The sequence below is a fragment of the Pristiophorus japonicus genome, chromosome 16, assembly GCF_044704955.1.
Source record: "Pristiophorus japonicus isolate sPriJap1 chromosome 16, sPriJap1.hap1, whole genome shotgun sequence".
NCBI lineage: Eukaryota > Metazoa > Chordata > Chondrichthyes > Pristiophoridae > Pristiophorus > Pristiophorus japonicus.
Window position 1 is genome coordinate 46,342,354 of NC_091992.1, and position 144,179 is coordinate 46,486,532.

Sequence of the window (144,179 nt, forward strand, 5' to 3'; positions counted from 1 at the left end):
GAGGGGTCGGTGATCATGGGGTTATTAGAGGGGTCAGTGATCATGGGGTTATTAGAGGTTTCGGTGATCGTGGGGTTATTAGAGGGGTCAGTGATCATGGCGTTATTAGAAGGATCAGTGATCGTGGGGTTATTATAGGGGTCGGTGATCGTGGGGTTATTAGAGGGGTCAGTGATCGTGGGGTTATTAGAGGGGTCAGTGATCATGGGTTATTAGAGGGGTCGGTGATCGTGGGGTTATTAGAGAGGTCAGTGATCGTGGGGTTATGAGAGGGGTCGGTGTTCGTGGGGTTATTAGAGGGATCAGTGATCGTGGGGTTATTAAAGAGGTCGGTGATCGTGGGGTTATTAGAGGGGTCAGTGATCGTGGGGTTATTAGAGGGGTCGGTGATCGTGGGGTTATTAGAGGGGTCGGTGATCCTGGGGTTATTAGAGGGGTCCGTGATCGTGGGGTTATTAGAGGGGTCGGTGATCGTGGGGTTATTAGAAGGGTCGGTGATGGTGGGGTTATTAGTGGGGTCGGTGATCGTGGGGTTATTAGAGGGGTCGGTGATCGTGGGGTTATTAGAGGGGTCGGTGATCGTGGGGTTATTAGAGGGGTCAGTGATCATGGGGTTATTAGAGGGTTCGGTGAACGTTGGGTTATTAGAGGGGTCGGTGATCGTGGGGTTATTAGAGGGTTCAGTGATCGTGGGGTTATTAGAGGGGTCAGTGATCATGGGGTTATTGGAGGGGTCAGTGATCATGGTGTTATTAGAGGGGTCGGTGATCGTGGGGTTATTGGAAGCGTCGTTGATCATGGGTTTATTAGAGGGGTCAGTGATCATGGGGTTATTAGAGGGGTCGGTGATCATGGTGTTTTTAGAGGGGTCGGTGACATGGGGTTATTAGAGGGGTCAGTGATCATGGGGTTATTAGAGGGGTCGGTGATCGTGGGGTCATTAGAGGGGTCGGTGATCGTGGGGTTATTAGAGGGGTCGGTGATCATGGGGTTATTAGAGGGGTCGGTGATCGAGGGTTTATTAGAGGGGTCGGTGATAGTGGGGTTATTAGAGGGGTCGGTGATCGTGGGGTTATTAGAGGGGTCAGTAATCGTGGGGTTATTAGAGGGTTCAGTGATCGTGGGGTTATTAGATGGGTCGGTGATCGTGCGGTTATTAGAGGGGTCAGTGATCGTGGGGTTATTAGAGGGGTCAGTGATCGTGGGGTTATTAGAGGGGTCGGTGATCATGGGGTTATTAGAGGGGTCGGTGATCATGGGGTTATTAGAGGGGTCAGTGACCGTGGGGTTATTGGAGGGTTCGGTGATCGTGGGCTTATAAGAGGGGTCGGTGATCGTGGGGTTATTAGTGGGGTCGGTGATCGTGGGGTTATTAGAGGGGTCGGTGATCGTGGGATTATTGGAGGGGTCAGTGATCGTGGGGTTATTCGAGGGGTCAGTGATCATGGGGTTATTAGAGGGGTCGGAGATCGTGGGGTTATTAGAGGGGTCGGTGATCGTGGGGTTATTAGAGGGGTCGGTGATCGTGGGGTTATTAGAGGGGTCAGTGATCATGGGGTTATTCGAGGGGTCAGTGATCATGGGGTTATTAGAGGGGTCGGAGAACGTGGGGTTATTAGAGGGGTCGGTGATCGTGGGGTTATTAGAGGGGTCAGTGATCGTGGCGTTATTAGAGGGGTCGGTGATCGTGGGGTTATTAGAGGGGTCGGTGATCGTGGGGTTATTAGAGGGGTCGGTGATCCTGGGATTATTAGAGGGGTCAGTGATCATGGGGTTATTAGAGGGGTCGGTGACCGTGGGGTTATTGGAGGGGTCAGTGATCGTGGGGTTATTAGAGGGGTCAGTGATCGTGGGGTTATTAGAGGGGTCGGTGATCATGGGGTTATTGGAGGGGTCAGTGCTCGTGGGGTTATTAGAGGGTTCAGTGATCGTGGGGTTATTAGAGGGGTCGGTGATCGTGGGGTTATTAGAGGGGTCGGTGATCGTGGGGTTATTAGAGGGGTCGGTGATCGTGGGGTTATTAGAGGGGTCAGTGATCATGGGGTTATTCGAGGGGTCAGTGATCATGGGGTTATTAGAGGGGTCGGAGATCGTGGGGTTATTAGAGGGGTCGGTGATCGTGGGGTTATTAGAGGGGTCGGTGATCGTGGGGCTATTAGAGGGGTCAGTGATCATGGGGTTATTAGAGGGGTCGTTGATCATGGGGTTATTAGAGGTGTCGGTGATTGTGGGGTTATTAGAGGGGTCGGTGATCGTGGAGTTATTAGAGGGGTCGGTGATCGTGGGGTTATTAGAGGGGTCGGTGATCGTGGGGTCATTAGAGGGGTCGGTGATCGTGGGGTTATTAGAGGGGTCGGTGATCGTGGGGTTATTAGAGGGGTCCGTGATCGTGGGGTTATTAGAGGGTTCAGTGATCGTGGGGTTATTAGAGGGGTCGGTGATCGTGGGGTTATTAGAGGGGTCGGTGATCGTGGGGTTATTAGAGGGGTCGGTGATCGTGGGGTTATTAGAGGGGTCAGTGATCATGGGGTTATTCGAGGGGTCAGTGATCATGGGGTTATTAGAGGGGTCGGAGAACGTGGGGTTATTAGAGGGGTCGGTGATCGTGGGGTTATTAGAGGGGTCAGTGATCGTGGCGTTATTAGAGGGGTCGGTGATCGTGGGGTTATTAGAGGGGTCGGTGATCGTGGGGTAATTAGAGGGGTCGGTGATCCTGGGATTATTAGAGGGGTCAGTGATCATGGGGTTATTAGAGGGGTCGGTGATCGTGGGGTTATTAGAGGGGTCAGTGATCATGGGGTTATTAGAGGGGTCGGTGATCGTGGGGTTATTAGAGGGGTCGGTGATCGTGGGGTTATTAGAGGGGTCGGTGATCCTGGGATTATTAGAGGGGTCAGTGATCATGGGGTTATTAGAGGGGTCGGTGATCGTGGGGTTATTAAAGCGGTCGGTGATCATGGGGTTATTAGAGGGGTCGGTGATCGTGGGGTTATTAGAGGGGTCGGTGATCGTGGGGTTATTGGAGGAGTCAGTGATCTTGGTGTTATTAGAGGGGTCGGTGACCGTGGGGTTATTAGAGGGGTCAGTGATCATGGCGTTATTAGAGGGGTCAGTGATCGTGGGGTTATTATAGGGGTCGGTGATCGTGGGGTTATTAGAGGGGTCGGTGATCGTGGGGTTATTAGAGGGGTCGGTGATCGTGGGCTTATTAGAGGGGTCGGTGATCGTGGGGTTATTAGAGGGGTCGGTGATCGTGGGGTTATTAGAGGGGTCGGTGATCGTGGGATTATTGGAGGGGTCAGTGATCGTGGGGTTATTAGAGGGGTCAGTGATCATGGGGTTATTAGAGCGGTCGGAGATCGTGGGGTTATGAGAGGGGTCGGTGATCGTGGGGTTATTAGAGGGGTCAGTGATCGTGGTGTTATTAGAGGGGTCAGTGATCATGGGGTTATTAGAGGGATCGGAGATCGTGGGGTTATGAGAGGGGTCGGTGATCGTGGGGTTATTAGAGCGGTCGGTGATCGTGGGTTTATTAGAGGGGTCGGTGATCGTGGGGTTATTGGAGGGGTCAGTGATCGTGGGGTTATTAGAGGGGTCGGTGATCATGGGGTTATTGGAGGGGTCAGTGATCGTTGGGTTATTAGAGGGGTCAGTGATCGTGGGGTTATTGGAGGGGTCAGTGATCGTGGGGTTATTAGAGGGGTCAGTGATCGTGGGGTTATTAGAGGGGTCAGTGATCATGGGGTTATTGGAGGGGTCAGTGATCGTGGGGTTATTAGAGGGGTCAGTGATCGTGGGGTTATTAGAGGGGTCAGTGATCGTGGGGTTATTAGAGAGGTCAGTGATCATGGGTTCATTAGAGGGGTCGGTGATCGTGGGGTTATTAGAGGGGTCAGTGATCGTGGGGTTATTAGAGGGGTCGGTGATCGTGGGGTTATTAGAGGGGTCAGTGATCGTGGGGTTATTAGAGGGGTCGGTGATCGTGGGGTTATTAGAGGGGTCAGTGATCGTGGGGTTATTAGAGGGGTCGGTGATCGTGGGGTTATTAGAGGGGTCGGTGATCGTGGGCTTATAAGAGGGGTCGGTGATCGTGGGGTTATTAGTGGGGTCGGTGATCGTGGGGTTATTAGAGGGGTCGGTGATCGTGGGATTATTGGAGGGGTCAGTGATCGTGGGGTTATTCGAGGGGTCAGTGATCATGGGGTTATTAGAGGCGTCGGAGATCGTGGCGTTATTAGAGGGGTCGGTGATCGTGGGGTTATTAGAGGGGTCAGTGATCGTGGCGTTATTAGAGGGGTCGGTGATCGTGGGGTTATTAGAGGGGTCGGTGATCGTGGGGTTATTAGAGGGGTCGGTGATCGTGGGATTATTAGAGGGGTCAGTGATCATGGGGTTATTAGAGGGGTCGGTGATCGTGGGGTTATTAAAGGGGTCGGTGATCATGGGGTTTTTAGAGGGGTCGGTGATCGTGGGGTTATTAGAGGGGTCGGTGATCGTGGGGTTATTGGAGGGATCAGTGATCTTGGGGTTATTAGAGGGGTCGGTGACCGTGGGGTTATTGGAGGGGTCAGTGATCGTGGGGTTATTAGAGGGGTCAGTGATCGTGGGGTTATTAGAGGGGTCGGTGATCATGGGGTTATTGGAGGGGTCAGTGCTCGTGGGGTTATTAGAGGGGTCAGTGATCGTGGGGTTATTGGAGGGGTCAGTGATCGTGGGGTTATTAGAGGGGTTAGTGATCTTGGGGTTATTAGAGGGGTCAGTGATCGTGGGGTTATTAGAGGGGTTAGTGATCTTGGGGTTATTAGAGGGGTCAGTGATCATGGGGTTATTAGAGGGGTCGGTGATCGTGGGGTTATTAGAGGGGTCAGTGATCGTGGGGTTATTGGAGGGGTCGGTGATCATGGGGTTATTAGAGGGGTCAGTGATCGTGGGGTTATGAGAGGGGTCGGTGATCGTGGGGTTATTAGAGGGGTCGGTGATCGTGGGGTTATTAGAGGAGTCGGTGATCGTGGGGTTATTAGAGGGGTCAGTGATCATGGGATTATTGGAAGGGTCGTTGATCATGGGGTTATTGGAGGGGTCAGTGATCATGGGGTAATTGGAGGGGTAGGTGATCATGGGGTTATTGGAGGGGTCAGTGATCATGGGTTTATTAGAGGGCTCGGTGAACGTGGGGTTATTAGAGGGGTCGGTGATCGTGGGGTTATTGGAAGCGTCGTTGATCATGGGGTTATTAGAGGGGTCAGTGATCATGGGGTTATTAGATGGGTCGGTGACCATGGGGTTATTAGAGGGGTCAGTGATCATGGGGTTATTAGAGGGGTCGGTGATCGTGGGGTTATTAGAGGGGTCGGTGATCATGGGGTTATTAGAGGTGTCGGTGATCGTGGGGTTATTAGAGGGGTCGGTGATCGTGGGGTTATTAGAGGGGTCGGTGATCATGGGGTTATTAGAGGGGTCGGTGATCGTGGGGTTATTAGAGGGGTCGGTGACCGTGGGGTTATTGGAGGGGTCAGTGATCGTGGGTTTATTAGAGGGGTCAGTGATCGTGGGGTTATTAGAGGGGTCGGTGATCATGGGGTTATTGGAGGGGTCAGTGATCGTGGGGTTATTAGAGGGGTCAGTGATGTGGGGTTATTGGAGGGGTCAGTGATCGTGGGGTTATTAGAGGGGTCAGTGATCGTGGGGTTATTAGAGGGGTCAGTGATCATGGGGTTATTGGATGGGTCAGTGATCGTGGGGTTATTAGAGGGGTCAGTGATCGTGGGGTTATTAGAGGGGTTAGTGATCGTGGGGTTATTAGAGGGGTCGGTGATCGTGGGGTTATTAGAGGGGTCAGTGATCGTGGGGTTATTAGAGGGGCCGGTGATCATGGGGTTATTAGAGGGGTCAGTGATCGTGGGGTTATTAGAGGGGTCGGTGATCGTGGGGTTATTAGAGGGGCCGGTGATCATGGGGTTATTAGAGGGGTCAGTGATCGTGGGGTTATTAGAGGGGTCGGTGATCGTGGGGTTATTAGAGGGGTCGGTGATCGTGGGGTTATTAGAGGAGTCGGTGTTCATGGGGTTATTAGAGGGGTCGGTGATCATGGTGTTATTAGAGGGGTCGGTGACCATGGGGTTATTAGAGGGGTCAGTGATCATGGGATTATTAGAGGGGTCGGTGATCGTGGGGTTATTAGAGGGGTCGGTGATCATGGTGTTATTAGAGGTGTCGGTGATCGTGGGGTTATTAGAGGGGTCGGTGATCGTGGGGTTATTAGAGGGGTCGGTGATCGTGGGATTATTAGAGGGGTCGGTGATCGTGGGATTATTAGAGGGGTCGGTGATAGTGGGGTTATTAGAGGGGTCGGTGATAGTGGGGTTATTAGAGGGGTCGGTGATCGTGGAGTTATTAGAGGGGTCGGTGATCATGGGGTTATTAGAGGGGTCAGTGATCATGGGGTTATTAGAGGGGTCGGTGATCGTGGGGTTATTAGAGGGGTCGGTGATCATGGGGTTATTAGAGGTGTCGGTGATCGTGGGGTTATTAGAGGGGTCGGTGATCGTGGGGTTATTAGAGGGGTCGGTGATCATGGGGTTATTAGAGGGGTCGGTGATCGTGGGGTTATTAGAGGGGTCGGTGACCGTGGGGTTATTGGAGGGGTCAGTGATCGTGGGTTTATTAGAGGGGTCAGTGATCGTGGGGTTATTAGAGGGGTCGGTGATCATGGGGTTATTGGAGGGGTCAGTGATCGTGGGGTTATTAGAGGGGTCAGTGATGTGGGGTTATTGGAGGGGTCAGTGATCGTGGGGTTATTAGAGGGGTCAGTGATCGTGGGGTTATTAGAGGGGTCAGTGATCATGGGGTTATTGGATGGGTCAGTGATCGTGGGGTTATTAGAGGGGTCAGTGATCGTGGGGTTATTAGAGGGGTTAGTGATCGTGGGGTTATTAGAGGGGTCGGTGATCGTGGGGTTATTAGAGGGGTCAGTGATCGTGGGGTTATTAGAGGGGCCGGTGATCATGGGGTTATTAGAGGGGTCAGTGATCGTGGGGTTATTAGAGGGGTCGGTGATCGTGGGGTTATTAGAGGGGCCGGTGATCATGGGGTTATTAGAGGGGTCAGTGATCGTGGGGTTATTAGAGGGGTCGGTGATCGTGGGGTTATTAGAGGGGTCGGTGATCGTGGGGTTATTAGAGGAGTCGGTGTTCATGGGGTTATTAGAGGGGTCGGTGATCATGGTGTTATTAGAGGGGTCGGTGACCATGGGGTTATTAGAGGGGTCAGTGATCATGGGATTATTAGAGGGGTCAGTGATCGTGGGGTTATTAGAGGGGTCGGTGATCATGGTGTTATTAGAGGTGTCGGTGATCGTGGGGTTATTAGAGGGGTCGGTGATCATGGGGTTATTAGAGGGGTCGGTGATCGTGGGATTATTAGAGGGGTCGGTGATCGTGGGATTATTAGAGGGGTCGGTGATAGTGGGGTTATTAGAGGGGTCGGTGATAGTGGGGTTATTAGAGGGGTCGGTGATCGTGGAGTTATTAGAGGTGTCAGTGATCGTGGGGTTATTAGAGGGTTCAGTGATCGTGGGGTTATTAGAGGGGTCGTTGATCGTGGGGTTATTAGAGGGGTCGGTGATCATGGGGTTATTAGAGGGGTCGGTGATCGTGGGGTTATTAGAGGGGTCGGTGATAGTGGGGTTATTAGAGGGATCGGTGATCGTGGGGTTATTAGAGGTGTCAGTGATCGTGGGGTTATTAGAGGGTTCAGTGATCGTGGGGTTATTAGAGGGGTCGTTGATCGTGGGGTTAATAGACGGGTCAGTGATCGTGGGGTTATTAGAGGGGTCAGTGATCGTGGGGTTATTAGAGGGGTCGGTGATCATGGGGTTATTAGAGGGGTCAGTGATCGTGGGATTATTGGAGGGGTCAGTGATCGTGGGGTTATTAGAGGGTTCGGTGAACGTTGGGTTATTAGAGGGGTCAGTGATCATGGGGTTATTAGAGGGTTCGGTGAACGTTGGGTTATTAGAGGGGTCGGTGATCGTCGGGGTTATTAGAGGGGTCAGTGATCGTGTGGTTATTAGAGGGGTCAGTGATCATGGGATTATTGGAGGGGTCAGTGATCATGGCGTTATTAGAGGGGTCGGTGATCGTGGGGTTATTGGAAGCGTCGTTGATCATGGGTTTATTAGAGGGATCAGTGATCATGGGGTTATTAGAGGGGTCGGTGATCATGGGGTTATTAGAGGGGTCGGTGATCATGGGGTTATTAGAGGGGTCGGTGATCATGGTGTTATTAGAGGGGTCGGTGACCATGGGGTTATTAGAGGGGTCAGTGATCATGGGATTATTAGAGGGGTCGGTGATCGTGGGGTTATTAGAGGGGTCGGTGATCATGGTGTTATTAGAGGTGTCGGTGATCGTGGGGTTGTTAGAGGGGTCGGTGATCGTGGGGTTATTAGAGGGGTCGGTGATCATGGGGTTATTAGAGGGGTCGGTGATCGTGGGGTTATTAGAGGGGTCGGTGATCGTGGGGTAATTAGAGGGGTCAGTGATCGTGGGGTTATTAGAGGGTTCAGTGATCGTGGGGTTATTAGAGGGGTCGGTGATCGTGGGGTTATTAGAGGGGTCAGTGATCGTGGGGTTATTAGAGGGGTCAGTGATCGTGGGGTTATTAGAGGGGTCGGTGATCGTGGGGTTATTAGAGGGGTCAGTGATCGTGGGGTTATTAGAGGGGTCAGTGATCGTGGGATTATTGGAGGGGTCAGTGATCGTGGGGTTATTAGAGGGGTCAGTGATCGTGGGATTATTGGAGGGGTCAGTGATCATGGGGTTATTAGAGGGGTCGGTGTTCGTGGGGTTATTAGAGGGGTCGTTGATCATGGGGTTATTAGAGGGGTCGGTGTTCGTGGGGTTATTAGAGGGGTCGGTGATCGTGGAGTTATTAGAGGGGTCGGTGATCGTGGGGTTATTAGAGGGGTCGGTGATCGTGGGGTTATTAGAGGGGTCAGTGATCGTGGCGTTATTAGAGGGGTCGGTGATCGTGGGGTTATTAGAGGGGTCGGTGATCGTGGGGTTATTATAGGGGTCGGTGATCGTGGGTTTATTAGAGGGGTCAGTAATCATGGGGTTATTAGAGGGGTCGGTAATCGTGGGGTTATTAAAGGGGTCGGTGATCATGGGGTTATTAGAGGGGTCGGTGATCGTGGGGTTATTAGAGGGGTCAGTGATCGTGGCGTTATTAGAGGGGTCGGTGATCGTGGGGTTATTAGAGGGGTCGGTGATCGTGGGGTTATTAGAGGGGTCGGTGATCGTGGGTTTATTAGAGGGGTCAGTAATCATGGGGTTATGAGAGGGGTCGGTAATCGTGGGGTTATTAAAGGGGTCGGTGATCATGGGGTTATTAGAGGGGTCGGTGATCGTGGGGTTATTAGAGGGGTCGGTGATCGTGGGGTTATTAGAGGGGTCAGTGATCGTGGGGTTATTATAGGTGTCGGTGATCTTGGGGTTATTAGAGGAGTCAGTGATCTTGGTGTTATTAGAGGGGTCGGTGACCGTGGGGTTATTGGAGGGGTCAGTGATCGTGGGGTTATTAGAGGGGTCAGTGATCGTGGGGTTATTAGAGGGGTCGGTGATCATGGGGTTATTGGAGGGGTCAGTGATCGTGGGGTTATTAGAGGGGTCAGTGATCGTGGGGTTATTGGAGGGGTCAGTGATCGTGGGGTTATTAGAGGGGTCAGTGATCGTGGGGTTATTAGAGGGGTCAGTGAGCATGGGGTTATTTGAGGGGTCAGTGATCGTGGGGTTATTAGAGGGGTCAGTGATCGTGGGGTTATTAGAGGGGTCATTGATCCTGGGGTTATTAGAGGGGTCAGTGATCGTTGGGTTATTAGAGGGGTCGGTGATCGTGGGGTTATTAGAGGGGTCGGTGATCATGGGATTATTAGAGGGGTCAGTGATCGTGGGGTTATTAGAGGGGTCGGTGATCGTGGTGTTATTAGAGGGGTCGGTGATCGTGGGGTTATTAGAGGGGTCAGTGATCATGGGATTATTGGAAGGGTCGTTGATCATGGGGTTATTGGAGGGGTCAGTGATCATGGGGTTATTGGAGGGGTCGGTGATCATGGGGTTATTAGAGGGGTCAGTGATCATGGGGTTTTAGAGGGGTCGGTGATCATGGGGTTATTGGAAGCGTCCTTGATCATGGGGTTATTAGAGGGGTCAGTGATCATGGGGTTATTAGAGGGTTCGGTGATCGTGGGGTTATTAGAGGGGTCGGTGATCGTGGCGTTATTAGAGGGGTCCGTGATCGTGGGGTTATTATAGGGGTCGGTGATCGTGGGGTTATTAGAGGGGTCAGTGATCGTGGGGTTATTAGAGGGGTCAGTGATCGTGGGGTTATTAGAGGGGTCGGTGATCGTGGGGTTATTAGAGAGGTCAGTGATCGTGGGGTTATTATAGGGGTCGGTGTTCGTGGGGTTATTAGAGGGGTCAGTGATCGTGGGGTGATTAGAGGGGTCGGTGATCGTGGGGTTATTAGAGGGGTCAGTGATCGTGGGGTTATTAGAGGGGTCAGTGATCATGGGATTATTGGAAGGGTCGTTGATCATGGGGTTATTGGAGGGGTCAGTGATCATGGGGTTATTGGAGGGGTCAGTGATCATGGGGTTTTAGAGGGGTCGGTGATCGTGGGGTTATTAGAGGGGTCGGTGATCATGGGGTTATTAGAGGGGTCAGTGATCATGGGGTTTTAGAGGGGTCGGTGATCGTGGGGTTATTAGAGGGGTCGGTGATCGTGGGGTTATTAGAGGGGTCAGTGATCGTGGGGCTATTGGAGGGGTCAGTGATCGTGGGGTTATTAGACGGGTCGGTGATCGTGGGGTTATTGGAAGCGTCCTTGATCATGGGGTTATTAGAGGGGTCAGTGATCATGGGGTTATTAGAGGGGTCAGTGATCATGGGGTTATTAGAGGGGTCGGTGATCATGGGGTTATTAGAGGGGTCGGTGATCATGGGGTTATTAGAGGGGTCAGTGATCATGGGGTTATTAGAGGTTTCGGTGATCGTGGGGTTATTAGAGGGGTCGGTGATCGTGGCGTTATTAGAGGGATCAGTGATCGTGGGGTTATTATAGGGGTCGGTGTTCGTGGGGTTATTAGAGGGATCAGTGATCGTGGGGTTGTTAAAGAGGTCGGTGATCGTGGGGTTATTAGAGGGGTCAGTGATCGTGGGGTTATTAGAGGAGTCGGTGATCGTGGGGTTATTAGAGGGGTCGGTGATCCTGGGGTTATTAGAGGGGTCCGTGATCGTGGGGTTATTAGAGGGGTCGGTGATCGTGGGGTTATTAGAGGGGTCAGTGATCGTGGGGTTATTATAAGGGTCGGTGATGGTGGGGTTATTAGAGGGGTCGGTGATCGTGGGGTTATTAGAGGGGTCAGTGATCGTGGGGTTATTAGAGGGGTCGGTGATCATGGGGTTATTAGAGTGTTCGGTGAACGTTGGGTTATTAGAGGGGTCGGTGATCGTGGGGTTATTAGAGGGGTCGGTGATCGTGGGGTTATTAGAGGGGTCAGTGATCATGGGGTTATTAGAGGGTTCGGTGAACGTTGGGTTATTAGAGGGGTCGGTGATCGTGGGGTTATTAGAGGGTTCAGTGATCGTGGGGTTATTGGAGGGGTCAGTGATCATGGGGTTATTGGAGGGGTCAGTGATCATGGGGTTATTAGAGGGGTCGGTGATCGTGGGGTTATTGGAAGCGTCGTTGATCATGGGTTTATTAGAGGGGTCAGTGATCATGGGGTTATTAGAGGGGTCGGTGATCATGGTGTTATTAGAGGGGTCGGTGACATGGGGTTATTAGAGGGGTCAGTGATCATGGGGTTATTAGAGGGGTCGGTGATCGTGGGGTCATTAGAGAGGTCGGTGATCGTGGGGTTATTAGAGGGGTCGGTGATCATGGGGTTATTAGAGGGGTCGGTGATCGTGGGGTTATTAGAGGGGTCGGTGATAGTGGGGTTATTAGAGGGGTCGGTGATCGTGGGGTTATTAGAGGGGTCAGTGATCGTGGGGTTATTAGAGGGGTCAGTGATCGTGGGGTTATTAGAGGGGTCGGTGATCGTGGGGTTATTAGAGGGGTCAGTGATCGTGGGGTTATTATAGGGGTCGGTGTTCGTGGGGTTATTAGAGGGATCAGTGATCGTGGGGTTGTTAAAGAGGTCGGTGATCGTGGGGTTATTAGAGGGGTCAGTGATCGTGGGGGTATTAGAGGAGTCGGTGATCGTGGGGTTATTAGAGGGGTCGGTGATCCTGGGGTTATTAGAGGGGTCGGTGATCGTGGGGTTATTAGAGGGTTCAGTGATCGTGGGGTTATTAGATGGGTCGGTGATCGTGCGGTTATTAGAGGGGTCAGTGATCGTGGGGTTATTAGAGGGGTCAGTGATCGTGGGGTTATTAGAGGGGTCGGTGATCATGGGGTTATTAGAGGGGTCGGTGATCATGGGGTTATTAGAGGGGTCAGTGACCGTGGGGTTATTGGAGGGTTCGGTGATCGTGGGGTTATTGGAGGGGTCAGTGATCGTGGGATTATTGGAGGGGTCAGTGATCGTGGGGTTATTAGAGGGGTCAGTGATCGTGGGATTATTGGAGGGGTCAGTGATCATGGGGATATTTGAGGGGTCAGTGATCGTGGGATTATTGGAGGGGTCAGTGATCGTGGGGTTATTAGAGGTGTCAGTGATCATGGGGTTATTAGAGGGGTCGATGTTCGTGGGGTTATTAGAGGGGTCGTTGATCATGGGGTTATTAGAGGTGTCGGTGATTGTGGGGTTATTAGAGGGGTCGGTGATCGTGGAGTTATTAGAGGGGTCGGTGATCGTGGGGTTATTAGAGGGGTCGGTGATCGTGGGGTCATTAGAGGGGTCGGTGATCGTGGGGTTATTAGAGGGGTCAGTGATCGTGGGGTTATTAGAGGGGTCCGTGATCGTGGGGTTATTAGAGGGTTCAGTGATCGTGCGGTTATTAGAGGGGTCGGTGATCGTGGGGTTATTAGAGGGGTCGGTGATCGTGGGGTTATTAGAGGGGTCGGTAATCGTGGGGTTATTAGAGGGGTCAGTGATCATGGGGTATTCGAGGGGTCAGTGATCATGGGGTTATTAGAGGGGTCGGAGAACGTGGGGTTATTAGAGGGGTCGGTGATCGTGGGGTTATTAGAGGGGTCAGTGATCGTGGCGTTATTAGAGGGGTCGGTGATCGTGGGGTTATTAGAGGGGTCGGTGATCGTGGGGTTATTAGAGGGGTCGGTGATCCTGGGATTATTAGAGGGGTCAGTGATCATGGGGTTATTAGAGGGGTCGGTGATCGTGGGGTTATTAGAGGGGTCAGTGATCATGGGGTTATTAGAGGGGTCGGTGATCGTGGGGTTATTAGAGGGGTCTGTGATCGTGGGGTTATTAGAGGGGTCGGTGATCCTGGGATTATTAGAGGGGTCAGTGATCATGGGGTTATTAGAGGGGTCGGTGATCGTGGGGTTATTAAAGCGGTCGGTGATCATGGGGTTATTTGAGGGGTCGGTGATCGTGGGGTTATTAGAGGGGTCGGTGATCGTGGGGTTATTGGAGGAGTCAGTGATCTTGGTGTTATTAGAGGGGTCGGTGACCGTGGGGTTATTAGAGGGGTCAGTGATCATGGCGTTATTAGAGGGGTCAGTGATCGTGGGGTTATTATAGGGGTCGGTGATCGTGGGGTTATTAGGGGGGTCAGTGATCGTGGGATTATTAGAGGGGTCAATGATCGTGGGGTTATTAGAGGGGTCGGTGATCGTGGTGTTATTAGAGAGGTCAGTGATCGTGGGGTTATTATAGGGGTCGGTGATCGTGGGGTTGTTCGAGGGATCAGTGATCGTGGGGTTATTAAAGAGGTCGGTGATCGTGGGGTTATTAGAGGGGTCAGTGATCGTGGGGTTATTAGAGGGGTCGGTGATCGTGGGGTTATTAGAGGGGTCGGTGATCGTGGGGTTATTAGAGGGGTCGGTGATCGTGGGGTTATTAGAGGGGTCCGTGATCGTGGGGTTATTAGAGGGGTCGGTGATTGTGGGGTTATTAGAAGGGTCGGTGATGGTGGGGTTATTCGAGGGGTCGGTGATCGTGGGGTTATTAGAGGGGTCGGTGATGGTGGGGTTATTCGAGGGGTCGGTGATCGTGGGGTTATTAGAGGGGTCGGTGATCGTGTGGTTATTAGAGGGGTCGGTGATCGTGGGGTTATTAGAGGGGTCGGTGATCGTGTGGTTATTAGAGGGTTCGGTGATCGTGGGGTTATTGGAAGGGTCGGTGATCGTGGGGTTATTAGAGGGGTCGGTGATCGTGGGGTTATTAGAGGGGTCGGTGATCGTGGGGTTATTGGAAGGGTCGTTGATCGTGGGGTTATTAGAGGGGTCAGTGATCGTGGGGTTATTCGAGGGGTCAATGATCATGGGGTTATTGGAAGGATCGGTGATCATGGGGTTATGGGAAGGTTTTTTGATTGTGCGGGATTGGGAGAAATTGTGGGAGTTGGTGATCGCGGGGGTTATCGTAGGGATCGATGAAGTTGCGTAAATCGGGGTGGAAGGTAACTAATCGCAGGAGGGTTTACAGGTTTGCTTCTCGGGCCTGAAGGAAAGTCTCCTGCTCCTCCTGGCCCACAAGCAGTGCTGTAAATGCTCTTCCCTTATGGATCTGGCCTTTCTCGTCTCCTTTTACCTGCCGGATTTCACGTGGCCCTGGAAACTCAGCCAAAATGGGTAATAAATAAAATGCCTGCAAAAATGGAGGCAAGTAGCCTCTATAAAGGCTGTCTCCAAGATATCCGCTTCTGGGAGCCGATTGGCCGTCTGCCCCCGACCAGCCGCCACTAAAACTGGAAGTGGGTGGGTTGGGGGTCCGGTTTGACATTTAAAAATATTTAGCTTCTTACCCGACCCAGACCCGCCCGTTGTCGGGTGTTAAAGTGACTCCCTAAGTTTCATGAATATTATTGGGTATCTGTGTTCTGTGTCAAGCACTTAACAATCAATGCAGTATTTTTTGAACTGTAGTCATTGATGTAATGTAGGAAACGCGACAGCAAGGTCCCACAAACAGCATAGAAACATGGAAACATAGAAAATAGGTGCAGGAGTAGGCCATTCGGCCCTTCTCGCCTGCACCGCCATTCAATGAGTTCATGGATGAACATGCAACTTCAGTACCCCATTCCTGCTTTCTCGCCATACCCCTTGATCCCCCTAGTAGTAAGGACTTCATCTAACTCCTTTTTGAATATATTTAGTGAATTGGCCTCAACAACTTTCTGTGGTAGAGAATTCCACAGGTTCACCACTCTCTGGATGAAGAAGTTTCTCCTCATCTCGGTTCTAAATGGCTTACCCCTTATCCTTAGACTGTGACCCCTGGTTCTGGACTTACCCAAAATTGGGAACATTCTTCCTGCATCTAACCTGTCTAAACCCATCAGAATTTTAAACGCTTCTCTGAGGTCCCCTCTCATTCTTCTGAACTCCAATGAATACAAGCCCAGTTGATCCAGTCTTTCTTGATAGGTCAGTCCTGCCATCCCGGGAATCAGTCTGGTGAACGTTTGCTTCACTCCCTCAATCGCAAGAATGTCCTTCCTCGGGTTAGGAGACCAAAACTGTACACAATACTCCAGGTGTGGCTTCACCAAGGCCCTGTACAACTGTAGCAACACCTCCCTGCCCCTTTACTCAAATCCCCTCGCTATGAAGGCCAACATGCCATTTGCTTTCTTACCCGCCTGCTGTACCTGCATGCCAACCTTCAATGACTGATGTACCATGACACCCAGGTCTCGTTGCACCTCCCCTTTTCCTAATCTGTCACCATTCAGTCTGTCTCTCTGTTTTTACCACCAAAGTGGATAACCTCACATTTATCCACATTATACTTCATCTGCCATGCATTTTCCCACTCAGCTAACATATCCAAGTCGCTCTGCAGCCTCATAGCATCCTCCTCGCAGCTCACACTGCCACCCAACTTAGTGTCATCCGCAAATTTGGAGACACTACATTTAATCCCCTCGTCTAAATCATTAATGTAAAGTGTAAACAGCTGGGGCCCCAGCACAGAACCTTGCAGTACCCCACTAGTCACTGCCTGCCATTCTGAAAAGTCCCCATTTACTCCTACTCTTTGCTTCCTGTCTGACAACCAGTTCTCAATCCATGTCAGCACACTACCCCCAATCCCATGTGCTTTAACTTTGCACATTAATCTCTTGTGTGGGACCTTGTCGAAAGCCTTCTGAAAGTCCAAATATACCATATCAACTGGTTGTCCCTTGTCCACTCTACTGGAAACATCCTCAAAAAATTCCAGAAGATTTGTCAAGCATGATTTCCCTTTCACAAATCCATGCTGACTTGGACCTATCATGTCACCTCTTTCCAAATGCGCTGCTATGACATCCTTAATAATTGATTCCATCATTTTACGCACTACCAATGTCAGGCTGACCAGTCGAAAATTCCCTGTTTTCTCTCTCCCTCCTTTTTAAAAAAGTGGGGTTACATTGGCTACCCTCCACTCGATAGGAACTGATCCAGAATCAATGGAATGTTGGAAAATGACTATCAATGCATCTTCTATTTCCAAGGCCACCTCCTTAAGTACTCTGGGATGCAGTCCATCAGGCCCTGGGGATTTATCGGCCTTCAATCCCATTAATTTCCCCAACACAATTTCCCGACTAATAAGGATTTCCCTCAGTTCCTCCTCCTTACTAGACCCTCTGACCCCTTTTATATCCGGAAGGTTGTTTGTGTCCTCCTTAGTGAATACTGAACCAAAGTACTTGGTCCGCCATTTCTTTGTTCCCCGTTATGACTTCCCCTGATTCTGACTGCAGGGGACCTACGTTTGTCTTTACTAACCTTTTTCTCTTGACATATCTATAGAAACTTTTGCAATCCGAGTTAATGTTCCCTGCAAGCTTCTTCTTGTACTCTATTTTCCCTGCCCTAATCAAACCCTTTGTCCTCCTCTGCTGAGTTCTAAATTTCTCCCAGTCCCCGGATTCGCTGCTATTTCTGGCCAATTTGTATGCCACTTCCTTGGCTTTAATACTATCCCTGATTTCCCTTGATAGCCACGGTTGAGCCACCTTCCCTTTTTTATTTTTACGCCAGACAGGAATGTACAATTGTTGTAGTTCATCCATGCGGTCTCTAAATGTCTGCCATTGCCCATCCACAGTCAACCCCTTAAGTATCATTCGCCAATCTATCCTAGCCAATTCACGCCTCATACCTTCAAAGTTACCTTTCTTTAAGTTCTGGACCATGGTCTCTGAATTAACTGTTTCATTCTCCATCCTAATGCAGAATTCCACCATATTATGGTCAATCTTCCCCAAGGGGCCTCGCACAACGAGATTGCTAATTAATCCTCTCTCATTACACAACACCCAGTCTAAGATGGCCTCCCCCCTAGTTGGTTCCTCGACATATTGGTCTAGAAAACCATCCCTTATGCACTCCAGGAAATCCTCCTCCACCGTATTGCTTCCAATTTGGTTAGCCCAATCTATGTGCATATTAAAGTCACCCATTATAACTGCTGCACCCTTATTGCATGCACCCCTAATTTCCTGTTTGATGCCCTCCCCAACATCACGACCAATTTTTAGAGGTCTGTACACAACTCCCACTAACGTTTTTTGCCCTTTGGTGTTCTGCAGCTCTACCCATATAGATTCCACATCATCCAAGCTAATGTCCTTCCTAACTATTGCATTAATCTCCTCCTTAACCAGCAATGCTACCCCACCTCCTTTTCCTTTTATTCTATCCTTCCTGAATGTTGAATACTCCTGGATGTTGAGTTCCTAGCCCTGATCATCCTGGAGCCACGTCTCTGTAATCCCAATCACATCATATTTGTTAACATCTATTTGCACAGTTAATTCATCCATCTTATTATGGATACTCCTTGCATTAAGACACAAAGCCTTCAGGCTTGTTTTTTTAACACCCTTTGTCCTTTTAGAATTTTGCTGTACAGTGGCCCTTTTTGTTCTTTGCCTTGGGTTTCTCTGCCCTCCACTTTTCCTCATCTCCTTTCTGTCTTTTGCTTTTGTCTCCTTTTTGTTTCCCTCTGTCTCCCTGTATTGGTTCCCATCCCCCTGCAATATTAGTTTAACTTCTCCCCAACAGCAATGTGATAATGACCAGATAATCTGTTTTAACGATATTGGTTGAGGGACAAATATTGGCCAGTACACCGGGGATAACTCACCTGCTCTTCTTTGAAACAGTGCCATGGGATCTTTTATATCCACCTGAGAGGGCCTTGGTTTAATATCTCATCTGAAAGATGGCACCTCCGACAGTGCAGCGCTCTGTCAGCGCTGCAGTGGAGTGTCAGCTGAGATTTTTTTTTATATACCCCCTTCTGACTGAGAGGCGAGTGTACTACCTGCAGAGCCACGGCTGACAATTTTATATATGCAGACTATAGATATACTCTCTGTGTCGTCACTGTTTTGTTGCATAAGATGGAGACTTGTTCCCTGATGTACTATCAATAAGGTTTACATTGTGTATATATTATGCTGGCACCACTAGAGGATGCAACTGATGGAGACCGGGGTTTCCTGCTCCTGTGGCAGAGGCTATCCACCAGAGGGCACTGTGGTAGGAGACCTGAGGTTCACCTGCATAGGTGTGCAGGGCCCAGTATAAAAGGCTGCCCACCATGCTTGTGCCTCATTCTGGAGTTACAAATAAAGGACCAAGGTCACTACAGTTTGAGTACAACACATTGCCTCATAAGTGCATTATAGACATAACAGACACGATAGAAGATAAGGTCAATAAAAAATTAGGTGATGCAAATATTTAAAGGCTGTGGGTTGTAGGAGGAGAGGATTGTGGGAGGTAAGGAGTCCCACCATTATAAGTACGCTGGGAAAGAATTAATTAAACTGGAAGGTAGTGTGTGTTGATTTCAACAGAGAAGGTGCAGGGAGCAAGGTATGTAGAACATGGTATCTATTGGCTTCGGAGGAACAAAGAAGGAAAGTTCAGAGGAGCAATGGCCATAGTAGCATCAATAAAATTGACAAGAAGTAGATAAGAAAGGTTAAAATAATGTTCAGGTGGTCGGAAAAAGATTAGAGGTGGGATGAGAGAGAAGGATTGGGTGTCACACAGGCTTTTCTTGAATTTCCCAGCCATATGGGCGTAGGAATAGTTCTGTCACATACCCGCATGTGATGGATGTGTGGGGAAAGGCAAACATAAAGAGAGAGGGACACGGAAGAATAACTCAGAAAAATAATGACGTTATTGGGTGGAGTGATATCGCAGTATCTCAGACTGTCCTGCATGAGTCACTGAGTAGTGTGGCATAAAACCCTCCCCACAATCCTACTTGGAATTCCCAATCTCTGCCAGGCCACTGTGGGAGGTGGACATTTTCAGTTTTAAAGTGGCATTGGAGAAGGCTTGTAAAGAGTTTGCCCTCCTGATTCCGCTTTTCGTTGGCGAGGGCTCGTGCCCCAGGGAGACCAAGAATGAGGACTGAGCGAACAGCACCTCTAAAAGTTAACGGGCTTGAAATGTGCTGGGTTACAGTCCCTGGCAAGGGTCGGAACAGGGGCGCTAAAGATTTGGCAGCCGCAGGCGCCGGCATTCACGCCGCTCGACAATTTCAGTGTGCCGGAACCGGTGGCACAGAGGAGTACAACCCGAGATGTTGCACCGTGTGCCACGCCCCCGGTATCGACCCGCTTTCAAAACTTGTTTTGTGCTGAACAAGTAGCGCCCCGCAGTGACCCCGCCAGAGAAAGCTGGCGTGCAGAGCTGTCCCGGTGGCAATGACCGCCTGAGGTAAATGTCATTTTGCGATTTAACTTTTATTTGGGGTGAGTAATGTACAGGGAATGTTTTTTGTGTTTCTTGTTCCGATTTTGTTTGTTGCAAGGAAGCCTCCCTTAGGGCGCTACGAAGCCAGCTCTTTAGCTTGAGATCTTCAGTTGCTCACCTGGCCTAGCGCCCTAAGAGAAGTGTGGGACGCTTCCTTTTGCGCTCCACTCCACTGTCAGGGCCCAGCTGCTGAATTTTTTGGCTGCTGACGCAAACCATTTCCCGGCGCTAAATTTATCCACCGTCCAACATTTATGCCTCAAAAAACCGTCAACCTCATTTCCAGCCCAAAGTTCCCCCCATGGCCGATGTGTAGTACTTAGCCACGTAGACCAGAAGGTCCCAAGTTCAATTTCTCGCCATATACACTCCCCTACAATTATCATTACAATTGATTAGTAAAGTCGGTTCAGTGCCAATTTGATTGCGCAGTGGCACCAGTGCCAGTGTCAGCTTGGCCTCTGTGCATCTGGGTTGGTGGGAGGGAAACCAGCCATGTTTTTGTGCTCCTGACCCCTACCCACTGAGCCCTGAGAAGTGCAAGTGTATGGAAATTGGGTTGAGACAGGGTTGGGTTCATCCACAGTTTGTCTGTCAAAGCTTCAGCCCTTAATTTCCTTGTAACTTGGGGCATGAAAACACCATCTCCTCCCGGAGGTGGTAGAATTTGGGAGGGGGCCCAATTACTCTGAATTCCTACCTTTTTTCCAACCCATAAAAGGACAAGCGCATAATTCACCTGCACATAAAACAGGCAGGCGGAGTCAAAATGTGGGAATAATGCCATACAATGTAATTCGCATCCTAAGCAATGCTGGGCACAAAGGACATCAGTTCATGCTTGATATCTGGAATTGATTAGGGTGTGAGGAGGGAAGTATGTTCCAGATTTAAAAGGTGCATTTCCCTATGGCAAAACAATGAATCACTGTAAGGAAACCAGTTAGTTTAGAACATCAATGTCCAATATAGTTAAGCCACCTTTGTTGCGGCAAGGCACAGCAATGAGTTTGCAACTCCTGTGTTTCTACTTCAAAAGTAATTCATAGCTTGTGAGGCATTTCAGAATGTCCTGAGATGTCACATTGATGAAAGTATTTTTCTTTCTTGCAGTTGTCTGTAATGCAATCTGTCATTGATCTAGCAGAGACTCCTGAGGCAACTTCATTGGAGCTCTCAGTTACACAGGCCATTGGCACAGGAGTGCCTCTCATGGATACTACCATTGCTGGTATAGAAGCTTGGTGCTCCATAATTCAAGAGCAGCCATAGATGGCTTCATATTGGAGAACATTTACAGGCAGTCACAAAGACAAGATTCTAAGGGAGAGAAATTCGGGAGCACCCCAGTTAGGGGCGCTAAATTTATAAGTTGAAAACATTTGCGCCAGGCACGAATGACTTATAACTTAAAAAAAAAATGCGGTGTTTGTGCTCCAGGAAGGAAGTGGATCGCTAAATCAAGCGCAAGAGGCAGCAGCCGGGGCAATAGGTGAGCAGCGCTGCACATTGGGCCGTGCAGTGCTCCCGGGCTGGAAGGCTCCTTCCCTCCCTTAAAGGGAAAGGCGATTGCTGCAGGCTCTGCAAGGCAAAAACCGACGTGGTCCCCAACGAGTGCCGCGATCTGGCTCGATCAGCGGGATGCACTGCAGCATGGGCTGATCGATCGGGAGCAAAGACAAAGGGGGAAAAAAAGAGAAGGATCATTTTAAAAATGTTTTCACCTACCTCGGCAACCTTGCCTTTAAGCATCACCCCTGAAGCGCCCGGCCTCCCGATGAACACCTCCTTGCCGCTGCCGGTGTTTTCACCCGGCGATGCTGCAGGGGGTGGAACCGAAGTTCAGGATCCAGGATGCTACTGGGACGATGTACATGGCAGTGACATCACAATCTGCAGGCGAAGGTGATCGGGGCGCAACGCTGTCGTGTTGCCGCAAACCTCCCGCTGAATGCAGCGGGAGTCCATCTTCTCGCCGCGCCCAGTCGGTAAGTGCTTAGTGCCCCATTATCGCCCCCCAGAGGTGATAACGGGAGGTGCCAAGGAGGCCAATTTCTAGGCCTAAGACCCCACAATTGTCCACTGTTCGACGCTATGCTAAAACATCAGAGGAAAGTCATACGAGTGCATAAAACATTCATCCATTAATGTCACAAACAATCATTTTTAGGTACTTATAAGTACAGTTGTGACTACTTGCATCAAAGGTTTTAAGGCTAGAAATGACTGCTGGTGATATCAGTGGACAAACACTTAACATATTTATGTGAAAATGCTTGGTGCGTTATTTTAACACAGACAATAACTGCTTGATTTAAAATGGATTAATACCTCTGCTAAAATGGCAGCTGAAGGAATGTCATACAGATTCATTAAGCGTCAATCTATTAATATTATCAAAATGCAGTTCACAGGAACTTAGGAAAAGGAGTAGCGTGACTTTAATTGTTAAACACGATGTTTATTTCACCCCAACCTCCAGCATTCTGTCTCTCTGTCTTTGACAATAAGAATCATTTGAAAAACATCCAACCCAGCCCAATATTTGTGTAATTTTCACCGGTTTGCAGCCTCGGTCAGATCGATGACAGTTGTATTGTACAGACTCCATGCCCAATTTTTATAGCTTCGTCGTTCATGTTTGGGGAAATGAACATTTGCCAAAAAATCATAAAAATTAAAGAGAAACTGAGTTGTGTTAATCTACATCAAGGGTCAAAAGCAAAGTTAGCAGCAACACACGGAGTTAGCTGGGGGAGGCCAGCACGCAGATCAGAAATAGATGAATACACTTGAACCAGTGAAATATGGGTAAGTTTGCCTTGGAAGCTAGATATTGGATTTTTTGTGAAGTAGCGATACTTAAAGTATTTAGCATTTCAGCTCGTGGCTGAGAGCGCAGGTAATTCAATTATATCCAGCTCCAGGGATCTAGCAAGAAAGAGACGGATTACTCAGGCAGGTGATTAGTGAGCAGAGTCGAGAGATTTCCACAATACTACACTGCTTTGCTGTACCAGTAGCTAGTTACGTTTAGAGCAATCAATACCTGCAGCGTATCTTAAAGGTGAAATCTAAATGTCAACTTACAGGCTCTTCAATTACATCTCCAAAGAGAAATTTAAACTAAAATGAACCTGCGCTGAACTTAAGCCCTAAATTGTGATGAATTAAAGTCACAAAACCAATTAAAACTCTTATTAATCATGGATTGAAATCCCAAACTAGTGATTACTTAAAACTTATATGAGTGGTTTAACCCTAAATTAGTGATTTAGTTAAACATCTCATTTTTTTTGATTGCAATTCAGGTTGATTGGAAAATTGAACAATCGTTCCTGAATTCTACATTGAATTGGGACAGCTTGATGTCACGCTGCTTCTTACAGTGCCAGCCATGGCTCAGTGGGTAACACTTTCACCTAAGTCAGAAAGTTGTGGGTTCAAGTCCCACTCCAGGGACTTGAGCACAAAAAATCTAGGCTGACACTCCAGTGCAGTGCCGAGGGAGTTCTGCACAGCCGCAGGTGCTGTCGTATGGATGCGAAATTAAACCGAGGCCCCATCTGTCCTCTCAAGTGAACGTAAAAGATCCCATGGCACTATTTCAAAGAAGAGCAGTGGAGTTATCCCGGTGTCCTGGCCAATATTTATCCCTCAATCAACATAACAAAAGAAAACAGATTATTTGGTCATTATCACATTGCTGTTTGTGAAAGCTTGCTTGTGTGCACATTGGCCGGCGCATTTCCCACATTACAACAGTGACTACACTTCTATGGTTGTAAAGCAGTTTCCAGAAGGCATTTGACAAGGTGCCACATAAAAGGTTACTGCACAAGATAAAAGTTCACGGGGTTGGGGGTAATATATTAGCAAGGATAGAGGATTGACGAACTAACAGAAAACGGAAAGTCGGGATAAATGGTTCATTCTCTGGTTGACAATCTTTAACTAGTGGGGTGCCGCAGGGATCAATGCTGGGACCCCAACTATTTACAATCTATATTAACGACTTGGAAGAAGGGACTGAGTGTAACATAGCCAAGTTTTCTGACGATACAAAGATGGGAGGACACAAAAAATCTGCAAAAGGACATAGACAGGCTAAGTGAGTGGGCAAAAATTTGACAGATGGAGTATAATGTTGGAAAGTGTGAGGTCATGCACTTTGGCAGAAAAAAATCAAAGAGCAAGTTATTATTTAAGTGGAGAAAGATTGCAAAGTGCTGCTGTACAGCAGGACCTGGGGGTACTTGTGCATGAAACACAAGAGGTTAGTATGCAGGTACAGCAAGTGATCAGGAAGGCCAATGGAATCTTGGCCTTTATTGCAAAGGGGATGGAGTATAAAAGCAGGGAAGTCTTGCTACAGTTATACAGGATATTGGTGAGGCCACACCTGGAATACTGCGTGCAGTTTTGGTTTCCATTCTTACGAAAGGATATACTTGCTTTGGAGGTAGTTCAGAGAAGGTTCACTAGGTTGATTCCGGAGATGAGGGGGTTGACTTATGAGGCAAGGTTGAGTAGGTTGGATCTCTACTCATTGGAATTCAGAAGAATGAGAGGTGATCTTATCAAAACGTATAAGATTATGAGGGGGCTTGACAAGGTGGATGCAGAGAGGATGTTTCCACTGGTGGGGGAGACTCGAACTAGGGGGCATGATCTTAGAATAAGGGGCCGCCCATTTAAAACAGAGATGAGGAGAAATTTCTTCTCCCAGAAGGTTGTAAATCTGTGGAATTCACTGCCCCAGAGAGCTGTGGAAGCAGGACATTGAATAAATTTAAGACAGAAATAGACAGGGGATAAGGGGTTACAGGGAGCGGGCAGGGAAGTGGAGCTGAGTCCATGATTGGATCAGCCAAGATCGTATTAAATGGCAGAGCAGGCTCGAGGTGCCATATGGCCTACTCCTGCTTCTATTTCTTATGTTCTTATATTCTTATGAGATGTCCGTTGGTCATGAAAGGCGCTATATAAATCCAAGACTTTTCTGAACATAGGGCCGGTTAAGACCAAGTTCAATACGTAGAGAATTAAAATATCTTTTAAGATACACCAGACCAGAAAGAATTATCTGCTAGTAACCTACTTGCCAGAAATTTTGCCAGTGAAGTATTTTCACCAGCGTGAGCAAGAGAACTACTGCAGGATCTGGACAGCTTTCTGTCTCCTCTGTGTACCTGTGCTAAACTGCCTGGTGGTGATTCTTTCTTTGCTTAATTCAGGAGAGCTTCATTATTAAGTCAAAAGTGATGTTGTTAACAGATAAAGGGGAAACCAATTCAATTCCTGTTTCGGGGCCTGTTTCAGCCCGTCTCCCTCAATTGCCTGTTGGAGAGGGATCTTCACAGGTGCGCTGCTCAGTTGTTTTACTGTCATTCAATTAGTGAGCTGTGGTGAGTAATGTGTAGAGCTATCATGGGTAATGTGACCCACATACAGCACTACAAGGGCTTGCAGTGCTGGGATGCCTGAGCATAATGAGATGCACTTATCGGATAACACCAGGCCAGCTCATCTGTGCCATTTTCTGGCATTCTCGGTCAGTCTCTCACAATGTACCAGAAGTGCCAGAGCAATAGCACTCGGTACCAGCAAGCAGCAAAGGGTTGCCAATTGTTGTGAATTGGATGACCTTCCGGTGTAGGAGGAGGAGCACAGGACACCCTGCAACAGGGGAGGGGAAGTGAGCAAGGGGAGCTTGGGTGCCAGGATTCAGGGTGCAAAGACGTATTTCATTAACAGCAGCCATTGGACTGTGCATCCAAATCCCACTGCACCAATTCACAAAGGCACTGCAACCCTTTCAGTCCACCCCATCCAGCTCCCAATCCATTCACAAAATCACTCTCTTATCCAACTCTCACAGGACATGCACACACTCTCACCTCCCAATGGCTGGTGAAAGTTGCAGTAAGATCGGGCCAGCATTTCTTGTATCCACCATCTCACACTGACATCAGGAGAATAGATGAGACTGACAGGATGATGTCACCTTCCAGAAGCCCTGCCCACTATGAAAAGCATGGCAGCATGATCCGGGTGTACTTGTGTCGCTAGGATACGCGCCTGGTGGGAGTAGGGCCCACACTCCACTAACAGCAGGATTTGGTGCTATTTTTTGGGGGGGTGGGGGCAAGCAAGTGGCTGGAAACTACCATCAGGGGCCACTTGGAAAAAAAAAGTTGATATTTATTCTTATTGTCAGTCAGTGGGTCGCACGCTGAGTCAGAAGGTTGTGGCTTCAAATCCCAATCCAGGGCCCTCAGAACAAAAATCTAAGCTGGCACCCCAGTGCAGTGCTAAGGGCGTATCGGAGGTGCTGTCTTTCGGCTGAGATGTTAACTCAAAGCCCCGTCTGCTCTCTCAGGTGGACATAAAAGACCCCATTGCACTATTTCGAAGAAGAGCAGGGGAGTTATCCCCGGTGTCCTGGACAATATTTATCCCTCAATCAACATCACTTAAACAGATTATCTGGTCATTATCACATTGCTGTTTGTGGGAGCTTGCTGTGTGCAAATTGACTGCAACGTTTCCCACATTACAATAGTGAATATACTCAAAAAAGTACTTCGTTGGCTGTAAGGATCTTTGGGATGTCTGGTAGTCAAAAAAAGCACTATATAAATGCAAGTCTTTCTTTCTTTTTCTTCTATCTTCGGATGCAATGACCTTCCCTTCCTCCATGGACGAGCAAGGTGCTGTGTTGGATTATGTAGGACACCTGTTGGAAGCTTTGTCAATGGTGTGGGCGCCCAAACCCTTTATCTCAATGACGCCCGTCCCCAGGGTCAACGCTGGAACTGAGTGACAGGTGGAGTTCATCTCTACTGCACTTCTGGGCTTGAATTCTGGGGCCCAAATTTTTTCCTGTAGTGTTTCATGGCCACCAGTCAAAATGGCAGCTGTGTCGCATTTTCCTGCAGTCGGTGTCATGAAGCATGAATAGTAGGGACAACAGAAAGTGGCCAATCGCAACACACTTGTAAAAATGCTCCTTTTAAACTTCTCAAGTAAGAAAATAGGCATTTAGCAATTATACCTGACCAAAGTTCTATAATCCAGCTCTGGACTGCATGAAACTTGCCCATGGTGGCTCGGTAAGAAAGTAGAAAATGCTGATTTCCCCAGAGGGCTTGGTGTTCACAAAAGGATGTCACAGGTCTAAAACAGACGGTGTCCTCCAAGTTTCTGAGCCATGCTGTTCCTCAGGAAGTAAACACTATACTTATCAACTTCTCAATCACAGAAAGCTCAACGGACCCAACAAGTTATCACTAATTTTAAACCTACAGTGGTATATGGCATGAGCTTGCTATTGAGTGACTAATGCTGTTGGGATTCCTGAGCTGGTACAGGAGAGACAAGTTCCCCTTTCTTCCATTACACTCCTCGTACAGCAAATGCTGTGAGCTCATAGACTTCATTGAGGCCGTCAATTCAGTTACCTGTCCCTCTCACTCTCCTCTCCTGCCTAGATGTAGTGCAAAGTTCTCACTATCTTGCATGGGGTGCCACCCTAGGACATGAGTCATTGCTTTTTTGGGATGCTTTGAGACATGGAGGTCATGAAAGGTGCTGTATAAAGGCAAGTTCTTTTACTCTTTTTTTACGCTGGTCCAAGTGGCCATTATTGTGTGAGCCTTGGCTTTGAGTGTCAGCCGGCTACTCATCTGGTCGGGGGTGAGAGGCATCACAGTATGAGCCAGACCATGTCCTGACTTAGGATTACATAGGATATACGACACTGAAACAGGCCACTCAGCCCAACCAGTCCATGCTGGCGTTTATGCTCCATTCGAGTCTCCTCCCATCTTTCTTCGTCTAAATTTATCAGCATAACCCTCTATTCCCTTCCCCCTCATGTGCTTGTCTAGCCTCCCCTTAAATGCATCTATACTATTTGCTTGTCCAAGGTGTATTTGCAGTAGGGTCTTTGGGTACTGCTCAGAAATAAGATTTACCCTGCCCCTAGCTCAAGACCAATTGTAATAGGTGAGATCAGCTAGCTCAGCAGCAAATAGGATTTGAACTTAGGACCTTCCTGATCTGTATAGCTCAGCTATTCACTGGATAAAGTCTTCGAACAATCGAGGGAGCTACTTAACGATTCATAAAGAAAAAATGACTTGCATTTATATAGCGCTTTTCATGACTTCCCAAATTGCTTTAAAGCCAATTAAGTTGTTTTGAAGTGCAGTCACCGTTGTAATGTGGGAAATGTGGCAGACAATTTGCGCACAGCAAGCTCCCACAACAATAATGCGATAATGACCAGATAATCTGTTTTAGCGATGTTGAGGGACATATATTGGCCAGGACATAAGAACATAAGAATTAGGAACAGGAGTAGGCCAACTAGCCCCTCGAGTCTGCTCCGTCATTCAACAAGATCGTGGCTGATCTGGCCGTGGACTCAGCTCCACTTACCCGCCCGCTCCCCATAACCCTTAATTCCCTTATTGGTTAAAAATCTATCTATCTGTGATTTGAATATATTCAATGAGCTAGCCTCAACTGCTTCCTTGGGCAGAGAAATCCACAGATTCACAACCCTCTGGGAGAAGAAATTCCTTCTCAACTCGGTTTTAAATTGGCCCCCCCGTATTTTGAGGTTGTGCCCCCTAGTTCTAGTCTCCCTGACCAGTGGAAACAACCTCTCTGCCTCTATCTTGTCTATCCCTTTCATTATTTTAAATGTTTCTAAAAGATCACCCCTCATCCTTCTGAACTCCAACGAGTAAAGACCCAGTCTACTCAATCTATCATCATAAGGTACCCCGCTCATCTCCGGAATCAGCCTAGTGAAACGTCTCTGTACCCCCTCCTAGTATATCCTTCCTTAAGTAAGGTGACCAAAACTGCACACAGTACTCTAGGTGCGGCCTCACCAATACCCTGTACAGTTGCATCAGGACCTCCCTGCTTTTGTACTCCATCCCTCTCGCAATGAAGGCCAACATTCCATTCGCCTTCCTGATTACCTGCTGCACCTGCAAACTAACTTTTTGGGATTCATGCACAAGGACCCCCAGGTCCCTCTGCACCTCAGCATGTTGTAATTTCTCCCCATTCAAATAATATCCCCTTTTACTGTTTTTTTTTCCAAGGTGGATGACCTCACATTTTCCGACATTGTATTCCATCTGCCAAACCTTAGCCCATTCGCTTAACCTATCTAAATCTCTTTGCAGCCTCTCTGTGTCCTCGACACAACCCGCTTTCTCAGTAATCTTTGTGTCATCTGCAAATTTTGTTACACTACACTCTGTCCTCTCTTCCAGGTCATCTATGTATATTGTAAACAGTTGTGGTCCCAGCATCGATCCCTGTGGCACACCACTAACCACCGATTTCCAACCCGAAAAGGACCCATTTATCCCAACTCTCTGCTTTCTGTTAGCCAGCCAATTCTCGATCCATGCAAATACATTTCCTCTGACTCCGCGTACCTTTATCTTCTGCAGTAACCTTTTGTGTGGCACCTTATCGAATGCCTTTTGAAAATCTAAATACACCACATCCATCGGTACACCTCTATCCACCATGCTCGTTATATCCTCAAAGAATTCCAGTAAATTAGTTAAACATGATTTCCCCTTCATGAATCCATGCTGCGTCTGCTTGATTGCACTATTCCTATCTAGATGTCCCGCTATTTCTTCCTTAATGATAGCTTCAAGCATTTTCCCCACTACAGATGTTAAACTAACCGGCCTATAGTTACCTGCCTTTTGTCTGCCCCCTTTTTTAAACAGAGGCGTTACATTAGCTGCTTTCCAATCCGCTGGAACCTCCCCACAGTCCATAGAATTTTGGTAGATTTTAACGAATACGTTTGCTTTAACTTCCGCCATCTCTTTTAATACCCTGGGATGCATTTCATCAGGACCAGGGGACTTGTCTACCTTGAGTCCCATTAGCCTGTCCAGCACTACCCCCCTAGTGATAGTGATTGTCTCAAGGTCCTCCCTTCCCACATTCCTGTGACCAGCAATTTTTGGCATGGTTTTTGTGTCTTCCACTGTGAAGACGGAAGAAAAATAATTGTTTAAGGTCTCAGCCATTTCCACATTTCCCATTATTAAACCCCCCTTCTGATCTTCTAAGGGACCAACATTTACTTTAGTCACTCTTTTCCGTTTTATATATCGGTAAAAGCTTTTACTATCTGTTTTTATGTTTTGCGCAAGTTTACTTTCGTAATCTATCTTTCCTTTCTTTATTGCTTTCTTAGTCATTCTTTGCTGTCGTTTAAAATTTTCCCAATCTTTTAGTTTCCCACTAAGCTTGGCCACCTTATACGCATTGGTTTTTAATTTGATATTCTCCTTTATTTTCTTGTTTATCCACGACTGGTTATCCCTTCTCTTACCGCCCTTCTTTTTCACTAGAATATATTTTTGTTGAGCACTATGAAAGAGCTCCTTAAAAGTCCTCCACTGTTCCTCAATTGTGCCACCGTTTAGTCTGTGTTTCCAGTCTACTTTAGCCAACTCTGCCCTCATCCCACTGTAGTCCCCTCTGTTTAAGCATAGTATGCTCGTTTGAGACACTACTTCCTCACCCTCAATCTGTATTACAAATTCAACCATACTGTGATCACTCATTCCGAGAGGATCTTTTACTCGGAGATCGTTTATTATTCCTGTCTCATTACACAGGACCAGATCTAAGATAGCTTGCCCCCTTATAGGTTCTGTAACATACTGTTCTAAGAAACAATCTCGTATGCATTCTATGAATTCCTCCTCAAGGCTACCCCGTGTGATTTGATTTGACCAATCGATATGTAGGTGAAAATCCCCCATGATTACTGCCATTCCTTTTTCACATGCCTCCATTATTCCCTTGATTATTGTCCGCCCCACCGGGAAGTTATTATTTGGGGGTCTATAAACTACACCCACCAGTGACTTTTTCCCCTTACTATCTCTAATCTCCACCCACAATGATTCAACATTTTGTTCATTGGAGCCAATATCGTCTCTCACAACTGCCCTGAGATCATCCTTTATTAACAGAGCTACCCCACCTCCTTTCCCTTCTTGTTTATCTTTCCGAATTGTCAGATATCCCTGTATGTTTAATTCCCAGTCTTGGTCACCCTGCAAGCACGTTTTTGTAATGGCCACCAAATCATACCTATTTGTAATGATTTGTGCCGTCAACTCATTTACTTTATTTCGAATGCTGCGTGTGTTTAGGTAGAGTGTTTTAATACTAGTTTTTAAACCATGATTTTTAGTTTTGACCCCTCCTGCAGCCCCTTTATATTCATACATATTGTCCCTTCCTATCACCTTGTGGTTTACACTTACCCCAGTGCTGCCCTGCTCTGTTGCCTCCTGCCTTTTGTATTCTTTCTTGGGGTCCTGTTCATCTGAGCTCTCACCCACTCTAACTAGCTCAGAGCCCTCTCCTGGGTTCCAAATACTCCTCGCATTGAGGCACCAAGCTTTCATGCTTGCCTTTTTATTACACTTTGACCCTTTAGAATTCTGCTGTACAGTGGCCCTTTTTACTTTTTGCCTTGGGTTTCTCTGCCCTCCACTTTTACTCATCTCCTTTCTGTCTTTTGCTTCTGTCTCCATTTTGTTTCCCTCTATCTCCCTGCATTGGTTCCCATCCCCCTGCCATATTAGTCTAACTCCTCCCCAACAGCATTAGCAAACACTCCCCCTAGGACATTGGTTCCGGTCCTGCCCAGGTGCAGAACATCCGGTTTGCACTGGTCCCACCTTCCCCAGAACCGGTTCTAATACCCCAGGAATTTGAATCCCTCCCTACTGCACCACTGCTCAAACCACGTATTCATCTGAGCTATCCTGCGACACCGGGGAGAAGTCCCCTGCTCTTCTTCAAAAGAGAACCATGGGATCTTTTATGTCCCCCTGAGAGGGCAGATGGGGCCTCGGTTTAAAGTCTTATCTGAAAGACGGCACCTCAAAGCAGTGCTACACTGGAGTGCCAGCTAAAATTGTGTGCCCAAGTCTCTGGAGTGGGACATGAACCCACAACCTTCTGACTCTGAGGCAAGAGTGCTGCCAACTGAGCCATGGCTGACATCATTGGCTGTTCGTGTCAGTTTACACACTGAATGAAATGGTGTCCAATGAAACCCCGATGTGCCTCCCATATCTCCATTGCACAAGTGTGCAGTGGTGTCAGTTCAGTTCGCAGTCTCATGTCATGCAAGCATCAACTCTAAAGTCAACCTGCTTCCCAGTTGACAATACTCATCCTCCTGTCACATCTCCTTTGTACAGGATCGGAGTCAAAGAGAGCAGCAGCTGCAACTATCTGAACAAAGGAGCAAATGAACTCTGTATTCTCAGTGAACTGCATGAATACCTTGTAGTCGGGAGCAGTTAGAAAATGTTCAGATTTCATTCTATCAGAGTAGTTGATGGCTTGTGGAGTTCTTGTTAAAGTCTGTGTAATGGATGTGTGGCAGCCCAAGATATGTAATACATCATATAAATGAACACACATTTATCACTAATGATCAACAGTCTCTTTAGCTGTACATCATGTGTGTTCACCTAGTGAAGAAAATCTTTCACTTAACTGTCTCTAATGGAGGTTAGTGACAGCACACTGTCACCAAAGCTTGACATCATATAAGTGATCCATCCCTCAGCTTTAGTCTCCAGCCTCGCTTTCTCCATCACACATCTCACCAGATTCGACTCGAATATATTCATTCCCTGGAGCAACAAGCAATGGTGGTCCTTACCTCCCCAAGGCCTTCCCTTCCTAACACTATCTACAGGCTTTTAAAATCCAGACTTGGCATCGCATGACCAGAACTGGAGTTACCTCAATGTGTTTCATACTCTCCAATTTTCAGTCTTATTTTGTGTTATGGGGAATGGCCCTTCATCCATCAGGGCTCCTAGTCCAGTCAGTAGCCCATCAGTAAACCACTGATCCATAAGGGCCCCTTGTATAGGACCTTAAATCACTCACCCATTAGGGCTCTTTATACAGTCCAGTAAATCACTGACTCATCTGGGCCCTTTAGAGCGCTGAATACCAGTGAGAGTGACAACACCTCGGGAGTGTTATGTTCAGAATAACTCCGCAAGACTGTTTCTGTAAGCTCAAACTACTGTAACCTTGGTCTCGTTAATGTAACTCCAGAGTGAGGAAGCAGCATGGTAGACTGTCTTTCATACCTGCTTGCCCAGGGTGTGCAGGTGACCCTTGGGTCTCCCACAGGTGCGCCCCCTGGTGGCAAGTCTTACACACTAGTAAAGTTTACATACATAACAGAGAGTGCAGTCGAGAGTACATCCACGTCACTGTGGGGCAAATGACTGCCCAGAGGGGGGGAGCACAGCAAAGTGTAGAAATGCAGTGGTCATAGGGGATTCGACAATCAGGGGGATAGACAGGTACTTCTGCAACTGTCGACATGAGTCCCAAATGGTGTGCTGGCTCCCTGGAGCCAGGGTAAAGCACAGCGCTGAGAGGGTGAGAACATTTTGAGGAGTGGGTGGGGGGACAGGGACAGCCAGAAGTTGTGGTCTATATGGAAACCAATGATATAGGAAGGGAAAGGGTTGAGGTCCTGCTGTCAGTGTTTCAGGAGCTCAGGAGGAAGTTAAAAAACAGGACCTCCAAGGCAGTAATCTCTGGAGTACTTCCTGTGCCACGCGTTAGTGAGTCAAGGAATAGTGGGATAAAACAGGTGAATGTGTGGCTGGAGAAATGGTGCAGGAGGGAGGGTTTCTGATTCCTGGGACATTGGGACCAGTTCTGAGGCAGATTATACCTCTTCAAAGTAGACGGTTTGCACCTCAACACAGTTGGGACCAATGTCCTCACGTGAAGATTAACTAGTACTGTGGGGGAAGGTTTATACTAAACTCTTCCCCCATGCAGGGGGATAGGCACTAGGATAAAACATTCAAGAGAAGAAACAAGGTGCACAGAGGACTGGGACAGACAGTGGTTTGTAGCATGGGAGGAGATTACAGAGATAGGGAGGGGTGAGGCCATGGTAGGATTTGAAAACAAGGATGAAAATTTTTAAATTGCGGCGTTGCTTAATTGGGAGCCAGTATAGGTCAGCGAGCACAGGGGAGATGGGTGAGCGGGACTTGGTGCCAGTTAGGACATGGGGAGCAGAATTTTTAATGACCTCAAGTTTATGGAGAGTAGAACATGGGAGGCCAGCCAGGAGTACATTGGAATAGTCAAGTCTAGAGGTAACAAAGGCATGGATGAGGGTTTCAGCAGCAGATAAGCTGAGGCATGAGTGGAGACGAGTGATGTTATGGAGGTGGAAATGGGCGGTCTTAGTGGTGACACAGATATGATGTAGGAAGCTCATCTCGTGATGAAATATAACACTAAGGTTCCAAAGAGACATTGTCAGCCTCAGACAGTTGCCAGGGAGAGGGATGGAATTGGTGGCAAGGGAATGGAGTTTGTGGTGTTGGATGTCTGGCAAGCAGCCTGACTGTTTAGAGAGAGTGGAGCGTCAAGATAGGCGGAGGAGAGGTAGAGCTGGGTGTCGTCAGCATACATGTGGAAACTGATGCTGTGTTTTCAAGTGATGCCATCGAGGAGCAACGTGTTGATGAGAAATAGGAGGGAGGCCAAGGATAGATCCATGGGGGAGACCTGAGGTAAGAGAAGCTGTTGCAGGTGATTCTCTGGCTACGATTAAATAGATAAGAATGGAACCAGGCGGGTGCAGTCCCACCCAGCTGGATGATGGTGAAGAGGTGTTGAAGCAGAATTGTGTGGTCAATCATGTCAAAGGATGCAGACAGGTCAAGAAGGATGAGGAGGATAGATTGCCTTTGTTACAGTTAATTAGGATATCATTTGTGACCTTGGTAAGAGCAGTTTCAGTACTGTGGTGGGGGTGGAAAGCTGATTGAAGGGATTCAGACATGACGTTCCGGGAAAGATGTGCACAGATTTGGGAGGCGACAACATGTCAAGGACTTTGGAGAGGAAAGCGAGGTTGGAGATGGGGCGATAGTTTGCAAGGATGGAGGGGTCAAGGGTTGTTTTTTTGAGGACAGGGGTGATGGCAGCAGATTTGAAGGAGAGGGGGACAACACCCGAGGGGAGAGAACCATTAACAATATAGCTAACGTGGGAGGCAGGGAGGGAAGGGTGGTCAGCAGTTTAGTAGCAATAGGGTCAAGAGATGTCGGTCTCATCAACAAAATAAGCTTCGAGAGGGCATGAGAGGAGATAGGAGAGAAACTAGAGAAATATGCAAAGTCAGGGTTAGGGCAGGGGTAAACTGAGAGACGTTAGGCCCGGTGGGATGGGGAAGGGAGGGAAGTAGCAGAGGCAGCCGAATGGATGTTCTCGATCTTTGTAACAAAAATGTCCCTGAGCTCCTCACATTTATTGTTGAAGGCGAGCGAGGAAGAGGCAGGTGGTTTCATAACACAGTTTGTGGCGGAGAAGAGAAGCTGGGTATTATTTTTGCCTTCCTGGATGATCTTAGAATAGTGGACAGCTTTTAGTGATGGAGAACAGGACCTGATTAGTCCTGGTTACAAGGTATTCAGGAAAGATAGTGAAGGGAAAAAAGGAGGCGTGGGGGTGGCAGTGTTGATCAATATAGCACTGCAAAGGGATGATGTAGTTGAGGGATCAAAGACAGAGTCTATTTGGTTAGAATTAAGGAACAACAGAGGAGCTATTACACTACTGGGCGTATACTATAGGCCACCAAACAGTGGTAAGGAGATAGAAGAGCAAATTTGCATGCAAATTACAGAAAGATGTAGAGAGTAGTGATAATGATCGACTTCAATTTTCTTTGTATAAACTGGGATAGTAACCGTGTAAAGGGCAAAGAAATTCTTGAAAAGTGTACAAGAAAACTTTCTTGATCAGTGTGTTTCCAGCCCAACAGGGAAGGAAGCAAAGCTGGCTCTAATTCTGGGGAATTAAGTGGGCAAGTGGAGCATGTTACAGTTTGAGAGCACATGGGGAACAGTGATCATAATATCATCAGGTTTAGAATTGTTATGGAAAAGGACAAGAAACAATCAAGTGTAAAAATACTTAACTGGAGGAGGCCTAACTTCGGTGAGTTGAAAAGGGATCTGGCCCAGCTGGATTGGAATCAATGATTGGTAGACAAAACAGTAATTGCACAATGGGAGGTCTTCAAAGTGGAGATGGTTTGGGTACTGAGTAGACACAATCCCATGAGGGGGAAAGGAAGGACATCCAAAGCTAGAGCTCCCTGGATGACTAAAAATATAGAGGTTAAAATGAGACAGAAAAAGCAGGCTTATGACAATAGGAAAGTTTTAGTACAGTAGAGAACCAAGCTGAATATAGAAAATACAGAGGAGATCTAAAAAAGGGAATAAGAGGGGCAAAGGAAGAGCATGAGAATAGATTAACAGCTAACATAAAAGGGAACCTAAAAGTCGATTATAAACACATGAATAGTAAAAGGGTAGTCCAGGGAAGGGTGGGGACGATTAGGGACCAAAAAGGAGATATTCTTGTGGAGGCAGAGGGCATAGTTGAGGTACTAAATGAGTACTTTGCATCTGTCTTCACTAGAGAACAGAATGCTGCCAATGTAGCAGTAAAGGAGGAGGTAGTAGCGATATTGGATAGGATAAAATTAGATAAAGAGGATATACTTAATAGGTTGGCTGTCGTCAGAGTGAAAAAGTCACCCGGTTTGGATGATGCACCCTAGGTTACTGAGAGAAGTAAGGGTGGAAATTGCAAAGGTTATGACCACAACCTTTGAATCCTCATTGGATATGGGGGTGGTGCCAGAGGACTGGAGGATTGCAAATGCTACAGCCCTGTTTAAACAAGGGAAGAGGGATAAACCCAGCAACTATAGGCCAGTTGGCCTAATGTTGGTGGGAGGAAACTTTTAGAGACAATAATCCTGGGCAAAATTAATTGGCATTTGGAAAAATATGTTTTTTTTTATTCGTTCTGGGATGCGGATATCACTGGCAAAGGCAGCATTTATTGCCTAACTGCCCTTGAGAAGGTAGTGGTGAGCCGCTTTCTTGAACCGATGCAGTCCTTGTGGTGAAGGTACTCCCACAGTGTTGTTAGGGAAGGATTTTGACCCAGTGCGCTGTAGGAACGGCCGATATATTTCCAAGTCAGGATGGTGTGTGACTTGGAGGAAAACTTGGAGCTGGTGGTTTTCCCATGCGCCTGCTGCCCTTGTCCTTCTAAGTGGTAGAGGTTGTGGGTTTGGGAGGTGCTGCCGAAGAAGCCTTGGTGAGTTGCAGCAGCGCACCTTGTAGATGGTATACACTGCAGCCACGGTACGTCGGTGGTGGAGGGAGTGAATGTTTAAGCTGGTTGATGGGTTGCCAATCAAATGGGATGCTTTGTCCTGGATGGTGTTGAACTTCTTGAGTGTTGTTGGAGCTGTACTCATCCAGGCAAGTGGAGAGTATGCCATCACACTGCTGACTTGTGCCTTGAAGATGGTGGAAAGGCTTTGGGAGTCAGGAGGTGAGGCACTCGCTGCAGAATACCAAATCTTTGACCTGCTCTTGTAGCCACAGTATTTATGTGGCTGGTCCAGTTAAGTTTCTGGTCAGTGGTGACCCCCAAGTGGGCGATGGTACTGCCATTGAATATCAAGGGGAGGTGGTTAGACTCTCGCTTGTTGGAGATAGTCATTGCCTGGCACTTGTGTGGTGCGAATATTACTTGCCACTTATCAACCCAAGCCAGAATGTCGTCCAGGTCTTGCTGCATTCGGGCATTTTCATAGGAGTTGCAAATGGCACTGAACTCTGCGCAGTCATCAGCGAACATCCCCATGTCTGACCTTATGATGGAGGGAAGGTCATTGATGAAGCAGCTGAAGATATTGGGCCTAGGACACTGCCCTGACGAACTCCTGCAGTGATGTCCTGGGGTGTGATGATTGATTCCAACCACCACAACCATCTTCCTTTGCGCTAGTTATGACTCCAGCAACTGGAGAGTTTCCCCCCGATTCCCATTGCCTTCAGTTTTACTAGGGCTCCTTGATGCCACACTCAGTCAAATGTTGCCTTGATGTCAAGGGCAGTCACTCTCACCTCACCTCTGGAATTCTGCTCTTTTGTCCATGTTTGGACCAAGGCTGTAATGAGGTCTGGAGCCGAGTGGTCCTGGTGGAACCCAAACTGGGCATTGGTGAGCAGGTTATTGGTGTGATAATAATTGAAAGTCAGCATGGATTTGTTAAAGGCAAATTATGTTTGACTAACTTGTTTGAGTTCTTTGGAGAGGGCTGATGAGGGTAATGTAGTTAATGTTCTGTATATGAACTTTAAAAAATAGTTTGACAAAGTACCACATGGGCTCAATTTTCCCCAATTATCTGGGCTGTTTTCTTTTGGCATGCACCATTTTTTTTGGCATAAATTCAAATCTCCAAGTTTCTCCAAAGTTTCTGTGCTGGCAGAATTCACTTAGGTAGCAATTTTTTAGGCTACGATTTTTTTACCTCATTGGGGTCGTAACCTGCCACCCGCGCCAATTCTGGCCATTTAAGCAAGTTTGACCAGCTCCGAGTTACTCCAATTTTTCTGAGGACGGCATATGTGACCACTCTGAAAAAACCTTCTGGGCAGTTAACAAAATTGGCGCAGGTAAGAGAATCAGCGCAGCAGGTGCAGTTCCACGGCCCGGACAGCAACAGCAGAGAGGGAGAGAGAGGGGGAGAGAAGAGAGGGGGTGGGTGGGGGTGGGGGCGGGGGGAGAGGAGAGAGGGATGGAGGAGAGAGGGGAGGGGGGAGGCCTTTCAGCCAGGGCTAGCAGTGGCGGCCGACACCGGCACCGGGAGGCCTTTCGGCCAGGATTAGGAGCAGCAACCGGGCACTGGGAGGGGAATGGGTGGAACGGGGGGATAGACTTTTGGCATAAACACTTTAATAATTTAATGCTGGAATACTGCTGCAATGTGCGAGATGCTTGTGCAGGTTGCTGTGAGCGGGCCAGAATGTGTTGTATATTTCACTTTCCAGCCTCAGCCCACAGTGTGTCACTTGTTACCCTGGCAACCCGATCTTTTTGGCGCAGATCTTAGCCTCCACCCCCAAAGCTAAAGGACAGGCTACATGGTGCCAAAATCAACAATTCAAACAGGGAAAGTTGGATGATTTTTTTTTTGGTGTAGTTGGCCAAAAAACGGCTTTAGGGAAAATTGAGCCCAATAGACTTATTTGCAAAATTGAAACCCATTGGATTAAACCCATTGGATTAAATGGACAATGTGAACATGTATATAAAATTGGCTGAGGGACAGAAAACCAAGAGAACATAAGAGCATAAAAACATAAGAATTAGGAGCAGGAGTAGGCCATACGGCCCCTCGAGCCTGCTTCGCCATTCAATAAGATCATGGCTGCTCTTCGACCTCAACTCCACTTTCCTGCCATATTCCCATATCCCTTGATTCCTCTAACATCCAAAAATCTATCTCAGCCTTGAATATTCTCAATGACTGAGCATCCACAGCCTTCTGGGGAAGAGAATTCCAAAGATTCACAACCCTCTGAGTGAAGAAATTCCTCCTCATCTCTGTCTTAAAAGGCCGACCCCTTACCCTGAGAGTATACCCCCTTGTTCTAGACTCTCCAGCCAGGGGAATCAACCTCCCAGCATCTATCCTCTCATCCTTCTAAACTCCAGAGAGTATGGGCCCAATCTACTCAATCCCTCCTCATAGGACAACCTTCTCAGCCCAGGAATCAATCTAGTGGTGAACGGTGTTTTTCAGACTGGAGGGAAATATGCAGGAGTGTTTTCCAGAGGTTGGTATTAGGACCACTGATCTTTTTGACATATAGTATTGACCTGGACTTGGGTATAGGGTATAATTTTAAAGTTTGCAGATGATACAAAACTCAGAAATGTACTGAACAATGAGGAGGACTTAAGCAGGACATAGACTGGTGAAATGGGCAGACACATAGCAGATGAAATCCAACACAGACAAGTGTGAAGTAGCACATTTTTGTAGGAATAACAAGGCGAGGCAATGGCCCAGAAATCCCGGTTTTTCCTTCCTGCAGGAGTTCGAATGGATTATAGAAAAAAGATGCGCATCTACCCGCAGCTACTGCGGCCATGCAAGATCCCGGTCCTGAGACTTCTCCTGACTGCGCATCGCGGCGCATGCACATCAGGCCGTGCGCAGGCCGGGAGCTGGAGTCACATGGCTCTAGGCAGCCAAACAGGTATAGTCTATTCTCATCCATAATAATAGGAACTCTGTAAGTTGGAGTTCCCATTATTATGAATGAGAAACAGACCCCAAAACACTAATATGCAATAATAAAAGATAGAAAAAATGCACAACATATTTCTATTAATTTAAATTAAATATATATTTTTCCGATTTTTAAAAAAGTTTTTTTAATTATGGTTTAAAATAAACTTACCGTAGTGGGCAGGGTTTTTAACAATAACGTGTTTTTAAAAATTTTATTTTACAATGTTTTTGTGTGTTTTAAAACTCTTACACCTGTAAAAGTAGGCTATGCGCCAGCTCTCTGGGGCAGCGAATTCCACAGATTCTCCTCATCTCAGTTTTAAATGGGCAGCCCCATATTCTAAGATCATGCCCTCTAGTTCTAGTCTCCCCCATCAGTGGAAACATCCTTTCTGCATCCACCTTGTCAAGCCCCCTCATAATCGTATATGTTTCGATAAGATCACCTCTCATTCTTCTGAATTCCACTGAGTAGAGGTTCAACCTACTCAATCTTTCTTCATAAGTCAACCCCCTCATCCCCAGAATCAACCTAGTGAACCTTCTCTGAACTGTCTCCAAAGCAAGCACATCCCTTCGTAAATATGGAAACCAAAACTGCAGCAGTATTCCAGGTGTGGCCTCACCAATACCTGTACAGCTGTAACAAGACTTCCCTGCTTTTATACTCCATCCCCTTTGCAATAAAGGCAAAGATTCTATTGGCCTTCCTGATCACCTGCTTACTATCCTTCTGTGTTTCATGCACAAGTACCCCCGGGTCCCACTGTACTGCAGCACTTTGCAATCTTTCTCCATTTAAATAATAACTTGCTCTTAGATTTTTTTTCTGCCAAAGTGCATGACCTCACACCTTCCAACATTATACTCCATCTGCCAAATTTTTGCCCACTCACTTAGCCTGTCTATGTTCTTTTGCAGCGTTTTTATGTCCTCCTCACACATTGCTTTTTCTCCCATCTTTGTATCGTCAGCAAACTTGACTACGTTACACTCAGTCCCTTCTTCCAAGTCCTTAATATAGATTGTAAATAGTTGGGGTCTCAGCACTGATCCCTGCGGCACCCCACTCGTTACTGGTTGCCAACCAGAAAATGAACCATTTATTCCGACTCTCTGTTTTCTGTTAGTTAGCCAATCTTCTATCCATGCTGATATATTAACCTCAACCCCGTGAACTTTTATCTTGTGCAGCAACCTTTTGTGTGGCACCTTGTCAAATGCCTTCTGGAAGTCCAAATACACCACATCCACTGGTTCCCCTTTATCCACCCTGTTCATTACATCCTTGGCTTTATCAATAGAGGAATAGAGTACAAATGCAAGGAGGTTATGCTAAACCTTTATAAAGTACTGGTCAGACATCAGCTGGAGTATTTGTTCAATTCTAGGCACCACATTTTTAGGAATAATGTCAAGATCTTGGTGAGGATGCAGAAGAGATTTACTAGAACGGTAGCTGGGATGAGGGGCTTCGGTTATGTGGAGAGACTGGAGCAGCTGGGGTTGTTCTCCTTCAAGTAGAGAAGGTTAAAGGGAGATTTGATAGAGATGTTCAAAATCGTGAATGGTTTTGATAACGTAAATAAGGAGAAACTGCTTTCAGTGGCAGAAGGGTCGGTAACCAGAAGCAATAGATTTAAGGTGATTGGCAAAAGAACCAAAGATGACATGAGGAAACATTTTTTTACACAACGAGTTGTGATTTGGAAAGCACTGCCTGAAAGCGTGGTTCAATAGTAATATTCCAAAGAGCATTGGATAAATACTTGAAGGGAATAATTACAGGGCTATGGGGAAAGAGCAGGGGAGTGGAATTAATTGAAAAGCTCTACCAAAGAGCTGGCACAGGCACGATGTACCAAATGGCTGTATCATTATGATAAGGGCCCTTTATATAGTCCAGTAAAACGCTAACCCTTCAGGACCCCTTATATAGTCCAGTAAACCACTCACTCATTAGGGTCCTTTATATAGTGCAGTAAATCACTGGCCCTTTATACATGTACAGTAAATCACTGACCCATTGGGACCCACTTTATAGTGCTGTAAATCAGCGACCCATTAGGGCCATATATATAGTACAGTAAATCATTGATACATCAGTGCCCTTCATAGAGTGCAGTAATTCACTAGCCCTTTATATAATACATGTACAGTAAATCAAATTGACCCATCTGGACGCCTTTTATAATGCAGTAAATTACCAACCTCAAATTATAATAGTTAAAAATTTTTGCATTGTAAGTTAGTTATGCAGCTTTATTCAGGCGAATAATGGTGACACGGATTTGACTGGTGACAGGGAGGACAGGGAATTGAAAGGGCAGCAGGCAGCAAAGGGAAGGAGTCTGTCATGGCTTGGGTTCTGTTACATGGTACAGAAGAGCCTATTTGTACTTTGATTATGATATAAGGAATCTTTGAAATGTATGCACATTTCAAATGTATTTTTTTATTACTGAAGCACACTTTCAGCTTTTAAGTTGATATTACTCTGGTTAGGAGAACGGTTTATAATAAATAAGATTGTCCTACAAATATTATGCTGATGACAGCAAGTTTATGAAATTGCAAGTCAGTTCCACTGCATTACACTGATATTGGCCAACCTTCCTCATTGTTCATACTGAATATAGAATACTGAATAAAGGTTTACTTCTATAATTTTCTAATTACTTACGAACCTAGAGGATGAGACTGAGGAATTAATAATGGAGAACAGGGAAATGGCAGAGATGTTGAACAAATATTTTGTATCGGTCTTCACGGTAGAAGACACTAAAAACATTCCAATAGGGGATAATCAAGGGGCTATAGGGATGGAGGACACAATCACTATCACTAAAGAAGTAGCACTCAGTAAAATAATGGGACTAAAGACGGACAAGTCCCCTGGACCTGATGGCTTGCATCCTAGGGTTTTAAAAGAAGTGGCTGCGGAGATAGTGGATGCATTGATTGTGATCTACCAACATTTCCTGGATTCTGGGTCGGTCCTAATGGATAGGAAAACCGCAAATATAACGCACCTATTTAAAAAAGGAGGCAGACATAAAGCAGGAAAATATAGACCAGTTAGCCTAACATCTGTCGTTGGGAAAATGCTGGAGTCCATTATTAAGGAAGCAGTAGCGGGACATTTGGAAAAACATAATTCAATTAAGCAGAGTCAGCATGGTTTTATGAAAGGTTAACAATGTTTGACAAATTTGCTGGAGTTCTTTGAGGATGTAACAAGCAGGGTGGATAAGGGGGAACCAGTGGTGTATTTGGATTTCGAGAAGGCATTCGATAAGATGCCACATAAAAGGTTACTGCACAAGATAAAAGTTCATGGGGTTGGGGGTAATATATTAGCATGGATAGAGGATTGGCTAACTAACAGAAAACAGAGAATCGGGATAAATCGGTCATTTTCTGGTTGGCAAACAGTAACTAGTGGAGTGCTGCAGGGAGCGGTACTGGGGCCTCAACTATTTACTGTTATATATGTGGACTTGTATTTACTCTGTACAGCCACCAGAGGGCTCATCCCCTGGAGTCCCAAGGGATCCCATAATCCGTTGGGAGCACAGGTATTTAAGGAGGCTTCACAGGTTGGAGAGGCACTCTGGAGACCTGCAATAAAAGACTAAGGTCACACTTTACTTTGAGCTTACAGTGTTCAGTCTGACCCTTTCTCCATACACTACAACTGGCAACGAGATACAGATAGCGAACCCAAAGATGCAGAGAACAGTGGGCATCCTGGAGAAATTTTCAGAGGGAGATGATTGGGAAACTTTTTGTGGAGCGACTCGACCAATACTTCGTGGCCAATGAGCTAGATGGGGAAGAGAGCGCTGCCAAACGAAGGGCGATCCTCCTCACCGTCTGTGGGGCACCAACGTCTGGCCTCATGAAGAATCTGCTCACTCCAGCGAAACCCATGGAGAAATCGTACAACGATTTGTGCACACTGGTCTGAGAGCATTTGAACCTGAAGGAAAGCGTTCTGATGGCGAGGTACCGGTTCAACACCTACAAAAGATCTGAAGGCCAGGAAGTGGCGAGTTATGTTGCCGAGCTAAGACATCTTGCAGGACATTGTGAATTTGAAGGACATTTGGAGCACATGCTCAGAGACTTTTTCGTACTTGGCATTGGTAACAAAACCATACTTCACAAACTTTTGACTGTAGAGACCCCAACCTTGAGTAAGGCCATAGCGATAGCCAGGCATTCATTGCCACCAGTGACAATACTAAGCAAATCTCTCAGCGCACAACTGCTACTACAAGTACTGTGAACAAAGTGATGTTGTTTTCGAATCGTAATGTGCAGGGCAGGTCACACATACCTGCAGCTACATGTCCGCAGATGTCTCAGAGTCCAACATCAAGGGTGATGAATGCAAGGCCATTAACATCTTGTTGGCGCTGCGGGGGTGATCATCATTTCCATTCATGCCGATTCAAAGGATACATTTGCAAGGGCTGTGGAACAGTAGGACACCTCCAACGAGTGTGCAAGTGAGCTGCTAAGCCTGTTAAACCTGCAAACCATCAGGATGCAGAGGAGGATCAAGACGAAACAGAGCCTCAGATAGAGGAGGCAGAGGTACATGGCGTACACACATTCACCACGAATTGATCTCTGATAACGCTGAAATTTAAATGAAATGGACTCCCAGTGTCAATAGAGCTGGACATGGGCGCAAGCCAGTCCATCATGGGCAAAAAGACTTTCGATAGGTTGTGGTGCAACAAGGCCTCAAGGCCAGTCTTAACTCCAGTTTGCACGAAACTAAGAACTTACACAAAAGACCTGATTCCTGTAATCGGCAGTCCTATCGTAAAGGTCTCCTATGATGGAGCGGTGCACAAGCTACCACTCTGGATAGTACCGGGTGATGGTCCCTCGCTGCTCGGCAGGAGCTGGCTGGGAAAGATACGCTGGAACTGGGATGACATCCGAGCGCTATCGCCCGCTGACAACACCTTGTGTGCCCAGGTATTAAACAAATTTCCTTCGCTGTTCGAACCAGGCATCGGGAAATTCCAAGGAGCAAAAGTGGAGATCTACCTAATTCCGAGGGCGAAACCCATCCATCACAAGGTGAGAGCAGTACTGTGCATGATGAGAGAAAGGGTAGGGATCGAGCTAGACCGGCTACAAAGAGAGGGCATCAGCTCACTGATCGAGTTCAGCGAGTGGGCCAGTCCGATTGTCCCAGTCCTCAAGGGAGACGGCACCGTCAGAATCTGTGGCGATTACAAAGTAACTATCAATCGTTTCATAGACTCTGGATCAGTTCCTATGGAATGGAGGGTAGCCAATGTAACCCCACTTTTTAAAAAAGGAGGGAGAGAGAAAACAGGGAATTATAGACCGGTCAGCCTGACATCGGTAGTGGGTAAAATGATGGAATCAATTATTAAGGATGTCATAGCAGCGCATTTGGAAAGAGGTGACATGATAGGTCCAAGTCAACATGGTATTGTGAAAGAGAAATAATGCTTGACAAATCTTCTGGAATTTTTTGAGGATGTTTCCAGTAGAGTGGACAAGGGAGAACCAGTTGATGTGGTGTATTTGGACTTTCAGAAGGCTTTCGACAAGGTCCCACACAAGAGATTAATGTGCAAAGTTAAAGCGCATGGGATTGGGGGTAGTGTGCTGACGTGGATTGAGAACTGGTTGGCAGACAGGAAGCAAAGAGTAGGAGTAAATGGGTACTTTTCAGAATGGCAGGCAGTGACTAGTGGGGTACCGCAAGGTTCTGTGCTGGGGCCCCAGCTGTTTACATTGTACATTAATGATTCAGACAAGGGGATTAAATGTAGTATCTCCAAATTTGCGGATGACACTAAGTTGGGTGGCAGTGTGAGCTGCGAGGAGGAGTGTCTTGGATAGGTTAGGTGAGTGGGCAAATGCACGGCAGATGAAGTATAATGTGGATAAATGTGAGGTTATCCACTTTGGTGGTAAAAACAGAGAGACAGACTATTATCTGAATGGTGACACATTAGGAAAAGGGGAGGTGCTGGTTGTCATGGTACATCAGTCATTGAAGGTTGGCATGCAGGTACAGCAGGCGGTTAAGAAAGCAAATGGCATGTTGGCCTTCATAGCGAGGGGATTTGAGTACAGGGGCATGGAGGTGTTACTACAGTTGTACAGGGCCTTGGTGAGGCCACACGTGGAGTATTGTGTACAGTTTTGGTCTCCTAACTTGAGGAAGGACATTCTTGCTATTGAGGGAGTGCAGCGAAGGTTCACCAGACTGATTCCTGGGATGGCGGGACTGACATATCAAGAAAGACTGGATCAACTGGGCTTGTATTCACTGGAGTTCAGAAGAATGAGAGGGGACCTCATAGAAACGTTTAAAATTCTGACGGGTTTAGACAGGTTAGATGCAGGAAGAATGTTCCCAATGTTGGGGAAGTCCAGAACCAGGGGTCACAGTCTAAGGATAAGAGGTAAGCCATTTAGAACTGAGATGAGGAGAAACTTCTTCACCCAGTGAGTGGTGAACCTGTGGAATTCTCTACCACAGAAAGTTGTTGAGGCCAATTCACTAAATATATTCAAAAAGGAGTTAGATGTAATCCTTACCACTAGGGGCATCAAGGGATATGGCGAGAAAGCAGGAATGGGGTACTGAAGTTGCATGTTCAGCCATGAACTCAGTGAATGGTGGTGCAGGCTCGAAGGGCCGAATGGCCTACTCCTGCACCTATTTTCTATGTTTCTATGTTTCTTCCTGCAGGACCAATATCTACTACCAAAAGCCGATGACCTCTTTGCAACGCTGGCGGGAGGAAAGACGTTCGCGAAGCTGGATCTGATTTCAGCCGACATGACGCAGGAACTGGAGGAATCATCGAAGGCTCTTTCCTGCATCAACACGCACAAAGGTCTTTTTGTTTATAATAGATGTTGAGTTTGGAATCCGATCAGCAGCGGCCATATTCCAGAGAAACATGGAAAGTTTACTGAAGTCGGTCCCGCAGACGGTGGTCTTCCAGAATGACATCTTGGTCACAGGTCGGAACACAGTTGAGCATCTGCAGAACCTGGAGGAGGTTCTTCCTCGACTCAACCGCGTTGGGCTCAGGTTAAAATGCTCGAAGTGTGTTTTCCTGGTGCCTGAAGCGGAGTTCCTGGGAAGGATGATTGCGGCGGACGGCATCAGGCCCACCAATGCGAAGCCGGAGGCAATCGAGAACGCACCGAGGCCACAGAACGTGACGGAGCTGCGGTCGTTTCTGGGACTCTTGAACTACTTTAGTAACTTCTTACCGGGTCTCAGCACCCTGCTAGAATCACTACATGTCTTACTACGAAAGGGGGCGAATGGTTTGGGGCAAAAGCCAAGAAAATGCCTTTGTAAAAGCGAGAAAATTGTTATGCTCAAACAAATTGCTTGTGTTGTATGATCCATGCAATCATTCTGTACTAGCATGTGATGCGTCGTCATATGGCGTCGGCTATGTGAATTGCAGCAAGCTAATGATTTCGGGAAACTGGAACCGGTTGCTTATGCATCCAGGAGTCTGTCTAAGGCTGAGAGAGCCGACAGCATGATTGAAAAAGAAGCGTTAGCGTGTGTCTATGGGGTAAAGAAAATGCATCAATACCTGTTTGGGCTAAAATTCGAATTGGAAACTGACCATAAGCCACTTATATTCCTGTTTTCTGAGAGTAAAGGGATAAATATCAACACATTGGCCCGCATCCAGAGATGGGCGCTCACGTTGTCCGCATACAACTATGCCATCCGCCACAGGCCAGGCATAGAAAACTGCGCCAATGCTCTCAGTTGGCTGCCATTGTCCACCACGGGGGTGGAAATGGTGCAGCCCGCAGATCTAGCCTTGGTTATGGAAGCATTTGAGAGTGAGCAATCACCCGTCACTGCCCAGCAGATCAAAACCTGGACACGCCAGGACCCCTTATTATCTCTAGTCAAAAGCTGTGTGCTTCACGGGAGCTGGTCCAGTGTCCCAGTGGAAATGCAGAAAGAGATAAAGCCGTTCCAGCAGCGCAAAGATGAAATGTCTATACAAGCAGACTGCCTTCTGTGGGGCAATTGAGTAGTGGCCCCAAGAAGGGCAGAGATACCTTCATCAATGACCTCCACAGTACCCACCCTGGCATTGTAATGATGAAAGCGATAGCCAGATTCCACGTGTGGTGGCCTGGTATTGATGCGGACTTAGAGTCCTGTGTTCACAGATGTAATACATGCTCGCAGTTAAGCAATGTACCCAGGGAGGCGCCGCTAAATTTATGGTCTTGGCCCCCAAACCGTGATCCAGGGTATCTAGGGTGCACGTTGACTATGCAGTCCCGTTCTTGGGTAAAATGTTCCTTGTGGTTGTAGACGCGTACTCCAAGTGGATTGAATGTGAGATAATGTCGGCGAGCACGTCCGCTGCCACTACTGAAAGCCTGCGGGCCATGTTTGCCACTCACGGCTTACCCAATGTTCTGGTGAGCGACAACGGGCCATGTTTTACCAGTGCTGAGTTCAAAGAATTCGTGACCCAAAACGTGATCAAACATGTCACATCTGCCCTGTTTAAACCAGCGTCCAATGGTCAGGCAGAGAGAGCAGTGAAAACCATCAAGCAAGGCTTGAAGAGGGTAACTGAAGGCTCACTGCAGAGTTGCCTATCCCGAGTCCTGCTTAGCTACGCACGAGACCCCACTCACTCACTGGAATCCCACCTGCTGAACTGCTGATGAAAAGAGCACTTAAGACAAGGCTTGCGTTAGTTCACCCTGATCTACATGAACAGGTAGAGAGCAGGCGGCTTCAACAAAGTGCATACCATGATAGCGCAAATGTGTCATGCGAGATTGAAGTCAATGATCCTGTATTTGTATTGAATTATGGACAAGATCCCAAGTGGCTTCCCGGCACTGTCGTGGCCAAAGAGGGGAGCAGGGTGTTTCGGGTCAAACTTTCAAATGGACTCATTCACCGGAAACACTTGGACCAAATCAAACTCAGATTCATGGACTACACTGATCAACCCACCTTGAACCCTACCTTTTTTGATCCCCCAACATACACACCAATGGCAACCGACATCACAGTTGACCACGAAGCAGAATCCATCATCCACAGCAGCCCTGCAGGGCCCAACACACCAGGCAGCCCAGCGAGAGCCCAACAAATGATTCAACAACACCAGCTTTCACATCGAGACGATCAACCAGGGTAAGAAGGGCCCCAGATCGACTCACATTGTAAATAGTTACACTATTGACTTTGCGGGGGAATGTTGTTATATATGTGGACTTGTATTTACTCTGTACAGCCACCAGAGGACTCATTCCCCGGAGTCCCAAGGGATCCCACAATCCTTTGGGAGCACAGGTATTTAAGAAGGCTTCACAGGTTGGAGAGGCACTCTGGAGACCTGCAATAAAAGACTAAGGTCACACTTTACTTTGAGCTCACAGTGTTCAGTCTGACTCTTTCTCCATACACTACATTTACAATTTATATTAATGATTTGGATGAAGGGACCGAGTGTAATGTTGACAAGTTTGCTGATGATACAAAGATGGGTAGGAAAGCAAGTTGTGAGGAGGAAACAAAAAATCTGCAAAGGGATATAGACGGCTAAGTGAGTGAGCAAAAATTTGGCAGATGGAGTATAATGTGGGAAAATGTGAGGTTATCCACTTTGGCAGAAAAACTAGAAAAGCAAATTATAATTGAAATGGAGAAAAATTGCAAAGTGCTGCACTACAGGGAGACCTGGGGATCCTTGTGCATGAAACACAAAAAGTGAGTATGCAGGTACAGCAAGTAATCAGGAAGGCAAATGGAATGTTGCCCTTTATTGCAAGGGGGATTGAGTATAAAAGCAGAGAGGTCCTGCTGCAACTGTACAGGGCATTGGTGAGGCCACACCTAGAGTACTGCGTACAGTTTTGGTCTCCGTCTTTAAGAAAGGATTTACTTGCATTGGAGGCTGTTCAGAGAAGTTTCACTAGGTTGGTGCCGGAGATGAGGGGGCTGACTTATGAAGATAGATTGAGTAGGTTACATAAGAACATAAGAGCATAAGAAATAGGAGCAGGAGTAGACCATACGGCCCCTCGAGCCTGCTCCGCCATTTAATACGATCTTGGCTGATCTGATCATGGACTCAGGTCCACTTTGCTACCCACTCCCCATAACCCCTTATCAATTTCTGTCTTAAATTTATTCAGTGTCCCAGCTTTCACAGCTCTCTGAGGCAGCGAGTTTCACAGATTTGAGAAAATAAATTTATCCTCATCTCAGTTTTAAATGAGCGGCCCTTTATTTTAAGATGATGCCCCCTGGTTCTAGTCTGTCCCATCAGTGGAAACATTCTCTTTGCATCCACCCTGTGAAGCTCCCTCATAATCTTATACATTTCGATAAGATCACCTCTCATTCTTCTGAATTCCAATGAGTTCAACCTTCTCAACCTTTCCTCATAAGTCAACCCCTTCATCTCTGGAATCAACCTAGTGAACCTTCTCTGAACTGCCTCCAAAGCAAGTATATCCTTTTGTAAATATGAAAACTGCACACAGTATTCCAGGTGTGGCCACCCTGTATAACTGTAGCAAAACTTCCCTGCTTTTATACTCCAACCCCTTTGCAATAAAGGCCAAGATTCCATTGGCCTTCCTGATCACTTGCTGTACCTGCATACTATCCTTTTGTGTTTCATTCATAAGTACCCCCAGGTCCTGCTGTACTGCAGCATTTTGCAATCTTTCTCCGTTTAAATAATAACTTACTCTTTGATTTTATTCTGCCAAAGTGCATGACCTCACACTTTCCAACATTATACTCCATCTGGGCCTATACTCATTGGAGTTCAGAAGAATGAGAGGTGATCTTATCAAAATATAGAAGGTAATGAGGGGGCTAGACACGGTGGATGCAGAGAGGGTATTTCCACTCATAGGGGAAACTAAAACTAGAGGACATAGACTCAGAATAAGGGGCCGGCCATTTAAAACTGAGATGAGGAGGAATTTCTTCTCTCAGAGGGATGTAAATCTATGGAATTCTCTGTCCTAGAGAGCTGTGGAGGCTGATTCATTGAATATATTTAAGGCGGAGATAGACAGATTTTTGAGTGATACGGGAGTAAAAGGTTATGGGGAGCGAGTAGGGAAGTGAAGCTGCATCAGATCAGCCATGTTCTTATTGAATGGCGGAGCAGGCTCGAGTAGGCAAGTGGCCTACTCCTGCTCCTATTTCTTATATTGTTAAAGTTGTGCCTTGCAGGGAAACAACTGCTTGACTGGGTAACAAACACGCTTATCAGAGGTGAATCTCTACAAGTCAGGTTTCTTGTCCCACTAGGGCAGGCAGATCATTCTTCAATCAACTCCAGTAAAATCAGACTGACTGGTCAGTCACCTCATTGCCGTTGGTGGGATGTTGCTATGCGGAAATTGGCTGCCAGGCTTGCTCACATAGCAGCAGCGACCACACCTGAAAGTAATTCATTGTACGTGAAAGGCTTTGGGATGTCCTGCAAGATCTGATATGAATGTTAGTTGCTTTTTTTATACTGCACTCAAGACGTAAGACAATGTGGAACTACATCAACAGGCCAGTTGGCCAAAGCCATTCCTTCCAATGGGCTGTGTGTAATTTGGGGATATTCCTGTGTTAACATAAGAACATAAGAATTAGGAACAGGAGTAGGCCATCTAGCCCCTCGAGCCTGCTCCGCCACTCAACAAGATCATGGCTGATCTGGCCGTGGACTCAGCTCCACTTACCCGCCCACTCCCCATAACCCTTAATTCCCTTTTTTCCCTTATTGAAGGTTCTGAGGCAGGTGACCACCCACAGGAAGGAGGGAACTTTGGGAAATATCCACTAGAATCCTAAGGGCAACTGAACAAAAATAAATCCCTCCCAGATTGCACTGTAATTTTCCAATCTAAATGAAGTAGGCTGCTCACATCCCACACACTGAATCCCAGCACCAAAACAGTCCATTCGGCCCAACAGTCTCAGCCGGTGTTTAAGCTCCACACAAGCCTCCAGCTATTCCATTTACTTCATATCACCCTATCAACATATCCTTCTATTCCTTCCTCATTCATATGCTTATCTAGCTTTCTCTTGGATTTCCCCAAGGCCAGTATATCCTCCTAAACTGGTGCACACTAAAACTGAGCCAGGACCAGCACTCGGTAAACTAGTTTCACTTCTGTGCTTTTAGATTCTTTACCTCTTGTAAAGAAGCCAAGCATCCCACTAGCTTACTAAATAACTGTTGCATCTGATGCCAGCTTTTCATTACTTATAGTGGGCTTCACGTGGAAAATGAAGACCAAGTACAACATTCTCATCTGTACCACCTGCCAACTCCTGCCTGTCCTGGTCTGCCTACTCTCACCCTCCCCAATCCGCCCACTCCCACCATCCCCAATATATTCCTTCCCACCCTCCCCCAATATATCCCCTCCCACCATCCCCCAATATATCCCCTCCCACCCTCCCCAATATATCCCCTCCCACCATCCCCCAATATATCCCCTCCCACCAGCCCCAATATATCTCCTCCCACCAGCCCCAATATATCCCCTCCCACCATCCCCCAATATATCCCCTCCCACCATCCCCCAATATATCCCCTCCCACCATCCCCAATATATTCCCTCCCATCCTCACCAATATATCCCCTCCCACCCTCCCACCAGCCCCAATATATCCCCTCCCACCCTCCCACCATCCCCAATATATTCCCTCCCACCCTCACCAATATATCCTCTCCCACCCTCCCACCAGCCCCAATATATCCCCTCCCACCATCCCCAATATATTCCCTCCCACCCTCCCCAATATATCCCCTCCCACCCTCCCCCAATATATTCCCTCCCACCAGCCCCAATATATCCCCTCCCACCATCTCCAATATATCCCCTCCCATCAGCCCCAATATATCCCCTCTCACCCTCCCCCAATATATCCCCTCCCACCCTCCCACCATCCCCAATATATTCCCTCCCACCAGCCCCAATATATCCCCTCCCACCATCCCCAATATATCCCCTCCCACCATCCCCAATATATCCCCTCCCACCAGCCCCAATATATCCCCTCCCACCATCCCCAATATATCCCCTCCCACCAGCCCCAATATATCCCCTCCCACCATCCCCAATATATCCCCTCCCACCATCCCCAATATATCCCCTCCCACCAGCCCCAATATATCCCCTCCCACCATCCCCAATATATCCCCTCCCACCAGCCCCAATATATCCCCTCACACCAGCCCCAATATATCCCCTCCCACCATCCCCAATATATCCCCTCCCACCAGCCCCAATATATCCCCTCCCACCATCTCCAATATATCCCCTCCCACCATCCCCAATATATCCCCTCCCACCATCCCCAATATATCCCCTCCCACCATCCCCAATATATCCCTCCCACCAGCCCCAATATATCCCCTCCCACCATCCCCAATATATCCCCTCCCACCAGCCCCAATATATCCCTTCCCACCATCCCCAATATATCCCCTCCCACCATCCCCAATATATCCCCTCCCACCATCTCCAATATATCCCCTCCCACCAGCCCCAATATATCCCCTCCCACCATCCCCAATATATCCCCTCCCACCATCCCAAATATATCCCCTCCCACCATCCCCAATATATCCCCTCCCACCATCCCCAATATATCCCCTCCCACCAGCCCCAGACTGTCAGTCCTGGTCTGTTCTCCATTTCATCATTAAATACGGAATAGTCGGCGACGGGCTCTTGTAGGCATAATACAGACTCTGGGTTCCATCTGCACCAGCTAGGGGGTACTTTAAAAAAACTAGAACTTGGTGGTTTTTGTAAGTTTTTGTAATATTTGTATAATTACAGTCAGCTGTCCAACTGTGCCTGAAAAAAATGAATCAAACATTTGAAGATGCAGAATCAGATACCTGTTCTAAGTTCTACATAAAACCTGGTTATGATTGTCCATCCCTGCACTGTCAGCTAATGAATTCTGTTTAAGAACCACATTCTTTATAGCCATTGGCGTAGCTAGGTTTGGCCAGCAAGATTTTGATGATTTGGCATGAGGGGGACTGAGCTGGGAACTGGGGAATGCCAATATACCCAGCCTTTAATCACCTGCACCTGTACTTTCAGTGTCGTCTAGAACAAGGGGTCACAGTCTCAGGATACAGGGTAGGAAATTAAGAGATGAGGAGAAATTTTTTTACTCAGAGGGTGGTGAACCTGTGGAATGCTCTACCACAGAAGGCTGTGGAGGCCAAGTCACTGAATATATTTAAGAAGGAGGTAGATAGCGTTTTAGAAACAAAAGACATCAAGGGGTATGGGGAAAAAGTGGGAATATGGTGTTGAGATAGAGGATCAGCCACGATCATATTGAATGGCGGTACAGACTCGAAGGGCTGAATGGTCTATTACTGCTCCTATTCTCTATGTTTCTATGTACTGATAGGCCCGGATATTTATGGGGAGGTGGGGAGATGCAGCTTAGCGAAAGAACGGGTTTCCCTCACATCCTGCCCAATTTAATGGTAGGATCCCATTACTACTTTTGGAACCCATTTCCCTGCCACAGCCAACCGAATTGTCAGGCCGACTGGCTGCCAGGCAGGTAGGCCTTTGGCACTAGGCCGCAGCCGGTGAGCATAGAGGAGGGAGGGAAAGGTCAGGGGCCATGGGGGACATTGATATGGTGGGGGGGGGGGTGCAGGAGAGATAAGGGGAGGATTGTGGGGGCCCTTGGAGGAGATTACAGGGGGGCCAATGGAGGAGATCGTAGGGGGGAACAAGGCCCTGGAAATCTGACTGGCCAGGGCTAAAGCTGGAACAGAAAAATCTTAGGCATGTAGCCTCATCAAAATATTTAAATGAGGGACCCGCCTCCTGAGAGCAGGTTGGTTGCCCACCCCTAGTCCTGCCTCCATTAAAACTGGGAACGGACGGTTTCGAGGCGGGTTGGGTTCGATTTTGAGATTTTTTAAAATTTCAACTTCCCACACGACCCAAGCCTATCTGTTTTGAGGAGTTAAAATGACACCCCATGTGTTTGAACCCCTAAGTCTTTCTGTTCATCCATGCCCTTTGGTTTCTTTCCGTTGAGTGTACACTCCCCTTTATAGTTTTCCTCCCAAAATATTTTAGTTCCCTTATCCACATTAAATTGCATCTGCTGCCAGTCTACTTTTCCACTAACCTGTCCATGTCTAGCTCAAGTCCTCCTTGCTGTTTGTCAAATCATCCACTGTTGTGTCGTCAGAAAATGTCAAAATTGTGTTCCTTATACTCAAGTCCAAATCATCGGAGAACAAAGGTGGAACCAGCACTGACCCGTAAGGTGCAACACTCACAACCCTTCTCCAAACTGAGCAACACTGATTTGCCCCAACTCTTTATTTTGTGTCCTTCAACCAACTTTTTATCCGTGTTGCTTCATTTCCTCCTCTGTTAAATGCCTGAATATTTCTAATGAGCATCTTCTGAGACGCTTTATTGAAACACCATCTACTGCATTCTCTTTATCTATTCAATTAGTTACTCCTTCAATAAACTATTACATTTGTCAATATGCCTTTAACAAATCCATGCCGCTGTCCTTGCTAAATCAAGACGTTTCTAAAAGCTCTAAAATTTTACTTCGAATTATGGATTCTAAGAATTTTCCCACAATGACGTTAGACTATTATGTACTTATCTATTTCGTCCTTCTCTCCCTTCTTGAACAAGCTGTTCGTTAGCTACCCTCAGGCCCAATTTGCATATTTAAGGTGAAGTGTCTGTGATCCCCTCTCTCACTTCTTTCAGCAACCTTGGGCACATGCCATCATGGCCAGAAACTTATCCACTCTGAGCTGTGCTAATGTTTCAGAATCTATTCTTTTTCCACAGTTATCTATCAATTGTTCTATATCCTCCTCTAGTTACACCTACCTTTTCACTTCCACCATCATTTGTGAAACTAGGTGCAAAACATTTATTTATTTTATCTCTTCCATGGTGTCAGCCTTGGCTCAGTGGTAGGCCTCACCATTCAAGCTCCAATCCAGGGACTTCAGCTCATAATCTCGACTGACACTCCAGTGCAGTGCTGAGGGAGTGCTGCATTGTGGGAGGTGCCGTCTTTTGGATGAGATGCTAAACTCAGGCCCAGACTTCCCTTTTTCTGTCTAATTATACTCCCATGAAGTGGCTTGGCATATTTTACTATGTTAAAGGTAATATATAAATGCAAGTTGTTCTTGTGGATGTAAAGGATCCCGTGGCACTATTAGAAGAGCTGGGGAATTTTTCCCGGTGTCCTGGACAAAATCTATCCCTCAGCCCACATCACTAAATAGATTATCTGGTCATTTATCTCATTGCGATTTGTGGGACCTTGCAGTGCACAAATTGGTTGCTGTGTTTGCCTAGGACAGTGACGACACTTCAAAAGTACTTCATAACCTTGGAAGTGCTTTGGAAAATGCTAGGGATATGAAAGGCTCTGTATAAATGCAAGTTCTTTTTTTCTTCTTTACCTTCATCTTCCACAATTAGACTTCCTCCTAGATTCCTGGAATATCTATTTTTTAATATGTGAATCCAAATGAAATTGTAAGATTCCAATAGCTGCTGTGGAAGAGTGTAGGGCGTGAACATAAGAAATAGGAGCAGGAGGAGGCCATTTGGCCCCTTGAGCCTGCTCTGCCATTTAATAAGATCATGGCTGATCTGATCATGGACTCAGCTCCACTTCCCTGCCCGCTCCCCATATCCCTTTATTCCCTTATTGCTCAAATATCTGTCTATCTCCGCCTTAAATATATTCAATGACCCAGCCTCCACAGCTCTCTGGGGCAGAGAATTCCACAGATTTACAACACTCAGAGAAGAAATTCCTCTTCATCTCAGTTTTAAATGGGCGGCCCCTTATTCTGAGACTATATCCCCTAGGTTTAGTTTCTCCTATGAGTGGAAATTTCCTCTCTGCATCCACCTTGTCGAGCCTCCTCATTATCTTATAAGTTTCGGTAAGATCACCTCTCATTCGTGAGTGCGAGGGATGCACCTTTCAGTCACAGAGGCAACTGTGTGCAAGACCAGTTATATCAACAATGGTGACAAAATAGCATGTGATTTATGAAGTCCATTGTAATCTGTTCCCCAAGGGGCTGCCTAATACTTTAATAGGAAGTGAGACAGATCGATATCTGTAAATGGAATGAGGGATTTGGACTCCCAGAGCAGTCTCTTCCCTTCACAGGTGTCAGGTTATCGCAGTCCAACAGCTGGCTCCATGTCAGCCAGCACTAGAAGATTTCACTCAACCTGGCTGACCTTACTGGTGCAGGCAATGTGGCTAGATTGATTTTTCTCAAAACGGATTTAACGTCACTGAGGTGTTAACAAGCCCCCAAGAGTACAGAATGAAGAATTAGGAAAAAAACCCTGGACATTATTGATATGTCCCATACGATTCCCATCTGGCAGAGATTAGATTAGATTTGTGTGTGTAGGTGTGTGTGAGGGAGAGAGAGAGAGAGATAGAGAGAAAGGAGATAATAGAGAGATGAGCCGGTGACACGCGGCAGAAAACCTCCTGCGGCCCAGATTGTTGTAAGTTTAACGTCTGTCTTGCCCCACACTTTGGGATGAGCTCCCTGAACCCTTCCCCTTGTTCACTCTCTCCTTTTAAAAGCCTCCTTAAAACTCATTTGCTCAGCCGTGCCTTTGGTCACCTAACCCTTTCCAACTGCTGCTCGTTGCCTGTTTCTGTTCTGTGAAGTACCTTGGAATGTTCACTACATAAAAGGTGTTCTATAAATGCAGGCTGTGTTTGTGTTTGAAGGCTTTGGCCCAGATTGTCTCACCTTTCCTCGATGCTGAAAATAGCAAACTCCAGTACCACATGGTGCAAAAACATACTTTATCTGGCAACACCTCCTCCATGAACGACAGTTCAACAGCACAGTGCCATTGTACTGGTGCCAGGATACTACAGATGGATACATTCTTCAAAAGGCCAATAGCCTCTGCACCCTTTCTCCCCAATTAAAACAAACATCAAAATAGTCAGAAATACACATATAATGTATTAAGTCTTGTATATAGCACTGTCATCTCACACTTCCTGTGATATTTTTGTGTAACATTTCTTGTAATGATTTGATGCTATTTTTAATCATCGGCAAATTTATTATCATTTTGCCCATGTGGTTGATTTCCAGACCTTACTTTGACTGTCTCAACAGTTACTGCAGACTATAGAGAATTAAGTTAAACCAAATAGATGACAATTGAACATTGCCAGGGTAGGTGTAAATGTAGGAAAGCTTGCATTTTTAAGAGAATCATTCTTATAATTAGGATATTTATGCTTCCTCCGTCCTGTACTTGACCCTTTTATACAGATACAAAACAATCTTTAAATGCTGTGTGCACCAGCTCCTTGTCGCCACAAACACACTGGTTCCAGACTGTCTCCAACTCATTAATTGAACGTGATCAGACAAACAGTTCTTATCTGCAACCTGAACTCTTAGTGACCTGACCATTCATTTAGAGAACACACAGTAATTATACCATATTGCCTTCAAGAGTCACAAATCTACCTCGTATTTGACATGGTAAAATATTCCTGTCTTTGTCAGCCATGGCTCAGTAGTAGCACTGTCCCTCGGAGTTAGAAGGTTGTGGCTTCAAGTCAACCAACATCACGAAAACAAATTTACTGGTCATTATCTCATTGCTGCTTGTGGGAGCTTGCTGTGCACAAATTGGCCGCCGCTTTCCCTATATTACAACAGTGACTACACTCCAAATAGTGCTTCATTGGCTGTAAAGCGCCTTGGGGCGCTCTGAAGTGGTGAAAGATGCTATTATAAATTAATGTATTTTTTTTTATTTTATAAAATAACGAATTCTCTCACCGTGTCAGCAGTGGCTGTACGGATAGCACACTTGTGTCTGAGTCAGAGGGTCATGGGTTCAAGTCCCACTTGAGACCTGAACACATAAATCTAGGCTGACACTCCATGGCAGTACTGAGGGAGTGCAGCACTGTCGGAGGTGCCGTCTTTTGGATGAGACAAACCAAGGCCCTCTCAAGTGGTGGTAAAAGATCCCATGGCACTAGTTCGACAAAGGGCAGGGGATTCCTCCCCAGTGTCCTGGCCAATATTTATCTCTCAACCTGTAAAGTCCTGTCCCCGCAGTACAGATTCACACGAGGCATGTAGTGAAGTCAAGGTCACTCTGGACCTGCACCTTTATTTCACAGCTCTGGAATGCTGCACTTGCCTGAGACCTGTCCTTATATACCTGTCTCTTGCAAGTGCACCCCTGGTGGTAAGGTATGCTGGTGGTTACAGGTCATATCTTATTACAGTCATGTATAGCATGTTAGGATATAGTTATATATAAAAATGTAAGATACATGACATCACCCTCCCCCAAGGTCTTATTGTCTTTATAGGTTCAGTCTCTCAGGTGGTCTACGCTCTCGCGTGGAGCGTCTGAGTTGTGGTTCAGTTGTTTGCCTTGGTGTCTGTTTTTCTTTGGGTATGGTTGCTGGTATCTCGCCTGGGCTGTCTGTTTCGATTGGTGTGATTGTTGTTGACTCGCCTGGGCTGTCTGTTGGGATTGCCCTTTCCTCAGGTTGTTCCCTCTGTTTGTCCAACAGGTGTGGTGCGAGTTCCACATTGTAGTCTGCCTCTGGTTCCGCAGTGTTGTTGGTAAATCTGCTTTTGACTTGGTCTACATGCCTCCGGCAGGTTTTGCCATTGTCCATTTGTACTACCAGTAGCCTGTTTCCTTCCTTGCCCGTTACTGTCCCTGCAAGCCATTTGGGATCCCTGCCATAGTTTAGTACAAACACTTTGTCCCCTATCTCATTCCATCTCTTCCTCGAATTTCTGTCATGGTACTCAGTCAGCTTACGGCACTTTGCCTCAACGATTTTGTGCATGTCTGGGAGGATTAATGAGAGCCTTGTTTTTACAGTCCTTTTCATCGGGGGGGGATCCCAGTCAGTGAGTGCGGAGGAGATCTGTATGCCAGCAGCAGTCGCGACAGGCGACCCTGCAGCGTGGGACCTTGGATTTTAAGCATGCCTTGTTTAATGATTTGCACTGCTCTCTCCACCTAGCCGTTGGAGGCCGGCTTGAACGGTGCCGTCTTGACGTGATTTATGCCGTGGTCAATTATAAAGTCTTGGAATTCTGCGCTGGTGAAGCACGGACCATTGTCACTGACCAATATGTCAGGGATTCCGTGCGTTGCAAACATGGTTGCGAGGCTCTCCACAGTGGTGGAGGTTGTGCTCGAGTTTAAAATGGTGCATTCGATCCACTTTGAAAATGCAACTACAGCTACGAGGAACATTTTGCCCATGAATGGGCCCGCATAGTCTACGTGCACCCGCGACCACGGTTTGGTAGGCCAGGGCCAGGGGCTCAGTGGAGCCTCGTTGGGGGCATTGATGATTTGGGCACAAATGGTGCACCTTCGGACGCAGAGCTCCAAGTCCGCGTCAATACCAGGCCACCAGTCATGGGATCTGGCTATGGCCTTCATGAGAACGATCCCCGGTTGCTCGCGGTAGAGCTCCCGGACAAATGCCTCTCTGCCTCGCAGAGGCATGACTACTCAGCTGCCCCACATCAGGCAGTCTGCTTGTCGTGATAGCTCATGCATGCGCCTGTGAAAGGGTTTTAATTCCTCGGGGCAGGCATCGTGAGCCTCTGCCCAGTCACCGGTTAGGACACGTCTTTTTACTAAGGATAACGTGGGGTCGCTGGCCGTCCAGGCTCTGATTTGGCGAGCCGTCATGGGCGAACCTGTGGACTCAAAGGCATTGATTGCCATGACTATCTCACAGTCCTGTTCGTCAGACCCTTCCGTGGTCACCAGGGGTAGCCTGCTGAGCGCCTCGGCACAGTTGTCTGTGCCTGGTCTGTGCCTTATGGTATAGTTGTAGGACGCCAGCATGAGTGCCCACCGTTGAATTCGCGCCGAGGCGTTGGCGTTTATTGCCTTGCTCTCGGATAGAAGGGACGTGAGGGGCTTGTGGTCAGTTTCTAATGCGAACTTGGCCCCGAAAAGGTATTGGTGCATCTTTTTGACACCGTACACGCACACGAGCGCCTCCTTCTCTACCATTCCGTACCCGCGCTCCACCCGCGAAAGTGACCTGGAGGCATAAGCTATGGTTTGTAATTTGCCCGCACTATTGACATGTTGCAAAACGCACCCGACCCCATACGCTGACGCATTGCATCTAAGAACTAGCTTTTTACCTGGATCAAAGAAAGTCAAAACACTGTTGGAACACAGAAGGTTGCGTGCCTTATTGAAGGCGCGTTCCTGGGCGTCCCCCCAAAACCAATTGCACCCCTTCCTGAGTAGCACGTGGAGAGGCTCCAGCAGCGTGCTTAAGCTCTGCATAAAGTTCCCAAAGTAATTGAGTAGCCCGAGAAAGGCGCGCAGTTCTGAGACATTCCGGGGCCGGGGTGCCAGGTGAATTGCTTCTGTTTTGGACTCTATTGGGCGGATTCCATCAGCGGCAATCCTTCTGCCCAAAAATTCAACCTCGGGTGCGAGAAACAGGCACTTGGATTTCTTGACTCGTAGGCCCACCCAATCCAACCGCTTTAGTATTTCCTCCAAATTACGGAGATGGGAGTCGGTGTCCCTGCCCGTGATAAGTATGTCGTCTTGAAATACAACCGTCCCCGGGATGGATTTGAGCAGACTCTCCATGTTGCGCTGGAATATGGCAGCTGCCGACCTGATGCCGAATGGGCATCGATTGTACATGAAAAGGCCTCAATGTGTGTTGATGGTGGTGAGTAGCTTGGATTCCTTGGTCAATTCTTGCGTCATATACGCAGATGTGAGGTCTAATTTTGAGAAAAGTTTACCTCCAGCCAATGTGGCAAATAAGTCCTCCGCTCTGGGCAGCGGGTACTGATCCTGTAGGGAGACTCTGTTTATGGTAGATTTGTAGTCCCCACAGATTCGTACGGATCCATCAGGCTTCATGACTGGGACGATGGGACTTGCCCAGTCGCTAAATTCCACAGGTGATATAATGCCTTCCCGCAGAAGCCTGTCTAGTTCGTGTTCAATCTTTTCCCTCATCACATAGGGTACAGCTCTGGCCTTGTGATGGACTGGTCTAGCATCCTGTGTGATGTAGATTTTGACTTTGGCCCCTTTGAAAGTGCCCAACCCTGGCTGAAAGAGATGTTCAAATCGCTTTATAACTGTTGAGCAGGAGGTCCGTTCCTCTCATGACATGGCATGGACATCATCCCATTTCCAGTTTAGTTTTGCCAGCCAGCTTCTCCCCAGCAGTGCTGGGGGGTCTCCGGGGACAATCCACAGGGGAAGTCGGTTCACTGTCCCTTTGTGTGTGACAGAGAGCATGGCGCTGCCGAGGACTGGTACGATTTCTTTGGTATAGGTCCTTAGTGTGGTGTCGACCCTTGCGTTTTGGTCTGTCTCTTTTATGCGGCCACAGTTGTTCAAATTGTTGAGCGCCATGAGAGATTGACTCGCTCCCGTATCCAGCTCCATGTTGACAGATATCCTGTTGAGTAGGACCCTCATCATTATAGGAGGCGTCCTGTTGTAGGAGCAGCGGACATTGATCGTGTTGACCTGGGTACTGTCCCCACCATCTTCTGGTCCGTTTTCCGATCCATCCGATTTGTATACCAGCCGAGCTGCCGTTTTTTTGCATATGCGGGCCAAATGCCCTGTATATTCACAATTTCTGCAAACAGCCTGCTGAAATCGACATCCCCTTGCCGAGTGCCCACCCCCACACCTCCATCACAGACCTGTTCCATTGTTCAAAGAGTTTCCAAAGAATGAGCTGTGTCTGGCTGATCTCTCTTGAGCTTCTCTCAGTTTGTAGTTGACTGCTCGCATTGTACTTTTCATCTGATCCGTTGTTCGCCATTCTGTGGATTCTGTAATCCCGTAACTCGTCGCCATTGTAAAGTCCTGTCCCCTCAGTACAGATTCACACGAGGCATGTAGTGAAGTCAAGGTCACTCTGGACCTGCACCTTTATTTCACAACTCTGGAATGCTGCACTTGCCTGAGACCTGTCCTTATATACCTGTCTCTTGCCAGTGCACCCCTGGTGGTAAGGTATGCTGGTGGTTACAGGTCATATCTTTTTACAGTCATGTATAGCATGTTAGGGTAAGTTATATATAATAATGTAAGATACATGACACAACCAGCACCTAAAACAGATAATCTGGTCATTATCTCATTGCTGTTTGTGGGACCTTGCTGTGTGTAAATTATATTACAACAGTGACTACACTTTAAAAAGTACTTCATTGGCTGTAAAGCGTTTTGGGATGTCCCAAAGTCGTGAAATGCAAGGGGGAGACATTGGCCTCCTTTGTGCCTCTTGTTAGCGCCTCTGGGAGCAATAACGGGCAATAACGGGGTGCTAACGGCTTAGCGACCGGGCGTGGTGAAATTACCGACACCTGCGAACTTCCTTGGAAGGTTAGTGCTGGTGCACCTTACCGCCTCAATCTCCTGCGCCCCAGAGATGGTGACGTCATCCGGTGCACAGCACGCCGTTATCGCCCCGGATCGTACATTCATTTCCGCCCCCTACAGCATTGCCAGGCATCAACAGCGGCAGCTGCAGGAGGTGTTGTGACCTCAGCCAGCTGCTTGGGCTGCAGGAATTAAAAGCATCCAAAAAACAACACCTCCGACAGTGCAGCACTCCCTCAGTACTGCACCTCCGACAGTGCAGCACTCCCTCAGTACTGCACTGGATATCGGCATAGATTTTGTACTCAGGTCTCGAGTGGGACTTGGAACCATGACTCTCTCTCAGTTGGGCCACAATTTTATCCTTACCCCTGTTTTGCTATTTGTTCCATTTTTCCCGGCCGCGATCGATCAGCCCTGCCTTCGGTTCGAGCGCTTGGGACTGCTCCTCGTGGATCGCAGGTACCATCACCGACCACTCCCAGCCTTATCTTGACATTGGCCCTTCCCGTTAAGGGAGGGAAGGAGCCTGTGATTCTGGCAGCGATGCATGGGCCATTGTACAGCACTCTGCTGCTACCGCCCTTCTTGCACTTGATTTAGCTCCACTTCCTTCCTGGAGCGCTAAACCGGAAGTTTGTGTCCGATTGAATTGTGTGGCACCCAGCGATACTTTAGCGCTCTCGCAAAAGTTATCGCCTCAAACACTGCGCTATACAGTTTATAGCCCCACATCTTTCTTTCTTTAGCAGCAGCACAGGCGATCCCTCCTCACACTGAGAGAATACCTCCACTCAATGACACTCGATTCCCCTCACCCCCACACTCCCTCAGTGACACTATATTCCCCTCACACCCAGATCCACCCTCAGTGACAGACATGACACTGCTCAGAACAAGTCTTTCTTCAAATTCCAATTTGCTCCCCAGCCCACGATGTCCTGAGCCCTTCACCATGGCTACTCTGTTTCCAAGCAGTGCTCTTTGAGTGTAAAGGCCATGATTCACCACAGGTTACCATTGAATGGTTGACTACAAGCCGTGCCAGCTAGCCATTCAATTATGGTCGACCTGCCACTGCCATCGTGCCAACCGCCAGCAACCTACTAAAGATTTTACACAACTGGACTCTTTAATTTAGTGGTGCGCATCAGTCCCCACCACTCCTTACACGTTTACACGTCTTCCATTAACTGCAGTTTGTACAGAGGTCCAGCCGTGATCCTGTTACAGTTTTGCAATGTGGCTCTCAAACACTCCAATTCTGATTGCAGCCGCACCACAAGCTAAAATAATCAATTAAAACCACTTGGCTATGATTATTAAATAACTTCAATTTTAAATTCCTCAGCATTACTTTTATTAAATAGTAAATCTCAGAAATAGGAACATGGTCATTAATGGTCATTCACTGTGATCCATCACTTTTCCCATTTCTGTCTGACCTACATTAATTATACCTCAGTCCTCACTGACTAAATTATTTGTATTCTGTTACAATTCGCAATCTAGTTACATGAAACACACAAAAAAACTTATTTTCACTTCACAGCAGGTGAACTGTACAGTTAGAGCTGTCAGTGCTTACATCATACACTCTATTTATCCTCCCGACCTCTGAGAGGACACCACCGCAGGTTGGGGGGGTAAAAGAGCATATCACTGCAGCTTCCAGCGCGAGCTGCTACAAGTGTGCGATGGCTTCAAGGAGGGCGACTGGGTGACATCATCAAAACCCAGCGTGGGCAGGAACATCGGCGGGGCCCAGGTACAGCGGAGGAGCGGGAAGGTCAGGGTGTATGAGCGGTGAGAAATCGTGGTGGAGGTGTATCAAATGATTGAGGCGGAGGAGTGATGGGAGATCATGGCTGAGATTCGGCGAGTGATTGTGGCGGAGGTTCAGCGAACGTTCGTGGCGGAGGGGCGGTGAGAGATCGTGTCGGAGGTGCGGCGAATATTTGTGGCGGAGGAGCGGCGAGAGATCAGGCGGAGGTGCGGCAAATGAGGGTATGGGGCCCAGAAGAGCTGAGGGCCCAGGGGCAGCATGGGCCAGCCCACACTGCGATATGTGTGCGCACTAGGTCCGTGCAGTAAAGCAGATCTCCAGTCGTCCTGGTAAACCCTTGTCATTGGATAAAGACCTAGCTCTGTCAAGCCCGTGTGGTGGCTGGTGTGCAACGGTCACCACACGTTAATAAGATCCACGCACAGGCATCTTCCACCCTTGGACTTCAGGACTGGAATATCGGGTCCTTCATTGAAAATTTGTGAACTCATCCCTTTTGGTGTGGAAGCAAGTCATCCTCATTCGAGGGAGCGCCTATGATGATGAATACACTCTATGAGAGTCCCCTCGTTCACTCCAACTCACTGTGAGCAATGCCAAGGGAGATCCACTAAACACAGAGATACTTTGAGGTGTGCACATGACTTTACATTCACTCGATTTTTAAGGGCACTTTAACAAATTGACCTGCAGGACACGTTTGCACGATTACTGGTGTTTACTCAACTTGTGGTGAGGGCGTTAGTGCAGGTGGGAACTCACGGGTGGGTAGGCTGCCCATCTGATACATGTTGGCAAGTTCCCCATTGTCTGCCAGTGCTCTCGAAATGCTCCTCTATAACTGCAGCATCAGTGTGACTTGGCGCTACTGCTCCAGTGTACATACACACTCCAAAACTTGCAAACAGTACAACATTGCGTCCCATTGTGCAACCAGTTAAAGCTTGCTGATGTGAACTATAGCAAACTGACTTAAAATGTTATGCTTCTCAGACTGAGACCTACAATTGTGATTTTCACAGCCCTCCATGTGATAACTTACCTATTTTGTGCAGTTGTTTGTGTGGTGTATGTAGCACACAAATCATTGACTCCACATGGTCTGGTGTTGATCTAACTGCTGTGACCTTAGTCCTTTATTGAACAGCTCCAGAGTGTCCCACAGGTGTGGTGGGCAATCTTTTATACTGCCTCATGCAGGTAGTTTCAGGTCTCCCACCACAGCGCCCTCTGTGGTGCACCTTTGTACTTATCATACATTTGATGTACCAGAGCAACACATAATGTCACTTGCCCCCAAGTTCAAAAAGCCGTTGCTTGAATCCCCTAAATCGGAAAACGCATTAGACCATTGGTGATGGTGGTCATGGATCCACGTCCCTGAATTTAACCACAGTGACCATTCAGCATTGAAATATTAACTCTTGTCGTAATTCGCATTTCATGTCCATTATTTTAAACACAGTGACCACCCAGCATTAAAATATTAATTCTTGTCATAAATCCATCATCCTACATTCACATAGCACACTTAGACTCGCTCTAGCCTTACAAAAGTCCAAAAGTTTTTATGTGGGGACCGCAGTGGTGTGAGGCCCTTTTAAGACTCCCGGGAGCATTTCCCTTTTAAGACGCCATCTTGTGGCTCCCACAAGGCTTCCTTTGGGCGCCGCCATCTTAGGTGTTCTGCTGGCCTTTGTCTCCGTTGCCACGAGGCTCCCCACCATCTTGAGCTCGCTGGCGAAGAAAGAAGAAGAAACAAGGGAGGAGGGAAAGGGGTAAAAAACAAAACGGCCCAGATCAGTCCCTCTTGCAGCAGTGGCTCCCTGGACTCGATCAGTCACGGTGAGTCGCTCCGTTCTTGCTACCGCACCCGCCGCTCTGCCTCACATCCCTCTGAGTCGCCCCCGCCACCGCCGCAGCCTCTACTCCCGCTGTGGCCGCGCTTCCTGCGGCCGCCATAGCTGCCTCTCCTGCGGCCGCCGCCCGACTGTTCCGCTGCATGGGCCCCCCCCCGATCCGCCGGCCCTCGATGGGCCTCCCGCTTCCCGCCCGCAGTGCCCCGCCGGCCCGCACCCCAGTATTAGGCCCACACTTCAGCAATACTGTTCGTCTAGGGTGGAGGCTGACCTGCAACTTTGTTCTTCCAGGGTCTGCTCATCTATGGAGGCTGAGGCTGCAGGATTGCTTGAGGTCAGGAGTTCTGGGCTGCTGCTGCAGCTCCAGCTCGGTTGGCGCTGCTCTTTGGAAACCCGGGGAGCAGCAGTCTGTGGGGGAGTGAAGAACTCTTCCCGGCTCCCACGGACCTTTCCCATCCATCTTCTGCCGAGGAGCGTTGGCCCATCGCCTGCAATGACACACAAAGGTAAACCGTGCGTCTCACCCCAGTGAGATACCTGCACATCCGCTCTGCCAAGAACAGGTTCCCCGGTGTAGGTACGCAGCTTTGCCATGACCGGGACCAGCTTGGGTCGTGCAGCTGGGTTGTCCCACAGTTTCTCAAAAGTTGTCTGACTCATCAACGACGGACCCAATCCCGTGTCCATTTCCATACTCACTGGGACTCCGTCAATTTTTACTTCCATTATCACTGGGGGCGAATCGTCGGAGCACGTATACAGTCCCAACATCTCATCTTCTTCTGCCTGCTCCTCGCTGAACAGTGGATCATCCCCCATCTCCTCAGCCACATGGTGAGTCCGATTTCTTTTACACATACGCTGAAGGTGGCCTTTAACGTGGCAGGTATTGCACGTGTACTCCGCAAACCTGCACCGGTGAGCCCCATGGCTTCCTCCGTAGCGCCAGCATGGTGCTGCTCGATTAGCCCCCCTCGACGGACTCTGAGTTCCAGGACCCCGAGGTCTGTGCTCTCTGCCCCGGGCAGAGCCACTTTCTGCAGTTTTGTCCGTGGTGGGTGCTATCCTGTGGACAGTGCCTGCCGGGTTCGAGACTGTGTGAATTATTTGCTTGGTGCTGCAAGTCGAGGTCATATATGCCCGGCTGATGGTGATGGCCTTTGTCAGGGCGACGGTGGGTTCCGTGACCAGCAGCTTGTGAAGGAGGCCCTCGTGGCCAATCCCCATGACGAAAACGTCCCACAACGTCTCGTCAAGGTGTGCCCCAAAATCACACGGCGCCGCGAGTCTCCTGAGGTCCGTAGCGTATTTGGTGACATCCTGGCCCTCAGGTCTGCAGTGACGGTAAAATTTGTATCTGGCCGTGAGGATGCTCTCCTTCGGTTTCAACTGGTCACGAATGAGTTCAGTCAGCTCCTCATATGACTTGTCCCTGGCGCTCTCGGGTGCCAGCAAATCCCTGACGAGACAGTAAACCTCATTTCCACAACTGGAAAGCAATATCGCCTTACGCTTATCTCTCATTGCGTCCGTGTCCTCCGTCAGGTCGTTTGCTGTGAAGTAGTACCCGAGCCTTTCCGTAAAGGCCTCCCAATCATTGCCCACGGTAAAATCATTTAGTGAGCCCAGAGTAACCATGGTTGCGTGGAGTTCGTCCACTTCCTTGTCGCCAATGTGGTGTATGCAGCACACAAATCACTGACTCCACACGGTCTTGTGTTGATCTAACTGCTGTGACCTTCGTCCTTTATTGAACAGCTCCAGAGTGCCCCACAGGTGTGGTGGGCAGCCTTTTATACTGCCTCATGCAGGTAGTTTCAGGTCTCCTAAAACTGCGGCCCACTGTCATCCGTCGTCCATCCTCCTCCCGACTTCCTCCTCGCCCCACCTTTCCTAGACTCATGGGGGTCAAAATTCTGTTTATACCGCCACCCATTACTACCGGTGGGAGGTGACTAACGGGCGGCAAAGGCCCAACTTCGACATAAGCGGCGTCCACGCCTGCGCAGAAATTCAGTCGGCTCTTTGGCAGAGGTGCCAAGAGCTAATGCTGTGCCGGCTAACGCGCCCCCCCACCCCCCCCCCCGTGGTGATGTCATGCAGCGTGCAACACCTCCTTGGCGCCTCTATCACAATATTTAGTTTGAACGTCGGCCTTCCCAGCAGGTGTTCTTACAGTCTGGAAAAAGTGGTGAGTAAACAACGGAACTCGGGCGGAATCTGCCAGAGAGCAAGCTAAGTTTTCTCTTTATTTATTTCTTCATTTTTCCATTAGTTGTAACAGTGGGGAAGTTTGTGTGTGGGTTGGAGAAGTTTGATTTTTTTTTTCTTTCTTCCCGTTTTCCAGCGAGCATGGCAGCAGGCTCCCGATGCGAAATTCAGTGGGCCTCCTGAGCTCCCGCCCGAGGGTGTGTCCAACGCCGCTTTTTAGCGCTGTTCTCTCATCTTTGGGCATAAAAACTGAATCTGGCAGTTGGAGCCTGCACCTAACGCCTGGCGGTAAAATCAGCCCTCAGGTGGAGAAACTGCATCAAAAATGGCGGGACAGAATTTCGACCCCTTGGTTTCTCCAGTTCCAGCGTCCATGCTGGTTAATCTTCATCCTCTGCATCCCGGCCCTTGAAGTGTGAGTAGCGACCCCATGCCGTTCGTGTCTTGCTGAGGCAGGGGGACCCATTGTGCATGGTCCTCTCGCTACTTGGTTTCGGCACCGCGTTTGCTGCTGGGATCATGTCAGATTGAACGAGGACGAGCAGGGAGTCCTCTCGGTATCCCTGGCCAACATTCCTCTCACAGACAACAGGTTAGCTGTGTTGTGTATGTAAGCACCTTGTTCATGACTCCATGAGGCAGGGGTATGGCACTCAAACTGTGTAGACTGTCGTCCTTTATTTGCAACTCCTCAAGTGAGGATACCTCGAGGTGAGCTCCCTTTTATACTGGGTTATCTCCAGCACCCTCTGGTTAGGTGTGTACATTGTAAAGGTACATTCAGTGTTACATCATATAACAATACAAGCATGCATACATAACAACACTCCCCCTAAGCATTTTTCAAGTCCTTATTGTCAGGACCCGGGGAGATGATCAGTAGGGGGCAATGGGAGGTTGTGGTGAGGGTTGTGTGGGTGCCAGGTGTGATCCCTGTACTTGAGGCTGGCCTCATACATTCCCCCCCCCCCCCTCACACACAGACCATGTGGGTGTCACTGTTGTGGGATCCCTCAGTGGGGTAGATGGTTACATTAGTCATTTCGAACTTTCTATCATAATTATCAGACATTACAAGCTTGTTCTTAACCTTACTTACACAAGCATTCATTTCATTTTTCACATCAATTACTCCAGCATCACAATGCCTCATTACATTATCATTATCATACCTGCACCCGTTAACTGCATTTTTAGCTTTAAAGTCCTTGTCATCTTTCAGTTGAAACTGTCCCTTTAAATTTTTTTGGTTACCGGTCTCCTTTAAGGGAGCCTTCCAATCCGATTCGCCGCTCGGTGCCACGTGTCGCTCCTCCAATGCTGCCCCTCATGGACTAGTCGCGGCCATTTTGATTGTAGGTTCTTCTCCTTGTGGTGCGGCCGCCATCTTCTGGCTCTCCTCCAGGTAGGCTGTAGTGGTCTTTTCTTCCTCAGGTTCAGCCATGGATGCCGGGAATCCACTTTTCTCAACAATAGTCATCTCTTGGAGTCCTGCCCCGGCCCGGAAGGTGAAGTTTGGACTTTCAGTCCTGGAGATCTCGCCATGGTGTTGTGGAGTCGTCACCGCGCAGTCGAGCTGGATGGTGGAATTTCTGGATGCAGTGATGGATCCATGTTAGGGGCTGCATGGATGTGGCTTGCTGGAGCCCAGAGGCCGTCGCCACTTCCACCACTTGGACCGGCTTCATCCAATTCCTTCCCTGCAGCGTTGGACCATCGCCGGCAATGATCCACAGGGGAAGTTTGTTCATCACGCCGCCCTGGGAGACCTGGACAACCACGCTGCCAATGACCGGGATTGTACCTTTGGTGTAGGTGAGCAGCTTCACTTGGACAGGAGACAGTTTTGGTCGATTGGCGGGATTTATTCAAATTTTTTTCAAAGATTGTTTGGCTCATCAAAGACTGGCTTGCCCCTGTGTCGATCCCAATTGAAACTGGGACTCCGTCGATGTTTATTTTCATCGTCCACGGAGAACTTTCGGTGGAGCAGGTATGAACTCCATACTCTTCTTCCAGGGATTGAGCAGCTTCACCTTCATCTGTGTTCGAGCCCCAGTGATCAGCCAACTCTTCAGTGACGCAGTGAGTAAAGCTTTTTCTGCACATTCTCTGAAGGTGCCCTTTCTCTTTGCAGCCTTTGCAGGTATAGTCTTTGAAGCGGCACTGGTGGGCCCTGTAGTTTCCTCCACAGCGCCAGCACGGGGCCAGCCGGTTTGCCCCATGTGGCGAACTTAGGATTGCGGGACTCAGGCAGCATTTCTGCCTTTAGAAGTAGCCATTCGGTGCACTGCATTCGTCGGTTTAGAGTCCTGGGTCAGTATTCGCCTGGAGTTGCTGACCGAAATCATGTAGGCCTTGCTCACTTTAATTGCTTTCTGCAGGGTGACTGTGATGTCCGCAGAGAGCAATTTGTGGAGGAGGCCCTCGTGACCGATTCCGATGACAAATATGTCCCTTAGTGCTTCGTTAAGGTTGTCACCAAAATCACATGGTGCAGCCAATCTTCTTAATTGTGCAGCATACTTAGCAATTTCTTGGCTTTTGGGTTGCCAGTAAGTGTAGAATCGGTGCCTGGCTGTGAGGATGCTTTCTTTTGGTTTTAGTTGCTCCTGTATTAGTGTTACAAGTTCCTCATGGCTCTTGGTGGTTGTCGTTTCCAGGGCTAGTAAGTCCCTGACGAGACAATGGATGGTGGGCCCATAACTGCTGAGCAGGATGGCCCTGCGCTTGTTCGGTCGTGTAGCCGGTGTGTCCCATCCAGGTCGTTGGCTGTAAAGAAATGTTCCAATCTTTCTACAAAAGCGTCCCAATCTTCCCCATCGGTGAACTGCTGAAAGTTGCTGAGATTCGACATGCTGTGCGTGTAGTTCATGACCTCATCGCTAGTTGTTGTGTATGCAGGCACCTTGTTAATGACTCCACGAGGCAGGGTATGGCACTCAAACTGTGTAGACTGTAATCCTTTATTTGCAGCTCCTTGAGTGAGGACACCTAGAGGTGAGCTCCCTTTTATACTGGGTTACCTGCAGTGTGCAGGTAACCCTTACGTCTCCAGCAGCAGCACCCTCTAGTGTACAGGTAAGGTACATTCAGTGTTACAGACTTCATATAACAATACAAGCATGCATACATAACAACCTGCTCATTCATTCATTTGCTGTTTGTGTGAACTTGCTGTGTGCAGATTGGCTGCTGGGTATGCCGACATAAAAACAACCATTGACTGTGGAGCATTTTGGGTTGTCCTGTGGATGTGAAATAAATACATAAATAAATGTTATTTTATTTACTTACACTACATAAGCTCATTTGTTTTTAGCCAGAACTTAGCCAGGATAACTATATTTAAGTGATTATGAATTATTTATGTCCTTAAAATTGTGCAGTTGTACAAATTAAAATTTTGATTGACAGCCATCCACTGCAGGTGGCAGAGACAGAGAGGGTCCATGCTAACTGTTCCTGTCGGGCTGCAGCAGATTGGCCGCCCGTTTTACAAACGCTGGTTGGAGATGGCGCTGTGATCCTGTGATGCTACACGATGGCAGCAGAGCCTCGTTGTTTCTGCCCTCACATTGTGTTTAGAAATCTCGCTCAGGCTCCCAGCTGCAGGAGGCCGCCATGAAGCAGAAGAATTGGAGCTGTGAAAGAGAAAGAGAGAACTGCAATACCAGGATATGGCACCATTACATTGCTTGGCTTTCAATTTGGGTCACCAGCTTGCCTTTGAATCCAGATTAACTTCCCTCTATTAGGTTAGAGGGAGGGGTATATGCAAATATATGATGCAAACCCTAGATTCATATATGCTCACTTCTTCAGAGCCAGATACAGTGACACATACTTTGCAACCAGACGCCAGGGATCATAAGCGCCCTACCTGAGTGTCAGCTCTACCCCTCCCCGACTCTCAGTCTCACCTCTCCCCTGCCTTCAGTCCCACCCCTCCCCCACTCTCAGTCCCACCCCTCCCCGACTCTCAGTCCCACCCGTCCCCGACTCTCAGTCCCACCCCTCCCCGACTCTCAGTCCCACCCCTCCCCAGCTCTAAGTCCCACCCCTCCCCGACTCTCAGTCCCACCCCTCCCCGACTCTCAGTCCCACCCCTCCCCAACTCTCAGTCCCACCCCTCCCTGACTCTCAGTCCCACCCCTCCCCGACTCTCAGTCCCACCCCTCCCCAACTCTCAGTCCCACCCCTCCCCGACTCTCAGTCCCACCCCTCCCCAGCTCTCAGTCCCACCCCTCCCCGACTCTCAGTCCCACCCCTTCCGACTCTCAGTCCCACCCCTCCCCAGCTCTCAGTCCCACCCTTCCTCAGCTCTCAGTCTCATACCTCCCCAGCTCTCAGTCCCACCCCTCCCCAGCTCTCAGTCCCACCCCTCCCCAGCTCTCAGTCCCACCCCTCCCCGACTCTCAGTCTCACCTCTCCCCAGCTCTCAGTCCCACCCCTCCCCGACTCTCAGTCTCACCTCTCCCCAGCTCTCAGTCTCACCCCTCCCCAGCTCTCAGTCCCACCCCTCCCCAGCTCTCAGTCTCACACCTCCCCAGCTCTCAGTCCCACCCCTCCCCAGCTCTCAGTCCCACCCTTCCTCAGCTCTCAGTCTCACACCTCCCCAGCTCTCAGTCCCACCCCTCCCCAGCTCTCAGTCTCACACCTCCCCAGCTCTCAGTCCCACCCCTCCCCAGCTCTCAGTCCCACCCCTCCCCGACTCTCAATCCACCCCTCCCCGACTCTCAGTCTCACCTCTCCCCAGCTCTCAGTCTCACCCCTCCCCAGCTCTCAGTCCCACCCCTCCCCAGCTCTCAGTCTCACCCCTCCCCAGCTCTCAGTCCCACCCCTCCCCAGCTCTCAGTCTCACACCTCCCCAGCTCTCAGTCCCACCCCTCCCCAGCTCTCAGTCCCACCCTTCCTCAGCTCTCAGTCTCACACCTCCCCAGCTCTCAGTCCCACCCCTCCCCAGCTCTCAGTCCCACCCTTCCCCAGCTCTCAGTCCCACCCCTCCCCGACTCTCAGTCCCATCCCTCCTCAGCTCTCAGTCTCACCCCTCCCCAGCTCTCAGTCCCATCCCTCCTCAGCTCTCAGTCTCACCCCTCCCCAGCTCTCAGTCCCACCCCTCCTCAGCTCTCAGTCCCACCCCTCCCCGACTCTCAGTCCCATCCCTCCTCAGCTCTCAGTCTCACCCCTCCCCAGCTCTCAGTCCCACCCCTCCCCAGCTCTCAGTCCCACACCTCCCCAGCTCTCAGTCCCACCCCTCCCCAGCTCTCAGTCCCACCCCTCCCCGACTCTCAGTCCCACCCCTCCTCAGCTCTCAGTCCCACCCCTTCCCGACTCTCAGTCCCACCCCTCCCCAGCTCTCAGTCCCACCCCTCCCCGACTCTCAGTCCCACCCCTCCCCAGCTCTCAGTCCCGCCCTTCCTCAACTCTCAGTCCCACCCCTCCCCAACTCTCAGTCCCACCCCTCCCCGACTCTCAGTCCCACCCCTCCCCAGCTCTCAGTCCCACCCCTCCTCAACTCTCAGTCCCACCCCTCCTCAGCTCTCAGTCCCACCCCTCCCCGACTCTCAGTCCCACCCCTCCCTGACTCTCAGTCCCACCCCTTCCCGACTCTCAGTCCCACCCCTCCCTGACTCTCAGTCCCACCCCTTCCCGACTCTCAGTCCCACCCCTCCCCAGCTCTCAGTCCCACCCCTCCTCAACTCTCAGTCCCACCCCTCCTCAGCTCTCAGTCCCACCCCTTCCCGACTCTCAGTCCCACCCCTCCCTGACTCTCAGTCCCACCCCTTCCCGACTCTCAGTCCCACCCCTCCTCAGCTCTCAGTCCCACCCCTTCCCGACTCTCAGTCCCACCCCTCCCCGACTCTCAGTCCCACCCCTCCCCGACTCTCAGTCCCACCCCTCCCCGGGTCTCCAGCTCCGTTACTGCGACAATGTAAACGATTGAACGTGACTGCACATTGTAGGTGGGTCCAACCCCCCTCCCCACTTTATATATTTCAGTAAAACTTAAGCCTTTTTCGGACAGGAACTTCTTCCTCTGGCCTACCTTCTACCCCAGTTTGTAGAAAGCTTCAAAGATGTTAATATCAATGAAGCAAATCCTTGCTGCCAATGCTACCCACACTGGAACAGATTAGCACGCTCATGTTTAAACGCCTTGAGGGTAGGCACTAAATCACTAAATCACAGCCGTACTGCGTTATGCAATGGGGGTGTCTAGTGTGAATCTGAAGCCACTCAAACTGAATTGCATTTATAAATCAGCCCTATGTGTCCTGCAGGATTAGTCATCGTCCTGGTCCTGGAGAGCTCCAGCGTATTTGCACACACTGGGCTGTTTTATATTCCATGCTGCAGTACCCAAATAACGTAAAACATGTTTCTATGTAGGAACAAAGACAGCCCATCAATGTGGAAATATAACAGAGAAGTATAAAGTTCGGAGATATACACATTTAAACCTGGGTGTCATACACAGGCAGTATCGAGGACCCATCTCTGAGGCTAACTCCTACGTTACAACAGTGACTACACTTCAAAAAGTACTTCATTGGCTGTAAAGCACTTTGGAACGTCCGGTGGTCATGAAAGGCACTCTATAAATGCAAGTCTTTCTTTCTTTCTAATTGGTTTGTGTCTACCTCTACTGGGAAACATTGTGGCTCATCAGGGGTTGAGCTGGCTACATCCTGGAAGCTCGAGGCCTGTCATGAGCGACTCTATCCATTCGCTTATAGGACCTTGGTTTAAATGTAGGTCAATCTGATGGTCAGAAAGTCTCCTCTGTCTGCTGGCTGGAAGGGTTCAACATGAAATAAGCTGCATTAATAATGGGCGTGGCTTCCACGGCATAGATTTTGGCACAAATTATTTTGCAGCCTTGTGATTTCCTGGTTGAGATCAGTCAACTCAGCCCAGACCAGGGATCAAATCTGGGACCTGCTAGTCTACAAGGCTCAGTTCTACACTAGAGAGTGCATGATCAAGTGGGCTACAGATGGGAGGCTGAGGCAATGTCGATCCTTTCTGTCATGTATTCAACCAGCATTGTAACCCATGTATAAACTGACCTAAGTTGTACACCGTGAGAACACTGACCACTAGGTGGGAGACACTCCTAACCTGGACCTTCAGGTATAAAAGGGGAAGCTCCACCCACCTTCATCACTTGAGTGCTAAGGAATAAACGACAGGTCACAAACTGACCTTCTCTCAAGCATGGGCCTCGTGTGCATTTATACTGTGTAGTAAGGACGTATCAATGGCGACAAGAAACTGGGATTTAAACCACGCGAGCATGGCCACTAGCAGAACAGACGAGAGATACTGTGTTAAGGAATGGTTGGGACAGAGATTCAACATTGTTAAAGCAGCACACAGTTCTCCAGGCAGACAAGGGCAGTCAGGCATGCCCCAACATGTAGTCGAACCCAGAGGGGGAGTTCGACAGAGACAATAGCAAGCTGAACAGCGATTCACGCCATTGCAAGGGACAATGCGGCCAGTAATGGGGCCATCAACACCTGTTAATGGTGCATTCAAGGACAATAACTGGGGCAGTCAGGGACGATCGACTGGCAAGGGACCTTTTGTTTCAAACCGCAACTCATGCTGGAGGCGTGGAGGCATACATTCAGCCGGAGTTTGCAGAGATGAGCAAAATACCTGCAGAAATTGCAGAAATGGACACTGGGGGAAATCGCTGGAAGCTGAAGTTCAGCGAGTTCATGTGGAGCACGTATACACTTCATACATCAGGACGCCACCGATAATGATGAAAGTGCTCCTCAATGGCATCCCAGTATCAATGGAGTTAGACACGGGTGCCAGCCAGTCCCTGATGGGTATCAAACAGTTTAAAAAGTTGTGGGCATCCAAGGCCAGGAGGCCAAAATTATCGCCGATTGACGCACAGCTACGGACTTACACAAAGCAGATCATTCTGGTGCTAGGCAGCGCCACGGTAGTTGTGACCCACAAAGATTCGGAGAACAGGTTACCACTCTGGATTGTCCCAGGGGACGGTCCCGCACTACTGGGGATGAGTTGGCTTGCTGTCATGAACTGGAAATGGGGCGATGTCAATGCAATTTCCTCTGTGGAGCGAGTATCATGCTCACAGGTCATGGACAAATTTGACTCATTATTTCAACCCGGCATTGGCACTTTCATGGGGGCCAAGATAGTGATTCACATAAACCCGGATGCAAGACCAGTACACCACAAGGCCAGAGCGGTGCCATACGTGATGCGGGAAAAGATAGAAGGCGAATTGGACCGCCTATTGAGGGAAGGCATCATCTCGCCAGTCGAATTCAGTGACTGGGCGAGCCCGATTGTGCCGGTGCTCAAGGCGGATGGGTCGGTCAGGATATGTGGCGATTACAAGGCCACCATCAATCGGGTGTCACTCCAAGACCAGTACCCACTACCGAGGACCTCTTTGCAACGCTATCCGGTGGCAAACTTTTTTCAAAATTGGACCTGACCTCAACTTACATGACCCAGGAGCTGGCGAGTGAGTTGAAGAAGCTGACCACCATCACGACACACAAGGGGTTGTTTGAGTACAACAGATGTCCATTCGGGATTCGCTCGGCCGCCGCGATCTTCCAACGAAATATGGAAAGCCTCCTCAAGTCGATTCCAGGGACGGTGGTTTTTCAGGATGACATCCTCATTACGGGTTACGATACTGAAGAACACCTTCACAACCTGGAGGAGGTGCTACGCAGACTGGACCGGGTAGGGCTGCAACTGAAAAAGGCGAAGTGCGTCTTCCTAGCTCCAGAGGTAGAATTCCTGGGGATGAGGGTAGCAGCAGACGGGATCAGCCCTACTGCATCCAAGACGGAAGCGATCCAGAGAGCACCCAGACCCCGTAACATGATGGAGCTGCATTCGTTCCTGGGGCTCCTGAACTATTTTGGAAACTTTCTTCCCAAATTGAGCACGCTGCTAGAGCCGCTACATGTGCTCCTACGCAAAGGTCGCGAATGGGTCTGGGGGGACAGCCAGGAAAGGGCTTTTAATAGAGCACGCAATTTGTTATGTTCCAACAATCTGTTAACGCTATATGACCCATGTAAGAAACTTGTGTTAACATGCGATGCGTCGTCCTATGGTGTCGGGTGTGTGTTGCAGCATGTCAATGCCAAGGGTCAGTTACAGCCGGTAGCTTATGCCTCCAGGAGTCTGTCCCAGGCAGAAAGGGGCTACGGGATGGTAGAAAAGGAGGCGCTCGCATGTGTATATGCGGTATAGAAAATGCACCAGTACCTGTTTGGCAGGAAATTTGAGCTGGAGACAGATCACAAACCCCTAACGTCCCTTTTGGCCGACAACAAGGCCATAAATGCAAACGCATCGGCCCGCATACAGAGGTGGGCACTCACGTTAGCTGCCTATGACTACACAATTTGGCACAGACTGGGCACCGAAAACTGCGCCGATGCACTCAGCAGGCTCCCACTAGCCACCACTGAGGGGGCTACCGAGCATGGTGCTGAGATAGTCATGGCTGTTGAAGCTTTCGGAAGCGAAGGCTCACCCGTGACAACCCGTCAGATTAAAGTCTGGACAAATAGAGACCCGCTATTGTCTCTAGTCAAGAAATGTGTCCTGAATGGGGACTGGGCAGCCACGTACAGGGCATGCCCTGAGAAATTTAAACCATTTCACAGGCGCAAGGATGAACTCTCGATTCAGGCCGATTGCCTACTGTGGGGAAACCGCGTAGTCATGCCCCAGATGGGCAGAGAGGTGTTCATCAGAGAACTCCACAATGGGCACCCGGGCATTGTCACGATGAAGGCAATTGCCAGGTCACACGTTTGGTGGTCAGGCATAGATGCAGATCTGGAACTTTGTGTTCGCAGGTGCAACACGTGTGCCCAGCTGGGCCATGCGCCCAGGGAAGCCCCCCTTAGTCCCTGGCCATGGCCCGCCAAGCCTTGGTCACGCATCCATGTGGACTACGCAGGTCCTTTCATGGGAAAAATGTTTTTGGTTGTAATGGATCGAGTGTGACATTTTAAATTCAAGCACATCCTCTGCCACGGTAGAAAGTCTACGGGCAATGTTCGCCGCCCACGGTCTACCGGACATCTTGGTCAGCGACAATGGCCCGTGCTTCACAAGCACTGAATTCCAGGACTTCATGGCAGGCAATGGAATTAACCATGTTAGAACGGCACCGTTCAAGCCGGCCTCAAACGGCCAGGCAGAACGAGCAGTGCAGATAATCAAACAGGGGATGCTCAGATTCCAAGGGGGTTCCCTACAAACCCGCTTATCACGCCTCCTGTTGGCCTATAGCTCCCGACCACACTCGCTCACAGGGGTTCCACCCGCAGAGCTACTAATGAAAAGGACGCTCAAAACACGATTATCCCTTATGCACCCCACCATGAAAGAAATTGTCTAGAGCAGGCGCCAGTCACAATATCACTACCATGACAGGAATGCGAGGGCGCGATCTATTGATGTAAATGATCCTGTTTTTGTCCTCAACTACGCTGCAGGGCCCAAATGGCTCGCAGGCACTGTGGTAGCCAAAGAGGGAAATAGGATTCTGGTAGTTAAACTTACCAATGGACAAATCTGCCGCAAACATGTGGATCAAACAAAAAGGAGGTTCAGCAACCCCAGAGAAGAAGCAGAGGAAGAACACGATATAGAGTTCACTCCACCACAGGTGACCGAACACCGGAACCGAAGGGAGGAGAGCCCAGTCACTGTGGGCAGTCCAGACAGGCCTGAGGCACTGCAAACAGCAGACACTCAGCCAGCACCCAACAACCGGAGCCCCAACTCAGGCGCTCTACAAGGGAGCGTAAAACACCAGAGAGACTCAACCTGTGATCCCAATAAGACTTTGGGGGGGGAGGTGTTGTCATGTATTCAACCAGCATTGTAACCTATGTATAAACTGACCTAAGTTGTACACCGTGAGAACACTGACCACTAGGTGGGAGACACTCCTAACCTGGACCTTCAGGTATAAAAGGGGAAGCTCCACCCACCTTCATCACTTGAGTGCTGAGGAATAAAGGACAGATCACAGACTGACCTTCTCTCAAGCATGGACCTCGTGTGCATTTATACTGTGTAGTAAGGACGTATCACTTTCCTATTCTATTTCCACTTCATCAGTCACTTGGGCGGTGGTGAGTGCCACATGGTGTGACGAGGAAAGGGAGAAGTCATAGGGGTCATTGTAATTGTGAGTCAGTTAACTTAACTGGCAAGGAAAATCAGGCGGGCTGTACAATGGTCGGCCGATTCAAAACCGCCCATCCTTTGCGCCCACCGAAAATGAAAATGACCCCTCAGGTCCCTTGCTCAATTCGGGGTAGAGTTAGCAGGTGTGTCCCATCACCTTGATTTTAAAACCAGGGTTTTACATGGAGCTGATATTGAAGAAATCTCAAATTTTAACGAGAAAGTATCGTTAAACTTTCTGAGCATAATCACTCACATTAAACATGAAGAAACAGCATCTCCGCAGCATGGCAACTGCTTATGGAAAAATTTGCAAAATGGCTGCTTTCATGTGGGAGCCATGTTAGTTCATGAGGCAGACCCTCATGACCCTGCTGTATAAAGTACTTTACCACCAATCATTTCTGGCTTGTGCCATCTGCCATTCTCAGTTTGGCTTAACAACTGCTATTACAAGATTTTTGGCGCAATTATTCCAACTCTGTCTCGATCTACCTTGACTTCCATTCTTACAAAGCACAGCACGTCATATTGGTAGTTGGAGTCCTCCATTTACCCTTCATAAGAGCACAATCATCGTATCTCTGACAGTGTACACTGTACACACAAATAAGCCTACAGCATAACACAAGACATTTGACACCGAGCCACATCAGGAGAAATTAGGGCAGATGACCAAAAGCTTGGTCAAAGAGGTAGGTTTCAAGGAGTGTCTTGAGGAGGAAAGAGAGGTAGCGAGGCGGAGAGGTTTAGGCAGGGAGTTCCAGAGCTTGGGGCCTAGGCAACAGAAGGCACGGCCACCAATGGTTGAGCGATTATAATCAGAATGCCCAAGAGGGCATAATTAGAGGAACGCAGACATCTTGGGCTTTGTGGGGCTGAAGAAAATCACAGAGATAGGGAGGGGCGAGGCCATGGAGGGATTTGAAAACAAGGATGAGAATTTTGAAATCAAGGCATTGCTTAACCGGGAGCCAAAGTAGGTCAGCACCTTCAGGAGAAGAGCAGAGAAATAGGCTTTATCCCAGCTGGAGACATTCAGAGCCTTTCCTTGGTTATCTGCAAAGAGCCACTGAAACAGTCTATTGATCTTGGTTTATTGAGACGAATCATTGTGGAGATTTAACTGAAGCGAGACACTATTGACATTTTAAACATACTGACTGCTCCCCACTGTTAGAGGGAGAGAAGTTTCCATTTCAGAGATCAATGTCCGCACTTTGTAACAAATGATCTGTATCTAATATGTTGGCTCCGGACAGATGCTACATGAGAGTCCCATTATACTGAAGAGAGAGGGATTGCTGAACCGGGAGGGCAGACTTTAGAATTGCATTGGGAAGGGCCTGTTATTGGGAGTCTCTCTGATTTATGGTTGATAATTTGGTAAATTATCAATACAGTATATAGTGAGAGTGTAAATCAGGGGATATAGATCCTCTCCCCTGCCCCGTGTCCAGCCTTCTCCTGCCGTGTCAGCACTCCTGTGTCAGCACAGCCATCAAACCTTGATGCAGAGTCCATGACTCCCTGAGACTGAAACTTGGGCCAATCTTTGAACGAGAAGCAAGCTGAGTGAAAGGGGTTAAAGTGGAGATTCAGTAAAAGAATCCCAATTTATAATTATTTTCTCTCAACTCCTGAAGGTACTAACTCGTGCTGGAATCCACTTCTAGCACCATGCCCAAATGGTCAATCCTCCACGTGCGAGCTCAGACAGGTGAACATCAACAGACTATTCGACAATGTGGAGCATCACAGCCATATCCAATCCTGTCTTCGCTGTGCCAACATGCGTGCATCTTCCAGCAAGAATGACTGATGAGAAATCAGGAGGCAGGACCTTTACTAATTTCCCCCCTCCCTCCCTCCTTCCCTCGATCAGGGCCTCTGAGCCAGTTGCGACACCCTAAATGAGATGGAGCACTGACTAGGGTCTGAGCCTGGATCTTCCTGCTCTGTGAGGCTCAGGACAAGGTCCCGCGGGACAAGTGCCTTACCCACGGAACCCTCGGCCAGCACAGGACGTTCCTGAAATGTAAGTTCAACAGGCCACAGAATCAGGAAGGGAAAAAATAATTCCTTTCTTGAAAGTCATAAAGCCACGAGCTGCCACTACACAATAATATCAGAAGGAATCTGTTATAGGTTTTTACGTATGTTTCTTGTGTTAATTTACATCCAATTACAACAGTCTTTACTCATTTGCAAAGACCTGTTTAATTACCTCCAGCCTCATCAGTCTTTTCTATTTCACTCTCTGTCACCGAGGCTTCAAGGCAAAAAAAAACAGCTGAATTGTGGCAACAGACAAGCACCAAGCAGTGAAATTAGTATCTTGTACATTCACTGGAAGCTTGGTAATGCATTTTCAGCTGAAACAGATGTTCTCCTTTCCGCCGCTGCTGCGGGCGGGGTGTGCGACCATTTTCACCTGCATGGTCGCCATCTGTAGGGAAGGGTCAGATTTACAAATGGAAAACTCAGCTCTCAGTGTGGCGACAGCTGGGGTCCAGTGCGGTGCAAGATGTGTCCCACCGCCTCTCCCAGTCCCCCGTGGCTGCATTTCTCCACTGTGTGTGTCTCTGCACGTCTTTCCTTGGTCTGCCATGGGAGATTTAACACGGGCTGTGAGTAACAGCAGGATAAACAGGATTGATCAGATGTACAAGCAGGGCTGCCCCAGGGCCCTTAATCCTCCCCTCACAAAACCACTGGAGTGACATTTAAATTCCTGTCTTCACAATCTCTGTGTATTCAAGGGCACAAATAGCACCAAACTCAGGGCCATTCTGTGCAAACAAACCCAGAAATTAGCAGAAACTGCAAAAAACAGCTGACAAGGCAAAAACACAAAGAACTGAACCGAAGATGTGGGGGACACAGGCTACTCATTGAGATGCAGTAGATCCAATATTTCCTCATTGGTATTGTAGAATAAAAACATGGGAGTGTGAAGGGAATGTAAGTGTCGAATTACAACATTTGATTTTCGGGGGCAGGGTCTGTACATCATGCCCTGCCCCGGAAAGTTTGAATGTTTGACATTACGGGGTATTTACAGTTTTTTGGGGCCCTGATTAATAACTGCAAAGCGGGAAGGGAGATTTAGCGGCCGAGGAAGACAGAAGGACGGCCGCACCGGATTGAAACTTTATGTGGAGGTTTTCCCGCCGCAGCCAGCCAGAGTGCGGGGCTGCCCGGCTGGAAGGCAGCCAGGGCGTGGAGCACAGGTAAGTTAGAGGTGGGTCAGCCATCTGCGCAAAGTAGGACATGGGGGGAGGTGGGGGGGAGGAAGCAGACATCATTGTGGGGGGAGAGGGGGGGGTCGGCCATTGAGGCGGGCAGGGGGGGAGATCAGAGAGTGAGTTGGAATTCAGCGAGGGAGGCGAGTTGAAGCGGGAGGGAGGTGGGTTGGAGCGGGAGGGAGGTGGGTTGGCGAGGGAGAGGGAGGTGGGTGGCAGAGAGAGGCGGGTGGGAGAGCGGAGGGAGGGGAGGATGATGCCCAACCCCCAATCCGTCGTCGTTAAAACTGGACGTGGACGCATTGGCGATGGATTAGGGTCGGGTTCCAGACTTTTTAAACATTTAACTCCGCCCCCCCCCCCATCCTGGGGGTTTAAAATGACCACCTTGGAGTCGACAAGTAGCATCAGCGTCACATGTTTATTTTCTGTAAAAAGGAAGCGCTGTTTGCCGAGATGATTTTGGTTGAGTGGCTACATTCAGCGTGGCTGCACTGTCCGTGGGGACTGCAGGACACAGAATGAGGGTTAAAATGCTGTAGTGCGATCTCTGACCCACGCTCCATTCAAATGCAGGTCAATTCTGTATTTGTCTGAATATTTTAAAACTTCTCTCTCCCAGTAGCGGCAGATAATCAATTACTGGGAGAAAAGAAGCTTTAGTGTCAGCTGTGGCTCAGTGGGTAGCACTTTCGCCTCTGAGTCAGGAGGTTGAGAGTTCAAGTCCCACTCCAGGGACTTCTGCACAAAAAATCTCGGCTGACACTACAGTCAGTGGTGGCGTCTTTCAGATGAGATGTTAAACCGAAGCCCCGTCCCCTCTCAAGTGGATGTAAACGATCCCAAGGCACTATTTCGAAGAAGAGCAGGGGTGTTATCCCCAGTGTCCTGGCCAATATTTATCCCTCAATCAACTTAACAAAAAAAAACAGATTATCTGGTCATTATCACATTGCTGTTTGTGGGAGCTTGCTGTGCGCAAATTAGCTGCTGCGTTTCGCACATTACAAGTGGCTACACTTCAAAAGTACTTCATTGGCTGTAAAGCGCTTTGGTCATGAAAGGCACTATATAAATCCAAGTCTTTATTTTTTCCTTTTCAGATTGTCTACTGGAAAGTAGGGTTTTGAACCAGACAATCTTGGCCATTGCCGTCTGGAATGTAAGCAATAACTTTAGAATTGTGCACATTGCTTTCAAGTGTTGGTTTATTTCAAGCATGATCCAGGAATGCACTGTCCCACAACACTGCATTTAAATGGTGCATCCTAGTTCATTTGAAACACTTCTATACTTCTTAAATAATAGATTTCTACTCAAGATAATATGATAATTAAGTGGCATTTGTGCTTTCAACGGACCAATTAGACATCACCAACAGCTACCTTGGCAGTTACTCTCCCACTTCAACTCCCCTCAATCAACATAGACCTCCTCCAAACCCCTCACCCCTCTAATACTTAGAGACCCTCTATCCTGTCCAGCCCCAGTTCACATCATATACCTTCTAACTCCCCCACTCAGTTCTCAGAGGCACTCTCTCACTCTCTAACACCATGGCACGTTCCTTCCCCTTCCCGTTCATTCCCCTTCCCTCCACCACCTCCTGTGGGAAACATCTCTGTCCCTATCTCCCCTAGCCTTACCCCATGGGAAACGTGTCTCCATCGCCCCTCGCACTACCCCATGGGAAACATCTCTCTCCATCTCCTCTGGTCTTCTTACCTAAGGAAAGAAATACTTGCCTTAGAGGGAGCGCAATGAAGGTTCACGAGACTGGTTCCTGGGATAAGGGGATTGCCCTATGAGGAGAGATTGAATAGACTAAGCTTATATTCCCGAGAGTTTAGAAGAATGAGAGGTGATCTAATTGAATCATATCAAATTCTTAAGGGGCTTGACAGGGTTTTCCCTGGCTGGGGAATCTAGAACACAGGGGTCACAGTCTCAGAATAAGGAGTTGGCCATTTAGGACTGAGATGAGGAGAAATTTCTTCACTCAAAGGGTTGTGAACCTTTGGAATTCTCGACCCCAGAGAGTTGTAGATGCTCATATGGGGATAGTGCGGGAAGGTGGAGTTGAGATAGAAGATCAGCCACGATCTTGTCGAATGGCGGAGCAGCTCGAAGGGCCAAATAAAAAGAAAAAAGAAAGACTGGCATTTATATAGCCTCTTTTACAACCACCGGACATCTCAAAGCGCTTTATAGCCAATGAAATACTTTTTTGGAGTGTAGTCACTGTTGTACTGTGGCAAACGCAGCAGCCAATTTGCGCACAGCAAACTCCTACAAACAACAATTTGATAATGACCAGATAATCTATTTTTGTTCTGTTGATTGAGGGATAAATATTGGCCAGGACACCGGGGGTAACTTCGCTGCTCTTCTTCGAAATAGTGCCGTGGGATCTTTTACATTCACCTGAGAGGGTAGATGGGGCCTCAGTTTAACGTCTCATCCAAAAGACATCACCTCCGACAGTGCAGCACTCCCTCAGCACTGCACTGGAGTGTCACCTTACATTCATGTGCTCAAGTTCCTGAAGTGGGACTTGAACCTATAACCTTCTGACTCAGAGGTAAGTGTGCTACCCACTGAGTCACAGCTGACACAAATGGCCTACTCCATCTCCTATTATGTTCTTATATTTCCCTAGCACCACTCCTGTGGGATCGGCTCTCTCCCTCTCCCCTCTCTCCATTAATGGCCCTCCAGAGAATTCAGCCCCCTTGTCACTGTTGCTGTTACCTGAAATGATCAACCACTGAAATTCCCCCTGAATTCTGTATTTGATCTGTTAGTGGCTATTTTATATTTATGCCCCTTGTTCTGGAGTGTGTGTTAAGCAGTGCGAACAATGCTGCAATACTTCACTGCAGCCAGCAAACTCCACAGCATTGCTTTCTCAACCGTGTCACACTCTCTGCGGGCTGCACTCTTGTTCTTCGCTCCATTCCTCTTTTTCCACAAACCGTGTCGGCACCGGATGTCCTCCTTCTGTTCTGTATCATTCTGTGACTCACAGCCAAGGGTGTGGTCGAGGGGGATTTTAATGATGAGGAGGATCCTGGTCCCTCAGCTTCTGGCTATGGCCTCTATTTCTTTCCTTCCCTGCATCGCTCGCCTCCTCCATCTCATTCACCAAACTCAGAGATTTTCAGCCAGGGAAGAAAGATAGTGGGGATGAGGAATTAGCATGGGGAGATTCATAGAGCACGAGGGAGCCAGAGGAGTGAGGAGTAGGAGAGGACTCAGCTGACAGCTGTACTCACTTTCACAGCCATCAACAGAGCTGTTCGGGAACTTGATCTGAGCTGTGGGCCTGGGTACAAAAGCTAACACAGATCATCCAGGACTTCCTTTAATCTAAGTCTGCAAAGGGACGCAAACCCCGATAAGAATCCCTGGATCGATAAATTCATACAGTGCACTGTGTTCTAGACCAGCATTTTACTTTATATTTTATGATGTGTTAAAGCCTTTGGCCTAGAAATTGGACTGCAACACAAAAGTTGCCGTGCCAACCCGGCCTTGGGTTAACGGCCGCTGAAAATGGTCACGCCGGTAGGGGAGAAAATTTGCACTAGGGACTAAAGGTGTTTAGCCCAGTGCTAAACTCACCTTGCAATGTGCTCCTGGTGGCGTGTGTCCAGGCATCCCTCGTGAAGTTAGCGTCCAGAAGCGGCATTCCATCTTCCAACAGCATTGTGGGATGTTAAAAGGGCAATGCCTTCTGAATTGATAAACATTAAAATGAAGTAAAAATATGCAGTTTTTAGCCCTTGCTGGCTTTTAAAAAAAATAACTTTAAAAATAATTCTCAAATGGAGTCTTCAGCTCTTAAAGCTGAATTCCCTTCCACAACTCGAAAAAATGGAAGAATGCTTCAGCACTAACACAAATGACTCACCAAGCCAGGGAACAGGCACCCAGGGTCTCACACGCACCACCCCGGCTTTGTGTAGGGGGTTAACATTACAAGAGAGGTCCTCTACCCACAGGGGTCAGGAGGCCCTCCAGAAAGAAGGATATGGGACCAGATCATCCAGCAGTGTCGCCCCCAAGGTCAAGGTCAGTGAATGCATCTTCAAAAGCCGTCTCCAACCAACTGCACCACTAGCCTCACACACTTTGCAATGCATGACTCCGCCCCTATGCTACCCATCACTCAACTACCAACAATCTGTACCAATCACGAGGCACGCCTCCTACTCCTAGCTTCACCTCAACGCCTTGGAGGAAATGGTGCAGGCCATTCTTGGCAGGGGCGTGGCTGAGCCCTTGGTCAGTGATGGGCAGAAAAGATACAAGATGCTGGTATCCTCATACGTTATCTTGCTTTCCTGGCCTCCCCTTCTCAACTCCACTCATTGTACCTTCCTCATTTCAAACACCCAAGACATGCAGCCTGCCCAGCCAGAGGCTAACTAAGAAGAGGGAGAGGAAGAAAAAGATGAGGAAGAAGAAACACCGTCACTGGATTTCACACTCTCGGCCACCAGCTCCTCAAGGCCGACCTGCAAGGCCATTTGCAGTGCCCCCCACTGAAAGTCAGCAGCCTTCCACCAGCCATGCTGCAGCCACTGGGGTAGCACTGCGTGACATCAGTAGGATAGACAAAGGCACACATAAGACACTCACTAAGGGAATGCATAAGGGTGGTGAGTCGATTTCTTGGTATCATATTGGAAGGTAGATGTATAAAGTTCGATTGGAAAGTTTGCTTTGTGGTGGTTTTTATTTCAGCATTGTGGCCAAGAGGACACTGTGATGGTCAGTAACAGGGGGGAGACAATGTGTGGGACAAATGTTGAAAGGGCAATTGCGGTTGTGGTCACTGGCACCACAGGTTGATGATTTGATGCTGGATACCCCGGTCAGAAAGGGGCTGACTGTGTTGCCTCCTTCCCTCTGCTTCCTCCTCTTTCCTCTGTGAGCGAATGATGGAAATCTGAAATAAATGCTCTAAATGCTGGAAATACTCAGCAGGTCAGACTGCATTGTAACCCGAGATGTGAACTCTACTTCTCTCTCCACCGATGTTGCCTGACCTGCTGAGTATTTTGCAGCATTTTCTGTCTTCTCAGAGGCCTTCCTTTACCATCCGAGGCCTTGCAAGCATCCAGCAGCACGTCCTGCACACTTAAAAAAAAACTTTTACCATGTATTGCAGCAAGCCACTAATTCAATAAAATCAAAAAAATCCAATCCAAAAGCTTAACTGCAAACTTACCTGAAAGATGTGTCCCTTTAAGAGTGCTGACATCGCCACTGAGTCTGCTGAACGCTGGGGTCCAATGTAGAACTCTGGTCCAAGTTTGCCGAGGTGCCGTTAAGTCGGCGTTGCTTGTTGACTAATGTCACCTCTGCATGATTTAAATTTGCTCTTACCGGCAGTGCTGCTGGACCTCGGAATATGGCATACGCCGCAGGACCTGCCACCCGCTGGCAAAAGAGTGTCAGCCTCCGTCTTTTCGCTACATTTTGCTGGTAACGGGTGGTGAAAAACACCTGAATTTTTAGCCACTATTTTAAAAGCTTGATGTAGCAGAACAGCCACGACAAGGACGAGTTACAGGGACTGGGCACAGTGGGAGCAGTGAGAATCAGAGAGTACATAGAGCAAAGCTGGGACTTGGGGAACAAATATAAACAGCAGTTCACTTGATGTGAGTATCCCTTGACGTGCACCTCTGGTACTAGTTTCTTCACACAAATCGAAGCAATACTGCCACCTCAACAAGCTTATGTCCTCCATTTCCTTCCAAAACTCGACTGCCTGTGTCCTAACTCGCACCAAGTCCTGCTCACCCATCATCATCATCATCATAGGTAGTCCCTCGGAATCGAGGAAGACTTGGTTCCACTCTAAAAATGAGTTCTTAGGTGACTGAACAGTCCAATATGAGAACCACAGTCCCTGTCACAGGTGGAACAGACAGTCGTTCAGGGAAAGGGAGGGTGGGACTGGTTTGTCGCATGCTCTTTCCGCTGCCTGCGCTTGGTTTCTGCATGCTCTCGGCGATGAGACTTGAGGTGCTCAGCACCCTCCCGGATGCACTTCCTCCACTTAGTGCGGTCTTTGGCCAGGGACTCCCATGTGTCAGTGGGGATGTTGCACTTTATCAGGGAGGCTTTGAGGGTGTCCTTGTAACATTTCCTCTGCCCACCTTTGGCTCGTTTGCCATGAAGGCGTTCCGAGTAGAGCACTTGCTTTGGGAATCTCATGTCAGGCATGCGAACAATCACCCCTGTGCTCGCTGACCTACATTGGCTTCTGCTTAAGTAATGCCTCGATTTCAAAATTCTCATCCTTATTTTCAAATCCCTCCATGACCTCGCCCCTCCCTCTCTCTGTAATCTCCTCCAGCCCCACAACCCCCAGGATGTCTGCGCTCCTCTAATTCTGCCCTCTTGAGCATCCCTGATTATAATCACTCAACCATTGGTGGCCGTGCCTTATGTTGCCTCGGCCCCAAGCTCTAGAACTCCCTGCCTAAACCTCTCTAACTCTCTATCCTCCTTCAAGAGGATCCTTAAAATCTACCTTTTTGACCAAGCTTTTGGTCACCTGCGCTAATTTCTACTTATGTGGCTCGGTGTCAAATTTTTTATCTCATAATACTCATAATACGTTGGGACGTTTCACTACAGTAAAGGAGCTATATAAATACAAGCTGTTGTTGTTATCAGTTGTCTCGTATTCCCAACCACTCCTCCCTTTTCTCCCCTGTGCTTGATGTCACTGACTTGCAATCCATAATTAATCCCACCGCCCTGCTCTCTCCATAGTTCTGCAACCTCCTCTGCTTCAAATAGTAATCCACTCTTCCCTTAAAAGATGCTCTGGCCTCTGCCCCAACGATTCCCTGGAGCAGCACATTCCATGCTCCCTATCTCACAATTGTAGCTGTTGCTGTGACTTAGATCAGCTCAGACAACACAGACTGCGGATCGAAGCTGGGATCGCCTGTTGTGTACATCTCAGTTACCCAGTGAGGAGCTTTCCCCGGCCTTCTTACTGTCAGATATCTCAGCACTGCAATCCAATATAAAATCAATCTGGAGTAAATACTTAATGGCAACTTTGCTCACGCCTGCGACTAAAGGTTGAGTGCTTTCTGTTCCTATATTTATCTCTGCATCTGTGGAGCACGAACAACACGACAGTGTGGTGGTAAATTTTAACCGTAGATAGGCCCGTATGCTTGTATTTAGGGTTTATTAGCTAGAGGGAAAGGGACAGGACTCCCTGCACAGCCTCCGTCCCGTTTAGCACTTGACGGGCATTCCTGGTCCTGAAACAGGCCTTTAAAAGAGCTGGGAGAGATGCCATTTTGGGTTCCAGTGTCTGGTTCATCCCCATACGCTGGTCACAGGTCAGGTGAGAGACGCAAAGACTGGCATTTTGGCTTCTGCCCCAAGCGGCTGGACTGCTAACCCTAGCCCTAACTCTGCAGCCGCTCCTTGTTCCACGGCTGACTGTACACCTTCTGTGCTTTGCACGAGAACTTCCCTCATGTCTGTTGTGGAATCCTCTCACTGGCCGGCATGTACTGAAAGCTCCGAGGCATGCCCCACCAACAAGTCTCGCCCTCCAAAACTAGCCCTCTGTAAAAGCTGGACCCCTGGAGGCCAGGATACCTGCCCTAGTCAGCTGTAGGCCGATGCAAGATGAGCTGCTGGCCATGTACTTCCTGGTCACTTGTGTTCTGTGTGTGTTTCCCTCAGACTATCTAAATCCCCTGAGGTGCTTGCAACTGTGCAGTGAGATTGAGTATCAGGTTGCCGGGGGAGGTGCTTGGTGAGTCCAGTAACAGAGGCCAACTTTTGCTGTCGTTCCTCAGACACAGGAAGGCCGGACTGGCCATACGGGCAAGCAGGAAATTTGGGGGAGCCAGTCCTGGATACAGAAATAAGGAAAATCGTTAGCAACACATCCCCATAACAACTTTGTTGCTGAGCAACCTTGGGCGGCATTAAGTTGCTGGTCAACACAAGCTCGTGCCACTGACTGTGAAAATGAATGGGTTGGAGTGAAGTAGAGCATTGGACAAACCCTGAACTGGAGCCACGTCTCCATGGGATGGTGGAGACAAAGCGAGGCACAACTGGGTCGGAAGATAGATTCATGATAGTAATAATTGATGGTAATAGTTGGTATGAAGCAGATTTATGAGTAACGTTAGGGGTCCCCTACCTTGCTCTCCCTGGTGAGATCACTGAATTCCTTGTGAGGCACAGCCATGTCTTCTGCATAGTTCTACCAATGCACTCTGCCACCTGACCCGGTGCGTGTCTCATGGAAAGAGGAGGTTGCTCCTGAACTGCACGATTGCAACAAGATTTCTAGGCCTCCTCAACAGGGCAACAAAGCAGGGGACCCGTCTCTCTCACGATGGCAAGCACAACTCTCACGGAAATCAGGATATACAGCAATTAGACTATGTTGCCTCGAAAAGACAGATCAGCGTAAACACGGCTCCACACAATCAGTGCAGTAAATACATTGGCCCTGAAATTCGACGCACCAAAATCAACCTCCCTGAATTTCCTGGCACGATTTGGCTCTTCTCATAATCGCCTCGTCAGATCCTGCTGTGCATCACAAATATATGCTAACGAGGGCCAGTGATATTGCAGTCCCAAATTTCCTGGTTTCAGGTTAAAAGTAGAGACACAATGGGCTAGAAATTCATGTACCTACCGCCACACCGTAGTGCCATGAAATGGCGTCTGCTGCTCTTTCGCTAGCTGGTGGCTGGTCCTGCAGCGGCCGTCACTTTTCTCCGTCTCTTTTGCTGCTGGTAACTGGCAGCGCCATGGAAAAAAATGGCGGCCGTCCTCATCCCCGCCTTCCCCCCACCTCCCCATCCCTCCCGCTTATCTACCTCAGCCCTTCCCGATCTCCCCCTATCCCCTCCTGCTCGCCCCCCTCACCACTCCTGCTCGCCCCCCTCACCCCCTCCTGCTCGCCCCCCCTCACCCCCTCCTGCTCGCCCCCCTTATCCCCTCCTGCTCGCCCCCCTCACCCCCTCCTGCTCACCCCCTTCATCCCCTCCTGCTCGCCCCCCTCATCCCCTCCTGCTCGCCCCCCTCATCCCCTCCCGCTCACCCCTCTCTCCCCTCCCGATCACCCCCCTCATCCCCTCCCGCTTGCCCCTCTCACCCCTCCCGATAACTCCCCTCATCCCCTCCCGCTTGCCCCTCTCATCCCTCCTGATTACCACCTCATCCCCTCCTGATCACCCTCCTCATCCCCTCTCGCTTGCCCCTCTCACCCCTCCCGATCACGCCCCTCATCCCATCCCAATCCCCCCCCCCGATCCCCTCCTGATCGTTTCCCCCTCTCCCCCTCCCAATCGCCCCCCTGATCCCCTGCCGCTCGCTTCCCCCTCCCTGTCACCCGGATCCCTGCCTCCCTTATCCGGGGTCGTTGCTGGTGACACATCGGCCCTGAATTGAAATCCGTTTTGCCAGCGAGTCTGCCTGGAGACACCCAGGAGGCATCTGCAATACACTTACATCATGTCAAAGAGGCCCAAGGCCCAATATCTGGTGCTCCTCGGGCCTACCCGTTCCATTGCACGGATCATTCCAATTTCTAGACCATTGTGTGTTACATGGTATAAAGTTCCTGCTGTTATAAAACAGTGTAAACATCTCAGTTAAAGGGAGCAATGCCATGGGACACCCTCTAGTACTTTATAAAACACAATCTCTACCTCAGAAAAGCTGAAGAGGAGAATAATGTGCTGGAAGTGCACTGTCAGCAAGAGAGACTGTGTCAGTGTCAGAGCCTAATGTTTCCAATGTGGAGTAATCCAAGCATTATGTTACGAAGAAGCCCATACACATGCAGATGCTCACCAATAAACACAGTAATAACCCTCCGTTACAAGACAGGAAAACCATATTGTTAGAAGCAGATCTCATCGGCACACTGTCAAATAATTCACATGTCACTGAAACATGCAGGTAGCAAAGTAATCACAGCCCTCTGTCAGGAAAATTCTGATGGCTATACTTACTGTACTGCCATCTGTGCTTTCTGCCATGACGTGAGAGTGTTTATTAGTGTTAACTTAACCGTGTGATAAAGTGAGAGTTCCCTGTAGAGATTTGGAAATGAAATAAAAGAAGAATTTTGTTATGGACCTGATGTACATTCGGAATATTGGGGACATATTCTAGACTTAAGCTGTAAAATTGTTTATGCGCTAATTCCCCACTTAACTAGGGGCAGTCACTGAGTGCAGACTTGTGAATTAGCGCTTCAGACTGACTCGCTTACCTCTGGGGAATCCATGGGTGGGGAGGAGGGGTGGTGAGGTGGTGAGATTGCGAGGTGGGGGTTAGGTAAGAGGAGGGGAGGTGGGGTGGTGGTGTGGGGTAGTGGGGAGGTTGGGAGGTGGAGAGTGTTATGTATTTAACCCCTTGTAACCTTGTAACCAGCATCCCTTGGGAGCACGGTATAACAGGCCACCCACGAGGTACCTGCACTCTGGAACTACAATAAAGGAGCTAAGGTCACACTTGCTCATTACACACAGTACTTGGCTTGACCATTTATTACGAGTATAACAATTGGCGACGAGGTAACGAACCACGTGAAAATGCAAAGAACAGTCGGCGTCCTGGAGAAGTTCTCAGAAGGGGATGATTGGGAGGCCTTCGTGGAAAGACTCGATCAATACTTCATAGCCAACGAGCTGGAAGGGGACGAGAACACGACCAAACAAAGGGCGATTCTCCTAACTGTCTGTGGGGCAACACCCTATGGTCTCATGAAGAATCTTCTGGCCCTGACTAAACCAACAGAGAAATCCTACAAAGAACTGTGTACGCAGGTCCGGGAGCATCTTAATCCAAAGGAAAGTGTTTTGATGGCGAGATATCGGTTCTACACGTGTCAACGATCGGAGGGCCAGGAAGTGGCGAGCTATATCGCCGAACTAAGGCGCCTTGTAGGACATTGTGAGCTTGAGGGATTTTTAGAACAAATGCTCAGAGACTTTTTGTACTGGGCATCGGACAGGAGACAATCCTTCGCAAACTGTTGACTGTAGAAACTCCGAATCTGAGTAAAGCCATAACGATAGCCCAGGCATTTATGTCCACCAGCGACAACACCAAGCAGATTTCGCAGAACAAAGATGTTTCGGCCAGCACTGTACATAAAGCCTGCTAAAGTCGGTTCCTTGTACAGTGGTCTTCCAGGACGACATATTGATTACACGTCGGGACACCATGGAGCACTTGAAGAAGCTGGAGGAGGTTCTTAATCGGTTGGATCGTGTGGGGCTCAGGTTGAAACGCTCGAAGTGTGTTTTTCTGGCACAGGACGTAGAATTCTTAGGGAGGAGGATTGCAGCAGACGGCATCAGACCCACCGACGCCAAGACGGAGCCATCAAGAACGCACCGCGACCACGGAACGTGACGGAGCTGCGGTCGTTCCTGGAATTCCTGAACTACTTCGGTAATTTTCTACCTGGGTTAAGCACCCTGCTAGAACCCCTGCATGCGCTACTGTGCAAGGAAGATGACTGGGTATGGGGGAATTCACAAGAGGCTGCCTTTAAGAAAGCCAGAAATTTACTGTGTTCTAACAAACTGCTTGTTCTGTATAACCCATGTAAACAACTAGTGTTAGCTTGCGATGCGTCGTCATACGGGATCGGGTGTGTGTTACATAGAAACATAGAAACATAGAAAACAGGTGCAGGAGTAGGCCATTCGGCTCTTCAAGCCTGCACCACCATTCAATAAGATCATGGCTGATCATTCCCTCAGTACCCCTTTCCTGCTTTCTCTCCATACCGCTTGATCCCTTTAGCCGCAAGGGCCATATCTAACTCCCTCTTGGATATATCCAATGAACTGGCATCAACAACTCTCTGCGGTAGGGAATTCCACAGGTTAACAACTCTCTGAGTGAAGAAGTTTCTCCTCATCTCAATCCTAAATGGTCTACCCCTTATCCTAAGGCTGTGTCTCCTGGTTCTGCCCTTCCCCATCATCGGGAACATTCTTCCCGCATCTAACCTGTCCAGTCCCGTCAGAATCTTGTAAGTTTCTATGAGATCCCCTCTCATCCTTCTAATCTCCAGTGTATGAAGGCCCAGTTGATCCAGTCTTTCCTCATATGTAAGTCCCGCCAATCAGTCTCGTGAACCTTCAGGCTAATGAATTGGGAATATTGCAACCAGTTGCGTATGCATCCAGGAGTTTGTCCAAGGCCGAAAGGGCCTACAGCATGGTTGAAAAAGAGACTCTGGCATGCGTTTACGGGGTAAAAAAAATGCACCAGTACTTGTTTGGTCTCAAGTTAGAGCTTGAAACTGACCACAAGCCGCTCATATCGCTGTTCTCTGAGAGCAAAGGAATTAACACCAATGCCTCTGCCCGCATCCAAAGATGGGCGCTCACGCTGTCGGCATACAACTATGTAATTCGCCACAGACCGGGTACAGAGAACTGCGCAGATGCTCTCAGTCGGCTACCATTGCCCACCACTGAGGTGGAAATGGCACAGCCTGCGGACTTGCTTATGGTCATGGAGGCATTTGAGAACGAGAAATCCCCTGTTACGGCCCGCCAGATCAGGACCTGGACCAGCCAAGATCCTTTACTGTCCCTGGTAAAAAGCTGTGTCCTCCATGGTCCAGTGTCCCAGTGGAGATGCTGTCCCTGCAGGCGGACTGTCTGTCGTGGGACAATCATGCGGACTTGCCCAAGAAAAGCAGAGACACATTTATTTGTGAACTGCACAGCACCTACACGGGCATCGTGATGATGAATGCCATAGCCAGATCCCATGTGTGATGGCCAGGCATCGACTCAGATTTAGAGTCATGTGTACGCCAGTGCAACACTTGCTCTCAGTTGAGCAATGCACCCAGAGAGGCACCACTAAGTTTATGGTCCTGGCCATCCAAACCGTGGTCAAGGATTCATGTAGACTATGCAGGCCCATTCCTAGGAAAAATGTTTTTGGTTGTCATGGATGCTTACTCAAAGTGGATTGAATGTGCAATAATGTCTTTAAGCACATCCACGGTCACCGTTGAAAGTCTACGAGCTATGTTTGCCACGCCCGGCCTGCCCAATGTCCTAGTCAGTGACAATGGGCCACCAGTGTCGAATTCAAAGAGTTCATGACCCACAACGGGATCAAACATGTCACATCTGCGCCGTTCAAACCCGCATCCAATGGCCAGGCAGAACGGGCAGTTCAGACCATCAAGCAAAGCTTGAAGCGCATGTCGGAAGGCTCCCTGCAGACCCGGTTGTCCCGAGTGCTGCTCAGCTACTGCACCAGACCCCACTCACTCACAGGGGTTCCTCCAGCCGAGCTCCTCCTTCCTCCTGCTCATGAAAAGGGCACTTAAAACAAGGCTCTCTCTGGTCCACCCTGATCTACATGATCACCTGGAGGACAAGCGGCATCAACAGAGTGTGTACCATGACAGCGCAAACTTGTCACGCGATATTGAGATCAATGATCCTTTGTTTGTGCTCAATTATGGACACAGTCCCAAATGGCTCGCTGGCACGGTCACAGCCAAAGAGGGGAGTAGGGTATTTCAGGTCAAACTGACCAACGGACAAATGCACAGAAACCACTTGGACCAAATTAAACTGTGGTTCACCAACAGCTACGTACAACCTGAACAGGACACCACCAACTTTGACCTTCCAACACACACACAAGTGGCAACTGACATCACAGTTGACCACGAAACAGAACTCATCATCCCCAGCAGCCTGGCAAGGCTGGCTGCCCAACAGCCCAATGAAGAACTGACCAACCGAACCACACCAACATTTGTACCGAGACGATCGACAAGGAAGCGCAAAGCCCCAGATCGTCTCACCTTGTAAATAAGTGTTTTGTTGACTTCACGGGGGAGTGATGTTATGTATTTAACCCCTTGTAACCTGCATCATACCTGTCCACCAGAGGGCCTACCTGTCGGAGTCCCAAGGGATCCCAGCATCCCTTGGGAGCACGGTATTTAAGCAGGCCACCCACGAGGTACCTGCACTCTGGAGCTACAATAAAGGAGCTAAGGTCACACTTGCTCATTACACACAGTACTCGGCTTGACCATTTATTATGAGTATAACAGAGAGGGGAGGTGGGAATGTGGGGTGGAGCAGGTGGGGCAGGGGAGGTGGGGTTGAGGAGGTGGGAGGGAGGTGGTGTGGAGAGGTGTGAAGTTGGGGAGTTGGTGGGGAGGGGGATATAGTGTGGTGGGGAGGTGGGGAGTTGGGGAGGGGGTGGGGATGCGGGGTGGGGGGGGTGGTGGGGAGGTGGGGAGGCAGGGAGGTGAGGAGATGGGGTTGTGGAGTGGAGGGGGGAGGTGTGTTGGCGAGGCGGGGAGGGAGAGAGGCGGAGGCAGGGCAGTGTGGAGGTGGGGCAGCAACGGTTCAGGAACACGGCACGACCTTTCAATACGGCATGACCTTTTCCCCCAACATCTTAAACCCCCGCCTACATTTTTCCCACTGCGGGTTAATATCCCCCCCTTAAATATTGCAGTAATGTGAACTAACAGGCGTTCTGTATGAAGACTCATGTTACTGTGGAATTCTGCACTACAATGAAATGCCACTGAGCGCTTCTGATTTGATAAAAATGTGCAACTTTTAAGCAGTTGGTTAAATGCTACAATCAACACTTGCCTTGATGGAAATTAATCTGATGGCAGCTGCATGGTGAGAGAAAGAGAAAAATGGCCCAAATTAATTTAAGAAATAAGAGTACAATAAAGATTTCTCAGTCAAAGTGTCCCCGAATACACATCGCATGATTCCCCAGAGTGGCTGCAGGCAGCTTTTAACAGGCACATCCATTTTCTTTTATTGCTTTAATAACTGATTGCAACAAGGCAAAAACTGCTTGCAAGAATTTCTTTCAACTTTGTTGTGAATTTTCTGGCTCATCAAAATGAGCAGTGTTCATGCTCGAAAACGGAGCACTCGGGTGGAATGGCATGACCCCGTTCTGCACTACATAAAATGGGCGGCCCATCGATATCGCCCACTTTGCACTACCCCCTTCCGCAGTGTCAGTGACAAGTGTAACGGCAGAACATAAGCATTTATCGAGAAAAGAAAAAGACTTGCATTTATACAGCACCTTTCACATCCTCAGGACATCCCAAAGCACTCTGCAGCCAACAAAGGACTTTTTGGAGTGTAGTCACTGTTGTAATGTAGGAAATGCGACAGCCAATTTGCGCACAGCAAGCTCCCACAAATAACAGTGTGAAAATGACCAGAGAATCTGGTTTTTGATATGTTGATTGGGGGATAAATATTGGCCAAGACACTGGAAAGAACTCCCCAACTCTTCGTTGAATAGTGCCATGAGATCTTTTATGTCCACCTGAAAGGGCAGACTCGGTTTGGTTTAACATCTCGTCTGAAATACAGCAGCTCCGCCAGTGTAGTGCTCCCTCAATACTGGACTGGAGTGTCAGCCTAGATTTTGTGCTCAAGTCTCTGGAGTGGGACCTTCTGACTCAGAGGCGAGGGTGCTACCCACTGAGCCACAGCTGATAACTAAAGATGTATCCTTACTTTAGCAATTATCAATCTTCCATATTGATTGGAATATGTAATCCATCTCAAGCCCATCTAGGGCTTTTTCATTAGAACTTGGGAGGCTTAAGAGATGAGCTGCTAAAGATCTTGGAGTTTATGAAGGGCTGTGATAAGATAGGTTCCTTACACTGCTCAGCAAGGTGGGCAGTGAGAGTGAACAATTCATGGTCATCACAAGAAGAATTAAGCAGGAGGTTGAAAAATGTGTACACACAGGGTGATTAGAATCGGGGATTCAGTTAAAGGACTGAGCACGCTCTGGGAACAAGTATTGAAATGGCTGGAGCTAAAAAAGGGAAAAGGAGAGCATGGTTGATGTGGAAGTGTTGGCGTAATTAGAGAATGGTGGGATGGCATTGTTGGAGTACCAGGAAAGAAGCCATCACATGCAGCAGCAAGGGTTACGTGGTTGTGAGTGGGACCCTTTATTGTGTCGGAAGGAGTTACATTTTTTTAATTACTTCTCAAATGTTTACTTTTCATTAACATCGAAAGGGTTAATATTTATTAGAACTGGAAACCACTATGATACAAGTATATTGTTTCATAAATAATCAATGTAATAGCGGTTGTATTAAATTACACTGTCACTATTGATCCCGTGCAGACAGTATATGGTTCTCAGAGGATCAGGGACAGCTGAGAGCCAGCAGCACATTGACGTTATAAACTCGAATGTGTTTTGTTCAATTTTCTTTCAGATTTTCTAATATCATCAAGACATGGAAGTGTCAGCCCCTATAAGGATATCACAAGCTGGATGGGAGCTAATGAACACAGCAATCAAGGAACACTGTGCAATGTGGCTCAAACACAGCACTGAGAGCTATTGCGAATTCTATTACAGGAAGAAATTGCATTGGGCCAAAGTTGTAAACATTTATTTTGCTGTACTCTGTTCTCCAGAGCTTCAGAAAATCAAAAAAAATCAGATACTAGACTGCTTGACAAAGTTACAAGAGCATGAGTAGAGACAGAATTGGCTCGGATTGTCGCTGGGGACATTGATTTCTTTATCAGGGAGCTGCCTCAGAGACAATAAGCAATGGTAGCGTGATTGGTTTGGTGATATGTAGAGCCAGGCTTGTTTTTGCTCCAGCTCTAGATTCGTAGTATCACAGATTTATAAGTCAATGTGTTCCGCTGGTGAACTCTCAATGCAATTTTGTTGTGCTGTGGACACCAGTCCACTGGGAGCTGGATTGAGAGGGGCCAAGCTCATATAATTCAGGAAGTGTGATGGAGTCACAAGAGAGAGGAGTTTCATCATTCTCCGTATAGGCGGGGAATCGAATCCACATCTCAAAGACTGCAATCAAACACATTGCCTGATCAAGTACTTCATTACAATGAGATCTCAATTCCATTTCACACCAGATTGGAATCCAGGCCCATGGCTTAAAAGCAAAGATTTAAATTTACTGCTCCATCAAGTTCTTCATCATCAGTGAGAGGAGATTTCCGTTCCCCCCTGTCTGGGCTGAATCCAAATCCAGGCCTCAGCAAGAAAAGGGACAACACTGTAACCCATAGCAACACCCTTTCTCTCTCTGACCTTATAGTCAATTCCTGATTATTCTACAAGGACCTGAATGGTGAGAGAAAGAATGATGGAGAGAATTAGTTCTGAGCATTCCGCAATACACGCAGTGTAAAATCTAACACGGGCAATGAGACTTGCAGAGGTGCTGCAGGTGAATATATTGGGGGGTGACCTCTGGTTGGGATGCTAAACTAACCAGGGCCGATTTTAACTCTGACCGCCTGGCAGGAATTGTTCTGGTGGGGGAGGGGCAGTTAAGATGGCGGGGGGGAATCGTGCCGTGTTTGGGAAAAGTTGTACCTCGGCGACATCATTGGCACCGCCACCCCGTTTGACGTTGTAGGCCACGCAGCGCCAAATCATGAGAGCAGGGTGGCTGGATGAAATAGTAGGCCAGGAGGCGAGGTCGTGCTCCATCGGGCCTCCCCAGCTGAGGCCTTGCCTCTCACTCATTCAAACTCCCTCCGCAGCATTCATTTCATGCCACAGACCATTCACTTGCATCCCCGGTGGTTCCGGACCTGATTTCTGCTTCTGCCCATCGGCCCTGTGTCTCTCCCATTGGTTTCCAGCAGGAGACCATGCTGCTTTATTGAACTGAGGTCCGGGAGTTAAAATGGCCCAAGCCTCATGCAGGGCATTTCCTTCATGCTGCCTGATTCCCGCCCCATGTTCAAAACCGGCTCTGGTTTCGGTTCCTTTGCCTATTATTGTTTGTGGCACTGCTTTTAAATTGTGATGATTTAAATTGAAGCTTTCTAGGGGATTGGGCTGAGTCAAAAACACCCGTGTTATTTCAGGGTTCATGAAACACCAAAATAAAGTCACAGCCTTTATTGAGTGCGTGCATAGCATCACATGCACAGACTCTGTCTCTGATCGTGTGGGCACTGTGCTACTACTGTGAGCTGGACAGTGGAGATGTGGGGTGGATTAATATTGTCGAGTTCTTACTGTATTGATAATGCTCAAGCTACCTGACATCAGAACACAAGACATGGAGCAGTACTGAATCAGGGAGTAGCATTGAATCAAATGAATGGAAAATGCTGTGCGAGTCAGGCCTGGGAGCTGAATTTTGGGGTTAATTCCAATTGTAGAATGCATCCATTCCAGCTGAGTTTAATTAGATCATCCATTCTGCCTCAGAGAGTCTGCATTTAAAGCTTCATATGTGGAGTGCCCCTGTGTCAGTGTTACTCCTATCACTGGCATAATGGAGGCTGCAGGGAAAGATTATTACGTCAACAAAAGGGATTAACAGCTTGTCCCACTGAACCTATGCCCATGATGCAATAAATGTTGCTGTTTGGGCATGATCATCCCTTCTCAGGTCAATAGAGCTGATTGACAGTTCATGGTGTGTGGCTATCTTTAGCAAACACCAGGCACGATCTGAAACAAGGTTCTATCAGTGAATTCCATTAAAAAGAAACTGGATGAGTCTTTGGCTATGCAAGGAATTGACTGATCAAGGATAGGTAGCGGTGCACATAACTAAATACCCTTGTTCAGGTGAGACGTTAAACTGAGGTCCTCTCTGCCCGTTCTTCAGGTGAATGTTAAAGATTCCATGGCACACATTTGAAGAAGAGCAAGGAAGAGGTAACAGAGAGAGCAGACAAGGGTAATGCAGTAGATGTAATTTATCTAGATTTTCAAGAGCCCTTTGATAAGGTACCCCATAATAGACTGATGAACAAGGTCAAAGAATGTGGAGTCAGGGGACAAGTAGCAGAATGGATTGCTAGCTGGCTTCAAGACAGAAAGCAGAGAGTGGAAGTAAAAGGTAGCTATTCACAGTGGCAGAAGGTGGGTAGTGGTGTTCCACAAGGATCAATGTTGGGACCACTATTGTTCACAATTTATATTAATGATTTAGACTTTGGAATCAGAAACACAATTTCTAAATTTGCGGATGACACCAAATTGGGGGGATAGTCAATACTGAGGAGGATTGCAACAAATTACAGGAGGACATCAATAAACTTGCAGAATGGGCATATAATTAGCAAATGAGGTTCAACACAGATCAATGTGAGGTATTACATTTTGGTACGAAGAATAGAGATGTCACTTATTACTTGGAGGGTACGAGTCTAGGTGGAGTAAAGGGATAAAGGGATCTCGGAGTACAAATACACAAATCACTAAAAGTTGCGACACTGGCCATAAAAAAAGCAAACCAAGCACTGGGTTTATTTCTCGAGGTATAGAATTGAAAAGTAGAAAAGTTATGCTAAACCCGTATCGAACCTTGGTTAGACCACACTTAGAGTACATTGTACAGTTCTGGTAGCCATATTGTAAAAAGGAGAGAGAGTCACTGGAGAGGGTGCAAAAATTTACAAGGATGATATCAGAAATGCGAGGTTATACATATTAGGAACGGATGAACAGGCTGGGTGACCATCAGGAAGAGCAGTGGAAGGAAGGTAGTGCAGGGGTCCCCTGCAGTCATCTCCCTCCAAAACAGATACACCACCTTGGGTACTGTTGGGGGAGATGACTCATCAGGGGAAAGCAGCAGCAGCCAAGTTCATGGCACCATGGATGGCTCTGCTGCACAGGAGGGCAGGAAAAAGAGTGGGAGAGCTATAGTGGTAGGGGATTCTATTGTAAGGGGAATAGATAGGCGTTTCTGTGGCCACAAATAAGACTCCAGCATGGTATGTTGCCTCCCTGGTGTAAGGGTCTAGGATGTCTCGGAGCGGCTGCAGCGCATTCTGGAGGGGGAGGGTGAACAGCCAGCTGTCGTGGTACATATAGGTACCAACGATACAGGTAAAAAAACGGGGTGAGGTCCTACAAGCTGAATTTAGGGAGCTAGGAGTTAAATTAAAAAGTAGGACCTCAAAGGTAGTAATCTCAGGATTGCTACCAGTGCCACGTGCTAGTCAGAGTAGGAATTGCAGAATAGCTCAGATGAATACATGGCTTGAGGAATGGTGCAAGGGGGAGGGACTCAAATTACTCCGACATTGGAACCGGTTCTGGGGGAGGTGGGACCAGTACAAACCGGACGGTCTGCACCTGGCCAGGACTGGAACTGATGTCCTAGGCAGAGTGTTTGCTAATGCTGTTGGGGAGAGTTTGAACTAAAAAGGCAGTGGGATGGGAATCTATGCAGGGAGGCAGAGGGAAGTAAAAAGGCAGCAGAAGCAAAAGGTAGGAAGGAGAAAAGCAAGAGTGGAGGGCAGAGAAATCAAGGACAAAAATCAAAAAGGGCCACATTACAACATAATTCTAAAAGGACAAAGAGTGTTATAAAAAACAAGTCTGAAGGCTCTGAGTCTCGATGTGAGGAGCATTCGTAATAAGGTGGATGAATTGACTGCGCAGATAGCAGTTAATGGATATGATGTAATTAGGATCACAGAGACATGGCTCCAAGCTAACCAAGGCTGAGAACTCAACATCCAGGGGTATTCAATATTCAGGAAGGATGGACAGGAAGGAAAAGGAGGTCGGTTAGCATTACTGCTTAAAGAGGAGATTAATGCAATAGTAAGGAAGGACATTAGCTTGGATGATGTGGAATCTATATGGGTAGAGCTGTGAAACACCAAAGGGCAGAAAACGTTAGTGGGAGTTGTGTACAGACCAACAAACAGTAGTAGTGAGGTTGGGGATGGCATCAAACAGGAAATTAGGGATGCGTGCAATAAGGGTACAGCAGTTATCATGGGTGACTTTAATCTGCATATTGATTGGGCTAGCCAAACTGGTAGCAATACTATGGAGGAGGATTTCCTGGAGTGTATAAGGGATGGTTTTCTAGACCAATATGTGGAGGAACCAACTAGAGAGTAGGCCATCCTAGACTGGGTCTTGTGTAACTAGAGAGGATTAATTAGCAATCTGGTTGTGCAGGGCCCCTTGGCGAAGAGTGACCATAATATGGTAGAATTCTTCATTAAGATGGAGAGTGACACAGTTAATTCAGAGACTAGGGTCCTGAACTTAAAGAAAGGAACTTCGACTGTATGAGATGTGAATTGGCTAGGATAGACTGGAGAAAGGATTGACGGTGGATAGGCAATGGCAGACATTTAACTATCACATGGGTGAACTACAACAATTGTACATCCCTTTGTGGAGTAAGAATAAAAAAGGGAAGGTGGCTCAACCGTGGCTAACAAGGGAAATTAGGGACAGTGTTAAATCCAAGGAAGAGGCATATAAATTGGTCAGAAAAAGCAGCAAACCTGAGGACTGTGAGAAATTTAGAATTCAGCAGAGGAGGACTAAGGGTTTAATTAAGAGGGGGAAAATAGAGTATGAGAGTAAGCTTGCAGGGAACATAAAAACTGACTGCAAAAGTATCTATAGATATGTGAAGAGAAAAAGATTAGTGAAGACTAATGTAGGTCCCTTGCAGTCAGAATCAGCGGGATTCATTATGGGGAACAAAGAAATGGCAGACCAATTGAACAAATACTTTGGTTCAGTCTTCACTAAGGAAGACAGGAATAACCTCCCGAAAATACTAGGGGATCGAGTGTCTAGCGAGAAGGGGAAGCTGAGGGAAATCCTTATTAGTCAGGAAATAGTGTATGGGAAATTGAAGGGGCTGAAGGCCGATAAATCCCCAGGGCTTGATAGTCTGCATCCAAGAGTACTTAAGGAAGTGGCCCTAGAAATAGTGGATGCATTGGTAGTCATTTTCCAATATTCTATAGACTCTGGTTCAGTTCCTATGGATTGGAGGGTAGCTAATGTAACCCCATTTTTAAAAAAAGGAGGGAGAGAGAAAACATAAGAACATAAGAAATAGGAACAGGAGTTGGCCATACAGCCTCTCGAGCCTGCTCCGCCATTCAATAAGATCATGGCTGATCTGATCATGGACTCAGCTCCACTCCCCCGCCTGCTCGTGAGTAGCACGTGTCGCGAGTTGGTCGTACCGCAGGTAAAGGGTCCACAGCCAGATAGTAAATGGAAGACCAGCAGGAAGAGCAGTGCAAGGAAGGTAGTGCAGGGGTCCCCTGTGGTCATCCCCCTGCAAAACAGATACACTGCTTTGAGTACTGTTGGGGGGGATGACTCATCAGGGGAGGGCAGCAGCAGCCAAGTTCATAGCACCGTGGCTGGCTCTGCTGCACAGGAGGGCAGGAAAAAGAGTGGGAGAGCGATAGTGATAGGGGATTCAATTGTAAGGGGAATAGATAGGCGTTTCTGCGGCCGCAACCGAGACTCCAGGATGGTATGTTGCCTCCCTGGTGCAAGGGTCAAGAATGTCTCGGAGCGGGTGCAGGACATTCTCAAAAGGGAGGGAGAACAGCCAGTTGTCGTGGTGCACATTGGTACCAACGACATAGGTTAAAAAAAAGGATGAGGTCCCACGAAACGAATTTAAGGAGCTAGGAGCTAAATTAAAAAGTAGGACCTCAAAAGTAGTAATCTTGGGATTGCTACCAGTGCTACGTGCTAGTCAGAGTAGGAATCGCAGGATAGCGCAGATGAATACGTGGCTTGAGCAGTGGTGCAGCAGGGAGGGATTCAAATTCCTGGGGCATTGGAACCGGTTCTGGGGGAGGTGGGACCAGTACAAACCGGACGGTCTACACCTGGCCAGGACCGGAACCAATGTCCTTGGGGGAGTGTTTGCTAGTGCTGTTGGGGAGGAGTTAAACTAATATGGCAGGGGGATGGGAACCAATGCAGGGAGACAGAGGGAAACAAAAAGGAGACAAAAGCAAAAGACAGAAAGGAGATGAGGAAAAGTGGAGGGCAGAGAAACCCAAGGCAAAGAACAAAAAGGGCCACTGTACAGCAAAATTCTAAAAGGACAAAGGGTGTTAAAAAAATAAGCCTGAAGGCTTTGTGTCTTAATGCAAGGAGTATCCGTAATAAGGTGGATGAATTAACTGTGCAAATAGATGTTAACAAATATGATGTGATTGGGATTACAGCGACGTGGCTCCAGGATGATCAGGGCTGGGAACTCAACATCCAGGGGTATTCAACATTCAGGAAGGATAGAATAAAAGGAAAAGGAGGTGGGGTAGCATTGCTGGTTAAGGAGGAGATTAATGCAATATTTAGGAAGGACATTAGCTTCGATGATGTGGAATCTATATGGGTAGAGCTGCAGAACACCAAAGGGCAAAAAACGTTAGTGGGAGTTGTGTACAGACCTCCAAACAGTAGTAGTGATGTTGGGAAGGGCATCAAACAGGAAATAGGGGTGCATGCAATAAAGGTGCAGCAGTTATATTGGGTGACTTTAATATGCACATAGATTGGGCTAACCAAATTGGAAGCAATACGGTGGAGGAGGATTTCCTGGAGTGCATAAGGGATGGTTTTCTAGACCAATATGTCGAGGAACCAACTAGGGGGGAGGCCATCTTAGACTGGGTGTTGTGTAATGAGAGAGGATTAATTAGCAATCTCGTTGTGCGAGGCCCGTTGGGGAAGAGTGACCATAATATGGTGGAATTCTGCATTAGGATGGAGAATGAAACAGTTCATTCAGAGACCATGGTCCAGAACTTAAAGAAGGGTAACTTTGAAGATATGAGGCGTGAATTGGCTAGGATAGGTTGGCGAATGATACTTAAGGGGTTGACTGTGGATGGGCAATGGCAGACATTTAGAGACCGCATGGATGAACTACAACAATTGTACATCCCTGTCTGGCGTAAAAATAAAAAAGAGAAGGTGGCTCAACCGTGGCTATCAAGGGAAATCAAGGATAGTATTAAAGCCAAGGAAGTGGCATACAAATTGGCCAGAAATAGCAGCGAACCCGGGGACTGGGAGAAATTTAGAACTCAGCAGAGGAGGACAAAGGGTTTGATTAGGGCAGGGAAAATGGAGTACGAGAAGAAGCTTGCAGGGAACATTAAGGCGGATTGCAAAAGTTTCTATCGATATGTAAAGAGAAAAAGGTTAGTAAAAACAAACGTAGGTCCCCTGCAGTCAGAATCAGGGGAAGTCATAACGGGGAACAAAGAAATGGCGGACCAATTGAACAAGTACTTTGGTTCGGTATTCACTAAGGAGGACACAAACAACCTTCCGGATATAAAAGGGGTCAGAGGGTCTAGTAAGGAGGAGGAACTGAGGGAAATCCTTATTAGTCGGGAAATTTGCTGGGGAAATTGATGGGATTGAAGGCCGATAAATCCCCAGGGCCTGATGGACTGCATCCCAGAGTACTTAAGGAGGTGGCCTTGGAAATAGCGGATGCATTGACAGTAATTTTCCAACATTCCATTGACTCTGGATCAGTTCCTATCAAGTGGAGGGTAGCCAATGTAAACCCACTTTTTAAAAAAGGAGGGAGAGAGAAAACAGGGAATTATAGACCGGTCAGCTTGACATCGGTAGTGGGTAAAATGATGGAATCAATTATTAAGGATGTTATAGCAGCACATTTGGAAAGAGGTGACATGATAGGTCCAAGTCAGCATGGATTTGTGAAAGGGAAATCATGCTTGACAAATCTTCTGGAATTTTTTGAGGATGTTTCCAGTAGAGTGGACAAGGGAGAATCAGTTGATGTGGTATATTTGGACTTTCAGCAGGCTTTCGACAAGGTCCCACACAAGAGATTAATGTGCAAAGTTAAAGCACATGGGATTGGGGGTAGTGTGCTGACATAGATTGAGAACTGGTTGTCAGACAGGAAGCAAAGAGTAGGAGTAAATGGGGACTTTTCAGAATGGCAGGCAGTGACTAGTGGGGTACCGCAAGGTTCTGTGCTGGGGCCCCAGCTGTTTACACTGTACATTAATGATTTAGACGAGGGGATTAAATGTAGTATCTCCAAATTTGTGGATGACACTAAGTTGGGTGGCAGTGTGAGCTGCGAGGAGGATGCTATGAGGCTGCAGAGCGACTTGGATAGGTTAGGTTAGTGGGCAAATGCATGTCAGATGAAGTATAATGTGGATAAATGTGAGGTTATCCACTTTGGTGGTAAAAATAGAGAGACAGACTATTGTCTGAATGGTGTCAGATTAGGAAAAGGGTAGGTGCAACGAGACCTGGGTGTCATGGTACATCAGTCATTGAAGGTTGGCATGCAGGTACAGCAGGCGGTTAAGAAAGCAAATGGCATATTGGCCTTCATCGCGAGGGGATTTGAGTACAGGGGCAGGGAGGTGTTGCTACAGTTGTACAGGGCCTTGGTGAGGCCACACCTGGAGTATTGTGTACAGTTTTGGTCTCCTAACCTGAGGAAGGACATTCTTGCTATTGAGGAAGTGCAGCGAAGGTTCACCAGACTGATTCCCGGGATGGCAGGACTGACATATCAAGAAAGACTGGATCAATTGGGCTTGTATTCACTGGAGTTCAGAAGAATGAGAGGGGACCTCATAGAAACGTTTAAAATTCTGATGGGTTTAGACAGGTTAGATGCAGGAAGAATGTTCCCAATGTTGGGGAAGTCCAGAACCAGGGGTCACAGTCTAAGGATAAGGGGTAAGCCATTTAGGACCGAGATGAGGAGAAACTTCTTCACCCAGAGAGTGGTGGACCTATGGAATTCTCTACCACAGAAAGTTGTTGAGGCCAATTCACTAAATATATTCAAAAAGGAGTTAGATGAAGTCCTTACTACTCGGGGGATCAAGGGGTATGGCGAGAAAGCAGGAATGGGGTACTGAAGTTGCATGTTCAGCCATGAACTCATTGAATGGCGGTGCAGGCTAGAAGGACCGAATGGCCTACTCCTGCACCTATTTTCTATGTTTCTATGCTCCCCATAACCCTTTATTCCCTTATCATTTAAGAAACTGTCTATTTCTGTCTTACATTTATTCAATGTCCCAGCTTCCACAGCTCTCTGAGGCAGTGAATTCCACAGATTAATAACCCTCTGAGAGAAGAAATTTCTCATCATCTCTGTTTTAAATGGGCGGCCCCTTATTCTAAGATCATGCCCTATAGTTCTAGTCTTCCCCATCAGTGGAAACATCCTCTCTGCATCCACCTTGTCAAGTCCGCTCATAACCTTATATGTTTCGATAAGATCACCTCTCATTCTTCTGAATTCCAATGAATAGAGGCCCAACCTACTCAACCTTTCCTCATAAGTCAATCTTCCATCCCTGGAATCAACTGAGTGAATCTCCTCTGAACTGCCTCCCAAGCAAATATATCCTTTTGTAAATATGAATACATTAACTGGGTAACTGGGTGACCTAGTAGAATGGCTATTAACCCTCAGCCTTAGGCATATGTCTGTATTCTCCATTATTCGAACCGGTTCTAATCTGATAACAGGAGATATTTTACAGGAACAGATGTCTCTCAGATGCCCCTTCTGTGGTTATTACAGCAAAAGTCTTCAAACTGAGATGCGCAGATTGTAGGTGGTCCACAGGTCTATCCCAGGGTTTGACACATTCGATCTGTCCAGACTCTTCTGTATTTGTTGACTCTAGCAAATGATATCTGTTGCTGTGTGGAGCACAACTTGCTGGAGCAGGGGCATCTCGCAATGTGCGCCATTAGTTACACACCCTTCAGCGCAAATACTGTTTGTACCGTAACTTGCTGGAAATGTGAGCTGATAACCGTGCGACGAGAACAAGCCGACTGGATCCTTAGTGAACGGTGCGACCAATCATCGATCTTCTTAACCAATGAGAGTTAAGGATTGAAAAAGAAATAAGAGGAACACTGGAGCAGGAAATTTGGTGAATTCGAGTCAAGTGAGGTACCGAAAAAGAAATAAAGTGCGGGAAAGAAAGATTGGATTTAGAGCAAGAGAGAGAAAAGAGACAGAAAAGAAAAGTAAGTATTTTGACATTTTTAAAATCACCAACAACAATTCACGACTTGAAGGAATGAGACACTACAGTTTAAGTTGTTCACTTTCTGGGCCAGAGAGGTTGATTAGCAGCTATTAACAATTAGCACATTATTAAAAGGTTGGTTACACTATTAGTTACTAGACTTACCTTTATGTGATGAGCTTAATGGGCAATTAATGTGCAAATCCAGCAAGTTCTTAAAAATAACCAGAGACAAAGGGCGAGCCCCTCCCTATCTCTGTAATCTCCTCCAGCCCCACAACCTCCCGAGATGTCTGCGCTCCTCTAATTCTACCCTCCTGAGCATTCCTGATTATAATCGCTTAACCATTGGTGGCCATGCCTTCTGTTGCCTGGGCCCTAAGCTCTGGAACTCCCTGCCTAAACCTCTCCACCTCTCTTTCCTCCTTCTAGACGCTCCTTAAAACATACCTCTTTGACCAAGCTTTTGGTCACCTGTGCTAATTTCTACATATGCTGCTCGGTGTCAAATTGTTATCGCGTAATACTCCTGTGAAGCGCCTCGGGACGTTTTATACTATGTTAAAGGCTCTATATAAATACAAGTTGTTGTTGTTGTTGAGGTGCCGTTTGTGCGAAGCAAACAGCAGAGCGTTGTAAATCGACCAACAAGTTATGGAGATTGGTAGTTCACGGCATGGCTCTCATTCTCTTCAACGTGTTAGCCGATTTACACATGAATAACAGTGTGTGTTGTTCACACTCCGTTACTGTTTCAGCAAGTTGCGGCCATTGTTTCAGAACAGACTCACTGTTCCAAACTCTAACAGTCATGTCGGGAGTTAATCAACTATTCAGACAGCCTTGAACCGAAGTTAATCAACTATTCAGATAGCCTTGAACCGTACAAGTTATACATTTCAGCAGCAGCTTGCACTGTATTGGTCAAGTCTTCAGCTCCATGTTGCTTCATTAGTTGCCTCAGAGGAGAAACCTATTAAAGAGACGATGCTGAGACAGGCTGTGTTTAATAGGTCACGATGTGAACTAGTGATCTGAATTTCTGAAACTGAATGCTAAGGTAAATATGGGTTGCATTGTACCAGGAATGGTCTGTGTGGCTGCCACAATTTCAGTCACTTGATCGAATGGGAAAAGATGCATCAGCCCACCTCTGCCTAGTTGGGATCAGGCGCTGATTATGAGTCATGTTGTAAAGGGCCTCCTATAACAAATTATTGGGAAATGTCCCTGTGGAAATTCCGTGACTGTTACTGCATCACACTACATGGAGCTATTTTTAAAGCAGGAGGAGGTGGAATACTTGGAGAAGTTGCATCATTCGACTCTCTGTTTTTTCCAGCCCTCTGAACAAACCCCTTTCACTTCTCCGTGCCACAGTTGCAAAAGGCATGTTCCACACAGGGGGCAAATTAGGAAACAGAATAACAGAAATGTACATTCAACCTTTGTTCATCCCTCGCGCTCTCAGTGTGTTGCGAGGACTTCGGACCTTGCCATTCATTGTTTGTGTTGCGACTGGAATACCCAAGTAATCTTCCCTGAGTCAGGTACATGTTTCAAACCCCAGAGAGTTACAATCCCCACTTCATTTTGTGTCTTGTACAAAGTAAGACATTTCGAGATGGTGCTCTTGTAGTCAATGATGTTTTTAAAGCATCGAAAAAACATTTTTTTTAAGTTTTTAAACCATTTAATAAAAATAATTTTTATGAGCTTCCCTTCCATTTACTGGACACCAGCCCTTGCCAAAAAACACTGGTCCTATCACCTTCCCCCAGGCTCCCAGCAATGGCACTCAGTTCACTGCAACTTGTGAAGTGCTTTGGCGATGTCCTGAGGTCATGAAAGGCGCTATATAAATGCAAGTCTTTTTTTCCTTCTTTTCAGAGACCTGGCTCGGAAAAATCTAAATGGAGCCTTGGACCCGTTTGTGAGAGTGCAATACAACGGGAAGACCCAAGAGAGCTCTGTGAGTCCAGCCACTTCCTTCTGCACCAATGCTGCATTAATGGTGATGGGAACGCTATTCAGAATTGAACAGCTCCTATTGAAGGTGTTAGAACACAAGAACATAAGAAATAGGAGCAGGAGTAGGCCATTTGGCCCCTCGAGCCTGCTCCGCCATTCAATCAGATCATGGCTGATCTGATCATGCCCTCAACTCCACTTCCCTGCCCACTCCCCATAACCCTTGACTCCCTTATTATTCAAAACTCTGCCTACCTCCACCTTAAATATAATCAATGAGCCAACCTCCACAGATCTCTGGAGCAGAGAATTCCACAGATTTACGACCCTCTGAGAGCAGAAATTCCTCCTCGTTTCCATTTTAAATGGGCGACCCCTTATTCTGAAACTATGCTCCCTAGTTCTAGGTTCCCCCACGAGGGGAAACATCCTACATAACCAGCAGGCTAATTTAAACACACTGCACTAAAGGTTACAATATTCTATAAACTTATTTTTAAAAGCCACTTTCTCTCATATCTTCGCCGACTTTCACTTCAGGGAATGATAGACCGGTTAGTCTGACATCGGTAGTGGGGAAAATGTTGGAATCAATTATTAAAGATGTAATAGCAGCGCATTTGGAAAGCAGTGACAGGATCGGTCCAAGTCAGCATGGATTTATGAAAGGGAAATCATGCTTGACAAATCCAGAGTTTTTTTAGGATGTAACCAGTGGAGTGGATAAGGGAGAAGCAGTGGATGTGGTGTATTTGGACTTCCAAAAGGCTTTTGACAAGGTCCCACACAAGAGGTTAGTGTACAAAATTAAGGCACATGGTATTGGGGGTAATGTATTGACGTGGATAGATAACTGGTTGGCAGACAGGAAGCAAAGAGTGGGAATAAACAGGTCCTTTTCAGAATGGCAGGCAGTGAATAGTGAGGTGCCACAGGGTTCAGTTCTGGGCCCCCAGCTATTTACATTAATGATTTAGACAAAGGAATTGAATGTAATATCTCCAAGTTTGCAGATGACACTAAGCTGGGTGGCAGTGCGAGCTGCGAGGAGGATGCTAGGAGGTAGCAGGGGGACTTGGACAGGTTAGGTGAATGGCCAAATGCATGGCAGATGCAGTATAATGTGGATAAATGTGAGGTTATCCACTTTGGTTGCAAAAACAGGAAGGCAGATTAGTAAAAGGGGATGTGCAACGAGACCTGGGTGTCATGGTACGTCAGTCATTGAAGGTAGGCATGTAGGTACAGCAGGCGGTGAAGAAGGCAAATGGCATGTTGGCCTTCATAGCGAGGGGATTTGAGTATAGGAGCAGGGAGGTCTTATTGCAGTTGTACAAGGCCTTGATGAGACCACACCTTGAGTATTGTGTACAGCTCTGGTCTCCTAATCTGAGGAAGGACATTCTTGCTACTGCGGGAGTGCAGCAAAGGTTCACCAGACTGATTCCCGGGGTGGCAGAACTGACATATGAAGAAAGACTGGATCGACTAGGCTTATATTCACTGGAATTTAGAAGAATGAGAGGGGATCTCATAGAAACATATAACATTCTGACGGGATTGGACAGGTTAGATGCAGGAAGAATGTTCCTGATGTTGGGGAAGTCCAGAACCAGCGGTAACAGTCTAAGGATAAGGAGTAAGTCATTTAGGACCGAGATGAGGAGAAACTGCTTCACTCAGAGAATTGTGAACCTGTGGAATTCTCTACCACAGAAAGTTGTTGAGGCCAGTCCGTTAGATATATTCAAAAGGGAGTTAGATATGGCCCTTACGGCTAAAGGGATGAAGGGGTATGGAGAGAAAGCAGGAATGGAGTACTGAAGTTGCATGATCAGCCACGATCATATTGAATGGTGGTGCAGGTTCAAAGGGCCGAATGACCTACTCCTACTTTCTATGTTTCTATGCTTCTAAGATGGGAGGAGGCTCAAGTGAAGCATAAATGTCGGCATGGACTGGTTGGGCTGAATGGCTTGTTTCTGTGCAGTATATCCTATGTAATCCTATGTAAGGAGTTCTCCCAGTGTCCTCGCCCGCCAATATCATTCCCTTAATTGGCTCCATCAAAAAGCGATGAACTGGTCATTCATCACATCTGCAATTTGTAGGAACTTGCAGGCTGCTACTTGGCAACAGTCACTGCATTTTAAAGCCATTCATTACATGTGAAATGCTTTGTGATGTTTCTGAGAGACATGGTAAGACATTCTGTCAATGTGACCTTTCTTCCTCCAATCGCTACTCACAGTTTTCAGGGAAAAAAACATTTGAATCAAATCACTGGGAGAATCTGTCGGTGTGAAATGGCGTACTGCTGCGGTTGGGGGCGGTAACAGCCGCGGGGTGGGACTTCCTGCGCCGGGGTGGAAGTCCAGCCCCGTGAGCTAAATTGGGCTTACTGCCCCCGAGAGAAAGTTGAGCGCAAAATCTTGCTCTGAAATTCCTCTCGGGGATGGGTCCTGAACGTTCACCAACGCGAATTTTCCAGCGCTACGCGGAGAAGCGCTGGTGGGAACACAGGGTCCTCCCCTTCCATTAAAGGAGAGGGCAACAATGCCGATGCAGGAGGGCGAAGGGGCCACTGCTAGAGCATTAGGGAGTGGGGTGCCGCGGCAGCAGCCCGGTACAGAAGTGGCGTGCCGGGCTGCACCATCGCGGCACAGACCCCGCGATCTGAAGTTGAGAAGGCTGCGACCGGTAAGTCGGCCATTTTAAACATTTTCAGCGCTGAACCTCCCCTTTAATTTTCCAACTGCAAGTGGCCTAAAGCCCAGCATCCCACTGTGGCAGCCTCACGGGGTGCTACCAAATTGACAAAAATGGGTTGCTGCACACAGTGATGGGCATCGTCATTGCTGGTGCAGTGGTCTGGGGCGCTACCAGTTAGCGCCGCAGCTAAACTCTTGCGGAATTTCGCGGGAATTGGTAACGGTGCCATGTCCGGGTGAAAAATCGTTCCCAGAGGGCGCTAACGGGAGGCGCAAACACCCTGAATAATTCCCCCTGTGACTGTGATGCAGACATGTGCGATACCATCAGTTCTAGACCATTTTTGAACCCAGATAAGTGTGAGCGAATGAACTATCTGCATAACTTCACTCATTTGGTGTGAAGTTGGGGCCAATCAGTGTACTATTTGATATCACATCTGGTATCAGGATTTGTGTTACCCACCCGTGTAACAATTAGTGCTTAGCCACAGGAAACAATCGAAGTGTAATTACTAACCTCAGCCAAACAAAACCAATTGGTAACCCCAGCCCTACCCACGTTAATTAGCAATTCTGGCCCCACCTACTGAAATCTTCAAACCATATTTCGGCCAGGTCTATCGCAATTACTTTAATACCCTTTGGAGACAGCTGGTAGAAGAGAGTTGGTAGAAGAAAGGTTGGTACCTGCAGTATCAGAATAACTGGAAGAGTTAATGGACGGAGAGTCGTAGAAAGAGTGTTGACTCTTTCTTTATTTAACACTAATATGTAAGGAGATGTTTCCTGTGTATTATTTTGGAGATAATGTCCCATTTGCCTTCCTCCTGCAGTAACTGAGATAGTGGTGTAGATTTTCAACATGTTGCCTGGGTATTAAACTGACAGTGTTGATCTGCTGCCCATATAGAAATCGCCTTGCTTATCATTACCATTTATTTAGATGGATATGAAAACCGGGCGGTTCCTATTTCCACAATGCAAGTTCTACCCCTGGATGGTAAGTTGAAAATCTACTCCATTGTCTAATTTTCCACTGACTCTGAGATATTGGGATAGATTTTCATTTTGGCCACTTGGGCAGTAATCTTGTGGGATGGATCTCCCGCCCTTTATAGAACCCGCCTGATTTTCATTTCATTCTACAACTCTTGTTCCAACTCTCCACCTACCAACTGTCCATTCCGCCAGACTATTGGCAGAGCGCTATTGAGCTGGGTTACTCAGTAACTGTTCATCTAGGACCACAATCCCAATCTCTCTCTCAAAGTGTGTGCATGTATCTTGGCTCTAGCAATATCCCAGAAGTGGTGAGCTGTGAACAAAGGAACGCAAAGGGCAGCAGATCTCCTGAGAGACACATATTAGGGCAAGGATTATGAGCACCAGACCAGCATGCAGTTCTACAGATTGGTAGCATGTGGTGTCAGGCTAGTTATTCAGATGAATATGAAATAATCAGCCTGGAGAGATTCAGATTGAAGGTCAGATACGTCCCCGACAGAAAAGGGGGAAAATTGGAGAGCGGGCCTCTTGAGGAACCTCCAAAGAAACACTCTTGCATTTTCTAGCAGCTGGCTACAGGATTGCAGTCAAGGCCTAGAAGCAGAGGCTCAGCTTCTAGGATAGGAAGGTATATCATGAGAAATGAGATGGTTTAAAAAAAGCAAAATATATCAGGAAAGGCAGTTATTTCATTGAACAAAGCTTTTTTTTAAAAGAGCTGAATTAATTGACAGTTCCTAATGTCCCTTGATGCACTTCTTTTTGGTTTGAGCAGCAGCCTATCAATAATCAGCATTCTTGAGGAATATGTGCTTCACAAACATTTTCATGAGGATCAAATTATGGCATCTGTCAAATCTTGCTTGAACCCCTTGAGTTTCAAGCCAGCGATCTCATCAGTCAAATAGATTGTCGGAATCTGCCGCTTTCATTGAGAGATTTTACCCAGTGTGTGATCTGACTTCACTGGATAAATTATTGAAAATAATGAGCTCTCCATCTTCTGTGGCGAGGTGTATAGAGGACAAATGGAGGTTGGGTATGATTGGTTTATACAGAACACATCGTCTCATGTTGATAACTGCATAACTCACCAATTGCATGCAAGCAAGAGTAAAATGATTTTAAAATAATTATTGTGCTCATCTAGTTGAGGAATGTTAGTGCCCATTTCAGGAACCCAATGTTATTATCAAGAACTCCACAGTCAGATAAAGCTCTCTCTATTGTATCTCAACAACACAACTCAACCTTATTCTCAGAAGAGCATCTTCTACTCAAGAGCATTTTCTCCAGTTCCCACACTAATCACCCTGAGTAATCTTGGTAGGATTCAATTAATACCAAATTAGGGACAGTTTAATGCTGTCGGCCCATGTAGGAACTGCGCTGAAATTGCCCAAACTCACTTCACATCAGATCCTTAAAGCCAGCAAGTCTTTCAGGGGTTTGATTATGTCCTTACTATAAAGCATAAATGAACACGAGGCCCATACTTGAGAGAAGGTCACTCTGTGACCAGTTATCTTTATTACCAAGACCTCAAATGATGAAGGTGGGTGGAGCTTCCCCTTTTATACCTGAAAGTCCAGGTTAGGAGTGTCTCCTACAAGTTCACCCCCTTGTGGTCAATGTTCTCAAGGTGTACAACTTAGGTCAGCTTATACATGGGTTACAATGATAGTTGAATACATGACATCACTTCCCCCGCAAAGTCTTATTGGGATCACAGGTTAAGTCTCTCTGGTGGTTTACGCTCTTTTGTAGAGCGCCTGAGTTGGGGCTCCAGTTGTTGGGCGCTGGCCTGAGTGTCTGCTGTTTGCGGTGCCTCAGGCCTGCCCACAGTGACTGGGCTCTCCTCCACTTGGTTCCGGTGTTCGGTCACCTGTGGTGGAGCAAACTCCACACCGTGTTTTCTTCCTCTGCTTCTTCTATGGGGTTGCTGAACCTCCTTTTAGTTTGATTCACATGTTTGCGGCAGATTTGTCCATTGGTAAGTTTAACTACCAAAACCCTATTCCACTCTTTGGCAATCACAATGCCTGCAAGCCATTTGGGCCCTGCAGCGTAATTAAGGACAAAAACAGGGTCATTGACATCAATACATCGCGCACTTGCATTCTTGTCATGGTAGTCACATTGTGACTGATGCCTGCTCTCAACAATTTCTTTCATGGTGGGGTGTATAAGGGATAACCTGGTTTTGAGCGTCGTTTTCATTAGCAGCTCTGCGGATGGAACTCCTGTGAGCGAGTGTGGTCGGGATCTATTGGCCAACAGGAGGCGTGATAAGCGGCTTTGTAGGGAACCCACTTGGATTCTGAGCATCCCCTGTTTGATTATCTGCACTGTTCGTTCTGCCTGGCCATTTGAGGCCGGCTTGAACGGCGCCGTTCTGACATGGTTGATTCCATTGCCGGCCATGAAGTCCTGGAATTCAGTGCTTGTGAAGCACGGGCCATTGCAGCTGATCAAGATATCCGGGAGACCATGGGCGGCGAACATTGCCCGTAGACTTTCTACCGCGGCAGAGGATGTGCTTGAATTTAAAATGGCACACTCGATCCATTTGGAGTAGGCGTCTACAACAACCAAAAACATTTTTTCCATGAAAGGACCTGCGTAGTCCACATGGATGCGTGACCATGGCTTGGCGGGCCAGGACCAGGGGCTAAGGGGGGTTTCCCTGGGTGCGTTGCCCAGCTGAGCACACGTGTTGCACCTGCGAACACAAAGTTCCAGGTCTGCATCTATCCCTGGCCACCAAACGTGTGACCTGGCAATTGCCTTCATCATGACAATGCCCGGGTGCTCATTGTGAAGTTCTCTGATAAAGACCTCTCTGCCCCTCTGGGGCATGACTACTCGGTTTCTGCACAGTAGGCAATTGGCCTGAATCGAGAGTTCATCCTTGCGCCAATGAAACGGTTTAAATTCCTCAGGGCATGCCCCGTACGCGGCTGCCCATCCCCATTCAGGACACATTTCTTAACTAAAGTCAGTAGCGGGTCTTTATTTGTCCAGACTTTAATCTGACGGGCTATCACGGGGGAGCCTTCGCTTTCGAAAGCTTCAACAGCCATGACCATCTCAGCATCATGCTCAGTTGCCCCCTCAGTAGTGGCTAGTGGGAGCCTGCTAAGTGCATCGGTGCAGTTTTTCATTGCCCGGTTTGTGCCGAATTGTGTAGTCATAGACGGCCAACGTAAGTGCCCACCTCTGTATGTGGGCCGATGCATTCGCATTTATGACCTTGTTGTCGGCCAAAAGGGACGTTAGGGGTTTGTGATCTTTTCCAGCTCAAATATCCTGCCAAACAGGTACTGGTGCATTTTTTTTTACTGCATATACACATGCTAGCGCTTCCTTTTCTACCATCCCGTAGCTCCTTTCTGCCTGGGACAGACTTCTGGAGGCATAAGCTACCGGCTGTAACTGACCAATGGCATTCACATGCTGCAACACACACCCGACCCCATAGGATGATGCATCGCACGTTACAACAAGTTTCTTACACGAGCCATATAACATTAACAGTTTGTTGGAGCATAACAAGTTGCATGCTCTATCAAAAGCCCTTTCCTGGCTTTCTCCCCAGACCCATTCGCAACCTTTGCGTAGGAGCACATGTAGCAGCTCTAACAGCGTGCTCAATTTGGGAAGAAAGTTACCAAAATAGTTCAGGAGCCCCAGGAACGAATGCAGCTCTGTCGTGTTACGGGATCTGGGTGCTCTTTGGATCGCTACTGTTTTGGATACAGTAGGTCTGATCCCGTCTGCTGCTACCCTCCTCCCCAGGAATTCTACCTCTGGAGCTAAGAAGACGCACTTCGCCTTTTTCAGTCGCATCCCTACCCGGTCCAGTCTGTGTAGTACCTCCTCCAGGTTGTGGAGGTGTTCTTCAGTATCGCGACCAGTGATGAGGATGTTGTCTTGAAAACCCACCGTCCTTGGAATCGACTTGAGGAGGCTTTCCATATTTTGCTGAAAGATCGCGGCGGCTGAATGAACATCTGTTATACTCAAACAACCCCTTGTGTGTCGTGATGGTGGTCAGCTTCTTTGACTCACTTGCCAGCTCCTGGGTCATGTAAGCTGAGGTCAGGTCCAATTTTGAAAAAAGTTTGCCAACGGATAGCGTCGCAAAGAGGTCCTCCGTTCTCGGTAGCGGGTACTGGTCTTGGAGTGACACCCGATTGATGGTGGCCTTGTAATCGCCACATATCCTGAGCGACCCATCCGCCTTGAGCACCGGCACGATCGGGCTCGCCCAGTCACTGAATTCGACTGGCGAGATGATGACTTCCCTCAGCAGGCGGTCCAATTCGCATTCTATCTTTTCCCGCATCACGTACGGCACCGCTCTGGCCTTGTGGTGTACTGGCCTGGCGTCCAGGTTTATGTGAATCACTACCTTGGTCCCCATGAAAGTACCGATGCCAGGTTGAAATAATGAGTCAAATTTGTCCAGGATCTGTGAGCATGATACTCGCTCCACAGAAGAAATTGCATTGACATCGCCCCATTTCCAGTTCATGACAGCAAGCCAACTCCTCCCCAGTAGTGCGGGACCATCCCCCGGGACAATCCAGAGTGGCAACCTGTTCTCCGAATCTTTGTGGGTCACGACGACCGTGGCGTTGCCTAGCACCGGAATGATCTCCTTTGTATATGTTCATAGCTGTGCGTCAATCGGCAATAATTTTGGCCTCCTGACCTTGGACACCCACAACCTTTTGAACTGTTTGATACTCATCAGGGACTGGCTGCAGGCTTCCTGCACATACGTGCCAAGTGACTGCTGACGTTGCAGTTTCTGCAGGTATGTTGTTGATACCTGCAAGCTCTGGCTGAGTGTTTGCCTCCATGCTCCAGCCTGAGCTGGAGGCCCCGTTGTTGGAAACAAAAGGTCAATTACCAGTGGATCGTCTCTGACTGTCTCTGTAACTGTCCTTAAGCGTACCATTAACAGGTGTTGATGGCCCAATTACTGGCCGCATTGTCCATTGCGATGGCATGAATCACCATTCAGCTAGCCATTGTCTCTGTTGAATTCCCCCTTTGGGTTCGACTACATGCTGGGGAATGTCCGATTGCCCTTGCCTGCCTAGAGAACTGCGTGCTGCGTTAACAATATTGATTCCCTGGTCGTTTGCCGCATTTGAGCCAAGATTTTTGTCATACATCATTCTGGTCTCTTCCTCCCCTGAGATAAATGTCTGGGTTATCAGAGCCGCCGTTTCCAGGGTCAAGTCTTTGGTCTCAATCAGTTTCCTGAAAACCCCAGTGTGTCCGATGCCCTCAATAAAAAAGTCTTGCAGCATCTCCGCTCTGCATGCATCTGTGAACTTACATAGGTTCGCCAGTTGCCAGAGATCTGCCACGAAGTCAGGAATGCTTTGCCCTTCTCGCCGCCAGTGCGTATAAAACCGGGGTATCACCATGTGCATGTTGCTCGCCGGTTTTAGGTGTTCCCCGATCAACTTACTGAGCTCTTCGAACGTCTTGTCCGCCGGCTTCTCTGGCGCTAGATGATCCTTCATCAGGGAATACGTTCTGGATCCACAAACCGTCAGGAGATGAGCCCTGCGTTTGTCGGCCGAATCCTTTCCCAGCCATTCCGTAGTGACAAAACTTTGCTGTAGTCTCTCAATAACGTCGTCCCAATCATCACCAACACAGTACCTCTCTTCTGTGCTGCTAGTGGCCATGCTCGCTGTCATGTATGTAACCTTCATGTAACTGTAACCTTCATAACAACACTGCATACTGTATACACCTAAGAAATGCACACCTTGACCACAGGGGATAAACTTGTGGGAGTGTAGGGGAGGACAAAAACCCCCTCATTTTACCCAGAAGGAAAAGGACTGTGGGATCAGCCTGTGCTGTGAATTGAAACCGATAACAGTTTGACCTTGGCAGAGCAGTGATTGGACGGGGGAGGACACCGGAGGGCCAATGGTGAGACAGAGTCAGCCCGAAGCATGGGGCTTTCAAGCCAATGGGAGAGCACTTGCTCGAAAACTGGGACTGACTCACAGCCATTATCGGACTATTGTCTTCCCCATGTTTACACTATGGAAGGAAATTATGCAGATCTTCAGAAAACTAGGGAACCCAAAACAAACCAAGGACCTACACAATGGCTACAGGAGGCCAACCCAATTAACACCTACTCAAACCTTGAGTAGGTTAACATCAGTGGAAAAAAACCTGCAATAATCTAAAACTGCTGCATTTTTCAAAATCACAAAGTCCACCAATGAGAAGAATCGACTTCAGCAGGAGAGGCGGACTGGATAATCTAGCTATAAAAAGGGGTTTCTGACGTAGTGTGGGTGGTTCCCTGCCCTCGTCATCCAACAACCACAACCAGCAAGACCCTCGACACTGAAGGAAAACCAGTGTCCGAAGACACCGAAGATAGAAGAAACAAACCACTAGACTGCAGAAGGCACAGTAGTGAGTATAACCTCTGGTCCCCAGAACTCCCAACTCAGTTAGGCCAGGAAAGGTGGAAGGTTGGGCATTGTACTGCTAAACTTGTGTAAAGATTTTCGTTGTGTCCGTTTAGTGGGATTTAGGGGGATTGTTTTGTTGGTGTATTGCTGTTGGTTGAGATACAACTTGTCAAATAAATTGGAAGCCTAAAGTTCCTCTTGGAATCACCTTGTCTCAGTTCTATTGTATTACATCTCCTGATCGTGAGTCTTATGTCAGAACAGTGTAAGGGAAGCTAGGAGCGCCTCGAAAACGCTCAACTGTGTGTCACAGGCTAGGGAAGAAGGGGTTAGGAATGTTTGACACTCACAGGTGCCTCACAGGCTAGGCATAAGCTGTGGGGACGCACGATTCTCAAAACCCACTTCATAAGTTGTGGACAGAATCTCTCCAGGGGTGCTCTTGCAGCACTCAGGGTACCTCACAGGCCAGGCATAGACTGTGAGGGCAGAAGCCCAGAGAGAGACACCCAAGGCACAACAACACTCCCCCTGAGAGAACCCCTCACAGAACATGGTGACCGCGGCAGGACATAAGCAAACAGGAGATGTTAATATAACAGATGAGGTGATAAGAGAGGAAACTAAAATGGAGGAGAGAATTTCCTCACACATTTTTGGCAAGGTGAACCTCACCAAACCTTGGGTGCAAGCCCTCACTCGGGCAGAGCGCCCAGTGGATGCTGCTGCCCAGTGGACAGCAGGGAAGGACCACAACCACAGGATGGAGAAGGCCATCTGGCTTATCTGCCTCACCTGCCAAGTCCGAAAGCTCGACCAGCGGGTGAAGGACTTGGAACAGAGTCTTCAGAAATCAGAGGAGCTCTCTGCTATCCGGGCTGCGGTTGGGGACAACCTGCTGGCCGAATTAGCTGTGGAGCAGCAAGGGAAGAGGCAGTTGGAGGAGACCTTCCGAAATAGCCGGGACTATCTTCAGTGTCAGGTCACTGAGGCCAAGTATAGTGAGGGGTCCCTCCGGGAACAGAACTCTCGGTACACCCAGAAAATTTGGGAACTAGAGAATAAATTAAAAGATGTACAGGCAGCCTATAAAGTGGCCAGTAGCAGTGAGTTTGCAGATCACGGTCCCTGCTAGGAGAGGATTAATACTCTCACCCACGCTCTATCCCAGGCAAAGGGGATAGTCGCCCTGATAGGACCCGGAGGGTCCACAGGGGACAAAGGAGAGTATTGGGGGGTAGAGGAGAATCCAAAGGCAAGAGACGCCCGACCACCTCCTGAGGCACTGGTGGTTTGTCCGGTGGGGTACCAGGAGGAGCGGGGTACACAGGTCTGGGGGCAGGACCAATGTGTCCCGCTCGGCAGCAGGGATGTGAGGCTCCAGCCGAGGGTCAATTAAAGGTTGGATCAGGCGACCAGGCACTGTCTGCTGCACCGGGTTTGGTGGGACAGCAGAGGTAGAGGGACCAGCGCAGAAAGATCCTGAACAAGGGCGGGTGTGCCCGGTCAGGCAGCGCAAGTACGGTCCTCCACAGGCAGGTGGCCAAGGTCGGGGAGCGCTGGAGAGCGACTTTATTATTCCCCATGGAGTTCAATCACTCAAGGCCATGGTGGCCCATTTGGCCAAACTCACTCGCAGCGGGGACCCATCTATCCACTTCATGGAGGTGATGCAGGCAGGGGAAATTAATGGGTGCGACGAGGAAGAGACAGCCAAGCTGCTGCTCTTCTCTCTGGACAGCAAATTGTACCAGGCCCTACCGGCAGAATGCCGGAGGGGACAGCGTACAGTTACTGAGGTCCAGAGGGCCGTCCTTGAGGCGATGGGCTTCGATGACGGCAGTCCTTTCGAACGGGTCAAAAGGACAAGGCAGCTCGCAGGGGAAACCCCGCAGGCGTTTGCGGACAGGCTGTGGGTGGTATACCACGCAGCCTGTGGGGAGCTCCTCGACCGGGCGAATCTTTCCGCGGTACAGACTGGCCGCTGGCTGAGGATGCTGGTGGCAAACTGCTTGCCCCGGCTCAAGGCCAGGGCAGGACTGTGGTTCGATTCCCGGGACCCCAACCTCACCGAGGAAGCAGTGGACAGGCAACTGGCACTGGTCCAACGGAATGGAGGAGGGGAGGAGGAGAAAACCTCCAAAGGTCGGGTAAATGCAGTAAAACCCAACTCGATTCCCAAAAGGGAATGGCACCAGGAGGGTGGCCGCTCGATTGATAAGGAGGGAGTGTGCTACGGGTGCGGGAAAGCTGGGCATTTTAAAAGGGATTGCAGGAGCCCAGTAAAGAGATATGGGGGGAGAAGTTCTTTAGGAGCCGCCCAGAGTGGGGGAAGTGGAGGGAGCTCCTCACCATCCCTTGACGAGATAGTAGCTGCAGTGAGGACAGCGCTGGAGGTGACTGGGAAGGTAGCCACGGCAACAGGCAGGGAAGCACCAGCAACCCTGCCAGTACAGAGGCCGTGACTAGCCCAGACCCAGCCTGCATACCTGTGCCCACTAGAATACGACCCCTGGGGACGACCCTGGGTCAAGATGGAGGTTGAGGATGTATTGGGTACTTACCTTTTGGACACTGGTGCTTCCAGTACGATAGTCCATTCGGAGGACCCTGCAACCTCACCTCTATCAAACGGGGTGCCGTATCAACTGGTTGGGTTCACAGGTAATGAGAAGGCTGGGTTTTTCTCAGTCCCGCTCGCAGTTCATTTAGGAGCACTCCAAACACAATGGAAGTGCGTCCTGATGAACTGGGAGCAGGTGGGAAAAGGGATCTTGGGGGCTGATTTTATCATCGCTTGCCAGATCCTAGAAGACTTGTGGAATCACTGTCTATGGGGCACAGTGGGCACAGGAGCAGAGGGAGAAGTCATGGTTATTGATAAGAAACAGGGAAAAGGGACTCTGTGTACAATGAAGCCAAAAGTGGGTTACGACCTGCAAGTTCTGGTCGGTAACACCCCGGCCGAGTACCGGGCCTATGTGCAAGCAAATCTTGCAGCATTTGCCACCCATAAACACGATTGTGGGAGAGTCACAGGAGTGGATGTTAGAATAGATGGGGATCCCATGTCCCGCCCGCAAAAGCAGTATTGCTTTCCCCGAGAGACAGAAGCAGACTTGGAGACAGCTTTAAGCTCGCTTGTCGAGCAGGGTGTTTTGAGACCCATAGCCACCCATGTCAACTCCCCGCTTTGGCTGGTTAGGAAACCAGACAATTCTTGGAGGGCGACGGTGGATTATAGGGTGCTCAATAAAAACATCCCAGCTTGTGCTCCCACAGTAGCGGCGGTTGCGGATCTGATAGGGGAAATCCCTGCATCCGCAACCACGTTCACAGTGTTGGACATATCCAACGGGTTCTGCTCTATCCCTGTACAGAGGGAAGACCAGTACAAGTTTGCCTTCACCTTCCGGGAACAGCAGTATACATGGAGCTGCCTCCCACAGGGCTTTCATAATAGTACCAGCATCTTTCACGTCGAACTGCTTAAAAGGCTTCAGCCAGCCACACCAGCTGGTCCAGTATGTGGACGACCTGTTGTTGTTCACAGACAGCAGTGAGGAACACGGTCCACTGCTGGCCGAACTGCTGGTCTTACTGAAGGAAGGGGGTTTTAAAGTTAACCCCAAGAAAGCCCAGATAGGTCTAGGAGAGGTAAAATTCCTGGGCCTGACGATAAGGGCAGGAGAAAGGGCCATTGATGAGGCTAGAAGAAAGGCAGTGCAGGAACGCCCTGTCCCTAGGGATGTGTCGGGGGTAAGGTCTTTCCTGGGAATCACTGGCTACTGTAGGGACTTCATCGAGGACTATGCAGCCACTGCCGCCCCTCTGCTCAGACTCCTACATAAAGGGGTCGAATGGGAATGGGACGAGGGCTGTGAGGCAGCATTTGTCCATCTTAAGAGAGATCTGCAGGTAGCATGGGGGGGAGGAATTCTTCCTGGAGGTGGCAGCCAGTGGCGACAGCTTAAGTGCAGTGTTGCTCCAGGAGCGAAACGGTCAGCTGAGACCAGTGGTGTACTCCTCCAGGGTCCTCACGGTGATAGAAAAGGGATACTCCAATTGTGAGAGGCACTTGCTTGCCACCCACTGGGCAGTAAAGAGAGCTCAGATCCTTACTGGAATATCCCCCATTACACTCCTCACCCATCATACCCCGACGCAGATGCTGTTGGACGGGAGGATTAAGGATGGGACAGTGAGCAGTGCTAGAATCACTCGCTGGACCCTCCTCCTCTCCCAAATGACTTTAAAGGTCAAGGGCCTCTGCGAGCCCAGGCTCGCAGCAAATTTAATCTATCCAGGGCAGCCGCATCGATGCTCTGTGGAGGGGGTATGGGACATTAACTTTGGATTTCGGGCAGGGATACACCCCATAGGCCGCGAGATCTACGTTGATGGCTCCAGTTTAGTGTCCACGGGTACAAGACTCACGGGCTGCGGAGTTTGGGATCCCAAGGCAGGAATTGCCTTGGCTCTTAAACTCCCATGCACCCTGAGCGCCCAGCAGGCGGAACTCTCGGCGGTGATGTATGTAGTCACACACCCCGAGGAATTCCCTACCCCATACACGATTTGCTCAGACAGTATGTTCACTTGCAATTCGTGTACAGAGTACCTGCCGGTTTGGTCACGCCAGGGGTACACCTCTGCGGATGGGAAGCCCCTTGTGACCAAACTCCTGCTAGAAAAGATCGTGGCTGCAGTGGGAGAAACCGGGGATGTATATATCCATAAGGTAAAGGCCCACTCCAAAACTGAGCCACAGGGGGAAGGTAACCAGCAGGCAGACCTGCTGGCAAGGGAAGGTGCTCGTACAGGTCGCCCATGGGACCCATACGAGGCAGGCAGGATAGCAGCAGCAAGAATCAAGCCAGGGACACAAGGGAGCGTAGGGGCGGCTGCGGCCCCGGACCTTAAAGTAGTCTAGATGCAGGATCCGATCCTGAAAGCTGCCTTGGCTGCTATCAAAAAGGGGGAAAAGGCGGAGGGCCCATACAGTGCTGCAGATATTGCTGTGAGGGAAGGCATTTTGTTTAAAGGGGACAAATGGGAAGTGTCGCCACAACACCGGAGGGAATTCCTTCAGCTGGCCCATGAGGGTCCAACTGCGGGACACCCTGGGTCGGAATCTACCTGGCAACGGGTAGAAAAGGGTGGTGGCCGGGCCTCTGGGAAGACGTCCGCAACTTCTGTGCGGGCTGTCTGGTTTGCGCTGCAAACAACCCAGACCCTCAGAAAAGGAAGGTGTCTATGAGACACGTCAGGCGGGTAGAGGGACCATGGCAGTCGATCCAGATCGACTAGATCGGATGCCTACCGGCCGCCCAGGGAGGTTATTAATACTGCCTCGTCCTGGTGGATGTGTTTTCCAAGTGGGTGGAAGCCTTCCCTTGCCGAACAGCTACCGCGGTGGAGACTGCAAAAATCCTGGTGAGGGAGGTGTTCTCTCGGTGGGGTCTACCTCAAATCGTGGAAGCCACTTCACCGGCCAGGTGATGCAGGCCACCCTAAAGGTGCTGGGGATAAGAGCCAAATGGCATGTCGCCTACAACCCTCAGTCCTCAGGCCCCATGGAACGCCTGAACCGGACCCTAAAGGAAAGGCTGCGCAAGGAGGCGGGAGACTCACCGAACAAGTGGGTAGAGGTCTTACCGTTGGTCCTCATGGGAATCCGGGCCAGTCAGTCAAAGAGCACAGGGTACTCACCCCATGAGCTGATGACGGGCCGGATCATGAGAACCCCAGTGCATGTGTTGGCGCCGGTTCTCACCGAAGGGCAGCTTCGAGAGGTGAACCGGGACCGCTTCGTCAGGAATCTGTTTGAACAGCTTCAACAGATTCACTGGCAGACGGCCAACAACATGGGTAAACAGCACCGTGCCAATCGACTGCTGCTGGAACCCTGCAGTCACCATGATTGGGAGGTAGGCGACCAGGTGATGGTGAGAAGCTTCGCCCGGGTCGGGGTATTTGAACCACTGTATATGGGACCATACAGCATAGTCGACAAGGCTAGCCCTATGGTCTATGCGGATCGATTGCCTCGCCGGGTGAAGTGGTATCACATTAATCAGTGTAAATTGTTTGACCCCAAAAGAGGTAAAAAACAGAGGGGACAAGCAAGGGAAGGGAATCAGGCACTGGGGGAAGAACAGGCCCCGCTGGATTTGGAGGCTCTGGAGGAGTTGGGGGCCCTGAAGCTCTACAGCCAGGGCTGGTTCACTGCTCCTGTAAGGCTATCCCACCACTGGGTAGAGGTTCCCAGCCCACTAACAGAAGTAGGGAGAAAGGCTCTACCATTAGCAAGGTCCAAGGGGAAGCTGAACCTCCCATGGTGGATCAGCTGGGGCTAGCCCAAGAGGTGGAGAAGATAGCATTGCAGCCCATAACGTGGGACTCTGCACCGACAGTAAGGAGGAGTAACAGAGTGCCACAGCCCAGGGCGCCGTGGTCCCCTGTTTACTTAGCTCCCTGCCCCAGACCGAGAAGGCGAAAGACAACAGGGAGGATGCTATGTTGCACTAGCAAGGGTCTCCCACCGATTATCCGGGGCTCGGGAGGGCCTTGGAGGGCAGCACCAGACCCATTAAGGGGGCTATACGAGCCCCTCAACGGAGGGCATCCTGGTCCCCAGGGTACAGTCAGCCAAGTGGTCGACGACGCCTGTACAATGACAGGATGTAGCCTGGCCACCTGGGGACGGGTGGCGGTGTATATATTTTCCCTTCCTGTTTTGTTACTTTGTGTTGTGTGCATATGTGTTTAGGTAAGGCAGTGACGGTTGGGTACAGCATTTTATGTTCGGAACATGTTAAGTGGGCCGAGCCTGGAGAGGTTTCTCAAGGCAAGGCCATGTTCTTCTTGCCTTTCAGATGTCAACACCTCCCTACTGGACGTTAGTAATGCTGTTATCGCTAAGGATCTGCACCGGGCACCGAGGGGACACCGAGGACTCCCTGGTTTTCGGATGCTCCGGGGGCAGAACGCCGACAGTGACCACAGGAGAAGGGACTCCGGCGGCAGATGGCCGGGTCACCTACTCCCACAAGGGGAAATGGCCTGGGTGGTTGGGATCGAACTCCACCAAGTACTCCAACCATAAGGACTTTACCTACGGAGAGGCCTCCATCCCCTGCCCGGAGATCACTGTGGCCACTTCCAGAGTGAGAGTGACAGAAGGCAGGAAGGTATGCCTAACTTGCCAAGGGGATATACCTCTGGGACGGTGGTGGTGGCTCAGAAAGCTCAAGAGGGACGTGGGAGACCGACACTCAGACTGGGAACGTCTGGATAATGATACCTACCGAACCATCATGGGGTCATCTGGCGGGGTAACGGTTTGCTGGGAGAAATGGTGGGCGTACGACCAAGGAATTTATTTGTGTATGTGGGGATCCACTCGCGTGTGTTCAGAGGGGGTCTCCATTGCTTTCTGTAGGTGTTGGCAGGATGTCGGGGATGGGGTGGTATGGGATCGCAGCGGGGAGGCGTGTGTGACCCCCAATCCCCGGGTACTAGTAAACGCCACCGAACTTGTAGTTCGGGAAAGAAAACCCCCACCCACGGCCAAGCCCACCGTCCCACACGGGTGCCCGACAACAACTAGGGGGCCGGGAAATGGTTTAGTGTTGGTCCCTACCAAGAAACTACTTTATCAGGGGGTACACTACGCAGTGGCATCAGTGGTGCTAAATCTGACAGAAGTCCACCTACCTACCAGGCTCTGCTGCGGGAGATGTTCTGGAAGTTCTATGAACTGGACTTCGGGGATGTCAAAGTGGCAGACTTGTATAAACAGTGGGATAGGGCTGAACCGGGCAGGCAGAGACGTGGCACTTTAAATCATACCATCATGGGTGTGGTGGTCAGGATGCCCGTGATGGGGGCGTCCCCACGACCAGCACCCCTGTACCGAGTGGAGAATGTGGGAGTCATTTGTGGAGGGGTGCATGTTCGATTCCAAGAGGTCCCGCCTTATGTCACAATGTGGGAGCACACTGTGACAGGTACAGACCTCTCGGGTTGTAGCAGGGGAGCACAGGTAATCCTGTGCCCACAGCACTTGAACACTTTTGCAAGGCCATTATGCGGGTTCAGCACTGCTGGGGCAGAGCCTATCAATTGCACAATGGAGGTAATGGCCCCGAACCACATGCCTCCACAGGTAGCATATGTAGGCGGTGGGACATATTGTGTCACCACAAGTGCCCAACGGTATGAACACAGACCGGGAAGGTGGTGTCCAATACCGTACAGCAGCTTTTGCTTTAAACCCAGGGCAGAGGTTCAAGTGGCACACACCAGAATCTCACCCATCCCTGAACCTTCCACGATTCACCTCACGGTACAAAACAACCTCAGCCATCTACAACAACATGTCGCCCATTTTGGCTATCCCATTGCCCCACTACCTGAGAAACTTACAGCCCTCCTCCAGGCAGTGGATTTGTCTCAAAAACATTTTTACACCATGGAGCAGAAAACTGAAATTCTAGCAGGGGTGATTGCCCAGATTAAACCCCCAGCATGATGGGATTTGGGAATACGGGCAGACATACCTGCATGGATCCAGGTGGGATCGCAGGCCTTAGTAATCGGCCAACTCCTGATTGTAGCTTATCTGCTAGTTACAAGCTGTAAGCTCAGGAGAAAAAGAAAAAGAAAGCAGTTCCTCAGGCTACTACACAGCCAGGAGAGCCGTTGCTAAACACTCAAGGTGTGTAAACAAAGCTTGACCGCGACACTTAGGCGGTTTTGTTATTCCCAGGGATGACTGCGTTTTCATACATGGCCCCTGGGGAGTTTGCAGTGCAGGTTTCTTTGTTTTACGGTTAAGACTGAAATGAGACTCAATTGCTGCTGTAACCTTAAGTACATATATGTATATTGCTGTTGTATATTGTAACCTGTTGGATTCTGTGTTTTGTACCGCGTTAAAAGGAATTACGATATATATCGACGGGATCAGTTTAGAGTTAAACTGGGGAAAGTTGGGCAATTTGGGAGACTTAGGGTTTTCTCAGCACCCTGAACTTTGACACACTCGAGTGGTGTCTGACTGTGTCAGATGGGGGAATTATGTAGGGAGGACGAAAACCCCCTCATTTTACCCAGAAGGAAAAGGGCTGTGGGATCAGTCTGTGCTGTGAATTGAAACCGATAACAGTTTGACCTTGGCAGAGCAGTGATTGGACGGGGGAGGACACCGGAGGGCCAATGGTGAGACAGAGTCAGCCCGAAGCATGGGGCTTTCAAGCCAATGGGAGAGCACTTGCTCGAAAACTGGGACTGACTCACAGCCATTATCGGACTATTGTCTTCCCCATGTTTACACTATGGAAGGAAATTATGCAGATCTTCAGAAAACTAGGGAACCCAAAACAAACCAAGGACCTACACAATGGCTACAGGAGGCCAACCCAATTAACACCTACTCAAACCTTGAGTAGGTTAGAAAAACTGAATTGGAGGAAAATTATGCAGACCTTAGAAACCAGGGAACCCAAAACAACCCAAAGGCCTACACAATGGCTACAGGAGGCCAACGCAATCAACACCCACTCATACTTTGAGTGGGTTAACATCAGTGGAAAAAACCCGCAATAATCTAAAACTGCTGCATTTTTCAAAATCACAAAGTCCACCAATGAGAAGAATCGACTTCAGCAGGAGAGGCGGACTGGATAATCTGGCTATAAAAAGGGGTTTCTGACGTAGTGTGGGTGGTTCCCTGCCCTCGTCATCCAACAACCACAACCAGCAAGACCCTCGACACTGAAGGAAAACCAGTGTCCGAAGACACCGAAGATAGAAGAAACAAACCACTAGACTGCAGAAGGCACAGTAGTGAGTATAACCTCTGATCCCAGAACTCCCAACTCAGTTAGGCCAGGAAAGGTGGGAGGTTGGGCATTGTACTGCTAAACTTGTGTAAAGATTTTCGTTGTGTCCGTTTAGTGGGATTTAGGGGGATTGTTTTGTTGGTGTATTGCTGTTTGTTGAGATACACCTTGTCAAATAAATTGGAAGCCTAAAGTTCCTCTTGGAATCACCTTGTCTCAGTTCTATTGTATTACATTTCCTGATCGTGAGTCTTATGTCAGAACAGTGTAAGGGAAGCTAGGAGCGCCTCAAAAACGCTCAACTGTGTGTCACAGGCTAGGGAAGAAGGGGTTAGGAGTGTTTGACACTCACAGGTGCCTCACAGGCTAGGCATAAGCTGTGGGGACGCATGAGTCTCAAAACCCCCTTCACAAGCTGTGGACAGAGTCTCTCCAGGGGTGCTCTTGCAGCACTCAGGGTACCTCACAGACCAGGCATAAGCTGTGAGGGCTGAAGCCCAGAGAGAGACACCCAAGGCACAACAATACTCTCCCTGAGAGAACCCCTCACAGAACGTAGGCATAAGCTGTGAGGGCAGAAGCCCAGAGAGAGACACCCAAGGCACAACAACACTCCCCCTGAGAAAACCCCTTACAGAGCATGGTGACCGCGGCAGGACTCGAACCTGCAATCTTCTGATTCGAAGTCAGATGCCTTATCCATTAGGTTTGAATCCAATCACTGCTCTGCCAAGGTCAAACTGTTATCGGTTTCAATTCACAGCACAGACTGATCCCACAGCCCTTTTCCTTCTGGGTAAAATGAGGGTTTTTTCGTCTTCCCCTACAGGAGACACTCCTCACCTGGTCATCCAGGTATTTAAAGGGAGGTTCGACGCAGGGTCATCACCTCTTGGTCCTGTGAATAAAGGTTCAGGTCACAGAGTGACCTTATCTGCAGAATGTGCCTCGTGTGAATTTATAATAGTGTGTAAGGCGACGAAAAACGGGAATCAATGACTGACGAGAATGGCCACCGGTAGCACAGAGGAACGGTACTGTGTTGGTGAGGACTGGGACGATTTCGTTGAGAGGCTCCAGCAGAGCTTTGTCATGAAGGACTGGTCAGGAGATGCAGCGGCTGACAAGCGAAGGGCGCATCTACTGACCAGCTGTGGACCTAGGACGTACGCGCTGATGAAAGACCTACTAGCACCCAAGAAGCCGGCGGACAAAATCTTTGAAGAGCCCAGCAAACTGATCGGTGAGCACCTCAAACCGGCGAGCAGTATACACATGGCCCGACACAGATTCTATACACACCGACGTTGGGAAGGACAGAGCATACCGGACTTCGTTGCGGACTTTCGGCACTTGGCCAGCCTCTGTAAGTTCACAGACGCCTGCAGGGGGGAGATGTTAAGGGATTTCTTTATTGAGGGCATTGGTCATGCGGGATTTTCAGAAAGCAAACTGAGACCAAGGACTTGACCTTGGAAGCGGCGGCATTGATGGCTCAGACCTTCATGGCGGGGGAGGAGGAAACCAAGATAATATACGCGCGCAACTCTGCTTCCAACGTGGGGATGGATCAGGGAGTTAACATTGTAACCCCGACTCAGAACCCCGCAGGCAGGCAAGGGCAATTCGACACCACCCAGGCAGCAACAGACTCTAGAGTGGGTCCTCAACAGAGACAATGGCAGGTTGAATGGACATTTACACCATCACGATGGACAATGCATCCCGGGATGGGGCCATTGACACCCACTAACAGAGTGCTCAAGAGTAATCAAAGAGACAATCAAAGAGGAATGCCTGGTAACAGCTCATCTGTTCACAACAATTTCAGCTCATGCTGGAGGTGTGGGGGCAGACATGCTGCAAAAACCTGCAGGTTCCAACAATTTATCCCGGTGCTGTCAGTGGAAACCTCCTTGGCTCGCGTAGCCTGCTCTTGGGGCTGTTGCCGTGGTTCCTAGCGTCGGGCAGGTTCACAGATGCCTGTGACCTCCCTGTCCTTTCTTTGTGCCCCGGGTCGCTGCTGCTCCCTGAGGAGCTGTTGTCAAGTAGTGCACAGGGGACTGCTGACTCGCTGGCCTGGACGTTGTTTGGTTTGGGATCTGTTTCCATTGGGGGAACAGTGGTGGGTGATCCTACAACTACGGGTATGGCCTTGGTGGCGATGGGGTCTGGGGACTGCGCCTTAGTACAGTCTGCTCCTTCAGGCTCGTGGCAGTTGGTACCATTAGTTGCCTGAGAGGTGGAGCCGACCAGGGGCATGGTATCGATACCGGTGCTGTTGCCCTGCTGAGATCGCTTGCTCCACAGCTCGTGTGTGTTGGCTGCTTGTGGCCACACTCCATGGTGCAGGCTACATCATTGGCTAGCTCTCTGGACCTGTGTGCTCCCGATGGTGTCTGCCCGCTGCTGTGTGCAGTTGAAATCCTGCATCGCACAACTTTTCCTTACTTATGATAGACACTCTTTGGGTCCAATCACGATCGCGCGACTTTTCCTCGCTGGTTGCATGTGCACAATTCAGGTCATCAATTACACGTTTTACATAATCGCATGACTTTTCCTTGTTTATTGCATGTATACAATTCAGATTATCAGTTACACATTTTACAAGATCAGTTACACATTTTGTCTCTGACTTACAGTTACTGCTACATTGCTTGAGTGTGTGGAACTGTCCCTTTAATTGTAGTGGGTTGCAGCTACACCTAGGCCTGCACCTTTAAGAGAGCCTTTAAGAGAGCCTTGTTTTCTTTACCACAATCTGCTTCTCCGTTTGGTGCCACGTGTTGCTCCGTCAGCGCTGCACCTCGTGGTCTGGCCGCGGCCACCTTTTTCTTCAGCGCCTCACCTCGTGGTTTGGGCGCCATCTTTCCTCCATCCACGATGTCGACTGCGGTGATCCTCTTCGCCCTGGGTTCAGCCTCCGAAGTTGACATAGACATAGACTTAGAAAATAGGTGCAGGAGTAGGCCATTCGGCACTTCGAGCTTGCACCGCCATTCAATGAGTTCATGGCTGAACATGCAACTTCAGTACCCCATTCCTGCTTTCTCGCCATACCCCGTGATCCCCCTTGTAGTAAGGACTACATCTAACTCCTTTTTGAATATATTTAGTGAATTGGCCTCAACAACTTTCTGTGGTAGAGAATTCCACAGGTTCACCATTCTCTGGGTGAAGAAGTTTCTCCTCATCTCGGTCCTAAATGGCTTACCCCTTATCCTTAGACTGTGACCCCCGGTTCTAGACTTCCCCAACATTGAGAACATTCTTCCTGCATCTAACCTGTCTAAACCCGTCAGAATTTTAAATGTTTCCATGAGATCCCCTCTCATTCTTCTGAACTCCAGTGAATACAAGCCCAGTTGATCCAGTCTTTCTTGATATGTCAGGTCCGCCATCCCAGGAATCAGTCTGGTGAACCTTCGCTGCACTCCCTCAATAGCAAGAATGTCCTTCCTCAAATTAGGAGACCAAAACTGTACACAATACTCCAGTTGTGGCCTCACCAAGACCCTGTACAACTGAAGTAACACCTCCCTGCCCCTGTACTCAAATCCCCTCGCTATGAAGGCCAACATGCCATTTGCTATCTTAACCGCCTGCTGTGCCTGCATGCCAACCTTCAATGACTGATGTACCATGACACTCAGGTCTCGTTGCACCTCCCCTTTTTCTAATGTGTCACCATTCAGATAATAGTCTGTCTCTCTGTTTTTACCACCAAAGTGGATAACCTCACATTTATCCACAGTATACTTCATCTGCCATGCATTTGCCCACTCACCTAACCTATCCAAGTCACTCTGCAGCCTCATAACATCCTCCTCGCAGCTCACACTGCCACCCAACTTACTGTCATCCGCAAATTTGGAGATACTACATTTAATCCCCTCGTCTAAATCATTAATGTACAATGTAAACAGCTGGGGCCCCAGCACAGAACCTTGTGGTACCCCACTAGTCACTGCCTGCCATTCTGAAAAGTACCCATTTACTCCTACTCTTTGCTTCCTGTCTCAATCCACGTCAGCACAATCCCCCAATCCCATGTGCTTTAACTTTGCACATTAATCTCTTGTGTGGGACCTTGTCGAAAGCCTTCTGAAAGTCCAAATACACCATATCAACTGGTTCTCCCTTGTCCACTCTACTGGAAACATCCTCAAAAAATTCCAGAAGATTTGAAGCATGATTTCCCTTTCACAAATCCATGCTGACTTGGGCCTATCATGTCACCTCTTTCCAAATGCGCTGCTATGACATCCTTAATAATTGATTCCATCATTTTACCCAATACTGAGGTCAGGCTGACCGGTCTATAATTCCCTGTTTTCTCTCTCCCTCCTTTTTTAAAAAGTGGGGTTACATTGGCTACCCTCCACTCCATAGGAACTGATCCAGAATCGATGGAATGTTGGAAAATGACTATCAATGCATCCGCTATTTTCAAGGCCACCTCCTTAAGTACTCTGGATGCAGACCACCAGGCCCTGGGGATTTATCGGCCTTCAATCCCATCAATTTCCCCAACACTAGTTCCCGCCTAATAAGGATTTCCCTCAGTTCCTCCTTCTTACTAGACCCTCTGACCCCTTTTATATCCGGAAGGTTGTTTGTGTCCTCCTGGGTGAATACCAAACCAAAGTACTTGTTCAATTGGTCTGCCATTTCTTTGTTCCTAGTTACGACTTCCCCTGATTCTGACTGCAGGGGACCTATGTTTGTCTTTACTAACCTTTTTCTTTTTACATATTTATAGAAGCTTTTGCAGTCCGTCTTAATGTTCCCTGCAAGCTTCCTCTCGTACTCTATTTTCCCTGCCCTAATCAAACCCTTTGTCCTCCTCTGCTGAGTTCTAAATTTCTCCCAGTCCCCGGGTTCGCTACTATTTCTGGCCAATTTGTATGCCACTTCCTTGGCTTTCATACTATCCCTGATTTCCCTTGATAGCCACGGTTGAGCCACCTTCCCTTTTTTATTTTTATGCCAGACAGGGATGTACAATTGTTGTCATTCATCCATGCAGTCTCTAAATGTCTGCCATTGCCCATCCACTGTCAACCCCTTAAGTATCATTCGCCAATCTATCCTAGCCAATTCACGCCTCATACCTTCAAAGTTACCTTTCTTTAAGTTGTGGGAGACACTCCTCACCTGGTCATCCAGGTATATAAAGGGAGGTCCCACGCAGGGTCATCACTTCTTGGTCCTGTGAATAAAGGTTCAGGTCACAGAGTGACCTTGTCTGCAGAATGTGCCTCCTGTGAATTTCTAGTAGTGTGTAAGGACATTACACTCGCGTGGTTTAAATCCCAGTTTCTCGTCGCCAATGATATCTCCTTACTATACAGCATAAATGCACACGAGACACATACTTGAGAGGTCACTCTGTGACTAGTTACCTTTATTACCAAGACCTCAAGTGATGAAGGTGGGTGGAGCTTCCCCTTTTATACCTGAAAGTCCAGGTTCGGAGTGTCTCCCACAAGTTCACCCCCTTGTAGTCAATGTTCTCAAGGTATACAACTTAGGTCAGCTTATACATGGGTTACAATAATAGTTGAATACATGACAGGGTTGAATTTCCACTGGTTTTTTTTATCGTCCGCTAGAACTTCTTTGGTATTTTCACAAATCTTCCATCGGAGTTACGGGGGACAATCGGGAGAAGCCCTGCAGAAATTCAACTCCTCACTGTCTATGGTCAAAGATGAAACATGAGCACTCAGGAGGAGCAGCGGAGGGCCAGCGATACCTGTGGAATTGTATCCCAACCTGAGCCAGGACCTTCAGGAGAGGAGGGGGAAAATTGGCAGAACGAAGACTGTCCAATGGAGCCTCGGTGAAGTCATGCGTTCTTTCACCTCTGGGACAGGTGATTGGATCACTTCCAGTGGAGGAATGAAATTCACACCAAACCAAATTCCTCCAAACTTCCTATTCTGTCTGTCTCTTCAAAGCTGAAGGCAATTTGAAATACAAAGTATACATCTTCGGCCATTCGGAATGACCTCCAGAGTAGAAGCTGAAGTGCAGCATTTACCAGAGGGAACTAAATACCAGGGAAAGCTGCATTTAGAGCATTGCTTTAATGCCAGGTCATCATGTCATTAATAAGCAGTTTCATGGAACCTAAATGACACACTTTTCCTGTCAATGTTTAGCTTTTGAACCTTTCTCCAGCAGAAAGAGTGGGTTGATAATCTACTGCCAGACTTCTGCCAATATTCCTATGTACCAGCTGCAAGGAGCAGAGTGGGAGAGAGCTTGGGCTGTTCTTTGCTTTGAACATCCTGAAAGAAAGAAAGACTTGGATTTATATAGCGCCTTTCATGACCACCGGACGTCACAAAGTGCTTTTCAGCCAACGAAATACTTTTTGGCGTGTAATCACTGTTGTAATGTGGGAAATACGACAGTCAATTTGTGCACAGGAAGCTCCCACAAACAGCAATGTGATAATGACCAGATAATCTGTTTTTTTTTGATTGAGGGATAAATATTGGCCAAGACACCAGGGATAACTCCCCTGCTCTTTTTTGAAATAATGCCATGGGATCTTTTACATCCCTTAGCACTGCACTGGAGTGTCAGCTTACTTTTTTTTTATGCTCAAGTCCCTGGAGTGGGACTTGAACCCACAACCTTCTGACTCGGAGGGGAGGCTGCTACCCACTGAGCCACAGCTGACACACAGCTGGTCTGTAGGGGAGCACTCATCTGTGACTGCTGTCACTTGTTGTCCTCTTGTCGATCTAGAACTCAGCTCTTGAAAAAAAATCCCTTCCAGTCTTATTCCCTCCTGTCCTGAAAGCATTGCCTCCTTCTGGGGTAGGCTTCCATGAGTGGTGGCTACTTTTGGGTGCCTTGCCCCAGGTGGCCAATCGGCAGCTATGAGTTTTGGCATTGAGTGCCATCAGACTATGCAACCAGGCGAGCATCACAGCCGAGCTCGTTCCTCACCTGACATCAACACATAAACACACTCCAGCAGGAGTGGCTGGATAGCGATCAAGACAGGAACCCATGCTGAGTTTCATGTCGTCTCTCGCCCACAAATCCCTCAGGCTGAGATTACCACAGACTGGAGACTGAAAATGGGCCCTTCCTAGCTGGCGATGCCTTGGGATTGTGTTGACAGGGGACCCCTCCCAGCTCACGCCATGGCACATCGCAACACCAGCACCTACATCTCTCCGCTGTTATACAACCGTTACATTATCAATTTATAACACAATAAATTATTCGAGCATGCAAAAGAATATTTGGTATTGAATTTGCATAATGCATGAACTTGTAAACGACCTTCATCAATAAAGCAGGAGCTTGAAGTGATAAGAGGAACTCTGAATTTGAATATGTTTTTCTGGTGCAGTAGAACATGTAGAACAGTATTTCTTGTTAAGTTTCTTCACTACCCACAGGACAGCTCTGCATCACTTGCTCAAAATAATATTCTCTTTGAGTCTCCTAAAATTTCATAACGTTTTTACATTAGTCCGAATATATATGTATAATTCTGGATGAGCTGTTTAGAATTTTGGTATATTTGATGGCTGTTATTTGTTTGACTTTGATATTCTATACTTTATATTTCAGATGAACATACATATCTCAGTCACAAATCAATCATGCACGCTCTTCTGACAAGACTTTGACAGGACGTAAAAGCACACAGTGAACAGGCAGAAATTGCTGTACGCGAAGAAATTTCATAAGCACTTAGCAAGCTTGTATCCAATTCCTCAGTGCTATTTTAATAGAGGCGTTAATCCGTATCGGAAATGGTTGTCCCCACCCTTAAAATAATAGAAAAAGGGAATGCAATGCAAGTGTTCGTAAAATGACATCACTGCCTGTAAGATCGTGGAGTTAGATTTTAATCCAAGGTTGAGAAATGACAAAGTTGGGAATTCGAGTCCCTCTGAGGGACTATCTGACAATTAGTCATTGGCCTTACAACTCCTTGACCTGGACTTAAACCTAGCCCAGACTGATGGAATGAAAGTATTTACCCCCACAGGCCCTGGTACACTCATTCTCCCCCGCACCCCACCCCGTCCCCATGGGCCCCGACACGCTCATTCCCCCACCCCCCCCCCCCCCCCGCACACAGGCCCCGACACGCCCATTCTCCGCTCCCCCCCCCACACACAGGCCCCGACATGCCCATTCTCCCCCACACAGGCCCCGACATGCCCATTCTCCCCCCCCCACACAGGCCCCGACACGCCCATTCTCCGCTCCCCCCCCCACACACAGGCCCCGACATGCCCATTCTCCCCCACACAGGCCCCGACATGCCCATTCTCCCCCACACAGGCCCCGACATGCCCATTCTCCCCCACACAGGCCCCGACATGCCCATTCTCCCCCACACAGGCCCCGACACGCCCATTCTTCGCCCCTCCCCCCCAACACAGGCCCCGACACGCCCATTCTTCGCCCCCCCCCCCACACACAGGCCCCGACACGCCCATTCTTCGCCCCCCCCCCACACACAGGCCCCGACATGCCCATTCTCCCCCACACAGGCCCCGACACGCCCATTCTTCGCCCCTCCCCCCCAACACAGGCCCCGACATGCCCATTCTCCCCCCCCACACAGGCCCCGACACGCCCATTCTCCCCCCCCCCCCCCCACACACAGGCCCCGACATGCCCATTCTCCCCCCCCACAAAGGCCCCGACACGCCCATTCTTCGCCCCCCCCCCCAACACAGGCCCCGACATGCCCATTCTCCCCCACACAGGCCCCGACATGCCCATTCTCCCCCCCCCCACACAGGCCCCGACATGCCCATTCTTTGCCCCCCCCCCACACAGGCTCCGACACGCCCATTCTCCCCCACACAGGCTCCGACACGCCCATTCTCCCCCACACTGGCCCCGACACGCCCATTCTTTGCCCCCCCCCCACAGAGGCTCCGACACGCCCATTCTCCCCCACACAGGCCCCGACACGCCCATTCTCCACCCCCCCCCCACACAGGCCCCGACATGCCCATTCTCCCCCACACAGGCCCCAACATGCCCATTCCCCCCCCCCACACAGGCCCCGACACGCCCATTCTCCCTCTCCTCCCGCCCCCACCATAGGCCCCGACACGCTCATTCTCTCTCTTCCCCCCACCCCCCTCCCCCACAGGTCCCAGCTCCATGGACATTACACAATCCCAATACCATTCATCCCATCGCAGCTGCAATAATTAAACTCATGGAAGCATTGATTCTTCTCATGATTGAACAGTTTTTGATAAATAATGGCGCTGCCGTTAGTTGACAATGTTGAATGGAGCCGAGTGTTATTCAGTGAAAAATAAAGGAGGGGTTGTAGTTGGAGGGAAAGTCAGCTTAAAGATAACATGTTGACAGTGGGAAAGCACTGGGACACAGAGCCTGTATGAGCAGTTCAGGGATATATATGCACGTCACAGGAGAAACTAGGGTTGAAGGCAGATATGTCAGAAAGTGTCAAGCTATCCTTTCTCCTGGCAGGTGCTGACTGACCTGCTGTATATTTGAGACATTTTGCTGAATGAAAGGATTACGGGGCTGGGCTGTCAGGGCAACCCCTATCGTGACCAGTACTGACAAGCAGTTTGAGGGCCTGTTACTTAGGACAGCGCATGCTGTCAGCTCTTGGAGCAGTGACATTAATCAACATCATGGCAACGAGCCTGTTGACATTTTAATCATAATAGACCCAGACAGGCAAGAGAAGGAGAAAAGAGCGGAAAGCTTGTATCTGACCAAGCTGACAATCGAGTACCCACTGAGCTAATGGCGATGGATCTGAGCGACTTTTCTCTGTTTCTCACTCCTGACGGCTGTCCTTCTACCTTACCCAGTATCAGATGTTCAAGAGATGACACACAATATTTGTGCGGCATAAGTTGTTAAATGTGAGGGTCAGTGGCCTCGATGTGAACCCATACACAATGGGTGGAGGGACGGTTAAAAATGGGCAACGCCTCACCAAACCTGTGCCGTACTTACGCCGTACTTATGACGCTGCGTCCGTGTGTCCCACCTTGGCTCGCTGGCCATGCTGCGATCGCGGCTGACCTCTAACCCCCGACCCCCTCCGTGGCCTCGTGCTGCTGTTTTTTATCTTATTTAAAGTTTTAATCCCATCTGAACAGTCATTATCTAAACCATTTCTGATTATATGAAAACTATAGAAAGTTAGTAACAGCCACAAGTAAACATCAAAGGTGACACTTGTATGTGTTCATCAGAGTTCTGCTGGATGGTGTGTTTGAAATGGACTGCCAGAATCTGCAAACAGACTGTCTTAATCCACTGGTCGCTTTTCACCATATTTCTTTGTAAACTCTTCAGCATTCTTAAAGAATTTTTTACGGTCCTTAGAGTCATCATCATCATAGGCAGTCCCTCGGAATCGAGGAAGACTTGCTTCCACTCCCAAAGTGAGTTCTTTGATGGTTGAACAGTCCGATATGAGAGCCACAGACCCTGCTACAGGTGGGACAGACATTCGTCGAAGGAAAGGGTCGGTGGGGCTGGTTTGCTGCGTGCTCCTGCCGCTGCCTGCGCTTGGCCTCCTTAGAGTATTCTTCAGCTAGGTCAGCTCTTAGAGGATGCTCAGGTTTGGGGTCATTCACAAGTGCAATGAGTGACTGGATAACTTGGTCAGTTTTGGTTGCTAGTTTCCAGTTTTCAGCACTAATGACTGGGAGACAAACTTATCCTTTTTCATTAATGTTGGGATGATAGATCTTTGTCTGGAATGTAATTTTAGGTGGTTTGAAAGGATATTCTGATGGAAAGCTGATTTCAATCCTGAAATTACCCACCCGGCCCGGCTGTCAGTTTGTCCAGCTGCCGGGTGGAAAAAACGGAAGAAAGAAATGATAATGCGGTCCTGCCTTAAAATTCGGCTGGATCTCTGCGTCTCCGGCCTTGCCGGGTTCCTCTGGCATTTCCTGCCTCCCTCGCCCCATAAATCTCTGGGCCAGAATCAATGGGATTAGACAACAGCAGGAATTCAGATATGGGGATTTGCCCTATCGTGCTGATTCCTGACTGCCATAGCTGATTTGAAGCATCCAAGCCTACATCCACATTCAGCTGGAGACTCGTACAAAAGGTTGTAATCCCTTGCCATGCACTGGTATGCTCGCGGCCTTCCGCAAGAGGTGGGCACCGGAGAGACTGGAGTGCACCATCACCCCTGGCAACCAAATTTTA